The 137,389-nt window shown below is 38.4% G+C and overlaps 17 protein-coding genes and 4 long non-coding RNA genes across 26 annotated transcripts; all 21 read right to left on the bottom strand.

Annotated features, from left to right (window-relative positions):
• Window positions 1–4,389: 4,389 nt before the first annotated feature.
• Window positions 4,390–9,008, bottom strand: LOC118210098 (olfactory receptor 1496-like). Its single transcript, XM_035385968.1, has 3 exons — window positions 8,935–9,008; window positions 8,712–8,760; window positions 4,390–6,233 (listed from the first exon to the last, which is right to left on the bottom strand). The coding sequence occupies exon 3, from the start codon at window positions 6,207–6,209 to the stop codon at window positions 5,268–5,270; it is 942 nt and encodes a 313-aa protein (XP_035241859.1). The 5' UTR covers window positions 6,210–6,233; window positions 8,712–8,760; window positions 8,935–9,008; the 3' UTR covers window positions 4,390–5,267.
• A 5,622-nt stretch (window positions 9,009–14,630) lies between these two features.
• LOC118209288 (olfactory receptor 4C6-like) lies at window positions 14,631–16,866 on the bottom strand. Its single transcript, XM_035384506.1, has 2 exons — window positions 16,847–16,866; window positions 14,631–16,419 (listed from the first exon to the last, which is right to left on the bottom strand). The coding sequence occupies exon 2, from the start codon at window positions 16,411–16,413 to the stop codon at window positions 15,463–15,465; it is 951 nt and encodes a 316-aa protein (XP_035240397.1). The 5' UTR covers window positions 16,414–16,419; window positions 16,847–16,866; the 3' UTR covers window positions 14,631–15,462.
• A 4,584-nt stretch (window positions 16,867–21,450) lies between these two features.
• Window positions 21,451–23,386, bottom strand: LOC118209290 (olfactory receptor 1496-like). 3 transcript variants are annotated; one of them, XM_035384508.1, is made up of 3 exons: window positions 23,336–23,386; window positions 23,087–23,135; window positions 21,451–22,484 (listed from the first exon to the last, which is right to left on the bottom strand). In XM_035384508.1, the coding sequence occupies exon 3, from the start codon at window positions 22,458–22,460 to the stop codon at window positions 21,519–21,521; it is 942 nt and encodes a 313-aa protein (XP_035240399.1). In that variant the 5' UTR covers window positions 22,461–22,484; window positions 23,087–23,135; window positions 23,336–23,386; the 3' UTR covers window positions 21,451–21,518. The 3 variants fall into 3 exon arrangements, with proteins under 3 accessions (XP_035240399.1, XP_035240398.1, XP_035240400.1); XM_035384507.1 differs by having other exon boundaries at window positions 23,310–23,385; XM_035384509.1 differs by lacking the exon at window positions 23,087–23,135 and having other exon boundaries at window positions 23,336–23,356.
• Window positions 23,387–27,543: 4,157 nt separating this feature from the next.
• LOC118210243 (olfactory receptor 1496-like) lies at window positions 27,544–29,528 on the bottom strand. The gene is made up of 2 exons (XM_035386266.1): window positions 29,509–29,528; window positions 27,544–29,071 (listed from the first exon to the last, which is right to left on the bottom strand). The coding sequence occupies exon 2, from the start codon at window positions 29,063–29,065 to the stop codon at window positions 28,118–28,120; it is 948 nt and encodes a 315-aa protein (XP_035242157.1). The 5' UTR covers window positions 29,066–29,071; window positions 29,509–29,528; the 3' UTR covers window positions 27,544–28,117.
• A 4,188-nt stretch (window positions 29,529–33,716) lies between these two features.
• Window positions 33,717–42,410, bottom strand: LOC118209393 (olfactory receptor 4C6-like). 2 transcript variants are annotated; one of them, XM_035384646.1, is made up of 3 exons: window positions 42,333–42,410; window positions 42,076–42,141; window positions 33,717–34,913 (listed from the first exon to the last, which is right to left on the bottom strand). In XM_035384646.1, exon 3 carries the CDS (start codon window positions 34,905–34,907, stop codon window positions 33,897–33,899), a length of 1,011 nt encoding a protein of 336 aa, XP_035240537.1. In that variant the 5' UTR covers window positions 34,908–34,913; window positions 42,076–42,141; window positions 42,333–42,410; the 3' UTR covers window positions 33,717–33,896. The 2 variants fall into 2 exon arrangements, with proteins under 2 accessions (XP_035240537.1, XP_035240536.1); XM_035384645.1 differs by lacking the exons at window positions 42,076–42,141; window positions 42,333–42,410 and adding an exon at window positions 35,353–35,372.
• Window positions 42,411–44,835: 2,425 nt separating this feature from the next.
• On the bottom strand, window positions 44,836–47,373 carry LOC118209212 (olfactory receptor 11A1-like). Its single transcript, XM_035384382.1, has 2 exons — window positions 47,326–47,373; window positions 44,836–46,032 (listed from the first exon to the last, which is right to left on the bottom strand). Exon 2 carries the CDS (start codon window positions 46,024–46,026, stop codon window positions 45,016–45,018), a length of 1,011 nt encoding a protein of 336 aa, XP_035240273.1. The 5' UTR covers window positions 46,027–46,032; window positions 47,326–47,373; the 3' UTR covers window positions 44,836–45,015.
• A 9,350-nt stretch (window positions 47,374–56,723) lies between these two features.
• On the bottom strand, window positions 56,724–57,752 carry LOC118209213 (olfactory receptor 1-like; the record flags this gene model as incomplete). The annotated part of the gene is made up of 1 exon (XM_035384384.1): window positions 56,724–57,752. A coding segment is annotated over one exon (900 nt), but the record flags the coding sequence as incomplete, so codon positions are not given.
• Window positions 57,753–57,792: 40 nt separating this feature from the next.
• On the bottom strand, window positions 57,793–59,440 carry LOC118209216. Its single transcript, XR_004761685.1, has 3 exons — window positions 59,363–59,440; window positions 59,107–59,172; window positions 57,793–57,866 (listed from the first exon to the last, which is right to left on the bottom strand). It is a non-coding gene; the product is annotated as an uncharacterized LOC118209216 (long non-coding RNA).
• Window positions 59,441–63,617: 4,177 nt separating this feature from the next.
• LOC118209215 lies at window positions 63,618–65,364 on the bottom strand. Its single transcript, XR_004761684.1, has 3 exons — window positions 65,287–65,364; window positions 65,030–65,095; window positions 63,618–63,758 (listed from the first exon to the last, which is right to left on the bottom strand). It is a non-coding gene; the product is annotated as an uncharacterized LOC118209215 (long non-coding RNA).
• A 2,774-nt stretch (window positions 65,365–68,138) lies between these two features.
• On the bottom strand, window positions 68,139–70,087 carry LOC118209214. The gene is made up of 3 exons (XR_004761683.1): window positions 70,010–70,087; window positions 69,753–69,818; window positions 68,139–68,478 (listed from the first exon to the last, which is right to left on the bottom strand). It is a non-coding gene; the product is annotated as an uncharacterized LOC118209214 (long non-coding RNA).
• A 3,122-nt stretch (window positions 70,088–73,209) lies between these two features.
• LOC118210258 (olfactory receptor 11A1-like) lies at window positions 73,210–74,863 on the bottom strand. The gene is made up of 2 exons (XM_035386284.1): window positions 74,844–74,863; window positions 73,210–74,406 (listed from the first exon to the last, which is right to left on the bottom strand). Exon 2 carries the CDS (start codon window positions 74,398–74,400, stop codon window positions 73,390–73,392), a length of 1,011 nt encoding a protein of 336 aa, XP_035242175.1. The 5' UTR covers window positions 74,401–74,406; window positions 74,844–74,863; the 3' UTR covers window positions 73,210–73,389.
• A 10,077-nt stretch (window positions 74,864–84,940) lies between these two features.
• On the bottom strand, window positions 84,941–101,950 carry LOC118209245 (olfactory receptor 1496-like). The gene is made up of 3 exons (XM_035384434.1): window positions 101,858–101,950; window positions 100,436–100,781; window positions 84,941–85,806 (listed from the first exon to the last, which is right to left on the bottom strand). Exons 2-3 carry the CDS (start codon window positions 100,755–100,757, stop codon window positions 85,121–85,123), a joined length of 1,008 nt encoding a protein of 335 aa, XP_035240325.1. The 5' UTR covers window positions 100,758–100,781; window positions 101,858–101,950; the 3' UTR covers window positions 84,941–85,120.
• Window positions 85,824–87,734, bottom strand: LOC118209247. The gene is made up of 3 exons (XR_004761690.1): window positions 87,657–87,734; window positions 87,400–87,465; window positions 85,824–86,134 (listed from the first exon to the last, which is right to left on the bottom strand). It is a non-coding gene; the product is annotated as an uncharacterized LOC118209247 (long non-coding RNA).
• LOC118209246 (olfactory receptor 49-like) lies at window positions 90,099–91,585 on the bottom strand. 2 transcript variants are annotated; one of them, XM_035384436.1, is made up of 2 exons: window positions 91,512–91,585; window positions 90,099–91,243 (listed from the first exon to the last, which is right to left on the bottom strand). In XM_035384436.1, exon 2 carries the CDS (start codon window positions 91,217–91,219, stop codon window positions 90,287–90,289), a length of 933 nt encoding a protein of 310 aa, XP_035240327.1. In that variant the 5' UTR covers window positions 91,220–91,243; window positions 91,512–91,585; the 3' UTR covers window positions 90,099–90,286. The 2 variants fall into 2 exon arrangements, with proteins under 2 accessions (XP_035240327.1, XP_035240328.1); XM_035384437.1 differs by having other exon boundaries at window positions 91,484–91,537.
• A 2,502-nt stretch (window positions 101,951–104,452) lies between the features above and the next one.
• Window positions 104,453–106,949, bottom strand: LOC118210195 (olfactory receptor 1496-like). The gene is made up of 2 exons (XM_035386178.1): window positions 106,880–106,949; window positions 104,453–105,821 (listed from the first exon to the last, which is right to left on the bottom strand). The coding sequence occupies exon 2, from the start codon at window positions 105,795–105,797 to the stop codon at window positions 104,847–104,849; it is 951 nt and encodes a 316-aa protein (XP_035242069.1). The 5' UTR covers window positions 105,798–105,821; window positions 106,880–106,949; the 3' UTR covers window positions 104,453–104,846.
• Window positions 106,950–109,613: 2,664 nt separating this feature from the next.
• LOC118210257 (olfactory receptor 142-like) lies at window positions 109,614–112,306 on the bottom strand. Of its 2 annotated transcripts, none has more exons than XM_035386281.1 (2): window positions 112,244–112,306; window positions 109,614–110,840 (listed from the first exon to the last, which is right to left on the bottom strand). In XM_035386281.1, exon 2 carries the CDS (start codon window positions 110,817–110,819, stop codon window positions 109,848–109,850), a length of 972 nt encoding a protein of 323 aa, XP_035242172.1. In that variant the 5' UTR covers window positions 110,820–110,840; window positions 112,244–112,306; the 3' UTR covers window positions 109,614–109,847. The 2 variants fall into 2 exon arrangements, with proteins under 2 accessions (XP_035242172.1, XP_035242173.1); XM_035386282.1 differs by having other exon boundaries at window positions 112,224–112,245.
• A 2,465-nt stretch (window positions 112,307–114,771) lies between these two features.
• On the bottom strand, window positions 114,772–116,581 carry LOC118210272 (olfactory receptor 1086-like). Its single transcript, XM_035386305.1, has one exon. The coding sequence runs from the start codon at window positions 116,579–116,581 to the stop codon at window positions 115,634–115,636; it is 948 nt and encodes a 315-aa protein (XP_035242196.1). The 3' UTR covers window positions 114,772–115,633.
• A 4,026-nt stretch (window positions 116,582–120,607) lies between these two features.
• Window positions 120,608–122,417, bottom strand: LOC118209185 (olfactory receptor 52Z1-like). Its single transcript, XM_035384344.1, has 2 exons — window positions 122,383–122,417; window positions 120,608–121,561 (listed from the first exon to the last, which is right to left on the bottom strand). The coding sequence occupies exon 2, from the start codon at window positions 121,553–121,555 to the stop codon at window positions 120,608–120,610; it is 948 nt and encodes a 315-aa protein (XP_035240235.1). The 5' UTR covers window positions 121,556–121,561; window positions 122,383–122,417.
• A 1,050-nt stretch (window positions 122,418–123,467) lies between these two features.
• On the bottom strand, window positions 123,468–126,281 carry LOC118210159 (olfactory receptor 4C6-like). Its single transcript, XM_035386103.1, has one exon. The coding sequence runs from the start codon at window positions 126,279–126,281 to the stop codon at window positions 125,334–125,336; it is 948 nt and encodes a 315-aa protein (XP_035241994.1). The 3' UTR covers window positions 123,468–125,333.
• Window positions 126,282–128,196: 1,915 nt separating this feature from the next.
• On the bottom strand, window positions 128,197–131,010 carry LOC118210138 (olfactory receptor 52Z1-like). The gene has a single exon (XM_035386045.1). It carries the CDS (start codon window positions 131,008–131,010, stop codon window positions 130,063–130,065), a length of 948 nt encoding a protein of 315 aa, XP_035241936.1. The 3' UTR covers window positions 128,197–130,062.
• Window positions 131,011–133,921: 2,911 nt separating this feature from the next.
• Window positions 133,922–137,155, bottom strand: LOC118210170 (olfactory receptor 4N5-like). Its single transcript, XM_035386122.1, has 2 exons — window positions 137,085–137,155; window positions 133,922–135,722 (listed from the first exon to the last, which is right to left on the bottom strand). The coding sequence occupies exons 1-2, from the start codon at window positions 137,148–137,150 to the stop codon at window positions 134,751–134,753; spliced, it is 1,038 nt and encodes a 345-aa protein (XP_035242013.1). The 5' UTR covers window positions 137,151–137,155; the 3' UTR covers window positions 133,922–134,750.
• Between the last annotated feature and the right edge of the window lie 234 nt (window positions 137,156–137,389).

The raw sequence follows: 137,389 nt of genomic DNA, 5'->3' as shown, positions 1-137,389 counted from the left end.
ACACTCCATTAACTGATAAGCTACATATAAACAAATGCATAGGTTCATGAAGACTTTTCTCAGTACATATGACTACAATAAGAATTAAATTGTCCAATAATATCACAATGTACAAAAGAAGGAAACATATGAAGTATAAATATCTGTGATCTTCCAGTTCAGCGTATGCTGTCAAAATGAAGGATGTCACAGCTGATACATTTTCCATGGTCACCTGGATGTAGAGTAAGTGAGGTGGAGAAGAATGTGAGGATTTGTTTCAAATTGAGGACTTATATCTTACTGATTCTGAATTAAATCAACATATGGTGTTGAAGAAGCCCTTACATTGAAGAGCTTTTTAATTTATATGCAGTTTACAAGAGAACATAATTTGGAAACAAGCTTGGCATTGTACTGGTGAGAATGAAATTAGCATGTCATCCTGTTACATTTGGCCAAGGAGGCCATGCAAATTTTATACTTTTTATTTATTTTTACCAATTCTGACTTAAAATTATAATAAATAATTTTATGTATCTTTAATCGTATTACATTATATAAAGATGCGAATAGATCAGTCAGCCCATCTAGGCTCATGACTAGCCTACAGTTTTGAGGGCAACAGCACTGTACACCATCCATCCGTCCATCCGTCATACCTGCTTATTCCTGGTCAGGGTCACGGGGTGCTGGAGCCTATTCCAGCATGCGTTGAACACACCCTGGACAGTTCACCAGGTCATCTCAGAGTGCACACACACACACACACACACACACACACACACACACACACTTCACTCACAAACACACACACATACAACTAGGGTCAATTTAGACTCTCTAATTCACCTAAGCTGCATGTTATTTGGCCTGGGGGAGGAAGCTGGGGTACCCTGAGAAGGCCGACATGGGTACAGGGAAAGCATGAAGGCTTCATACAGGGGGGCCCCAGCTGGGATTCGAACCAAAGACCTTCCTCCACCCCCACCAAGTTCATCCATCCATTATCTATACCCGCTTATCCTCAGCAGGGTCGCGGGGGGTGCTGGAGCCTATCCCAGCGAGAGGCAGGAATACACCCTGAACAAGCCGCCAATCTATCACAGGTGCACACACATCATTCACGGACACAGGGAGAACATGCAAACCCCCCACAGAAAGGCCTTAAGCCGAGATTTGAACCCACAACCTTCTTGCTGTGAGGTGACAGTGCTACCCACCCTATAACAGTGCTATCCTAAAACCTATTCATTTTGTTTTTTAGTGAGGGCATGATTGATCTTAACATGTTCTCTTTACACTGCAAAATGCATGATTGATTAAATGAACAAATAAAAGTGGAATAAAGAGCATACAGTACTTTGCTTCATTAAAATGTACTCATCAAGAAATCAGCGATCACACTTATGGCTTCAATTCAGCTGTAACAGAAATGGTAAAAAATGGTAGAAAAATGGTAAATCATAATTGATGTTCTTGTTTTTAAAAATCCTGTGTAGAATGAACAAAGGAACAAGATTGATACAATATCACTGATAAACATGACTGAGAAAGGTTTAGGAAAATATAGATAATAAATATTCTACTAGCCTGACAAATTTTTAGGTAAATACCTGATTCTTTTGAAAGAATATTTGCCTTCAGCGAAACGTTCTGTGGTCATACATCACATCTTGGTGGCTGAAAGTGATATTTCTCCTGTTGACTCTTTTATAGTGACACAACCAAGTAAAAATGCACATCAACATGTGACGTTACAGCTCTGACCAATCAATACCTATGAGGTATCCAACATATTCCCATCTCTCATTAAGAGTGGGAGTGGTCTTGTTTTTAAGACTTCCTAGAAAAGAGTCTATAAATCCATAAGAAACGTTTTTTGTGGCGCTATTTTACCCTGAACTATGTATGTCGAATTGATCCACAATAAAGCCAAATTTGCATTTGAAAACCACAACTACATTTTGCAAAATTCCGGCTGTTTCGTCACCAGCAGTACTAGTTCAGAAACATGTTTAAAAGATAAATGTTATTAGTAGAAGTACCACTTAATGCCATACTTCATTCTAAGGACAATGATGATGGTTGGGATGTTTATTTCCATGAAAGACTATGTGAAATTGAGGACGAAGTTAAACCAATGAATTAACGCTATTTTAACGGGTTACATGTTGTTTTTATGGTTCATGTAAAGGCTAGATATTGTCTGATAAATTATCAAAATCCGAAAACTGTGACTCTCCCCAACTCTAACATGCTTACGATGTCTCCTCTTATGAATAGGCATGTTGATCTTGTGCTGGAAAGAAGATCCTTTGTAAATATGTCCTTAATATGAGTCAATGTGAAGGATAAATGTTGATTGAATACAGTTTATCTTTTGCTGAGTAGTACGCCATGGTTTACCTAACTAAAGCTCAGACTGCTTGCATTTGGTCAAAATTGCTTCTTATGCAATCGATACAGGGCATGTGAGCATTGATGTAGGCCAGTGGTTCTCAATAAAGCCGCGTTTCCACCAAAATTACCAGGAACTACTTTAACAGGAACTAAAAGGTTCCTTCAGCCCATGCTTGTCTGCGTTTCCACCGCGGTCTAAAGTCCCGTGAAGATTAGGCAAATTAGCCCACTGACGTATGAAAAAGCAACGTTGTCGTCCGTCCATCTGTCCTATGATTTCTTCTGTAACCCCATACTACCACCGAAGTAGCCTACATTATTTTCTAATAACCGGGACAGCCCGGAGGGGTTTATTCCACTTATATACAACGGACTACCATGACTAACAATGACTGTATATGGTTACTTCTGTATTTATTGATTTTTATCGATTTAATCACCTGGAATTGAAATATTCTTCTGCAGCCGTTTGGGCATATTTTACCGTTGTCAAGCAAAACTGTCGTTGGTAGTTGAACTTTGACCGTTGTTATGCAACAAATAGGATATAACAGGCCAATAGTCAGATTGTAACTGTTTTATATATCCTCTCAAACACATTCATTATGTTTTTATGCGAACATTCGCTTTCATGTCTTGACATCCGAAGCGACAGAATGCATTCACGTTTCCAATATAACTGGCAACAACAGCAGAAAACATGCACACGTTGTAAACAATTTGCTGTTTGATTACTTTCTCATCGTCAATTCCATATAGGCTAATCGCAAAATGACAAGAATAGAATGAAAATTCGGACTTGCGTGAACATTTAAATTAGTAGTGGTACAGCCACCGTTTGCTTTCCTTCGAAGTTACTGCTAGCCGAGCAGCGAAGTGTGCCCTCCAGATGCGAACCATGCACCGTAAATTAGTCCATAGTCTTCCTGGTCTTTTCGTGGAATTGAAGAATGGCAGTAAAATGGAGTAAAATTACGGCAGTCTGAAAAAGCTAAAGGGACGATTACTAGAATTAACCTGCTATTTTACCCTGACAAAAAGTGCGGAAGGTGATTTCCAGTTTGCTTTTACTGTATCACCAATGTTAATTATGCAGAACTACTGCATACCTCGCATAACTGTATCAAACGTTTTGAGTCAATTACAACGGGCTAACAAAGAAAATCCGGAAGAAAATATTCAGCAACCAAATTAATCCGTTTGAATGTTTTGGTAGCCTACGTAATATGCTGTCCCAGCACGAATGCTTAGCATTTTATAAAATGAATACTAAAGCAAGAAAAGAACAGAAGACCACACATTATAATTTCAAGACATTGGCAGGCTATAACCAAAACATTACATTACATTACATTACATTCATTTGGCAGACGCTTTTATCCAAAGCGACGTACAAAAGTGCAAAACTAGGCTACTGCGCCGCATAACATACAAGCTTGATTTGAAGTTATTATGAAAATAAATTGGTTTGCGGCTGCATATTTTCAAACATGGTGGTTAAATAAATACAAAAAAATGCTGCGAGTAGGCCTACTCGACCAATCAGAAATGTTCAGCGCTGCAAGCTCCACCCAAAATGTTCCTGTACTTTCGGAAAGTACTACCCCCCGAGCAGGAAATTTTTGGGGGGTAAAATAAAGCCCCAGGAACTAAATTTAGACCCTAGTTCCTGCGGTGGAAACGCACTGAGTTCCTCAAAAGGTTCCTAGTTCCGGGGTAAAGTTCCTGCATTGGAAACGCGGATTAAGTTATTATTTATACATGTGGGTAGGAGATCTTCACCCAGGCCCACCACACTGAAATGAACGGTTGGCCACGTTGGCTGGACAGTTGTGTCATTCAAAAACTGAATGAGCCAAACAAATGGGATTCAGCCATTGGCACCAGCTCAGCCCACATGAAAATGCATTTAATTACTGCTCAACACTGTCGGATGGCTATGAAGTAACACAAGGAAATGTGTTCTGTAAAGAAAAATTACTGAGGAAGAATATACAATGACAGAATCAAGTAAAGTTTTATTTAAAACATCCTACAACCTGATTGATTTTACAGAGTATCAGGTGGTGTTACATTATAAGGCAATGGTTGCAGGGCTCGACAATAAGGAGTGCCACTATGTGATTGGTTAAGACCAGCTTATTGATCTGTCCCTTGCCCAATTGGGCCAATACCCAAATAAGTCCTATCCCTGTAAAATAGAAAGATATTTTTGATCATTTGATTAAAATGTGATCATTTCTGTACCAATGCTTGCTTATCTATAAAGAATGTTATAGCTCATTTAGGCATTTGGCTTAAAAATGTGTAAAAGTAGTAGGCATGAGGCTACTTCATCCTCACCTGTCGTGGATTTAACTTATTTTTAGTGGTGAAGAGTTTTAAAATCTGAGCTCTTATGGCTGTAATGCTAACTCCATAAATGACAGGATTAAACAATGGGGGAATGATCAGGAAGTAAAGGAATAAGAATATGCGAGCTTTATATGGTACTTGACCTGTGTTGAAATGACTTAATGTCAGATAATTTGAAATAATTTCAAAAAAACATCCTACTGAATAATTAATCACAGACAGTAAGTGTGGGGTGCATGTTTGCATAGCTTTGGTCTGAGATTCCTTAGAAGCAAACAGGCAGATTCTGAGGATTTGTGCATAGGAAAATAATATCATGAGCAGCTGTGGAACAATTAAAAAAATAGTTACAACAAAGCCAACATTGGTCTGAGTAGAGATTTCAAGACAGGACAGTTTGAGTAATTCAAAGCTAATACAATACACCCTTTCTATGATCCTGTCACAAAAAGTACACTGTGATACAAGGTTCAGCTTTACTAACTATATTTAAATAACAGAAAGAGAATATATTTTTTTAATCATCACCATTAGTGGGTTTCACTTTTTTTACTACTAAGAAATTTGATAATCTGAACTTTAATTGCTTGAATGCTAATTCCATAAACAAGAGGATTAAACAATGGGGGAACTATGCTCGTGTGTAGGGAAAGGAATATGCGAGCTTGAAGAGGTATATGACTCATGTTGAAACGACCCTGAACGACCTCATATAAGCATCCCACAGAAAGATTAATCACAGACAGTAAGTGTGGGGTGCATGTTTGAATACCTTTGGCTTGAGATTCCTTAGAAGCAGTCAGGCATACTCTTAGTATACATGCATAGGAAAATAATATCATGACGATCTGAGGACTAGGGCAAACAAGAAGTAATACTGCTCCTAAAAATCGTATGAAGCTTGTCTCACGGCAAGACAGTTTAACTAATTCGAAATTCATACAATACATTTTTTCTATATACCTGTCACAGAATGACAATCGGACAGTTGTTAATATTAAATAAAGGGCAAAGTAAACACAGGGAACAACCCAGGATAATACAATGGCTGCAGTAACCTTTCTAGGGGACATGAGGAGGTGATAGTGTAACGGGTGACAGATAGCAACATAACGGTCATAGCTCATCAGTGCTAAAATAGTAAATTCAACTATACCATACAGGAATATGCAGTATATCTGTAATAGACAAAAGGACAGAGATATTTCATAATTATGAGATAGCAAATGGCTAAGCACAGATGGTAATATAAATGTACTACCACACACCCCATTAACTGATAAGTTACATATAAACAAATACATAGGTCCATGCAGACTTTTCTCAGACAATATTACTACAATAAGGACTAAATTGACCAATAATATCACAATGTACAAAAAAAGGAAACCTGCGAAGTATAAATATCTGTGAGCTTCCAGTTCAGTGTAGGCCGTCAAAATGAATGACGTCACTGCTGATACATTTGCCATGGTCACCTGGATGTAGAGTCAGTGCTGTGGAGAAGAATATGAGGGTTTTGAACTGAGAACTTACATCCTACTGACACTGAATTAAATCAACATATGGTGTTGGAGATGCACTTACACTGACAAGCTTTTCATTTATACACCATTTATATAAGAACATAATTTGGAAACAAGCTTGAAATTGTACTGATAAGAATGAAATTAGCATGCCATCCTTTTAAATTTAGCTTAGGAGGCCATGTAAAGTTACTTTTTCCTTCACAAAATCAGCTTGGTGAGTTCCACCCTGGACAGTTTGCCAGTTCATCGCAGAACACACGCACACACTATTCACTCACAAACACACACTCACACAACTAGAGGCAATTTAGACTCTCCAATTCACCTAAAACTGCATGTCATTTGGGCTGGGGGAGGAAGCTGGGTTACCCAGAGAAGGCCGACATGGGTACGGGGAAAGCACGCAGGCTTCTCACAGGGGGGCCCCGGCTGGGATTCGAACCAAGGACCTTCTTATAACAGTGCTACCTATCGCACCATCAAGCCACCCCCACCAGGGTCATGTCCTCCATATTTTTTATATTTTATACCTATTTGTAAAGCCTCTGTTTCATTTTGTTCTTTAGTGAGAACATCCCTTGCAAATTATTTAGGAAGGACATGAATGATCTTGGGCGGCACGGTGGTGCAGTGGGTAGCACTGTCAAGCAAGCAAGAAGGTTGTGGGTTCGAATTTCGACTTGGGGCCTTTCTGTGCAGAGTTTGTATGTTCTCCCCGTGTCCACGTGGGTTTCCTCCGTGTACTCTGGTTTCCTCCCACAATCCAAAGACATGCAGACATGCAGATAGGCTGATTGGAGACTCTAAATGGTGTGTGTGCCCCTCAATAGATTGGCGACCTGTCCAGGGTGTACTCCTGCCTCTCGCCCAATGCACGCAGTGATAGGCTCCAGCACCCCCCGCAACCCTGCTCAGGATAAGCAGGTATAGATAATGGATGGATGGATGGATGGATGAATGATCTTTATATAGCTGCGTTTCCACCGAAATTACCCGGAACTTTTAGTCCCAGGAACTACTTTTCAAGGAACTAAAAGGTTCCTTTAGCCCATGGTTGTCTGCGTTTCCACCGCGGTCTAAAGTCCCGCGAAGATTAGGCAAATTAGCCCACTGACGTATGAAAAAACGACGTTGTCGTCGGTCCATCTGGCCTATGATTTCTTCTGTAACCCCATACTACCACCGAAGTAGCCTACATTTTTTTCTAATAACCGGGACAGCCCAGAGGAGTTTATTCCACTTATATACAACGGGTTACCAACAATGATTATATATGGTTACTTTTGTATTTTTTTATTTTTTTTATCGATTTAATCACCTGGAATTGAAATATTCTTCTGCAGCCGTTTGGGCATATTTTAAAGTTGCCAAGCAAAACTGTTGTTGGTAGTTGAACTTGGACCGTTGTTATGCAACAAATGGGATATAACATGCCAATAGTCAGATTGTAACTGTTTTATATATCCTCTCAAACACATTCATTATGATTTTATGCGAACATTCGTTTTCATGTCTTGACATCCGAAGCGACAGAATGCATTCACGTTTCCAATATAACTGGCAACAACAGCAGAAAACATGCACACGTTGTAAACATTTTGCTGTTTGATTACTTTCTCATCGTCAATTCCATATCGCAAATTGCAAAATGACAAGAACAGAACGAAAACTCGGACTTGTGTGAAAATTTAAATTAGTAGTGGTACAGCCACCGTTTGCTTTCCTTCGAAGTTACTGCTAGCCGAGCAGCGAAGTGTGCCCTCCAGATGCGAACCATGCACCAAAAATTAGTCCATAGTCTTCCTGGTCTTTTTGTGGAATTGAAGAATGGCAGAGTAAAATTACAGCAGTCTGAAAAAGCTAAAGGTACGATTACTAGAATTAACCTGTCATTTTACCCTGACAAAAAGTGCGGAAGGTGATTTCCAGTTTGCTTTTATTGTATCACCAATGTGAATTACGCAGAACTACCACATACCTCACATAACTGTATCAAACGTTACGTTAAGTCAATTACAACAGGCTAACAAAGAAAATCCAGAAGAAAATATTCAGCAACCGAATTAATCCGTTTGAATGTTTTGGTACGTAATATGCTGTCCCAGCACGAATGCTTTTTATAAAAAAAATTTATAAAACGAATAGGCTATTAAAGCAAGAAAAGAACAGAAGAGCACACGTTATAATTCCAAGACGTTGGCGTTATTATGAAAATAAATTGGTTTGCGGCTGCATATTTTTAAACATGGCGGCTGAAAACAAACACAAAAAAATGCTGCGAGTACTCGACCAATCAGAAATGTTAACGCACTGAGTTCCTCAAAAGGTTCCTAGTTGCGGGGTAAAGTTCCTGCGGTGGAAACGCGGCTTATGTTTTCTTTACACTGTTCATGTAATCAAGGATGCATTTTACAATTTCAGGTGGAAAAAAAGAGCATACAGTACCTTGCTTCATTAAAATGTAGTCATGAAGAAATCAGATATTTCAATTTAACTGTAACAGAAAAATAATTTCTTATATACCATTACATGATTATAATTGATTTTCTTGTTTTAAAACATCTTTTAGAATGAACAAAGCTTGATACAATATCACTGATAAACGTGACTATGAATGGTTTAGAAAAATATGGATAACAAACAGTCCGACAAATATTTAGGTAAATACCTGTTTCTTTTGAATGGGTTTTTTGCCTTCAGAGAAAAGACTTGGGTCTGTCCAGTTGTGTAGTCGTACACCACATCTGGATGACTGAAAGTGATATTTCTCCCTTTGAGTCTTTTATAACAACACAACCATGTAAAAAAATAGACACCAACGTGTGACGTTACAGCTCTGACCAATCAATACCTGTGAGGTATCCAACATATTCCCATCTCTCATTAAGAGTGGTCTTGTTTTTCAAACTTTCGAGAAATTGTCTAGAGTCCATAAGAGAAGTTTTTTGTGGCGCTAAAAATGTTAACTCATTAAACCTGGATGACGACAATTAGCATCGTAAAACACTCCCTCCATTTTTTATTTTTGTTGTTATGCAGTGGAGACTTGTGTCTGTCAAATATGTCGAATTGACCCACAATAAAACCAAATTTACATTTGAAAACTACGACTACATTTTGGAAAATGTTGGCTGTTCCGTCACCAGCAATACTAGCTGGTGAAAACACACACAAAGCACAGAGCTTGCAGTTCTAATACTTCAGAAACATGTTTCAAAAATAAATGTTATTAGTAGAAGTACCACTTAATGCCATACTTCATTCTAAGGACAACGATAATGGTCTGGAGGTAAAAGTGCACTGGGGATGTTTATTTCCATGAAAGACGACGTAAAACTGAGGGCAAAGTGAAACTAATGAATTGATGCTATTTTAACGGGTTACATGTTGTTTTTACGGTTTGTGTGATGATGTACAAATGTTACTATGTATACATTCCATTACTATATTGACGATTATAACTATAGGAATATAACCATTGTTTTACAGGCATTACAAAGCCTACAGTTATTCTGAAACTGTGTTTGAAACATTGAAATTCTGTTGGCAGTTTTTCACCTGTTTCAGTAGCTTGAAGACTAATCATTCACATTTGTGGCAAAAATATATAAGTAGTAGTCGTTTTATCTCATAGTTATATATAATATAAATGTATTTTTATTTAATAGTTTGTTGTTGTTAAACGGTTATTTATTGGTTGAATTGGTTCCAGTGTCATCACACTAAAAGAAAACAGTTTTATTTAACCATTTCAGTTCTCAGAGCATATATCTACCAAGCACTCTACTGATATTTCTGTGCACTATAAAGCAATGGTATGTTGTATTGACATGGCTCTATGATGTGGATACTCCATACAACCTTTTTGTGCAATGTAAAATGTATAATGCCTTCGGGAAGTATTCAGACCCCTTCAATTTTCCACACTGTTACGTTACAACCTTATTATAAAATGGATTACATTAATTTTTATTATCATCAATCTACACACTATACTCCACAATGACAAAGCGAAAACAGGTTTAGAAATTTTAGCAAATTTATTAAAAATAAAAACTGAAATATTACATTTACATAAGTATTCAGAACCTTTACTCAGCACTTTGTTGAGGCACCTTTGGCAGCGATTACAGCCTCGAGTCTTCTTGGGTATGACGCTACAAGCTTGGCACACCTGTATTTGGGGTATTTCTCCCATTCTTCTCTACAGATCGTCTCAAGCTCTGTCAGGTTGGGTGGGGAGCATTGCTGCACAGCTATTTTCATGTCTCTCCAGTGATGTTTGTTCGAGTTCAAGTCCAGGGTCTGGCTGGGCCACTCAAGAACATTCACAGACTTGCCCCAAAGCCACTCCTGTGTTGTCTTAGCTGTGTGCTTATGGTCGTTGTCCTGTTGGAAGGTGAAGCTTCGCCCCAGTCTGAGGTCCTGAGCGCTCTGGCGCAGGCTTTCATCAAGGATCTCTCTGTACTCTGCTCCGTTCATCTTTCCCTCGGTCCTGACTAGTCTCCCAGTTCCTGCTGCTGAAAAACATCCCCACAGCCTGATGCTGCCACCACCATGCTTCAGCGTAGGGATGGTGTCACAGCGGTGCCTGGTTTCCTCCAGACGTGACGCTTGCCATTGTGGCCAAAGAGTTCAATCTTAGTTTCATCAGACCAGAGAATGTTGTTTCTCATGGTCTGAGAGTACTTTAAGTGCCTTTTGGCAAACTCCAAGCGGCCTGTCATGTGCCTTTTACTGAGGAGTGGCTTTCATCTGGCCACTCTACCATAAAGGCCTGATTGGTGGAGTGCTGCAGAGATGGTTGTTCTTCTGGAAGATTCTCCCATCTCCACATAGGAACTCTGGAGCTCTGTCAGAGTGGCTATCGGGTTCTTGGTCACCTCCCTGACTAAGGCCCTTCTCCCTCGATTGCTCAGTTTGGCCAGGCACCCAACTATAGGAAGAGTCCTGGCGGTTCAAAACTTCTTCCATTGAAGAATGATGGAGGCAACTCTGTGCTTCGGGACCTTTAATGCTGCAAACAAGCAGCATAATGAAAGTGCCTTTGTATCAAAGCCGATGCTAACATTTGTTGTGTTGCTTTTTCCAAAAATAAAGCTTTAGAGCAAGAGTCTTCTGATTTATTTTAGTAATGGCTTTTAAAGCCATACTTTCGCCAGAAAGACAATTGTCTCAGACACATCCCATATAATTAACAGATGGTTCAGCAATAATCTGGGAGTTCCCAGCTTTGACATTGAATCCTGGTGATTTCCCAAGCTTAAAGTTGGAACCAAATATTATGATTTCAGTTTTTTGAGATGCAGTGAGAGTTGATTATCGGAAAGCCGTCTACCCAGATTTTGTATTTCCACTTTTTTTTCTCAGTAATTTTTCAACAGCTGTTTTGTCTTCATGGTATACTAGGAGGTACAAGCCATTAGCTCATGGGAAAAGGTGATAAGAACATGCTGCCTTTAAGTAATTAATGTAAAATGACATGCGCAAATCCGCAATAGCTGCGACCGCACACGCGCATACATCCATGTGTGCGTGCATCCACGCACACATCCTCACACAAACACGTGACCTCTTCTTTGGCTCATGACCAACCTTTCCACAAAATCTTGTGCAAATCTGTGAATCCATTCGGGAGTTATGCGCCTTTTTGTGATAGGCTATGCCCATCGCCACGCCCCCTCTCAAACCCTCACACAAACGTGTGACCTCTTCTTTGGCTCATGACCAACTTTTCCACAAAATCTTGTGCAAGTGTGTGAATCCATTCGGGAGTTATACGCCTTTTTGTGATAGTCCACGCCCATCGCCATTCCCCCTCTTGGTCAATCGGCATTGAAAGTTACTCAGCTCTGCCTGCCCATGCCAAATTTCAGACACCTGGGGTGAAAACTGTGGCAGCTACGGGGTGGGACACTTTTTGTGGACCGACCGACCGACCGACCGACAGACAGCGCTATAGAGCTGCAGTCGCAGCTAAAAAGAAGAGCACACGTGGACCCAAGACAGAGTGGACCCAAGACAGTTCCCTGTGGTACCCCGCACCCTATGGGTCTTGGTCTTGGAGTCCCAAGAACATCCACTGCCTGTGTCTGATTTGACAAATATGAATAAACCCATCTTAAAACTTATCTACTAAAACCGCTAGCCTGGAATTTATCAATTAATATCCCATGGTCAACTGTATCAAATGCTTTTTTGTTAGGCCAGTATGGCTAAACTGCAGAACTTCCTTCCATCAACCTCTTTTCTGTTTATAAAGATCAGTTAAATACAGAAGACATGCATCAGTGGAGTGATATTTTCTGAAAACCTGATTGCAAATCACACGAAATGGTATTACTTAAAATGTATTCATTAATTTGATTAAGTATGATTTTTTCAATTAAGAATGTACATCAGATTAAAATCACATATAGCCAGATATAGTTTATTTCCTTTTTGTGCAGTGGGATTACTCTTGAGTGTTTAAATTCATCTGGGACCTTTCCAACCTGTATGTATGTATGTATATATATATTAATTACATGTGTAACATTAGGAGTAATAATATTTCCTGCATCTATTAAAACCCTAGTTGGTACATTATATAATCCCATTTCTTTAAATGTATTCAATTCTTTAAGTCATTTACAGCCTGTCACATCTGAAACTGTCGAGATACAAATTTTTGTGCACAATCATTCTTAACATACATTTTACCATATAGACCAGTTCTGGGAGTCTATCCACCAATTTACAAGCTACAGTTATAAACTATGAATTAGAGTTGAACTCTGAGCTCATCCATTATGAGCTAGGAGACTGAACGGATCCTAGATCAGCCCTCTAGCTGTGAAGCGTTGGATAACTGAGCTCCGTGTTGGGCAAGTCCCCAACTCCATTCTGTAGTGCTGGGGTGGGGAACCTGTGGCCCATGGGCCGTATACGGATGCTGGATGTTTTCTAGATTTGATATAGCCAGTATACGTTTCCTGTTTTCAACACAAAGAAATAGTCGGTTATAACATAACATCCATTTGCAAAACAAAATAAAATTTGCCTTTTCCATTTGCAAAACAAAATAAAATTTGCCTTTGAAGATTAAGAAATACGAAAGACAGTACAATGGCAACAGTTTCATCATCTTATTAAAATGTATCAACGTCACTCGTGCAAGCCATCAAATAGGCATATCTCAAGTGTGCGGATTGGGAAAGAAGCGAAGCGAAGAAAAGTTGATGCTTAAGGTCGTGTTTTTAAAGAGAAATGGACAGAGTACTGCTTTTCTGTGGAAGTGAAAGGCAAGCCTGTTTGCTTAATTTGTGGAGAAGCTCTCGTCGTTCTCAAAAAGAGCAATCTTGAGAGACATTACACCTGCAGACATGCATGATATGCTACTCTTGAAGGAATGGAGCGAAGAAGAAAATCAAGGCGTTGTAGAATATTCTTGATGCACAACAAGCGTCTTTCCTGCGGCTTAAAAAAAGGAACTGGACAGTGTCACAGAGGCAAGTTACGTAGTGAGTGAACTAATCACTAAAAGACTGAGGTCGTATTCCGAAGGCAAATTTGTAAAGGAATGGTTTCTACTGCGCAAATACTTGCTCCAGAAAAACTGAAATTGTTTCAGTACCTTAGCTTGTTTCGCTGGACTCTGATCGTATCAGTGCAATGGAACCAGATATTGAAAAGTATTTTATTGAACTGCAGAACAATTGTCAGCTAAAGGCCAGACACAGCAATGGATCTGCTAGATTCTACAAGCAAAACACAAGCTTTGACAAATTTCCGAGTTTGGGGAGCTTTGAGACTTGGCAGGTAATTTCCTATTCCTTCCACTACTCAGGTTATTGCAATGATGTCTAGTGGCCAGATGGTAGCACTGTAACCCAGGAATTTACATTTTGGCCCATAATTCCTGAAGCGTGTGGTCTAGATTCAAAATTCTATTTAATTTCAGATTGAATTTCGCAAAATTTTCTGCTATTTTAAATTTTTTGCTAAACTGAAATTTTTCAATTAGTCCGCGGCAGTTTGGCCTGTTGTCACCAAATTAGGCTACAAATAATCTCTGGAGTCTGTTCCTCAATAATTCTCAAAAAATGTTTACTTAGCAAAACTATATGGCTTCCACTTGTAAATCAGTTTTCATGGGCATGGCCGTGGATATAAACAAATCTAAGTTAGTATTGTAAATGGTGCAAATGTCCTGCTTCATTTAAGGCATTTATCAAGTCTGTGTGATGCTCCCAACTGAAGTTATAAAGCTTTATATAAGGTACTCCCTAAATGGGCAAGGATTGGGCAGATTTGGCATGATCTGTGCAAAAAGGTTTATGTGCCAGCCATCCACAGCCTTACAATGACCAAGGATTTCTTGGTATTGTTGCAGTTTCCTCACTTGTTGACATTATCTGGAACATTGCGAGGTAATTTTCTGCACACATACTTAACATTTTTGAATTCATTCATTTTATTTATTTGCCACAGATGTAAACAGTAACCTCATAGTACAGTATTGTAAATAGACTTATTTTATAAATTGTGTAGTTATAATACATACACACATTTCGTATTTGAAGACAGAACTGATCCTAGATCAGCTCTCTAGCTGTGAAGCATTGGAGCTCAGTGTCAGGCATGTCGCCAACACCATGCTGTAGGGGCTGGTCCACATGTGGGCAGCAGAGAGAATGAATCGTCCTGACCAGAGAGAGAGTCCTCCAGTAATGGGGCAAGGAAAGGTATTATGGGAGGCTACACTTTAATACTTTACAAACCCAGACAAGACATTTTCAATATTTCAGTGGGTTTTAATTTTACAGGTCCTTTTATATTACTTTGTGATACGTAGGGTTGCCAAATTTATAATTTATCAAAATTGAATATCAAACATGTGCACACAGGCGAGGTTCGGGTTCGCTGACCGGGGGGGCAGTGGGATGCTTGATCATGAAGTGGGCGAGGTGGGGGGGGGGGCTAATTAGGAAAAAAACAGTGGAGATGGAAGAACTTCATTACAAACTCCCTGTCAACTTTTAGTTATTCATACCGGGTGTTTATATTGTCCATTTGGGACCAAAACCCAAACCTGTACAAATAATAAAAAACTAGACATTTGTGCCCAAATCTGGAATCTGGAAACCCCAGTGATACAGGGTTCAGCCTTACGAACCATATTTAAATAACAGAAAGAGAATATATTTTTAAATCATCACCATGAGTGGGTTTCACTTCTTTTTTTACTACTAAGCAATTTGAAAATCTGAACTTTAATGGCTTGAATGCTAATTCCATAAATGACAGGATTTAACAATAGGGGAAATATGCCCATGTGTAGGGATAGGAATATGCGAGCTTGATGCGGTATATGACTCATGTTAAAACGACTCTGGATGACCTCAAATAAGCATCCCACAGAAAAATTAATCACAGCCAGTAAGTGTGGGGTGCATGTTTGAAGAGCTTTGGCTTGAGATTCTTTAGAAGCAGACAGGCAGACTCTGAGTATACATGCATAGGAAAATAATATCATGACGATCTGAGGACTAGGACAAACAATAAATGATACTGGTCCTAAAATTCGCAAAGTTGTTGTATCAAAGCAAGACAGTTTAACTAATTCAAAATACATACAATACATTTTTTCTATATGTCTTTCACAGAATGGCAGTTGGGCAGTTGATAATATGAAAAAAAATGCATAGTAAACACAGGGAACAACCCAGGATAATACAATGGCTGCAGAAACCTTTCTAGGGGACATGAGGAGGTGATAGTGTAATGGGTGACAGATAGCAGCATAACGGTCATAGCTCATCACTGCTAAAATAGTAAATTCAACTAAAGCATATGAGATTATACAGTATATCTGTAGTAGACAGAAGGGCAGAGATATTTCATAATTCTGAGATAACAAATGACTAAGCACAGATGGAAAAAAAACAGTACTACCACACACTCCATTAACTGATAAGCTACATATAAACAAATGCATAGGTTCATGAAGACTTTTCTCAGTACATATGACTACAATAAGAATTAAATTGTCCAATAATATCACAATGTACAAAAGAAGGAAACATATGAAGTATAAATATCTGTGATCTTCCAGTTCAGTGTATGCTGTCAAAATGAAGGATGTCACAGCTGATACATTTTCCATGGTCACCTGGATGTAGAGTAAGTGAGGTGGAGAAGAATGTGAGGATTTGTTTCAAATTGAGGACTTATATCATACTGATTCTGAATTAAATCAACATATGGTGTTGAAGAAGCCCCTACATTGAAGAGCTTTTTAATTTATATGCAGTTTACAAGAGAACATAATTTGGAAACAAGCTTGGCATTGTACTGGTGAGAATGAAATTAGCATGTCATCCTGTTACATTTGGCCAAGGAGGCCATGCAAATTTTATACTTTTTATTTATTTTTACCAATTCTGACTTAAAATTATAATAAATAATTTTATGTATCTTTAATCGTATTACATTATATAAAGATGCGAATAGATCAGTCAGCCCATCTAGGCTCATGACTAGCCTACAGTTTTGAGGGCACCAGCACTGTACACCATCCATCCGTCCATCCGTCATACCTGCTTATTCCTGGTCAGGGTCACGGGGTGCTGGAGCCTATTCCAGCATCCGTTGAACACACCCTGGACAGTTCACCAGGTCATCTCAGAGTGCACACACACACACACACACACACACACACACACACACTTCACTCACAAACACACACACATACAACTAGGGTCAATTTAGACTCTCTAATTCACCTAAGCTGCATGTTATTTGTCCTGGGGGAGGAAGCTGGGGTACCCTGAGAAGGCCGACATGGGTACAGGGAAAGCATGAAGGCTTCATACAGGGGGGCCCCAGCTGGGATTCGAACCAAAGACCTTCCTCCACCCCCACCAAGTTCATCCATCCATTATCTATACCCGCTTATCCTCAGCAGGGTCGCGGGGGGTGCTGGAGCCTATCCCAGCGAGAGGCAGGAATACACCCTGAACAAGCCGCCAATCTATCACAGGTGCACACACACCATTCACGGACACAGGGAGAACATGCAAACCCCCCACAGAAAGGCCTTAAGCCGAGATTTGAACCCACAACCTTCTTGCTGTGAGGCGACAGTGCTACCCACCCTATAACAGTGCTACCCTAAAGCCTATTCATTTTTTTTTTAGTGAGAACATCCTTTGCAAATTATTTAGGAAGGGCATGATTGATCTTAACATGTTCTCTTTACACTGCAAAATGCATGATTGATTAAATGAACAAATAAAAGTGGAATAAAGAGCATACAGTACTTTGCTTCATTAAAATGTACTCATCAAGAAATCAGCGATCACACTTATGGCTTCAATTCAGCTGTAACAGAAATGGTAAAAAATGGTAGAAAAATGGTAAATCATAATTGATGTTCTTGTTTTAAAAAATCCTGTGTAGAATGAACAAAGGAACAAGATTGATACAATATCACTGATAAACATGACTGAGAAAGGTTTAGGAAAATATAGATAATAAATATTCTACTAGCCTGACAAATCTTTAGGTAAATACCTGATTCTTTTGAAAGAATATTTGCCTTCAGCGAAACGTTCTGTGGTCATACATCACATCTTGGTGGCTGAAAGTGATATTTCTCCTGTTGACTCTTTTATAGTGACACAACCAAGTAAAAATGCACATCAACATGTGACGTTACAGCTCTGACCAATCAATACCTATGAGGTATCCAACATATTCCCATCTCTCATTAAGAGTGGGAGTGGTCTTGTTTTTAAGACTTCCTAGAAAAGAGTCTATAAATCCATAAGAAACGTTTTTTGTGGCGCTAAACCCCAATTAAAAATATGAACTATGTATGTCGAATTGATCCACAATAAAGCCAAATTTGCATTTGAAAACCACAACTACATTTTGCAAAATTCCGGCTGTTTCGTCACCAGCAGTACTAGTTCAGAAACATGTTTAAAAGATAAATGTTATTAGTAGAAGTACCACTTAATGCCATACTTCATTCTAAGGACAATGATGATGGTTGGGATGTTTATTTCCATGAAAGACTATGTGAAATTGAGGACGAAGTTAAACCAATGAATTAACGCTATTTTAACGGGTTACATGTTGTTTTTATGGTTCATGTAAAGGCTAGATATTGTCTGATAAATTAGCAAAATCCGAAAACTGTGACTCTCCCCAACTCTAACATGCTTACGATGTCTCCTCTTATGAATAGGCATGTTGATCTTGTGCTGGAAAGAAGATCCTTTGTAAATATGTCCTTAATATGAGTCAATGTGAAGGATAAATGTTGATTGAATACAGTTTATCTTTTGCTGAGTAGTACGCCATGGTTTACCTAACTAAAGCTCAGACTGCTTGCATTTGGTCAAAATTGCTTCTTATGCAATCGATACAGGGCATGTGAGCATTGATGTAGGCCAGTGGTTCTCAATAAAGCCACGTTTCCACCAAAATTACCCGGAACTACTTTACCAGGAACTAAAAGGTTCCTTCAGCCCATGGTTGTCTGCGTTTCCACCGCGGTCTAAAGTCCCGCGAAGATTAGGCAAATTAGCCCACTGACGTATGAAAAAGCAACGTTGTCGTCCGTCCATCTGTCCTATGATTTCTTCTGTAACCCCATACTACCACCGAAGTAGCCTACATTATTTTCTAATAACCGGGACAGCCCGGAGGGGTTTATTCCACTTATATACAACGGGCTACCATGACTAACAATGACTGTATATGGTTACTTCTGTATTTATTGATTTTTTATCGATTTAATCACCTGGAATTGAAATATTCTTCTGCAGCCGTTTGGGCATATTTTACCGTTGTCAAGCAAAAATGTCGTTGGTAGTTGAACTTGGACCGTTGTTATGCAACAAATAGTATATAACAGGCCAATAGTCAGATTGTAACTGTTTTATATATCCTCTCAAACACATTCATTATGTTTTTATGCGAACATTCGCTTTCATGTCTTGACATCCGAAGCGACAGAATGCATTCACGTTTCCAATATAACTGGCAACAACAGCAGAAAACATGCACACATTGTAAACAATTTGCTGTTTGATTACTTTCTCATCATCAATTCCATATAGGCTAATCGCAAAATGACAAGAATAGAATGAAAACTCGGACTTGCGTGAACATTTAAATTAGTAGTGGTACAGCCACCGTTTGCTTTCCTTCGAAGTTACTGCTAGCCGAGCAGCGAAGTGTGCCCTCCAGATGCGAACCATGCACCGTAAATTAGTCCATAGTCTTCCTGGTCTTTTCATGGAATTGAAGAATGGCAGTAAAATGGAGTAAAATTACGGCAGTCTGAAAAAGCTAAAGGGACGATTACTAGAATTAACCTGCTATTTTACCCTGACAAAAAGTGCGGAAGGTGATTTCCAGTTTGCTTTTACTGTATCACCAATGTTAATTACGCAGAACTACTGCATACCTCGCATAACTGTATCAAACGTTTTGAGTCAATTACAACGGGCTAACAAAGAAAATCCGGAAGAAAATATTCAGCAACCAAATTAATCCGTTTGAATGTTTTGGTAGCCTACGTAATATGCTGTCCCAGCACGAATGCTTAGCATTTTATAAAATGAATACTAAAGCAAGAAAAGAACAGAAGACCACACATTATAATTTCAAGACATTGGCAGGCTATAACCAAAACATTACATTACATTACATTACATTACATTCATTTGGCAGACGCTTTTATCCAAAGCAACGTACAAAAGTGCAAAACTAGGCTACTGCGCCGCATAACATACAAGCTTGATTTGAAGTTATTATGAAAATAAATTGGTTTGCGGCTGCATATTTTCAAACATGGTGGTTAATGGCGGAAAATAAATACAAAAAAATGCTGCGAGTAGGCCTACTCGACCAATCAGAAATGTTCAGCGCTGCAAGCTCCACCCAAAATGTTCCTGTACTTTCGGAAAGTACTACCCCCCGAGCAGGAACTTTTTGGGGGGTAAAATAAAGCCCCAGGAACTAAATTTAGACCCTAGTTCCTGCGGTGGAAACGCACTGAGTTCCTCAAAAGGTTCCTAGTTCCGGGGTAAAGTTCCTGCATTGGAAACGCGGATTAAGTTATTATTTATACATGTGGGTAGGAGATCTTCACCCAGGCCCACCACACTGAAATGAACGGTTGGCCACGTTGGCTGGACAGATGTGTCATTCAAAAACTGAATGAGCCAAACAAATGGGATTCAGCCATTGGCACCAGCTCAGCCCACATGAAAATGCGTTTAATTACTGCTCAACACTGTCGGATGGCTATGAAGTAACACGAGGAAATGTGTTCTGTAAAGAAAAATTACCGAGGAAGAATATACAATGACAGAATCAAGTAAAGTTTTATTTAAAACATCCTACAACCTGATTGATTTTACAGAGTATCAGGTGGTGTTACATTATAAGGCAATGGTTGCAGGGCTCGACAATAAGGAGTGCCACTATGTGATTGGTTAAGACCAGCTTATTGATCTGTCCCTTGCCCAATTGGGCCAATACCCAAATAAGTCCTATCCCTGTAAAATAGAAAGATATTTTTGATCATTTGATTAAAATGTGATCATTTCTGTACCAATGCTTGCTTATCTATAAAGAATGTTATAGCTCATTTAGGCATTTGGCTTAAAAATGTGTAAAAGTAGTAGGCGTGAGGCTACTTCATCCTCACCTGTCGTGGATTTAACTTATTTTTAGTGGTGAAGAGTTTTAAAATCTGAGCTCTTATGGCTGTAATGCTAACTCCATAAATGACAGGATTAAACAATGGGGGAATGATCAGGAAGTAAAGGAATAAGAATATGCGAGCTTTATATGGTACTTGACCTGTGTTGAAATGACTTAATGTCAGATAATTTGAAATAAGTTCAAATAAGCATCCTACTGAATAGTTTATCACAGACAGTAAGTGTGGGGTGCATGTTTGAATAGCTTTGGTCTGAGATTCCTTAGAAGCAAACAGGCAGATTCTGAGGATTTGTGCATAGGAAAATAATATCATGAGCAGCTGTGGAACAATTAAAAAAATAGTTACAACAAAGCCAACATTGGTCTGAGTAGAGATTTCAAGACAGGACAGTTTGAGTAATTCAAAGCTAATACAATACACTCTTTCTATGATCCTGTCACAAAAAGTACGCTGTGATACAAGGTTCAGCTTTACTAACTATATTTAAATAACAGAAAGAGAATATATTTTTTTAATCATCACCATTAGTGGGTTTCACTTTTTTTACTACTAAGAAATTTGATAATCTGAACTTTAATTGCTTGAATGCTAATTCCATAAACAAGAGGATTAAACAATGGGGGAACTATGCTCGTGTGTAGGGAAAGGAATATGCGAGCTTGAAGAGGTATATGACTCATGTTGAAACGACCCTGAACGATCTCATATAAGCATCCCACAGAAAGATTAATCACAGACAGTAAGTGTGGGGTGCATGTTTGAATAGCTTTGGCTTGAGATTCCTTAGAAGCAGTCAGGCATACTCTGAGTATACATGCATAGGAAAATAATATCATGACGATCTGAGGACTAGGGCAAACAAGAAGTAATACTGCTCCTAAAAATCGTATGAAGCTTGTCTCACGGCAAGACAGTTTAACTAATTCGAAATTCATACAATACATTTTTTCTATATACCTGTCACAGAATGACAATCGGACAGTTGTTAATATTAAATAAAGGGCAAAGTAAACACAGGGAACAACCCAGGATAATACAATGGCTGCAGTAACCTTTCTAGGGGACATGAGGAGGTGATAGTGTAACGGGTGACAGATAGCAACATAACGGTCATAGCTCATCACTGCTAAAATAGTAAATTCAACTATACCATACAGGAATATGCAGTATATCTGTAATAGACAAAACGACAGAGATATTTCATAATTATGAGATAGCAAATGGCTAAGCACAGATGGTAATATAAATGTACTACCACACACCCCATTAACTGATAAGTTACATATAAACAAATACATAGGTCCATGCAGACTTTTCTCAGACAATATTACTACAATAAGGACTAAATTGACCAATAATATCACAATGTACAAAAAAAGGAAACCTGCGAAGTATAAATATCTGTGAGCTTCCAGTTCAGTGTAGGCCGTCAAAATGAATGACGTCACTGCTGATACATTTGCCATGGTCACCTGGATGTAGAGTCAGTGCTGTGGAGAAGAATATGAGGGTTTTGAACTGAGAACTTACATCCTACTGACACTGAATTAAATCAACATATGGTGTTGGAGATGCACTTACACTGACAAGCTTTTCATTTATACACCATTTATATAAGAACGTAATTTGGAAACAAGCTTGAAATTGTACTGATAAGAATGAAATTAGCATGCCATCCTTTTAAATTTAGCTTAGGAGGCCATGTAAAGTTACTTTTTCCTTCACAAAATCAGCTTGGTGAGTTCCACCCTGGACAGTTTGCCAGTTCATCGCAGAACACACAAACGAATAGGCTATTAAAGCAAGAAAAGAACAGAAGAGCACACGGTATAATTCCAAGACGTTGGCGTTATTATGAAAATAAATTGGTTTGCGGCTGCATATTTTTAACCATGGCGGCTGAAAACAAACACAAAAAAATGCTGCGAGTACTCGACCAATCAGAAATGTTAACGCACTGAGTTCCTCAAAAGGTTCCTAGTTGCGGGGTAAAGTTCCTGCGGTGGAAACGCGGCTTATGTTTTCTTTACACTGTTCATGTAATCAAGGATGCATTTTACAATTTCAGGTGGAAAAAAAGAGCATACAGTACCTTGCTTCATTAAAATGTAGTCATGAAGAAATCAGATATTTCAATTTAACTGTAACAGAAAAATAATTTCTTATATACCATTACATGATTATAATTGATTTTCTTGTTTTAAAACATCTTTTAGAATGAACAAAGCTTGATACAATATCACTGATAAACGTGACTATGAATGGTTTAGAAAAATATGGATAACAAACAGTCCGACAAATATTTAGGTAAATACCTGTTTCTTTTGAATGGGTTTTTTACCTTCAGAGAAAAGACTTGGGTCTGTGCAGTTGTGTAGTCGTACACCACATCTGGATGACTGAAAGTGATATTTCTCTCTTTGAGTCTTTTATAACAACACAACCATGTAAAAAATAGACACCAACGTGTGACGTTACAGCTCTGACCAATCAATACCTGTGAGGTATCCAGCATATTCCCATCTCTCATTAAGAGTGGTCGTGTTTTTCAAACTTTCGAGAAATTGTCTAGAGTCCATAAGAGAAGTTTTTTGTGGCGCTAAAAATATGAACTCATTAAACCCGGATGACGACAATTAGCATCATAAAACACTCCCTCCATTTTTTTATTTTTGTTGTTATGCAGTGGAGACTTGTGTCTGTATGTCGAATTGACCCACATTAAAACCAAATTTACACTTTAAAACTACAACTACATTTTGGAAAATGTTGGCTGTTCCGTCACCAGCAATACTAGCTAGTGAAAACACACACAAAGCACAGAGCTTGCAGTTCTAATACTTCAGAAACATGTTTCAAAAATAAATGTTATTAGTAGAAGTACCACTTAATGCCATACTTCATTCTAAGGACAACGATGATGGTCTGGAGGTAAAAGTGCACTGGGGATGTTTATTTCCATGAAAGACGACGTAAAACTGAGGGCAAAGTGAAACTAATGAATTGACGCTATTTTAACGGGTTACATGTTGTTTTTTACGGTTTGTGTGATGATGTACAAATGTTACTATATATACATTCCACTATTACATTGACGATTATAACTATGGGAATATAACCATTGTTTTACAGGCATTACAAAGCCTACAGTTATTCTGAAACTGTGTTTGAAACATTGAAATTCTGTTGGCAGGGGCAAAAATATATAAGTAGTAGTCGTTTTATCTCATAGTTATATATATTTATAATATAAATGTATTTTTATTTAATAGTTTGTTGTTGTTAAACGGTTATTTATTGGTTGAATTGGTTCCAGTGTCATCACACTAAAAGAAAACAGTTTTATTTAACCATTTCAGTTCTCAGAGCATATATCCACCAAGCACTCTACTGATATTTCTGTGCATTATAAAGCAATGGTATGTTGTATTGACATGGCTCTATGATGTGGATACTCCATACAACCTTTTTGTGCAATGTAAAATGTATAATGCCTTCGGGAAGTATTCAGACCCCTTCAATTTTCCACACTGTTACGTTACAACCTTATTATAAAATGGATTACATTCATTTTTATTTTCATCAATCTACACACTATACTCCACAATGACAAAGCGTAAACAGGTTTAGAAATTTTTGCAAATTTATTAAAAATAAAAACTGAAACATCACATTTACATAAGTATTCAGAACCTTTACTCAGCACTTTGTTGAGGCACCTTTGGCAGCGATTACAGCCCAGAGTCTTCTTGGGTATGACGCTACAAGCTTGGCACACATGTATTTGGGGTATTTCTCCCATTCTTCTCTACAGATCGTCTCAAGCTCTGTCAGGTTGGATGGGGAGCGTTGCTGCACAGCTATTTTCATGTCTCTCCAATGATGTTTGATCGAGTTCAAGTCCAGGTTCTGGCTGGGCCACTCAAGAACATTCACAGACTTGCCCCAAAGCCACTCCTGTGTTGTCTTAGCTGTGTGCTTGTGGTCGTTGTCCTATTGGAAGGGGAACCTTCGCCCCAGTCTGAGGTCCTGAGCGCTCTGGTGCAGGCTTTCATCAAGGATCTCTCTGTACTCCGCTCCGTTCATCTTTCCCTCGGTCCTGACTAGTCTCCCAGTTCCTGCTGCTGAAAAACATCCCCACAGCCTGATGCTGCCACCACCATGCTTCAGCATAGGGATGGTGTCACAGCGGTGCCTGGTTTCCTCCAGACGTGACGCTTGCCATTGCGGCCAAAGTGTTCAATCTTAGTCATCAGACCAGAGAATGTTGTTTCTCATGGTCTGAGAGTACTTTAAGTGCCTTTTGGCAAACTCCAAGCGGCCTGTCATGTGCCTTTTACTGAGGAGTGGCTTTCATCTGGCCACTCTACCATAAAGGCCTGATTGGTGGAGTGCTGCAGAGATGGTTGTCCTTCTGGAAGATTCTCCCATCTCCTCAGAGGAACTCTGGAGCTCTGTCAGAGTGGCCATCGGGTTCTTGGTCACCTCCCTGACTAAGGCCCTTCTCCCTCGATTGCTCACTTTGGCCAGGCACCCAACTATAGGAAGGTTCAAAACTTCTTCCATTTAAGAATGATGGAGGCAACTCTGTTCTTTGGGATCTTTAATGCTGCAAACAAGCAGCATAATGAAAGTGGCTTTGTATCAAAATTTGTTGTGTTGCTTTTTCCAAAAATAAAGCTTTAGAGCAAGAGATTTAGTCTTCTGATTTATTTTAGTAATGGCTTTTAAAGCCATACTTTCCCCAGAAAGACAATTGTCTCAGACACATCCCATATAATTAACAGATGGTTCAGCAATAATCTGGGAGTTCCCAGCTTTGACATTGAATCCTGGTGATTTCCCAAGCTTAAAGTTGGAACCAAATATTATGATTTCAGTTTTTTGAGATGCAGTGAGAGTTGATTATCGGAAAGCCGTCTACCCAGATTTTGTATTTCCACTTTTTTTTCTCAGTAATTTTTCAACAGCTGTTTTGTCTTCATGGTATACTAGGAGGTACAAGCCATTAGCTCATGGGAAAAGGTGATAAGAACATGCTGCCTTTAAGTAATTAATGTAAAATGACATGCGCAAATCCGCAATAGCTGCGACCGCACACGCACATACATCCATGTGTGCATGCATCCACGCACACATCCTCACACAAACACGTGACCTCTTCTTTGGCTCATGACCAACCTTTCCACAAAATCTTGTGCAAGTGTGTGAATCCATTCGGGAGTGATACGCCTTTTTGTGATAGTCCACGCCCATCGCCATGCCCCCTCTTGGTCAATCGGCATTGAAAGTTACTCAGCTCTACCTTTGGTCATGACCAACGTCCATGCCAAATTTCAGACACCTGGGGGCGAAAACTGTGGCAGCTACGGGGTGGGACACTTTTTGTGGACCGACCGACCGACCGACCGACAGACAGCGCTATAGAGCTGCAGTCGCAGCTGAAAAGAAGAGTGGACCCAAGACAGTTCCCTGTGGTACCCCGCACCCTATGGGTCTTGGTCTTGGAGTCCCAAGAATATCCACTGCCTGTGTCTGATTTGACAACTATGAATAAACCCATCTTAAAACTTATCTACTAAAACCGCTAGCCTGGAATTTATCAATTAATATCCCATGGTCAACTGTATCAAATGCTTTTTTGTTAGGCCAGTATGGCTAAACTGCAGAACTTCCTTCCATCAACCCCTTTTCTGTTTATGGAGATCAGTTAAATACAGAAGACATGCATCAGTGGAGTGAGATTTTCTGAAAACCTGATTGCAAATCACACAAAATGGTATTACTTAAAATTCATTAATTTGATTAAGCATGATTTTTTCAATTAAGAATGTACATCAGATTAAAATCACTTTGATATAATTTGTTTGCTTTTTGTGCAGTGGGATTACTCTTGAGTGTTTAAATTCATCTGTGACCTTTCCAACCTGTATGTATGTGTGTATGTATATATATATATATATATATGTATATATGTATATATATATATATATATATATATATAAATTAATTACATGTGTAACATTAGGAGTAATAATATTTGCTGCATCTATTAAAACCCTAGTTGGTACATTATATAATCCCATTTCTTTAAAAGGATTCAATTCTTTAAGTCATTTACAGCCTGTCACATCTGAAACTGTCGAGATACACATTTTTGGGCACAATCATTCTTAACATACATTTTACCATATAGACCAGTATGCTCAGGGAGTCTATCCACCAATTTACGAGATGCAGTTCTAAAGTTGGAATTAATGTTGAACTCTGAGCTCATCCATTATGAGCTAGGAGACTGAACTGACCCTAGATCAGCCCTCTATCTGTGAAGCATTTGATGACTGAGCTCAGTGTCAGACATGTCGCCAACACCATGCTGTAGGGGCTGGTCCACATGTGGGCAGCAGAGAGAATGAACAGTCCTGACCAGAGAGAGAGTCCTCCAGTAATGGGGCAAGGAAAGGTATTATGGGAGGCCACATGTGAAAAAGACGGTTTCCCAATTTCACAAAAACAAAAAATGCAAATGTCAGTGTTAGTGCTTGCTGTTACAAATGGTTTTATTTGATTGGTTCGGGCTAAACTAAGTGGATGTGGCTTGTCTTACAACCAAGCCTAGTCACTGAAAGCACTTTAATACTTTACTGTCCATATATTTATTTAAATATGTACAAACCAAGCAATACCCAGGAGGACATTTTCAATATTTGAATGATTTTTAATATTACAGTTCCTTTTATATTACTTTGTGATACATAAGGTTGCCGGATTTAGAATTTGTCAAAACTGGATATCAAACATGTACACACAGACGAGGTTCGGGTTTGCTGACCAGGGGGGTCATCTTGATGCTTGATCATGAAGTGGGCGAGGTGGGGTGGGGGGGATAATTAGGAAAAAACAGTGGAGATGGAAGAACTTCATTACAAACTCCCTGTCAACTTTCAGTTATTCAGACCGGGTATTTATATTGTCCATTTGGGACCAAAACCCAAACCTGTACAAATAATAAAAAACTTGACATTTGTGCCCAAATCTGGAATCTGGAAACCCCAGTGATACAGGGTTCAGCCTTACGAACCATATTTAAATAACAGAAAGAGAATATATTTTTAAATCATCACTATGAGTGGGTTTCACTTCTTTTTTTACTACTAAGCAATTTGAAAATCTGAACTTTAATGGCTTGAATGCTAATTCCATAAATGACAGGATTTAACAGTAGGGGAACCATGCTCGTCTGTAGGGATAGGTATATGCGAGCTTGATGAGGTACATGACTCATGTTGAAACGACCCTGGATGATCTCAAATAAGCATCCCACTGAAAAATTAATCACAGACAGTAAATGTGGAGTGCATGTTTGAAGAGCTTTGGCTTGAGATTCTTTAGAAGCAGACAGGCAGACTCTGAGTATACATGCATAGGTAAATAATATCATGACGATCTGAGGACTAGGACAAACAATAAGTGATGCTGGTCCTAAAAATCGCAAAATTGTTGTATCAAAGCAAGACAGTTTAACTAATTCGAAATGCATACAAAAAATTTTTTCTATATGCCTTTCACAGAATGACAGTTGGGAAGTTGATAATATTAAATAAAATGCATAGTAAACACAGGGAACAGCCCAGGATAATACAATGGCTGCAGAAACCTTTCTAGGGGACATGAGGAGGTGATAGTGTAATGGGTGACAGATAGCAGCATAACGGTCATAGCTCATCGCTGCTAAAATAGTAAATTCAACTAAAGCATATGAGATTATACAGTATATCTGTAGTAGACAGAAGGGCAGAGATATTTCATAATTTTGAGATAGCAAATGGCTAAGCACAGATGGATATATAACTGTACTACCACACACTCCATTAACTGATAAGCTACATATAAACAAATGCATAGGTTCATGAAGACTTTTTTCAGTGCATATGACTACAATAAGAACTAAATTGACCAATAATATCACAATATACAAAAGAAGGAAACATATGAAGTATAAATATCTGTGATCTTCCAGTTCAGTGTATGCTGTCAAAATGAAGGATGTCACAGCTGATACATTTTCCATGGTCACCTGGATGTAGAGTAATTGAGGTGGAGAAGAATGTGAGGATTTGTTTAAAATTGAGGACTTACATCCTACTGGTTCTGAATTCAATCAACATATGGTGTTGAAGAAGCCCCTACATTGAAGAGCTTTTTAATTTATATGCAGTTTACAAGAGAACATAATTTGGAAACAAGCTTGACATTGTACTGATGAGAATGAAATTAGCATGTCATCCTGTTAAATTTGGCTAAGGAGGCCATGCAAATTTTTTACTTTTTAATTATTTCTTCTTTTTTTAACCAATTCTGACTTAAAATTATAATATGTAATTATATATATATATAATCGTATTGCATTATGTAAAGATGAGAATAGATCAGTCAGCCCATCTAGGCTCATGACTAGCCTACAGTTTTGAGGGCACCAGCACTGTACACCATCCATCCGTCCATCCGTCATACCTGCTTATTCCTGGTCAGGGTCACGGGGTGCTGGAGCCTATTCCAGCATGCGTTGAACACACCCTGGACAGTTCACCAGGTCATCTCAGAGCGCACACACACACACACACACACTTCACTCACAAACACACACACACACAACTAGGGTCAATTTAGACTCTCTAATTCACCTAAGCTGCATGTTGTTTGGGCTGGGGGAGGAAGCTGGGGTACCCTGAGAAGGCCAACATGGGTGCGGGGAAAGCATGCGGGCTTCATACAGGGGGGCCCCGGCTGGGATTCGAACCAAGGACCTTCCTCCACCCCCACCAAGGTCATCCTTCCATCCATCCATCCATTATCTATACCCACTTATCCTGAGCAGGGTCGCGGGGGGTGCTGGAGCCTATCCCAGCGAGAGGCAGGAATACACCCTGAACAAGCCGCCAATCTATCACAGGTGCACACACACCATTCACGGACACTGGGAGAACATGCAAACCCCCCACAGAAAGGCCTTAAGCCGAGATTTGAACCCACAACCTTCTTGCTGTGAGGTGACAGTGCTACCCACCCTATATCAGTGCTATCCTAAAGCCTATAATTCATTTTGTTTTTTAGTGAGAACATCCTTTGCAAATTATTTAGGAAGGGCATGATTGAACTTAACAGGTTCTCTTTACACTGCAAAATGCATCATTGATTAAATGAACAAATTAAAGTGGAAAAAAGAGCATACAGTACTTTGCTTCATTCAAATGTACTCATCAAGAAATCAGCGATCACACTTATGGTGATACTTCAATTCAACTGTAACAGAAAAATAATTAATGTAATTTTAATAATTAAAATAATTTCTTATTTACAATGGTAAATCATAATTGATGTTCTTGATTTTAAAAAATCCTTTATAGAATGAACAAAGGAACAAGATTGTTACGGTATCACTGATAAACATGACTGAGAAAGGTTTAGGAAAATATAGATAATAAATATTCTACTAGTTGACAGATTTTTAGGTAAATACCTGATTCTTTTGATTTGCCTTCAGAGAAAAGATTTGAGTGCTCGCAGTTCTGTGGTTATACACCACATCTTGGTGACTGAGAGATATTTTTCCCTTTGAGTCTTTTATAATGACACAACCATGTAAAAATACAAACCAGCGTGTGACGTTACAGCTCAGACCAATCAACACCTGTGAGCTATCCAACATATTCCCATCTCTCATTAAGAGTGGTCTTGTTTTTAAAACTGCTTAGAACAGCTGCAGAGTGCGTAAGAAAAGGTTTTTGTGGCGCTAAACCCAAATTAAAAATATTAAATCTGTACATCACCTGTCAAGCAAGACTAGAGTGGAAACATCTGTTTATTTTGTGCTGATTGTAATTCATGTTTGGGTCGCTGAGGTGGACCATCATACCACAGATAAGCAGCATAATCAAAGTGGCTTTGTATCAAAGCCTCTGCTAACATTTTTTGTGTTGCATTTTCCAAAAAATAAATCTTTTGGAGCAAGAAATTTAGTCTTATGATTTATTTTTGTAATGGCTTTTAAAGCCATACTTTCCCCAGATAGACAATTGTCTCAGACACATCCCTGATAATTAACAGGTGGTTCAGCAATAATCTGGGAGTTCCCAGCTTTGACATTGAATCCTGGTGATTTCCCAAGCTTAATTTTGGAACCAAATAATATAATTTCTGCAGAGTTGATTATCGGAAAGCGATCCACCCAGATTTTGTATTTCTACGCTTAGCACTTTTTCAACAGCTGTTTTATCAAGGACGCCCGAGTCTTTAGGACGTGTGAAAAGGTGACAAGAAGAGGCTGCCTTTAAGTAATTAATGTAAAATAAAAAGAAGAGTGGACCCAAGACACTTCCCTGTGGTACCCCGCACCCTATGGGTCTTGGTGTCCCAAAAACATCCATTACCTTTCTAATCTGACAAATATGAATAAAACCATCTTATAAGTCATCTACTAAAACCACTTGCGTGGAATTCATCAATTAAAATCCCATAATCAACTGTATCAAATGCTTTTTTGCAAGTCCAGCATGGCCAAACCGCAGAACTTCCCCACATCAACCTCTTCTCTCAGGATTATTCAGAACAGTTGAGTTTAACAATCGGTATTGTGTATATCTATAGAGCCTGATTTAGAGAAATAACATAGACACAACAATGGTTTGTAAATAAAGCATATATATTCATTGGCTATGATAATGAATATGTGAATAGGCTAACTGAAAACTAATTAGCATAATATGAGGAATAATACAATTCTTCAAAAGTATTCAGAGGAAATGTATTAACATTGATTTCGATAGCCAGAGACCTTGTTTGGATATGGCAAGGTATGGCACTGACCATTCCTTGCCATAGCCTAGCCCGAAATGGATGCTGCATTCCAATCGAAAAGCCTTGATAAACTCACTGTATGGGGGGCAGGCATTCAGGCCTGTACCATTCTCTTGGTGTACGCCACACTCGGACTCACCCACTTGTCGATAATATAGTGAAGTATGACTCATCTGACCATATCACTTTTTTCCACATCTCTGTAGACCAGTGCCTATGGTTTTTGTACCACTGAACTCTCAGATGTACATTTGTCTTTGTAATGAGAGCGTTTATGCTCTGCAGCTCTACTATAATATCCCTCTGTATGTGGTTGTTGATGGACTGTTCTAGCTGACACAGAGTGATCACGTCATGCATTGACATTCTCAGTCGCCCAAGGAAGAGTCACTCTTCTGTTTTTCCTTACATATTGATCTAATGCACGTGCTTTACCGTTTGCTAATGTGCGCTTTTGACCACAATTTCCGACCCTATTTACTGACGTCTCTATCATAGATCTGAAAGCACATGTCACTTTAGTCATTGTTCCTATTGAAACACTAGCCAGTTGAGCAGTCTTTGGGACTGAAGCTCCTGCCATCCGTGCCCCAATAATGAATCCTCTTTCAAAGTCACTTAGATCTTTTCCTCTTCACATCTTGATGCAAAATCAAGGTCAGCTGCACCTACTCAGAATTTTTATGCATACCACAGAGCATGATAGGATGTTAATTGCTTAATTGTATCATGCAGTACATCTGTATGGAAGCATCTCCATTGGTTATGTTTCTCCACTGACGTACTTAGGTATTTACTTTAATTTATCACCTGTCTGTACATATGAATGGCACCCATATAGTCCAGTTCTTTATGTGCAAGACATCCTCAGTCTGACAATGACCAAGGATTTCTTGGCATCACTGCAGTTTCCATACATATTGACAGTGGATTAAGAGGACTCCTTATCTGGAATCTTGTTAGGTTTTCATTCAAGGTGTTCATATTCAAACAGTGTGTCAGAGTAAGAGTGCTGATTGAGGATCAGGTTTCCGATGTCCACATCCTATCCTCATCCATTATTAGCTAGAACACAGAACTGATCCTAGATCAGTCCTCTAGCTGTGACGCAGGCGTGTGGCTATGGGTGGGCCTGGCTGGGCCTAGGCTCACCCACTTCTTGCTTAGACCCATCTTAGGGTTAAAATTCTCTCGGGTCTGTTGCTAAAAACTAAGTCAATCTGAGTGCTGGTGGAATTTGTTATTCTTGTAGGCCCTTGAATCAATTGCGATAGGTCCAGACCATCAGTAGGGTGCTTGAGGTTTTTCCTAGATAATTTATCCTCCCAGTTGATATTTAAGTCACCCATAATGATCACCTCTTACTTAAAATTACATTCTTTCAGCATGTTATTACGTTTCTCATAAAAATCAATATTTGATCAGGGTGATCTATAAATGACAATAAGGATAAAGTTTGTGGCGATAGGGTTACATTTAGACCAATACATTCCAACTCATAATTTGACCAACGGATTTCTTCGCAATGAATGTTATCTTTGACTTAAATCATGACCCCACCTCCCTTTAAACCCACCCTATCCCTTCTAAAATTAACATACCCAAGTACTACTAAGGCTGCTGATGGTGCATGTTCGTGAAGCCATGTTTCAGATAAGCAGAGAAAATCTAAATTAGATTCAATTAAAAGATGTTGGATTTGATCACTTTTAGATGTGATACTCCATATGTTCAAGTGCCCACCCAATAAACCCCTTGGTTTTGCCTTGGGGTCCCAAATTATCCATGAGTTATTAACCGTTTGAAAAATATTCAATTTCCGGTTTTTCACGATTGCTGGATTTATCAATTTCCTGGTTGATTTGTTGGCGTTTCTTTCAGCCACACGCGTTTTAATGTTGGTTGGATTACAGACATTTGAAACAAAGTTCAGAGTATCGTCATTATGCACTGGTCTTGAGGAGGTTCTGTAATCACTGTTACTTGCTGTAACTGGATGGTGGTCGTTTTTTGGCGTCTTGGCGGCGGTCGTCGGTAGCAGACTGTCATCCAGGCACCTCGCTGGCGTGGCACACCGCAGCACAGCTGCCTGCGGTCGCTCGTTGTTTCCGTTCGCCGTCAGCTTCACTTCTTTTGCTACTCAGCAATTTGAAAATCTGACCTTTAATGGCCTGAATGCTAATTCCATAAATGAGAGGATTAAACAATGGGGGAACTATGGCCATGTGCAGGGATAGGAATATGCGAGCTTTTTGAGGTACATGACTCATGTTGAAACGACTCTGGATGACCTCAAATAAGCATCCCACAGAAAAATTAATCACAGACAGTAAGTGTGGGGTGCATGTTTGAAGAGCTTTGGCTTGAGATTCTTTAGAAGCAGACAAGCAGACTCTGAGTATACGTGAATAGGAAAATAATATCATGACGATCTGAGGACTAGGACAAACAATCAATGATGCTGGTCCTAAAATTCGCAAAATTGTTGTGTCAAAGCAAGACAGTTTAACTAATTCAAAATACATACAATACATTTTTTCTATATGTCTTTCACAGAATGGCAGTTGGGCAGTTGATAATATGAAAAAAAATGCATAGTAAACACAGGGAACAACCCAGGATAATACAATGGCTGCAGAAACCTTTCTAGGGGACATGAGGAGGTGATAGTGTAATGGGTGACAGATAGCAACATACCGGTCATAGCTCATCACTGCTAAAATAGTAAATTCAACTATAACATATGAGATTATGCAGTATATCTGTAGTAGACAAAAGGGCAGCGATATTTCGTAATTATCAGATAGCAAATGACTAAGCACAGATGGAAATAAAACTGTACTACCACACACTCCATTAACTGATAAGCTACATATAAACAAGTACATAGGTTCATGCAGACTTTTCTCAGTGCATATGACTACAATAAGAATTAAATTGTCCAATAATATCACAATGTACAAAAGAAGGAAACATATGAAGTATAAATATCTGTGATCTTCCAGTTCAGTGTATGCTGTCAAAATGAAGGATGTCACAGCTGATACATTTTCCATGGTCACCTGGATGTAGAGTAATTGAGGTGGAGAAGAATGTGAGGATTTGTTTAAAATTGAGGACTTACATCCTACTGATTCTGAATTAAATCAACATATGGTGTTGAAGAAGCCCTTACACTGAAGAGCTTTTTAATTTATATGCAGTTTACAAGCGAACATAATTTGGAAACAAGCTTGACATTGTACTGATGAGAATGAAATTAGCATGTCATCCTGTTAAATTTGGCTAAGGAGGCCATGCAAATTTTATACTTTTCATTTTTTTTAACCAATTCTGACTTAAAATTATAATATGTAATTATATATATATATATATATATATATAATCGTATTGCATTATGTAAAGATGAGAATAGATCAGTCAGCCCATCTAGGCTCATGACTAGCCTACAGTTTTGAGGGCACCAGCACTGTATACCATCCATCCGTCCATCCGTCATACCTGCTTATTCCTGGTCAGGGTCACGGGGTGCTGGAGCCTATTCCAGCATGCGTTGAACACACTCTGGACAGTTCACTAGGTCATCTCAGAGCGCACACACACACACACACACTTCACTCACAAACACACACACACACACACACAAACACACACACACACACACACACACACAACTAGGGTCAATGTAGACTCTCTAATTCACCTAAGCTGCATGTTGTTTGGGCTGGGGGAGGAAGCTGGGGTACCCTGAGAAGGCCAACATGGGTGCGGGGAAAGCATGCGGGCTTCATACAGGGGGGCCCCGGCTGGGATTCGAACCAAGGACCTTCCTCCACCCCCACCAAGGTCATCCTTCCATCCATCCATCCATTATCTATACCCACTTATCCTGAGCAGGGTCGCGGGGGGTGCTGGAGCCTATCCCAGCGAGAGGCAGGAATACACACTGAACAAGCCGCCAATCTATCACAGGTGCACACACACCATTCGCGGACACAGGGAGAACATGCAAACCCCCCACAGAAAGGCCTTAAGCCGAGATTTGAACCCACAACCTTCTTGCTGTGAGGCGACAGTGGTACCCACCCTATAACAGTGCTACCCTAAAGCCTATAATTCATTTTGTTTTTTAGTGAGAACATCCTTTGCAAATTATTTAGGAAGGGCATGATTGAACTTAACATGTTCTCTTTACACTGCAAAATGCATCATTGATTAAATGAACAAATTAAAGTGGAATAAAGAGCATACAGTACTTTGCTTCATTCAAATGTACTCATCAAGAAATCAGCGATCACACTTATGGTGATACTTCAATTCAACTGTAACAGAAAAATAATTAATGTAATTTTAATAATTAAAATAATTTCTTATTTACAATGGTAAATCATAATTGATGTTCTTGATTTTAAAAAATCCTTTATAGAATGAACAAAGGAACAAGATTGTTACGATATCACTGATAAACATGACTGAGAAAGGTTTAGGAAAATATAGATAATAAATATTCTACTAGTCTGACAGATTTTTAGGTAAATACCTGATTCTTTTGATTTGCCTTCAGAGAAAAGATTTGAGTGCTCGCAGTTCTGTGGTTATACACCACATCTTGGTGACTGAAAGAGATATTTTTCCCTTTGAGTCTTTTATAATGACACAACCATGTAAAAATACAAACCAGCGTGTGACGTTACAGCTCAGACCAATCAACACCTGTGAGCTATCCAACATATTCCCATCTCTCATTAAGAGTGGTCTTGTTTTGAAAACTGCTTAGAACAGCTGCAGAGTGCGTAAGAAAAGGTTTTTGTGGCGCTAAACCCAAATTAAAAATATTAAATCTGTACATCACCTGTCAAGCAAGACTTGAGTGGAAACATCTGTTTATTTTGTGCTGATTGTAATTTATGTTTGGGTCGCTGAGGTGGACCATCATACCACAGATAAGCAGCATAATCAAAGTGGCTTTGTATCAAAGCCTCTGCTAACATTTTTTGTGTTGCATTTTCCAAAAAATAAATCTTTTGGAGCAAGAAATTTAGTCTTATGATTTATTTTTGTAATGGCTTTTAAAGCCATACTTTCCCCAGATAGACAATTGTCTCAGACACATCCCTGATAATTAACAGGTGGTTCAGCAATAATCTGGGAGTTCCCAGCTTTGACATTGAATCCTGGTGATTTCCCAAGCTTAATTTTGGAACCAAATAAAATAATTTCTGCAGAGTTGATTATCGGAAAGCGATCCACCCAGATTTTGTATTTCTACGCTTAGCACTTTTTCAACAGCTGTTTTATCAAGGACGCCCGAGTCTTTAGGACGTGTGAAAAGGTGACAAGAAGAGGCTGCCTTTAAGTAATTAATGTAAAATAAAAAGAAGAGTGGACCCAAGACACTTCCCTGTGGTACCCCGCACCCTATGGGTCTTGGTGTCCCAAAAACATCCATTACCTTTCTAATCTGACAAATATGAATAAAACCATCTTATAAGTCATCTACTAAAACCACTTGCGTGGAATTCATCAATTAAAATCCCATAGTCAACTGTATCAAATGCTTTTTTGCAAGTCCAGCATGGCCAAACCGCAGAACTTCCCCACATCAACCTCTTTTCTTCTCTCAGGATTATTCAGAACAGTTGAGTTTAACAATCGGTATTGTGTATGTCTATAGAGCCTGATTTAGAGAAATAACATAGACACAACAATGGTTTGTAAATAAAGCATATATATTCATTGGCTATGATAATGAATATGTGAATAGGCTAACTGAAAACTAATTAGCATAATATGAGGAATAATACAATTCTTCAAAAGTATTCAGAGGAAATGTATTAACATTGATTTCGATAGCCAGAGACCTTGTTTGGATATGGCAAGGTATGGCACTGACCATTCCTTGCCATAGCCTAGCCCGAAATGGATGCTGCATTCCAATCGAAAAGCCTTGATAAACTCACTGTATGGGGGGCAGGCATTCAGGCCTGTACCATTCTCTTGGTGTACGCCACACTCGGACTCACCCACTTGTCGATAATATAGTGAAGTATGACTCATCTGACCATATCACTTTTTTCCACATCTCTGTAGACCAGTGCCTATGGTTTTTGTACCACTGAACTCTCAGATGTACATTTGTCTTTGTAATGAGAGCGTTTGTGCTCTGCAGCTCTACTATAATATCCCTCTGTATGTGGTTGTTGATGGACTGTTCTAGCTGACACAGAGTGATCACGTCATGCATTGACATTCTCAGTCGCCCAAGGAAGAGTCACTCTTCTGTTTTTCCTTACATATTGATCTAATGCACGTGCTTTACCGTCTGCTAATGTGCGCTTTTGACCACAATTTCCGACCCTATTTACTGATGTCTCTATCATAGATCTGAAAGCACATGTCACTTTAGTCATTGTTCCTATTGAAACACTAGCCAGTTGAGCAGTCTTTGGGACTGAAGCTCCTGCCATCCGTGCCCCAATAATGAATCCTCTTTCAAAGTCACTTAGATCTTTTCCTCTTCACATCTTGATGCAAAATCAAGGTCAGCTGCACCTACTCAGCATTTTTATGCATACCACAGAGCATGATAGGATGTTAATTGCTTAATTGTATCATGTAGGCTAGTACATCTGTATGGAAGCATCTCCATTGGTTATGTTTCTCCACTGACGTACTTAGGTATTTACTTTTATTTATCACCTGTCTGTACATATGAATGGCACCCATATAGTCCAGTTCTTAATGTGCAAGACATCCTCAGTCTGACAATGACCAAGGATTTCTTGGCATCACTGCAGTTTCCATACATGTTGACAGTGGATTAAGAGGACTCCTTATCTGGAATCTTGTTAGGTTTTCATTCAAGGTGTTCATATTCAAACAGTGTGTCAGAGTAAGAGTGCTGATTGAGGATCAGGTTTCCGATGTCCACATCCTATCCTCATCCATTATTAGCTAGAACACAGAACTGATCCTAGATCAGCCCTCTAGCTGTGAAGCAGGGGTGTGGCTATGGGTGGGCCTGGCTGGGCCTAGGCTCATCCACTTCTTGCTTAGACCCATCCTGGGGTTAAAATTCTCTCGGCTCTGTTGCTAAAAACTAAATCAATCTGAGTGCTGGTGGAATTTGTTATTCTTGTAGGCCTTTGAATCAATTGCGATGGGTCCAGACCATCAGTAAGGTGCTTGAGGTTTTTCCTAGATAATTTATCCTCCCAGTTGATATTTAAGTCACCCATAATGATCACCTCTTACTTAAAATTACATTCTTTCAGCATGTTATTACGTTTCTCATAAAAATCAATATTTGATCAGGGTGGTCTATAAATGACAATAAGGATAAAGTTTGTGGCGATAGGGTTACATTTAGACCAATACATTCCAACTCATATTTTGACCAACGGATTTCTTCGCAATGAATGTTATCTTTGACATAAATCATGACCCCACCTCCCTTTAAACCCACGCTATCCCTTCTAAAATTAACCTACCCAAGTACTACTAAGGCTGCTGATGGTGCATGTTCGTGAAGCCATGTTTCAGATAAGCAGAGAAAATCTAAATTAGACTCAATTAAATGATGTTGGATTTGATCACTTTTAGATGTGATACGCCGTATGTTCAAGTGCCCACCCAATAAACCCCTTGGTTTTGCCTTGGGGTCCCAAATTATCCATGAGTTATTAACCGTTTGAAAAACATTTCCATTTCCGGTTTTTCACGATTGCTGGATTTATCAATTTCCTGGTTGATTTGTTGGCGTTTCTTTCAGCCACACGCGTTTTAATGTTGGTTGGATTACAGACATTTGAAACAAAGTTCAGAGTATCGTCATTATGCACTGGTCTTGAGGAGGTTCTGTAATCACTGTTACTTGCTGTAACTGGATGGTGCTCGTTTTTTGGCGTCTTGGCGGCGGTCGTCGGTAGCAGACTGTCATCCAGGCACCTCGCTGGCGTGGCACACCGCAGCACAGCTGCCTGCGCTCGCTCGTTGTTTCCGTTCGCCGTCAGCTTCACTTCTTTTGCTACTCAGCAATTTGAAAATCTGAACTTTAATGGCCTGAATGCTAATTCCATAAATGAGAGGATTAAACAATGGGGTAACTATGGCCATGTGCAGGGATAGGAATATGCGAGCCTGATGAGGTATGTGACTCATGTTGAAACGACTCTGGATGACCTCAAATAAGCATCCCACAGAAAAATTAATCACAGACAGTAAGTGTGGGGTGCATGTTTGAAGAGCTTTGGCTTGAGATTGCTTAGAAGCAGACATGCAGACTCTGAGTATACGTACATAGGAAAATAATATCATGACGATCTGAGAACTAGGACAAACAATCATTAATGCTGGTCCTAAAAATCGCAAAATTGTTGTATCAAAGCAAGACAGTTTAACTAATTCAAAATACATACAATACATTTTTTCTATATGCCTTTCACAGAATGACAGTTGGGCAGTTGATAATAAATAAAATGCACAGTAAACACAGGGAACAACCCAGGATAATACAATGGCTGCAGAAACCTTTCTAGGGGACATGAGGAGGTGATAGTGTAATGGGTGACAGATAGCAACATACCGGTCATAGCTCATCACTGCTAAAATAGTAAATTCAACTAAAGCACATGTGATCATACAGTATATCTGTAGTAGACAGAAGGGCAGAGATATTTCATAATGATGGGATAGCAAATGACTAAGCATAGATGGAAATAAAACTGTACTACCACACACTCCATTAACTGATAAGCTACATATAAACAAATGCATAGGTTCATGAAGACTTTTCTCAGTGCATATGACTACAATAAGAACTAAATTGACCAATAATATCACAATGTACAAAAGAAGGAAACATATGAAGTATAAATATCTGTGATCTTCCAGTTCAGTGTATGCTGTCAAAATGAAGGATGTCACAGCAGATACATTTTCCATGGTCACCTGAATGTAGAGTAAGTGAGGATTTGTTTAAAATTGAGGACTTATATCTTACTGATTCTGAATTCAATCAACATATGGTGTTGAAGAAGCCCTTACACTGAAGAGCTTCTTAATTTATATGCAGTTTACAAGAGAACATAATTTGGAAACAATCTTGACATTGTACTGATAAGAATGAAATTAGCATGTCATCCTGTTGAATTTGGCTAAGGAGGCCGTGCAAATTTTATACTTTTAACTTCACAAAATCAGCTTGGTGAGTTCTATTTTGTGGTTGCTGCACTGAAAATGTTCAAGTGAACACTTGCATTTTAAGTAACATATAGTACAATTGTTTTTTTTTTTTTTTAACCAATTCTGACTTAAAATGATAAAATGTAATTATATATATAATCGTATTGCATTATGTAAAGATGAGAATAGATCAGTCAGCCCATCTAGGCTCATGACTAGCCTACAGTTTTGAGGGCACCAGCACTGTACACCATCCATCCGTCCATTCATCCATCATCTATACCTGCTTATTCCTTGTCAGGGTCACAGGGGGTGCTGAAGCCTATTCCAGCATGCATTGAATACACCCTGGAGAGTTCACCAGGTCATCTCAGAGCACACACACACACTTCACTCACAAACGCACACACACAACTAGGGTCAATTTAGACTCTCTAATTCACCTAAGCTGCATGTTGTTTGGGCTGGGGGAGGAAGCTGGGGTACCCAGAGAAGGCCAACATGGGTGCGGGGAAAGCATGCAGGCTTCATACAGGGGGGCCCCGGCTGGGATTCGAACCAAGGACCTTCCTCCACCCCCACCAAGTTAATCCATCCATCCATCCTTTATCTATACCCGCTTATCCTGAGCATGGTCGCGGGGGGTGCTGGAGCCTATTCCAGCCAGAGGCAGGAATACACACTGAACAGGCCACCAATCTATCACAGGTGCACACACACCATTCACGGACACAGGGAGAACATGCAAATTCCACACAGAAAGGCCTCAAGCCGAGATTTGAACCCATGACCTTCTTGCTGTGAGGCAACAGTGCTACCCACTGCACCATCGTGCTGGCCCACCAAGGTCATGTCCTCAGTATTTTTTATTGTTTATGTCCGTTTCTGAAGCCTCTACTTAATTTATTTTTTTATCCATTGCAAATTATTTAGGAGACAGAACTGATTAAGGCATGAATGATCTTAATGTGTTCTCTTTACACTGTAAAATGCATCATTGATTAAATGAACAAATTAAAGTGAAAAAAGATCATACAGTACCTTATTTCATTAAAATGTACTCATCAAGAAATCGGTGACCACACTTATGGCGATACTTCAGTTCAACTGTAACAGAAAAATAATCTCTTATTTACCGTTAGTTGATCATAATTGATGTTCTTGTTTTAAAACATCCTTTATAGAATGAACAAATTAACAAGATTGATACAATATCACTGATAAACATGACTGAGAAAGGTTTAGAATAATATAGATAATAAATATTCTACTAGTCTGAAAGATTTTTTGGTAAATACCTGATTCTTTTGAAAGAATATTTGCCTTCAGAGAAAAGTTCTGTGATCATACACCACATCTTGGTGACTGAAAGAGATATTTCTCCTGTTGACTCTTTTATAATGACACAACCATGTAAAAATACACACCACCGTGTGACGTTACAGCTCAGACCAATCAACACCTGTGAGGTATCCAACATATTCCCATCTCTCATTAAGAGTGGTCTTGTTTTTAAAACTGTTTAGAACAGCTGCAGAGTGCGTAAGAAAAGGTTTTTGTGGTGCTAAACCCAAATTAAAAATATTAAATCTGTACATCACCTGTCAAGCAAGACTAGAGTGGAAACATCTGTTTATTTTGTGCTGATTGTAATTCATGTTTGGGTCGCTGAGGTGGACCATCATACCACAGATAAGCAGCATAATCAAAGTGGCTTTGTATCAAAGCCTCTGCTAACATTTGTCGTGTTGCATTTTCCAAAAAATAAATCTTTTGGAGCAAGAAATTTAGTCCTATGATTTATTTTTGTAATGGCTTTTAAAGCCATACTTTCCCCAGATAGACAATTGTCTCAGACACATCCCTGATAATTAACAGGTGGTTCAGCAATAATCTGGGAGTTCCCAGCTTTGACATTGAATCCTGGTGATTTCCCAAGCTTAATTTTGGAACCAAATAATATAATTTCTGCAGAGTTGATTATCAATTAAAATCCCATAGTCAACTGTATCAAATGCTTTTTTGCAAGTCCAGCATGGCCAAACCGCAGAACTTCCCCACATCAACCTCTTCTCTCAGGATTATTCAGAACAGTTGAGTTTAACAATCGGTATTGTGTATATCCATAGAGCCTGATTTAGAGAAATAACATAGACACAACAATGTTTTGTGAATAAAGCATATATATTCATTGGCTATGATAATGAATATGTGAATAGGCTAACTGAAAACTAATTAGCATAATATGAGGAATAATACAATTCTTCAAAAGTATTCAGAGGAAATGTATTAACATTGATTTCGATAGCCAGAGACCTTGTTTGGATATGGCAAGGTATGGCACTGACCGTTCCTTGCCATAGCCTAGCCCGAAATGGATGCTGCATTCCAATCGAAAAGCCTTGATAAACTCACTGTATGGGGGGCAGGCATTCAGGCCTGTACCATTCTCTTGGTGTACGCCACGCTCGGACTCGCCCACTTGTTAGTCTTTGGGACTGAAGCTCCTGCCATCCGTGCCCCAATAATGAATCCTCTTTCAAAGTCATTTAGATCTTTTCCTCTTCACATCTTGATGCAAAATCAAGGTCAGCTGCACCTACTCAGCATTTTTATGCATACCACAGAGCATGATAGGATGTTAATTGCTTAATTGTATCATGCAGTACATCTGTATGGAAGCATCTCCATTGGTTATGTTTCTCCACTGACTTACTTAGGTATTTACTTTAATGTATCACCTGTCTGTACATATGAATGGCACCCATATGGTCCAGTTCTTAATGTGCAAGACATCCTCAGTCTGACAATGACCAAGGATTTCTTGGCATCACTGCAGTTTCCATACATGTTGACAGTGGATTAAGAGGACTCCTTATCTGGAATCTTGTTAGGTATTCATTCAAGGTGTTCTTATTCAAACAGTGTGTCAGAGTAAGAGTGCTGATTGAGGATCAGGTTTCCGATGTCCACATCCTATCCTCATCCATTATTAGCTAGAACACAGAACTGATCCTAGATCAGCCCTCTAGCTGTGAAGCAGGGGTGTGGCTATGGGTGGGCCTGGCTGGGCCTAGGCTCACCCACTTCTTGCTTAGACCCATCTTAGGGTTAAAATTCTCTCGGGTCTGTTGCTAAAAACTAAGTCAATCTGAGTGCTGGTGGAATTTGTTATTCTTGTAGGCCCTTGAATCAATTGCGATAGGTCCAGACCATCAGTAAGGTGCTTGAGGTTTTTCCTAGATAATTTATCCTCCCAGTTGATATTTAAGTCACCCATAATGATCACCTCTTACTTAAAATTACATTCTTTCAGCATGTTATTACGTTTCTCATAAAAATCAATATTTGATCAGGGTGGTCTATAAATGACAATAAGGATAAAGGACATTTGTGGCGATAGGGTTACATTTAGACCAATACATTCCAACTCATAATTTGACCAACGGATTTCTTCGCAATGAATGTTATCTTTGACATAAATCATGACCCCACCTCCCTTTAAACCCACCCTATCCCTTCTAAAATTAACATACCCAAGTACTACTAAGGCTGCTGATGGTGCATGTTCGTGAAGCCATGTTTCAGATAAGCAGAGAAAATCTAAATTAGACTCAATTAAAAGATGTTGGATTTGATCACTTTTAGATGTGATACTCCATATGTTCAAGTGCCCACCCAATAAACCCCTTGGTTTTGCCTTGGGGTCCCAAATTATCCATGAGTTATTAACCGTTTGAAAAACATTTCCATTTCCGGTTTTTCACGATTGCTGGATTTATCAATTTCCTGGTTGATTTGTTGGCGTTTCTTTCAGCCACACGCGTTTTAATGTTGGTTGGATTACAGACATTTGAAACAAAGTTCAGAGTATCGTCATTATGCACTGGTCTTGAGGAGGTTCTGTAATCACTGTTACTTGCTGTAACTGGATGGTGCTCGTTTTTTGGCATCTTGGCGGCGGTCGTCGGTAGCAGACTGTCATCCAGGCACCTCGCTGGCGTGGCACACCGCAGCACAGCTGCCTGCGGTCGCTCGTTGTTTCCGTTCGCCGTCAGCTTCACTTCTTTTGCTACTCAGCAATTTGAAAATCTGAACTTTAATGGCCTGAATGCTAATTCCATAAATGAGAGGATTAAACAATGGGGGAACTATGGCCATGTGCAGGGATAGGAATATGCGAGCGTGATGAGGTATGTGACTCATGTTGAAACGACTCTGGATGACCTCAAATAAGCATCCCACAGAAAAATTAATCACAGACAGTAAGTGTGGGGTGACGGTTTGAACAGCTTTGGCTTGAGATTGCTTAGAAGCAGACAGGCAGACTCTGAGTATACGTACATAGGAAAATAATATCATGACGATCTGAGGACTAGGACAAACAATCATTAATGCTGGTCCTAAAAATCGCAAAATTGTTGTATCAAAGCAAGACAGTTTAACTAATTCGAAATACATACAATACATTTTTTCTATATGCCTTTCACAGAATGACTGTTGGGCAGTTGATAATATGAAATAAAATGCATAGTAAACACAGGGAACAACCCAGGATAATACAATGGCTGCAGAAACCTTTCTAGGGGACATGAGGAGGTGATAGTGTAATGGGTGACAGATAGCAGAATAACGGTCATAGCTCATCACTGCTAAAATAGTAAATTCAACTAAAGCACATGTGATCATACAGTATATCTGTAGTAGACAGAAGGGCAGAGATATTTCATAATTTTGAGATAGCAAATGGCTAAGCACAGATGGATATATAACTGTACTACCACACACTCCATTAACTGATAAGCTACATATAAACAAATGCATAGGTTCATGAAGACTTTTCTCAGTGCATATGACTACAATAAGAACTAAATTGACCAATAATATCACAATGTACAAAAGAAGGAAACATATGAAGTATAAATATCTGTGATCTTCCAGTTCAGTGTATGCTGTCAAAATGAAGGATGTCACAGCTGATACATTTTCCATGGTCACCTGGATGTAGAGTAATTGAGGTGGAGAAGAATGTGAGGATTTGTTTAAAATTGAGGACTTATATCTTACTGATTCTGAATTCAATCAACATATGGTGTTGAAGAAGCCCTTACACTGAAGAGCTTCTTAATTTATATGCAGTTTACAAGAGAACATAATTTGGAAACAATCTTGACATTGTACTGATAAGAATGAAATTAGCATGTCATCCTGTTGAATTTGGCTAAGGAGGCCGTGCAAATTATATACTTTTAACTTCACAAAATCAGCTTGGTGAGTTCTATTTTGTGGTTGCTGCACTGAAAATGTTCAAGTGAACACTTGCATTTTAAGTAACATATAGTACAATTGTTTGTTTTTTTTAACCAATTCTGACTTAAAATGATAAAATGTAATTATATATATAATCGTGTTGCATTATGTAAAGATGAGAATAAATCAGTCAGCCCATCTAGGCTCATGACTAGCCTACAGTTTTGAGGGCACCAGCACTGTACACCTTCCATCCGTCCATTCATCCATCATCTATACCTGCTTATTCCTTGTCAGGGTCACAGGGGGTGCTGAAGCCTATTCCAGCATGCATTGAATACACCCTGGAGAGTTCACCAGGTCATCTCAGAGCACACATACGCACTTCACTCACAAACACACACACACAACTAGGGTCAATTTAGACTCTCTAATTCACCTAAGCTGCATGTTATTTGGGCTGGGGGAGGAAGCTGGGGTACCCAGAGAAGGCCAACATGGGTACGGGGAAAGCATGCAGGCTTCATACAGGGGGGCCCCGGCTGGGATTCGAACCAAGGACCTTCCTCCACCCCCACCAAGGTCATCCTTCCATCCATCCATCCTTTATCTATACCCGCTTATGCTGAGCATGGTCACGGGAGGGTGCTGGAGCCTATTCCAGCCAGAGGCAGGAATACACACTGAACAGGCCACCAATCTATCACAGGTGCACATACACCATTCACGGACACAGGGAGAACATGCAAACTCCACACAGAAAGGCCTCAAGCCGAGATTTGAACCCACGACCTTCTTGCTGTGAGGCAACAGTGCTACCCACTGCACCATCGTGCTGGCCCACCGAGGTCATGTCCTCAGTATTTTTTATTGTTTATGTCCGTTTCTGAAGCCTCTACTTAATTTATTTTTTATCCTTTGCAAATTATTTAGGAGACAGAACTGATTAAGGCATGATTGATCTTAATGTGTTCTCTTTACACTGTAAAATGCATCATTGATTAAATGAACAAATTAAAGTGAAAAAAGATCATACAGTACCTTATTTCATTAATATGTACTCATCAAGAAATCGGTGACCACACTTATGGCGATACTTCAGTTCAACTGTAACAGAAAAATAATTTCTTATTTACTGTTAGTTGATCATAATTGATGTTCTTGTTTTAAAACATCCTTTATAGAATGAACAAATTAACAAGATTGATACAATATCACTGATAAACATGACTGAGAAAGGTTTAGAAAAATATAGATAATAAATATTCTACTAGTCTGAAATATTTTTTGGTAAATACCTGATTCTTTTGAAAGAATATTTGCCTTCAGAAAAAAGTTCTGTGATCATACACCACATCTTGGTAACTGAAAGAGATATTTCTCCTGTTGACTCTTTTATAATGACACAACCCTGTAAAAATACACACCAGCGTGTGACGTTACAGCTCAGACCAATCGATACCTGTGAGGTATCCAACATATTCCCATCTCTCATTAAGAGTGGTCTTGTTTTGAAAACTGTTTAGAACAGCTGCAGAGTGCATAAGAAAAGGTTTTTGTGGCGCTAAACCCAAATTAAAAATATTAAATCTGTACATCACCTGTCAAGCAAGACTTGAATGGAAACATTTATTTATTTTGTGCTGATTGTAATTTATGTTTTGGTCACTGAGGTGGACCATCATACCACAGATAAGCAGCATAATCAAAGTGGCTTTGTATCAAAGCCTCTGCTAACATTTTTTGTGTTGCATTTTCCAAAAAATAAATCTTTTGGAGCAAGAAATTTAGTCTTATGATTTATTTTTGTAATGGCTTTTAAAGCCATACTTTCCCCAGATAGACAATTGTCTCAGACACATCCCTGATAATTAACAGGTGGTTCAGCAATAATCTGGGAGTTCCCAGCTTTGACATTGAATCCTGGTGATTTCCCAAGCTTAATTTTGGAACCAAATAATATAATTTCTGCAGAGTTGATTATCGGAAAGCGATCCACCCAGATTTTGTATTTCTACGCTTAGCACTTTTTCAACAGCTGTTTTATCAAGGACGCCCGAGTCTTTAGGACGTGTGAAAAGGTGACAAGAAGAGGCTGCCTTTAAGTAATTAATGTAAAATAAAAAGAAGAGTGGACCCAAGACACTTCCCTGTGGTACCCCGCACCCTATGGGTCTTGGTGTCCCAAAAACATCCATTACCTTTCTAATCTGACAAATATGAATAAAACCATCTTATAAGTCATCTACTAAAACCACTTGCGTGGAATTCATCAATTAAAATCCCATAGTCAACTGTATCAAATGCTTTTTTGCAAGTCCAGCATGGCCAAACCGCAGAACTTCCCCACATCAACCTCTTTTCTTCTCTCAGGATTATTCAGAACAGTTGAGTTTAACAATCGGTATTGTGTATGTCTATAGAGCCTGATTTATAGAAATAACATAGACACAACAATGGTTTGTAAATAAAGCATATATATTCATTGGCTATGATAATGAATATGTGAATAGGCTAACTGAAAACTAATTAGCATAATATGAGGAATAATACAATTCTTCAAAAGTATTCAGAGGAAATGTATTAACATTGATTTTGATAGCCAGAGACCTTGTTTGGATATGGCAAGGTATGGCACTGACCATTCCTTGCCATAGCCTAGCCCGAAATGGATGCTGCATTCCAATCGAAAAGCCTTGATAAACTCACTGTATGGGGGGCAGGCATTCAGGCCTGTACCATTCTCTTGGTGTACGCCACACTCGGACTCACCCACTTGTCGATAATATAGTGAAGTATGACTCATCTGACCATATCACTTTTTTCCACATCTCTGTAGACCAGTGCCTATGGTTTTTGTACCACTGAACTCTCAGATGTACATTTGTTTTTGTAATGAGAGCGTTTATGCTCTGCAGCTCTACTATAATATCCCTCTGTATGTGGTTGTTGATGGACTGTTCTAGCTGACACAGAGTGATCACGTCATGCATTGACATTCTCAGTCGCCCAAGGAAGAGTCACTCTTCTGTTTTTCCTTACATATTGATCTAATGCACGTGCTTTACCGTCTGCGAATGTGCACTTTTGACCACAATTTCCGACCCTATTTACTGATGTCTCTATCATAGATCTGAAAGCACATGTCACTTTAGTCATTGTTCCTATTGAAACACTAGCCAGTTGAGCAGTCTTTGGGACTGAAGCTCCTGCCATCCGTGCCCCAATAATGAATCCTCTTTCAAAGTCACTTAGATCTTTTCCTCTTCACATCTTGATGCAAAATCAAGGTCAGCTGCACCTACTCAGAATTTTTATGCATACCACAGAGCATGATAGGATGTTAATTGCTTAATTGTATCATGCAGTACATCTGTATGGAAGCATCTCCATTGGTTATGTTTCTCCACTGACGTACTTAGGTATTTACTTTAATTTATCACCTGTCTGTACATATGAATGGCACCCATATAGTCCAGTTCTTTATGTACAAGACATCCTCAGTCTGACAATGACCAAGGATTTCTTGGCATCACTGCAGTTTCCATACATGTTGACAGTGGATTAAGAGGACTCCTTATCTGGAATCTTGTTAGGTTTTCATTCAAGGTGTTCATATTCAAACAGTGTGTCAGAGTAAGAGTGCTGATTGAGGATCAGGTTTCCGATGTCCACATCCTATCCTCATCCATTATTAGCTAGAACACAGAACTGATCCTAGATCAGCCCTCTAGCTGTGAAGCAGGGGTGTGGCTATGGGTGGGCCTGGCTGGGCCTAGGCTCACCCACTTCTTGCTTAGATCCATCTTAGGGTTAAAATTCTCTCGGGTCTGTTGCTAAAAATTAAGTCAATCTGAGTGCTGGTGGAATTTGTTATTCTTGTAGGCCCTTGAATCAATTGCGATAGGTCCAGACCATCAGTAAGGTGCTTGAGGTTTTTCCTAGATAATTTATCCTCCCAGTTGATATTTAAGTCACCCATAATGATCACCTCTTACTTAAAATTACATTCTTTCAGCATGTTATTACGTTTCTCATAAAAATCAATATTTGATCAGGGTGGTCTATAAATGACAATAAGGATAAAGTTTGTGGCGATAGGGTTACATTTAGACCAATACATTCCAACTCATAATTTGACCAACGGATTTCTTCGCAATGAATGTTATCTTTGACATAAATCATGACCCCACCTCCCTTTAAACCCACCCTATCCCTTCTAAAATTAACATACCCAAGTACTACTAAGGCTGCTGATGGTGCATGTTCGTGAAGCCATGTTTCAGATAAGCAGAGAAAATCTAAATTAGACTCAATTAAAAGATGTTGGATTTGATCACTTTTAGATGTGATACTCCATATGTTCAAGTGCCCACCCAATAAACCCCTTGGTTTTGCCTTGGGGTCCCAAATTATCCATGAGTTATTAACCGTTTGAAAAACATTTCCATTTCCGGTTTTTCACGATTGCTGGATTTATCAATTTCCTGGTTGATTTGTTGGCGTTTCTTTCAGCCACACGCGTTTTAATGTTGGTTGGATTACAGACATTTGAAACAAAGTTCAGAGTATCGTCATTATGCACTGGTCTTGAGGAGGTTCTGTAATCACTGTTACTTGCTGTAACTGGATGGTGGTCGTTTTTTTGGCGTCTTGGCGGCGGTCGTCGGTAGCAGACTGTCATCCAGGCACCTCGCTGGCGTGGCACACCGCAGCACAGCTGCCTGCGGTCGCTCGTTGTTTCCGTTCGCCGTCAGCTTCACTTCTTTTGCTACTCAGCAATTTGAAAATCTGAACTTTAATGGCCTGAATGCTAATTCCATAAATGAGAGGATTAAACAATGGGGGAACTATGGCCATGTGCAGGGATAGGAATATGCGAGCCTGATGAGGTATGTGACTCATGTTGAAACGACTCTGGATGACCTCAAATAAGCATCCCACAGAAAAATTAATCACAGACAGTAAGTGTGGGGTGCATGTTTGAAGAGCTTTGGCTTGAGATTCTTTAGAAGCAGACAAGCAGACTCTGAGTATACGTGAATAGGAAAATAATATCATGACGATCTGAGGACTAGGACAAACAATCAATGATGCTGGTCCTAAAATTCGCAAAATTGTTGTGTCTAAGCAAGACAGTTTAACTAATTCAAAATACATGCAATACATTTTTTCTATATGTCTTTCACAGAATGGCAGTTGGGCAGTTGATAATATGAAAAAAAATGCATAGTAAACACAGGGAACAACCCAGGATAATACAATGGCTGCAGAAACCTTTCTAGGGGACATGAGGAGGTGATAGTGTAATGGGTGACAGATAGCAACATACCGGTCATAGCTCATCACTGCTAAAATAGTAAATTCAACTATAACATTTGAGATTATGCAGTATATCTGTAGTAGACAAAAGGGCAGCGATATTTCGTAATTATCAGATAGCAAATGACTAAGCACAGATGGAAATAAAACTGTACTACCACACACTCCATTAACTGATAAACTACATATAAACAAGTACATAGGTTCATGCAGACTTTTCTCAGTGCATATGACTACAATAAGAATTAAATTGTCCAATAATATCACAATGTACAAAAGAAGGAAACATATGAAGTATAAATATCTGTGATCTTCCAGTTCAGTGTATGCTGTCAAAATGAAGGATGTCACAGCTGATACATTTTCCATGGTCACCTGGATGTAGAGTAATTGAGGTGGAGAAGAATGTGAGGATTTGTTTAAAATTGAGGACTTACATCCTACTGATTCTGAATTAAATCAACATATGGTGTTGAAGAAGCCCTTACACTGAAGAGCTTTTTAATTTATATGCAGTTTACAAGCGAACATAATTTGGAAACAAGCTTGACATTGTACTGATGAGAATGAAATTAGCATGTCATCCTGTTAAATTTGGCTAAGGAGGCCATGCAAATTTTATACTTTTCATTTTTTTTCATTTTTTTTAAACAATTCTGACTTAAAATTATAATATGTAATTATATATATATATATATATAATCGTATTGCATTATGTAAAGATGAGAATAGATCAGTCAGCCCATCTAGGCTCATGACTAGCCTACAGTTTTGAGGGCACCAGCACTGTATACCATCCATCCGTCCATCCGTCATACCTGCTTATTCCTGGTCAGGGTCACGGGGTGCTGGAGCCTATTCCAGCATGCGTTGAACACACCCTGGACAGTTAACTAGGTCATCTCAGAGCGCACACACACACACACACACACTTCACTCACAAACACACACAGACACACACACAAACACACACACACACACACACACACAACTAGGGTCAATTTAGACTCTCTAATTCACCTAAGCTGCATGTTGTTTGGGCTGGGGGAGGAAGCTGGGGTACCCTGAGAAGGCCAACATGGGTGCGGGGAAAGCATGCGGGCTTCATACAGGGGGGCCCCGGCTGGGATTCGAACCAAGGACCTTCCTCCACCCCCACCAAGGTCATCCTTCCATCCATCCATCCATTATCTATACCCACTTATCCTGAGCAGGGTCGCGGGGGGTGCTGGAGCCTATCCCAGCAAGAGGCAGGAATACACCCTGAACAAGCCGCCAATCTATCACAGGTGCACACACACCATTCGCGGACACAGGGAGAACATGCAAACCCCCCACAGAAAGGCCTTAAGCCGAGATTTGAACCCACAACCTTCTTGCTGTGAGGCGACAGTGCTACCCACCCTATATCAGTGCTATCCTAAAGCCTATAATTCATTTTGTTTTTTAGTGAGAACATCCTTTGCAAATTATTTAGGAAGGGCATGATTGAACTTAACAGGTTCTCTTTACACTGCAAAATGCATCATTGATTAAATGAACAAATTAAAGTGGAAAAAAGAGCATACAGTACTTTGCTTCATTCAAATGTACTCATCAAGAAATCAGCGATCACACTTATGGTGATACTTCAATTCAACTGTAACAGAAAAATAATTAATGTAATTTTAATAATTAAAATAATTTCTTATTTACAATGGTAAATCATAATTGATGTTCCTGATTTTTAAAAATCCTTTATAGAATGAACAAAGGAACAAGATTGTTACGATATCACTGAAAAACATGACTGTGAAAAGTTTAGGAAAATATAGATAATAAATATTCTACTAGTCTGACAGATTTTTAGGTAAATACCTGATTCTTTTGATTTGCCTTCAGAGAAAAGATTTGAGTGCTCGCAGTTCTGTGGTTATACACCACATCTTGGTGACTGAAAGAGATATTTTTCCCTTTGAGTTTTTTATAATGACACAACCATGTAAAAATACAAACCAGCGTGTGACGTTACAGCTCAGACCAATCAACACCTGTGAGCTATCCAACATATTCCCATCTCTCATTAAGAGTGGTCTTGTTTTGAAAACTGCTTAGAACAGCTGCAGAGTGTGTAAGAAAAGGTTTTTGTGGCGCTAAACCCAAATTAAAAATATTAAATCTGTACATCACCTGTCAAGCAAGACTTGAGTGGAAACATCTGTTTATTTTGTGCTGATTGTAATTTATGTTTGGGTCGCTGAGGTGGACCATCATACCACAGATAAGCAGCATAATCAAATTGGCTTTGTATCAAAGCCTCTGCTAACATTTTTTGTGTTGCATTTTCCAAAAAATAAATCTTTTGGAGCAAGAAATTTAGTCTTATGATTTATTTTTGTAATGGCTTTTAAAGCCATACTTTCCCCAGATAGACAATTGTCTCAGACACATCCCTGATAATTAACAGGTGGTTCAGCAATAATCTGGGAGTTCCCAGCTTTGACATTGAATCCTGGTGATTTCCCAAGCTTAATTTTGGAACCAAATAATATAATTTCTGCAGAGTTGATTATCGGAAAGCGATCCACCCAGATTTTGTATTTCTACGCTTAGCACTTTTTCAACAGCTGTTTTATCAAGGACGCCCGAGTCTTTAGGACGTGTGAAAAGGTGACAAGAAGAGGCTGCCTTTAAGTAATTAATGTAAAATAAAAAGAAGAGTGGACCCAAGACACTTCCCTGTGGTACCCCGCACCCTATGGGTCTTGGTGTCCCAAAAACATCCATTACCTTTCTAATCTGACAAATATGAATAAAACCATCTTATAAGTCATCTACTAAAACCACTTGCGTGGAATTCATCAATTAAAATCCCATAGTCAACTGTATCAAATGCTTTTTTGCAAGTCCAGCATGGCCAAACCGCAGAACTTCCCCACATCAACCTCCTTTCTTCTCTCAGGATTATTCAGAACAGTTGAGTTTAACAATCGGTATTGTGTATATCTATAGAGCCTGATTTAGAGAAATAACATAGACACAACAATGGTTTGTAAATAAAGCATATATATTCATTGGCTATGATAATGAATATGTGAATAGGCTAACTGAAAACTAATTAGCATAATATGAGGAATAATACAATTCTTCTAAAGTATTCAGAGGAAATGTATTAACATTGATTTCGATAGCCAGAGACCTTGTTTGGATATGGCAAGGTATGGCACTGACCATTCCTTGCCATAGCCTATCCCGAAATGGATGCTGCATTCCAATCGAAAAGCCTTGATAAACTCACTGTATGGGGTGCAGGCATTCAGGCCTGTACCATTCTCTTGGTGTACGCCACGCTCGGACTCGCCCACTTGTCGATAATATAGTGAAGTATGACTCATCTGACCATATCACTTTTTTCCACATCTCTGTAGACCAGTGCCTATGGTTTTTGTACCACTGAACTCTCAGATGTACATTTGTCTTTGTAATGAGAGCGTTTGTGCTCTGCAGCTCTACTATAATATCCCTCTGTATGTGGTTGTTGATGGACTGTTCTAGCTGACACAGAGTGATCACGTCATGCATTGACATTCTCAGTCGCCCAAGGAAGAGTCACTCTTCTGTTTTTCCTTACATATTGATCTAATGCACGTGCTTTACCGTCTGCTAATGTGCGCTTTTGACCACAATTTCCGACCCTATTTACTGACGTCTCTATCATAGATCTGAAAGCACATGTCACTTTAGTCATTGTTCCTATTGAAACACTAGCCAGTTGAGCAGTCTTTGGGACTGAAGCTCCTGCCATCCGTGGCCCAATAATGAATCCTCTTTCAAAGTCACTTAGATCTTTTCCTCTTCACATCTTGATGCAAAATCAAGGTCAGCTGCACCTACTCAGAATTTTTATGCATACCACAGAGCATGATAGGATGTTAATTGCTTAATTGTATCATGCAGTACATCTGTATGGAAGCATCTCCATTGGTTATGTTTCTCCACTGACGTACTTAGGTATTTACTTTAATTTATCACCTGTCTGTACATATGAATGGCACCCATATAGTCCAGTTCTTTATGTGCAAGACATCCTCAGTCTGACAATGACCAAAGATTTCTTGGCATCACTGCAGTTTCCATACATATTGACAGTGGATTAAGAGGACTCCTTATCTGGAATCTTGTTAGGTTTTCATTCAAGGTGTTCATATTCAAACAGTGTGTCAGAGTAAGAGTGCTGATTGAGGATCAGGTTTCCGATGTCCACATCCTATCCTCATCCATTATTAGCTAGAACACAGAACTGATCCTAGATCAGTCCTCTAGCTGTGACGCAGGCGTATGGCTATGGGTGGGCCTGGCTGGGCCTAGGCTCACCCACTTCTTGCTTCGACCCATCTTAGGGTTAAAATTCTCTCGGGTCTGTTGCTAAAAACTAAGTCAATCTGAGTGCTGGTGGAATTTGTTATTCTTGTAGACCCTTGAATCAATAGCGATAGGTCCAGACCATCAGTAGGGTGCTTGAGGTTTTTCCTAGATAATTTATCCTCCCAGTTGATATTTAAGTCACCCATAATGATCACCTCTTACTTAAAATTACATTCTTTCAGCATGTTATTACGTTTCTCATAAAAATCAATATTTGATCAGGGTGATCTATAAATGACAATAAGGATAAAGTTTGTGGCGATAGGGTTACATTTAGACCAATACATTCCAACTCATAATTTGACCAACGGATTTCTTCGCAATGAATGTTATCTTTGACTTAAATCATGACCCCACCTCCCTTTAAACCCACCCTATCCCTTCTAAAATTAACATACCCAAGTACTACTAAGGCTGCTGATGGTGCATGTTCGTGAAGCCATGTTTCAGATAAGCAGAGAAAATCTAAATTAGATTCAATTAAAAGATGTTGGATTTGATCACTTTTAGATGTGATACTCCATATGTTCAAGTGCCCACCCAATAAACCCCTTGGTTTTGCCTTGGGGTCCCAAATTATCCATGAGTTATTAACCGTTTGAAAAATATTCAATTTCCGGTTTTTCACGATTGCTGGATTTATCAATTTCCTGGTTGATTTGTTGGCGTTTCTTTCAGCCACACGCGTTTTAATGTTGGTTGGATCACAGACATTTGAAACAAAGTTCAGAGTATCGTCATTATGCACTGGTCTTGAGGAGGTTCTGTAATCACTGTTACTTGCTGTAACTGGATGGTGCTCGTTTTTTGGTGTCTTGGCGGCGGTCATCGGTAGCAGACTGTCATCCAGGCACCTCGCTGGCGTGGCACACCGCAGCACAGCTGCCTGCGGTCGCTCGTTGTTTCCGTTCGCCGTCAGCTTCACTTCTTTTGCTACTCAGCAATTTGAAAATCTGAACTTTAATGGCCTGAATGCTAATTCCATAAATGAGAGGATTAAACAATGGGGTAACTAAGGCCATGTGCAGGGATAGGAATATGCGAGCCTGATGAGGTATGTGAGTCATGTTGAAACGACTCTGGATGACCTCAAATAAGCATCCCACAGAAAAATTAATCACAGACAGTAAGTGTGGGGTGCATGTTTGAAGAGCTTTGGCTTGAGATTGCTTAGAAGCAGACAGGCAGACTCTGAGTATACGTACATAGGAAAATAATATCATGACGATCTGAGAACTAGGACAAACAATCATTAATGCTGGTCCTAAAAATCGCAAAATTGTTGTATCAAAGCAAGACAGTTTAACTAATTCAAAATACATACAATACATTTTTTCTATATGCCTTTCACAGAATGACAGTTGGGCAGTCAATAATAAATAAAATGCACAGTAAACACAAGGAACAACCCAGGATAATACAATGGCTGCAGAAACCTTTCTAGGGGACATGAGGAGGTGGTAGTGTAATGGGTGACAGATAGCAACATACCGGTCATAACTCATCACTGCTAAAATAGTAAATTCAACGAAAGCATATGAGATTATGCAGTATATCTGGAGTAGGCAAAATGTCAGCAATATTTCGTAATTATGAGATAGCAAATGACTAAGCACAGATGGAAATAAAATTGTACTACCACACACTCCATTAACTGATAAGCTACATATAAACAAATGCATAGGTTCATGAAGACTTTTCTCAGTGCATATGACTACAATAAGAACTAAATTGACCAATAATATCACAATGTACAGAAGAAGGAAACATATGAAGTATAAATATCTGTGATCTTCCAGTTCAGCGTATGCTGTCAAAATGAAGGATGTCACAGCTGATACATTTTCCATGGTCACCTGGATGTAGAGTAAGTGAGGATTTGTTTAAAATTGAGGACTTATATCTTACTGATTCTGAATTCAATCAACATATGGTGTTGAAGAAGCCCTTACACTGAAGAGCTTCTTAATTTATATGCAGTTTACAAGAGAACATAATTTGGAAACAATCTTGACATTGTACTGATAAGAATGAAATTAGCATGTCATCCTGTTGAATTTGGCTAAGGAGGCCGTGCAAATTTTATACTTTTAACTTCACAAAATCAGCTTGGTGAGTTCTATTTTGTGGTTGCTGCCCTGAAAATGTTCAAGTGAACACTTGCATTTTAAGTAACATATAGTACAATTGTTTGTTTTTTTTAACCAATTCTGACTTAAAATGATAAAATGTAATTATATATATAATCGTTTTGCATTATGTAAAGATGAGGATAAATCAGTCAGCCCATCTAGGCTCATGACTAGCCTACAGTTTTGAGGGCACCAGCACTGTACACCTTCCATCCGTCCATTCATCCATCATCTATACCTGCTTATTCCTTGTCAGGGTCACAGGGGGCGCTGAAGTCTATTCCAGCATGCATTGAATACACCCTGGACAGTTCACCAGGTCATCTCAGAGCACACACACACACAACAAGGGTCAATTTAGACTCTCTAATTCACGTAAGCTGCATGTTGTTTGGGCTGGGGAGGAAGCTGGGGTACCCAGAGAAAGCCAACATGGGTGCAGGGAAAGCATGCGGGCTTCATACAGGGGGGCCCCGGCTGGGATTCGAACCAAGGACCTTCCTCCACCCCCACCAAGTTCATCCATCCTTTATCTATACCCGCTTATGCTGAGCATGGTCACGGGAGGGTGCTGGAGCCTATTCCAGCCAGATGCAGGAATACACACTGAACAGGCCACCAATCTATCACAGGTGCACACACACCATTCACGGACACAGGGAGAAAATGCAAACTCCACAGAGAAAGGCCCCAAGCCGAGATTTGAACCCACAACCTTCTTGCTGTGAGGCAACAGTGCTACCCACTGCACCATCGTGCTGGCCCACCAAGGTCATGTCCTCAGTATTTTTTATTGTTTATGTTCGTTTCTGAAGCCTCTACTTAATTTATTTTTTATCCTTTGCAAATTATTTAGGAGACAGAACCGATTAAGGCATGATTGATCTTAATGTGTTCTCTTTACACTGTAAAATGCATCATTGATTAAATGAACAAATTAAAGTGAAAAAAGATCATACAGTACCTTATTTCATTAAAATGTACTCATCAAGAAATCGGTGACCACACTTATGGCGATACTTCAGTTCAACTGTAACAGAAAAATAATTTCTTATTTACCGTTAGTTGATCATAATTGATGTTCTTGTTTTAAAACATCCTTTATAGAATGAACAAATTAAAAGATTGATACAATATCACTGATAAACATGACTGAGAAAGGTTTAGAAAAATATAGATAATAAATATTCTACTAGTCTGAAAGATTTTTTGGTAAATACCTGATTCTTTTGAAAGAATATTTGCCTTCAGAGAAAAGTTCTGTGATCATACACCACATCTTGGTGACTGAAAGAGATATTTCTCCTGTTGACTCTTTTATAATGACACAACCCTGTAAAAATACACACCAGCGTGTGACGTTACAGCTCAGACCAATCAACACCTGTGAGGTATCCAACATATTCCCATCTCTCATTAAGAGTGGTCTTGTTTTGAAAACTGCTTAGAACAGCTACAGAGTGCGTAAGAAAAGTTTTTGTGGCGCTAAACCCAAATTAAAAATATTAAATCTGTACATCACCTGTCAAGCAAGGCTTGAGTGGAAACATCTGTTTATTTTGTGCTGATTGTAATTTATGTTTTGGTCGCTGAGGTGGACCATCATACCACAGATAAGCAGCATAATCAAAGTGGCTTTGTATCAAAGCCTCTGCTAACATTTGTTGTGTTGCATTTTCCAAAAAATAAATCTTTTGGAGCAAGAAATTTAGTCTTATGATTTATTTTTGTAATGGCTTTTAAAGCCATACTTTCCCCAGATAGACAATTGTCTCAGACACATCCCTGATAATTAACAGGTGGTTCAGCAATAATCTGGGAGTTCCCAGCTTTGACATTGAATCCTGGTGATTTCCCAAGCTTAATTTTGGAACCAAATAATATAATTTCTGCAGAGTTGATTATCGGAAAGCGATCCACCCAGATTTTGTATTTCTACGCTTAGCACTTTTTCAACAGCTGTTTTATCAAGGACGTCCGAGTCTTTAGGACGTGTGAAAAGGTGACAAGAAGAGGCTGCCTTTAAGAATTAATGTAAAATAAAAAGAAGAGTGGACCCAAGACACTTCCCTGTGGTACCCCGCACCCTATGGGTCTTGGTGTCCCAAAAACATCCATTACCTTTCTAATCTGACAAATATGAATAAAACCATCTTATAAGTCATCTACTAAAACCACTTGCGTGGAATTCATCAATTAAAATCCCATAGTCAACTGTATCAAATGCTTTTTTGCAAGTCCAGCATGGCCAAACCGCAGAACTTCCCCACATCAACCTCTTCTCTCAGGATTATTCAGAACAGTTGAGTTTAACAATCGGTATTGTGTATATCCATAGAGCCTGATTTAGAGAAATAACATAGACACAACAATGTTTTGTGAATAAAGCATATATATTCATTGGCTATGATAATGAATATGTGAATAGGCTAACTGAAAACTAATTAGCATAATATGAGGAATAATACAATTCTTCAAAAGTATTCAGAGGAAATGTATTAACATTGATTTCGATAGCCAGAGACCTTGTTTGGATATGGCAAGGTATGGCACTGACCGTTCCTTGCCATAGCCTAGCCCGAAATGGATGCTGCATTCCAATCGAAAAGCCTTGATAAACTCACTGTATGGGGGGCAGGCATTCAGGCCTGTACCATTCTCTTGGTGTACGCCACGCTCGGACTCGCCCACTTGTCGATAATATAGTGAAGTATGACTCATCTGACCATATCACTTTTTTCCACATCTCTGTAGACCAGTGCCTATGGTTTTTGTACCACTGAACTCTCAGATGTACATTTGTCTTTGTAATGAGAGCGTTTATGCTCTGCAGCTCTACTATAATATCCCTCTGTATGTGGTTGTTGATGGACTGTTCTAGCTGACACAGAGTGATCACGTCATGCATTGACATTCTCAGTCGCCCAAGGAAGAGTCACTCTTCTGTTTTTCCTTACATATTGATCTAATGCACGTGCTTTACCGTCTGCTAATGTGCGCTTTTGACCACAATTTCCGACCCTATTTACTGATGTCTCTATCATAGATCTGAAAGCACATGTCACTTTAGTCATTGTTCCTATTGAAACACTAGCCAGTTGAGCAGTCTTTGGGACTGAAGCTCCTGCCATCCGTGCCCCAATAATGAATCCTCTTTCAAAGTCACTTAGATCTTTTCCTCTTCACATCTTGATGCAAAATCAAGGTCAGCTGCACCGACTCAGAATTTTTATGCATACCACAGAGCATGATAGGATGTTAATTGCTTAATTGTATCATGCAGTACATCTGTATGGAAGCATCTCCATTGGTTATGTTTCTCCACTGACGTACTTAGGTATTTACTTTAATTTATCACCTGTCTGTACATATGAATGGCACCCATATAGTCCAGTTCTTTATGTGCAAGACATCCTCAGTCTGACAATGACCAAGGATTTCTTGGCATCACTGCAGTTTCCATACATGTTGACAGTGGATTAAGAGGACTCCTTATCTGGAATCTTGTTAGGTATTCATTCAAGGTGTTCATATTCAAACAGTGTGTCAGAGTAAGAGTGCTGATTGAGGATCAGGTTTCCGATGTCCACATCCTATCCTCATCCATTATTAGCTAGAACACAGAACTGATCCTAGATCAGCCCTCTAGCTGTGAAGCAGGGGTGTGGCTATGGGTGGGCCTGGCTGGGCCTAGGCTCACCCACTTCTTGCTTAGATCCATCTTAGGGTTAAAATTCTCTCGGGTCTGTTGCTAAAAATTAAGTCAATCTGAGTGCTGGTGGAATTTGTTATTCTTGTAGGCCCTTGAATCAATTGCGATAGGTCCAGACCATCAGTAAGGTGCTTGAGGTTTTTCCTAGATAATTTATCCTCCCAGTTGATATTTAAGTCACCCATAATGATCACCTCTTACTTAAAATTACATTCTTTCAGCATGTTATTACGTTTCTCATAAAAATCAATATTTGATCAGGGTGGTCTATATATGACAATAAGGATAAAGGACATTTGTGGCGATAGGGTTACATTTAGACCAATACATTCCAACTCATAATTTGACCAACGGATTTCTTCGCAATGAATGTTATCTTTGACATAAATCATGACCCCACCTCCCTTTAAACCCACCCTATCCCTTCTAAAATTAACATACCCAAGTACTACTAAGGCTGCTGATGGTGCATGTTCGTGAAGCCATGTTTCAGATAAGCAGAGAAAATCTAAATTAGACTCAATTAAAAGATGTTGGATTTGATCACTTTTAGATGTGATACTCCATATGTTCAAGTGCCCACCCAATAAACCCCTTGGTTTTGCCTTCGGGTCCCAAATTATCCATGAGTTATTAACCGTTTGAAAATCATTTCCATTTCCGGTTTTTCACGATTGCTGGATTTATCAATTTCCTGGTTGATTTGTTGGCGTTTCTTTCAGCCACACGCGTTTTAATGTTGGTTGGATTACAGACATTTGAAACAAAGTTCAGAGTATCGTCATTATGCACTGGTCTTGAGGAGGTTCTGTAATCACTGTTACTTGCTGTAACTGGATGGTGGTCGTTTTTTTGGCGTCTTGGCGGCGGTCGTCGGTAGCAGACTGTCATCCAGGCACCTCGCTGGCGTGGCACACCGCAGCACAGCTGCCTGCGGTCGCTCGTTGTTTCCGTTCGCCGTCAGCTTCACTTCTTTTGCTACTCAGCAATTTGAAAATCTGAACTTTAATGGCCTGAATGCTAATTCCATAAATGAGAGGATTAAACAATGGGGTAACTATGGCCATGTGCAGGGATAGGAATATGCGAGCGTGATGAGGTATGTGACTCATGTTGAAACGACTCTGGATGACCTCAAATAAGCATCCCACAGAAAAATTAATCACAGACAGTAAGTGTGGGGTGCATGTTTGAAGAGCTTTGGCTTGAGATTGCTTAGAAGCAGACAGGCAGACTCTGAGTATACGTACATAGGAAAATAATATCATGACGATCTGAGGACTAGGACAAACAATCATTAATGCTGGTCCTAAAAATCGCAAAATTGTTGTATCAAAGCAAGACAGTTTAACTAATTCAAAATACATACAATACATTTTTTCTATATGCCTTTCACAGAATGACAGTTGGGCAGTTGATAATATGAAATAAAATGCATAGTAAACACAAGGAACAACCCAGGATAATACAATGGCTGCAGAAACCTTTCTAGGTGACATGAGGAGGTGATAGTGTAATGGGTGACAGATAGCAGCATAACGGTCATAGCTCATCACTGCTAAAATAGTAAATTCAACTAAAGCATATGAGATTATACAGTATATCTGTAGTAGACAGAAGGGCAGAGATATTTCATAATTTTGAGATAGCAAATGGCTAAGCACAGATGGATATATAATTGTACTACCACACACTCCATTAACTGATAAGCTACATATAAACAAATGCATAGGTTCATGAAGACTTTTCTCAGTACATATGACTACAATAAGAACTAAATTGACCAATAATATCACAATGTACAAAAGAAGGAAACATATGAAGTATAAATATCTGTGATCTTCCAGTTCAGTGTATGCTGTCAAAATGAAGGATGTCACAGCTGATACATTTTCCATGGTCACCTGAATGTAGAGTAAGTGAGGATTTGTTTAAAATTGAGGACTTATATCTTACTGATTCTGAATTCAATCAACATATGGTGTTGAAGAAGCCCTTACACTGAAGAGCTTCTTAATTTATATGCAGTTTACAAGAGAACATAATTTGGAAACAATCTTGACATTGTACTGATAAGAATGAAATTAGCATGTCATCCTGTTGAATTTGGCTAAGGAGGCCGTGCAAATTTTATACTTTTAACTTCACAAAATCAGCTTGGTGAGTTCTATTTTGTGGTTGCTGCACTGAAAATGTTCAAGTGAACACTTGCATTTTAAGTAACATATAGTACAATTGTTTGTTTTTTTTAACCAATTCTGACTTAAAATGATAAAATGTAATTATATATATAATCGTGTTGCATTATGTAAAGATGAGAATAAATCAGTCAGCCCATCTAGGCTCATGACTAGCCTACAGTTTTGAGGGCACCAGCACTGTACACCTTCCATCCATCCATTCATCCATCATCTATACCTGCTTATTCCTTGTCAGGGTCACAGGGGGTGCTGGAGCCTATTCCAGCATGCATTGAATACACCCTGGAGAGTTCACCAGGTCATCTCAGAGCACACACACACACTTCACTCACAAACACACACATACAACTAGGGTCAATTTAGACTCTCTAATTCACCTAAGCTGCATGTTATTTGGGCTGGGGGAGGAAGCTGGGGTACCCAGAGAAGGCCAACATGGGTACGGGGAAAGCATACAGGCTTCATACAGGGGGGCCCCGGCTGGGATTCGAACCAAGGACCTTCCTCCACCCCCACCAAGTTCATCCATCCATCCATCCTTTATCTATACCCGCTTATCCTGAGCAGGGTCATGGGGGGTGCTGGAGCCTATTCCAGCCAGAGGCAGGAATACACACTGAACAGGCCACCAATCTATCACAGGTGCACATACACCATTCACGGACACAAGGAGAACATGCAAACTCCACACAGAAAGGCCTCAAGCCGAGATTTGAACCCACAACCTTCTTGCTGTGAGGCGACAGTGCTACCCACTGCACCATCAAGCTGGCCCACCAAGGTCATGTCCTCAGTATTTTTTATTGTTTATGTCCGTTTCTGAAGCCTCTACTTAATTTATTTTTTATCCTTTGCAAATTATTTAGGAGACAGAACTGATTAAGGCATGAATGATCTTAATGTGTTCTCTTTACACTGTAAAATGCATCATTGATTAAATGAACAAATTAAAGTGAAAAAAGATCATACAGTACCTTATTTCATTAAAATGTACTCATCAAGAAATCGGTGACCACACTTATGGCGATACTTCAGTTCAACTGTAACAGAAAAATAATCTCTTATTTACCGTTAGTTGATCATAATTGATGTTCTTGTTTTAAAACATCCTTTATAGAATGAACAAATTAACAAGATTGATACAATATCACTGATAAACATGACTGAGAAAGGTTTAGAATAATATAGATAATAAATATTCTACTAGTCTGAAAGATTTTTTGGTAAATACCTGATTCTTTTGAAAGAATATTTGCCTTCAGAGAAAAGTTCTGTGATCATACACCACATCTTGGTGACTGAAAGAGATATTTCTCCTGTTGACTCTTTTATAATGACACAACCATGTAAAAATACACACCACCGTGTGACGTTACAGCTCAGACCAATCAACACCTGTGAGGTATCCAACATATTCCCATCTCTCATTAAGAGTGGTCTTGTTTTGAAAACTGCTTAGAACAGCTGCAGAGTGCGTAAGAAAAGGTTTTTGTGGCGCTAAACCCAAATTAAAAATATTAAATCTGTACATCACCTGTCAAGCAAGGCTTGAGTGGAAACATCTGTTTATTTTGTGCTGATTGTAATTTATGTTTTGGTCGCTGAGGTGGACCATCATACCACAGATAAGCAGCATAATCAAAGTGGCTTTGTATCAAAGCCTCTGCTAACATTTGTCGTGTTGCATTTTCCAAAAAATAAATCTTTTGGAGCAAGAAATTTATTCTTATGATTTATTTTTGTAATGGCTTTTAAAGCCATACTTTCCCCAGATAGACAATTGTCTCAGACACATCCCTGATAATTAACAGGTGGTTCAGCAATAATCTGGGAGTTCCCAGCTTTGACATTGAATCCTGGTGATTTCCCAAGCTTAATTTTGGAACCAAATAATATAATTTCTGCAGAGTTGATTATCTTGGTCTTTGGGACTGAAGCTCCTGCCATCCGTGCCCCAATAATGAATCCTCTTTCAAAGTCATTTAGATCTTTTCCTCTTCACATCTTGATGCAAAATCAAGGTCAGCTGCACCTACTCAGCATTTTTATGCATACCACAGAGCATGATAGGATGTTAATTGCTTAATTGTATCATGCAGTACATCTGTATGGAAGCATCTCCATTGGTTATGTTTCTCCACTGACGTACTTAGGTATTTACTTTAATGTATCACCTGTCTGTACATATGAATGGCACCCATATGGTCCAGTTCTTAATGTGCAAGACATCCTCAGTCTGACAATGACCAAGGATTTCTTGGCATCACTGCAGTTTCCATACATGTTGACAGTGGATTAAGAGGACTCCTTATCTGGAATCTTGTTAGGTATTCATTCAAGGTGTTCATATTCAAACAGTGTGTCAGAGTAAGAGTGCTGATTGAGGATCAGGTTTCCGATGTCCACATCCTATCCTCATCCATTATTAGCTAGAACACAGAACTGATCCTAGATCAGCCCTCTAGCTGTGAAGCAGGGGTGTGGCTATGGGTGGGCCTGGCTGGGCCTAGGCTCACCCACTTCTTGCTTAGACCCGTCTTAGGGTTAAAATTCTCTCGGGTCTGTTGCTAAAAACTAAGTCAATCTGAGTGCTGGTGGAATTTGTTATTCTTGTAGGCCCTTGAATCAATTGCGATAGGTCCAGACCATCAGTAGGGTGCTTGAGGTTTTTCCTAGATAATTTATCCTCCCAGTTGATATTTAAGTCACCCATAATGATCACCTCTTACTTAAAATTACATTCTTTCAGCATGTTATTACGTTTCTCATAAAAATCAATATTTGATCAGGGTGATCTATAAATGACAATAAGAATTAAGTTTGTGGCGATAGGGTTACATTTAGACCAATACATTCCAACTCATAATTTGACCAACGGATTTCTTCGCAATGAATGTTATCTTTGACATAAATCATGACCCCACCTCCCTTTAAACCCACCCTATCCCTTCTAAAATTAACATACCCAAGTACTACTAAGGCTGCTGATGGTGCATGTTCGTGAAGCCATGTTTCAGATAAGCAGAGAAAATCTAAATTAGATTCAATTAAAAGATGTTGGATTTGATCACTTTTAGATGTGATACTCCATATGTTCAAGTGCCCACCCAATAAACCCCTTGGTTTTGCCTTGGGGTCCCAAATTATCCATGAGTTATTAACCGTTTGAAAAATATTCAATTTCCGGTTTTTCACGATTGCTGGATTTATCAATTTCCTGGTTGATTTGTTGGCGTTTCTTTCAGCCACACGCGTTTTAATGTTGGTTGGATTACAGACATTTGAAACAAAGTTCAGAGTATCGTCATTATGCACTGGTCTTGAGGAAGTTCTGTAATCACTGTTACTTGCTGTAACTGGATGGTGGTCGTTTTTTGGCGTCTTGGCGGCGGTCGTCGGTAGCAGACTGTCATCCAGGCACCTCGCTGGCATGGCACACTGCAGCACAGCTGCCTGCGGTCGCTCGTTGTTTCCGTTCGCCATCAGCTTCACTTCTTTTGCTACTCAGCAATTTGAAAATCTGAACTTTAATGGCCTGAATGCTAATTCCATAAATGAAAGGATTAAACAATGGGGTAACTATGGCCATGTGCAGGGATAGGAATATGCGAGCGTGATGAGGTATGTGACTCATGTTGAAACGACTCTGGATGACCTCAAATAAGCATCCCACAGAAAAATTAATCACAGACAGTAAGTGTGGGGTGCATGTTTGAACAGCTTTGGCTTGAGATTGCTTAGAAGCAGACAGGCAGACTCTGAGTATACGTACATAGGAAAATAATATCATGACGATCTGAGAACTAGGACAAACAATCATTAATGCTGGTCCTAAAAATCGCAAAATTGTTGTATCAAAGCAAGACAGTTTAACTAATTCAAAATACATACAATACATTTTTTCTATATGCCTTTCACAGAATGACAGTTGGGCAGTTGATAATAAATAAAATGCACAGTAAACACAAGGAACAACCCAGGATAATACAATGGCTGCAGAAACCTTTCTAGGGGACATGAGGAGGTGATAGTGTAATGGGTGACAGATAGCAACATATCGGTCATAGCTCATCACTGCTAAAATAGTAAATTCAACTAAAGCACATGTGATCATACAGTATATCTGTAGTAGACAGAAGGGCAGAGATATTTCATAATGATGGGATAGCAAATGACTAAGCATAGATGGAAATAAAACTGTACTACCACACACTCCATTAACTGATAAGCTACATATAAACAAATGCATAGGTTCATGAAGACTTTTCTCAGTGCATATGACTACAATAAGAACTAAATTGACCAATAATATCACAATGTACAAAAGAAGGAAACATATGAAGTATAAATATCTGTGATCTTCCAGTTCAGTGTATGCTGTCAAAATGAAGGATGTCACAGCTGATACATTTTCCATGGTCACCTGGATGTAGAGTAAGTGAGGATTTGTTTAAAATTGAGGACTTATATCTTACTGATTCTGAATTCAATCAACATATGGTGTTGAAGAAGCCCTTACACTGAAGAGCTTCTTAATTTATATGCAGTTTACAAGAGAACATAATTTGGAAACAATCTTGACATTGTACTGATAAGAATGAAATTAGCATGTCATCCTGTTGAATTTGGCTAAGGAGGCCGTGCAAATTTTATACTTTTAACTTCACAAAATCAGCTTGGTGAGTTCTATTTTGTGGTTGCTGCACTGAAAATGTTCAAGTGAACACTTGCATTTTAAGTAACATATAGTACAATTGTTTTTTTTTTTTTTAACCAATTCTGACTTAAAATGATAAAATGTAATTATATATATAATCGTGTTGCATTATGTAAAGATGAGAATAAATCAGTCAGCCCATCTAGGCTCATGACTAACCTACAGTTTTGAGGGCACCAGCACTGTACACCATCCATCCGTCCATTCATCCATCATCTATACCTGCTTATTCCTTGTCAGGGTCACAGGGGGTGCTGAAGCCTATTCCAACATGCATTGAATACACCCTGGAGAGTTCACCAGGTCATCTCAGAGCACACACACACACTTCACTCACAAACACACACACACAACTAGGGTCAATTTAGACTCTCTAATTCACCTAAGCTGCATGTTGTTTGGGCTGGGGGAGGAAGCTGGGGTACCCAGAGAAGGCCAGCATGCGTGCGGGGAAAGCATGCAGGCTTCATACAGGGGGCCCCGGCTGGGATTCGAACCAAGGACCTTCCTCCACCCCCACCAAGTTAATCCATCCATCCATCCTTTATCTATACCCGCTTATCCTGAGCAGGGTCGCGGGGGGTGCTGGAGCCTATTCCAGCCAGAGGCAGGAATACACGCTGAACAGGCCACCAATCTATCACAGGTGCACACACACCATTCACGGACACAGGGAGAACATGCAAACTCCACACAGAAAGGCCTCAAGCCGAGATTTGAACCCACAACCTTCTTGCTGTGAGGCAACAGTGCTACCCACTGCACCATCGTGCTGGCCCACCAAGGTCATGTCCTCAGTATTTTTTAGTGTTTATGTCCGTTTCTGAAGCCTCTACTTAATTTATTTTTTTATCCATTGCAAATTATTTAGGAGACAGAACTGATTAAGGCATGAATGATCTTAATGTGTTCTCTTTACACTGTAAAATGCATCATTGATTAAATGAACAAATTAAAGTGAAAAAAAGATCATACAGTACCTTATTTCATTAAAATGTACTCATCAAGAAATCGGTGACCACACTTATGGCGATACTTCAGTTCAACTGTAACAGAAAAATAATCTCTTATTTACCGTTAGTTGATCATAATTGATGTTCTTGTTTTAAAACATCCTTTATAGAATGAACAAATTAACAAGATTGATACAATATCACTGATAAACATGACTGAGAAAGGTTTAGAATAATATAGATAATAAATATTCTACTAGTCTGAAAGATTTTTTGGTAAATACCTGATTCTTTTGAAAGAATATTTGCCTTCAGAGAAAAGTTCTGTGATCATACACCACATCTTGGTGACTGAAAGAGATATTTCTCCTGTTGACTCTTTTATAATGACACAACCATGTAAAAATACACACCAGCGTGTGACGTTACAGCTCAGACCAATCAACACCTGTGAGGTATCCAACATATTCCCATCTCTCATTAAGAGTGGTCTTGTTTTGAAAACTGCTTAGAACAGCTGCAGAGTGCGTAAGAAAAGGTTTTTGTGGCGCTAAACCCAAATTAAAAATATTAAATCTGTACATCACCTGTCAAGCAAGGCTTGAGTGGAAACATCTGTTTATTTTGTGCTGATTGTAATTTATGTTTGGGTCGCTGAGGTGGACCATCATACCACAGATAAGCAGCATAATCAAAGTGGCTTTGTATCAAAGCCTCTGCTAACATTTGTTGTGTTGCATTTTCCAAAAAATAAATGTTTTGGAGCAAGAAACTTAGTCTTATGATTTATTTTTGTAATGGCTTTTAAAGCCATACTTTCCCCAGATAGACAATTATCTCAGACACATCCCTGATAATTAACAGGTGGTTCAGCAATAATCTGGGAGTTCCCAGCTTTGACATTGAATCCTGGTGATTTCCCAAGCTTAATTTTGGAACCAAATAAAATAATTTCTGCAGAGTTGATTATCGGAAAGCGATCCACCCAGATTTTGTATTTCTACGCTTAGCACTTTTTCAACAGCTGTTTTATCAAGGACGCCCGAGTCTTTAGGACGTGTGAAAAGGTGACAAGAAGAGGCTGCCTTTAAGTAATTAATGTAAAATAAAAAGAAGAGTGGACCCAAGACACTTCCCTGTGGTACCCCGCACCCTATGGGTCTTGGTGTCCCAAAAACATCCATTACCTTTCTAATCTGACAAATATGAATAAAACCATCTTATAAGTCATCTACTAAAACCACTTGCGTGGAATTCATCAATTAAAATCCCATAGTCAACTGTATCAAATGCTTTTTTGCAAGTCCAGCATGGCCAAACTGCAGAACTTCCCCACATCAACCTCTTTTCTTCTCTCAGGATTATTCAGAACAGTTGAGTTTAACAATCGGTATTGTGTATGTCTATAGAGCCTGATTTAGAGAAATAACATAGACACAACAATGGTTTGTAAATAAAGCATATATATTCATTGGCTATGATAATGAATATGTGAATAGGCTAACTGAAAACGAATTAGCATAATATGAGGAATAATACAATTCTTCAAAAGTATTCAGAGGAAATGTATTAACATTGATTTCGATAGCCAGAGACCTTGTTTGGATATGGCAAGGTATGGCACTGACCATTCCTTGCCATAGCCTAGCCCGAAATGGATGCTGCATTCCAATCGAAAAGCCTTGATAAACTCACTGTATGGGGGGCAGGCATTCAGGCCTGTACCATTCTCTTGGTGTACGCCACACTCGGACTCACCCACTTGTCGATAATATAGTGAAGTATGACTCATCTGACCATATCACTTTTTTCCACATCTCTGTAGACCAGTGCCTATGGTTTTTGTACCACTGAACTCTCAGATGTACATTTGTCTTTGTAATGAGAGCGTTTATGCTCTGCAGCTCTACTATAATATCCCTCTGTATGTGGTTGTTGATGGACTGTTCTAGCTGACACAGAGTGATCACGTCATGCAATGACATTCTCAGTCGCCCAAGGAAGAGTCACTCTTCTGTTTTTCCTTACATATTGATCTAATGCACGTGCTTTACCGTCTGCTAATGTGCGCTTTTGACCACAATTTCCGACCCTATTTACTGATGTCTCTATCATAGATCTGAAAGCACATGTCACTTTAGTCATTGTTCCTATTGAAACACTAGCCAGTTGAGCAGTCTTTGGGACTGAAGCTCCTGCCATCCGTGCCCCAATAATGAATCCTCTTTCAAAGTCACTTAGATCTTTTCCTCTTCACATCTTGATGCAAAATCAAGGTCAGCTGCACCTACTCAGAATTTTTATGCATACCACAGAGCATGATAGGATGTTAATTGCTTAATTGTATCATGCAGTACATCTGTATGGAAGCATCTCCATTGGTTATGTTTCTCCACTGACGTACTTAGGTATTTACTTTAATTTATCACCTGTCTGTACATATGAATGGCACCCATATAGTCCAGTTCTTTATGTACAAGACATCCTCAGTCTGACAATGACCAAGGATTTCTTGGCATCACTGCAGTTTCCATACATGTTGACAGTGGATTAAGAGGACTCCTTATCTGGAATCTTGTTAGGATTTCATTCAAGGTGTTCATATTCAAACAGTGTGTCAGAGTAAGAGTGCTGATTGAGGATCAGGTTTCCGATGTCCACATCCTATCCTCATCCATTATTAGCTAGAACACAGAACTGATCCTAGATCAGCCCTCTAGCTGTGAAGCAGGGGTGTGGCTATGGGTGGGCCTGGCTGGGCCTAGGCTCACCCACTTCTTGCTTAGACCCATCTTAGTGTTAAAATTCTCTCTGGTCTGTTGCTAAAAATTAAGTCAATCTGAGTGCTGGTGGAATTTGTTATTCTTGTAGGCCCTTGAATCAATTGCGATAGGTCCAGACCATCAGTAAGGTGCTTGAGGTTTTTCCTAGATAATTTATCCTCCCAGTTGATATTTAAGTCACCCATAATGATCACCTCTTACTTAAAATTACATTCTTTCAGCATGTTATTACGTTTCTCATAAAAATCAATATTTGATCAGGGTGGTCTATAAATGACAATAAGGATAAAGTTTGTGGCGATAGGGTTACATTTAGACCAATACATTCCAACTCATAATTTGACCAACGGATTTCTTCGCAATGAATGTTATCTTTGACATAAATCATGACCCCACCTCCCTTTAAACCCACCCTATCCCTTCTAAAATTAACATACCCAAGTACTACTAAGGCTGCTGATGGTGCATGTTCGTGAAGCCATGTTTCAGATAAGCAGAGAAAATCTAAATTAGACTCAATTAAAAGATGTTGGATTTGATCACTTTTAGATGTGATACTCCATATGTTCAAGTGCCCACCCAATAAACCCCTTGGTTTTGCCTTGGGGTCCCAAATTATCCATGAGTTATTAACCGTTTGAAAAACATTACATTTCCGGTTTTTCACGATTGCTGGATTTATCAATTTCCTGGTTGATTTGTTGGCGTTTCTTTCAGCCACACGCGTTTTAATGTTGGTTGGATTACAGACATTTGAAACAAAGTTCAGAGTATCGTCATTATGCACTGGTCTTGAGGAGGTTCTGTAATCACTGTTACTTGCTGTAACTGGATGGTGGTCGTTTTTTGGCGTCTTGGCGGCGGTCGTCGGTAGCAGACTGTCATCCAGGCACCTCGCTGGCGTGGCACACCGCAGCACAGCTGCCTGCGGTCGCTCGTTGTTTCCGTTCGCCGTCAGCTTCACGTCTTTTGCTACTCAGCAATTTGAAAATCTGAACTTTAATGGCCTGAATGCTAATTCCATAAATGAGACGATTAAACAATGGGGTAACTATGGCCATGTGCAGGGATAGGAATATGCGAGCGTGATGAGGTATGTGACTCATGTTGAAACGACTCTGGATGACCTCAAATAAGCATCCCACAGAAAAATTAATCACAGACAGTAAGTGTGGGGTGCATGTTTGAAGAGCTTTGGCTTGAGATTGCTTAGAAGCAGACAGGCAGACTCTGAGTATACGTACATAGGAAAATAATATCATGACGATCTGAGGACTAGGACAAACAATCATTAATGCTGGTCCTAAAAATCGCAAAATTGTTGTATCAAAGCAAGACAGTTTAACTAATTCAAAATACATACAATACATTTTTTCTATATGCCTTTCACAGAATGACAGTTGGGCAGTTGATAATATGAAATAAAATGCATAGTAAACACAAGGAACAACCCAGGATAATACAATGGCTGCAGAAACCTTTCTAGGTGACATGAGGAGGTGATAGTGTAATGGGTGACAGATAGCAGCATAACGGTCATAGCTCATCACTGCTAAAATAGTAAATTCAGCTAAAGCATATGAGATTATACAGTATATCTGTAGTAGACAGAAGGGCAGAGATATTTCATAATTTTGAGATAGCAAATGACTAAGCACAGATGGATATATAACTGTACTACCACACACTCCATTAACTGATAAGCTACATATAAACAAATGCATAGGTTCATGAAGACTTTTCTCAGTGCATATGACTACAATAAGAACTAAATTGACCAATAATATCACAATATACAAAAGAAGGAAACATATGAAGTATAAATATCTGTGATCTTCCAGTTCAGTGTATGCTGTCAAAATGAAGGATGTCACAGCTGATACATTTTCCATGGTCACCTGGATGTAGAGTAATTGAGGTGGAGAAGAATGTGAGGATTTGTTTAAAATTGAGGACTTACATCCTACTGGTTCTGAATTCAATCAACATATGGTGTTGAAGAAGCCCCTACATTGAAGAGCTTTTTAATTTATATGCAGTTTACAAGAGAACATAATTTGGAAACAAGCTTGACATTGTACTGATGAGAATGAAATTAGCATGTCATCCTGTTAAATTTGGCTAAGGAGGCCATGCAAATTTTTTACTTTTTAATTATTTCTTCTTTTTTTAACCAATTCTGACTTAAAATTATAATATGTAATTATATATATATATAATCGTATTGCATTATGTAAAGATGAGAATAGATCAGTCAGCCCATCTAGGCTCATGACTAGCCTACAGTTTTGAGGGCACCAGCACTGTACACCATCCATCCGTCCATCCGTCATACCTGCTTATTCCTGGTCAGGGTCACGGGGTGCTGGAGCCTATTCCAGCATGCGTTGAACACACCCTGGACAGTTCACCAGGTCATCTCAGAGCGCACACACACACACACACACACTTCACTCACAAACACACACACACACAACTAGGGTCAATTTAGACTCTCTAATTCACCTAAGCTGCATGTTGTTTGGGCTGGGGGAGGAAGCTGGGGTACCCTGAGAAGGCCAACATGGGTGCGGGGAAAGCATGCGGGCTTCATACAGGGGGGCCCCGGCTGGGATTCGAACCAAGGACCTTCCTCCACCCCCACCAAGGTCATCCTTCCATCCATCCATCCATTATCTATACCCACTTATCCTGAGCAGGGTCGCGGGGGGTGCTGGAGCCTATCCCAGCGAGAGGCAGGAATACACCCTGAACAAGCCGCCAATCTATCACAGGTGCACACACACCATTCACGGACACTGGGAGAACATGCAAACCCCCCACAGAAAGGCCTTAAGCCGAGATTTGAACCCACAACCTTCTTGCTGTGAGGTGACAGTGCTACCCACCCTATATCAGTGCTATCCTAAAGCCTATAATTCATTTTGTTTTTTAGTGAGAACATCCTTTGCAAATTATTTAGGAAGGGCATGATTGAACTTAACAGGTTCTCTTTACACTGCAAAATGCATCATTGATTAAATGAACAAATTAAAGTGGAAAAAAGAGCATACAGTACTTTGCTTCATTCAAATGTACTCATCAAGAAATCAGCGATCACACTTATGGTGATACTTCAATTCAACTGTAACAGAAAAATAATTAATGTAATTTTAATAATTAAAATAATTTCTTATTTACAATGGTAAATCATAATTGATGTTCTTGATTTTAAAAAATCCTTTATAGAATGAACAAAGGAACAAGATTTTTACGATATCACTGATAAACATGACTGAGAAAGGTTTAGGAAAATATAGATAATAAATATTCTACTAGTCTGACAGATTTTTAGGTAAATACCTGATTCTTTTGATTTGCCTTCAGAGAAAAGATTTGAGTGCTCGCAGTTCTGTGGTTATACACCACATCTTGGTGACTGAAAGAGATATTTTTCCCTTTGAGTCTTTTATAATGACACAACCATGTAAAAATACAAACCAGCGTGTGACGTTACAGCTCAGACCAATCAACACCTGTGAGGTATCCAACATATTCCCATCTCTCATTAAGAGTGGTCTTGTTTTGAAAACTGCTTAGAACAGCTGCAGAGTGCGTAAGAAAAGGTTTTTGTGGCGCTAAACCCAAATTAAAAATATTAAATCTGTACATCACCTGTCAAGCAAGGCTAGAGTGGAAACATATGTTTATTTTGTGCTGATTGTAATTTATGTTTGGGTCGCTGAGGTGGACCATCATACCACAGATAAGCAGCATAATCAAAGTGGCTTTGTATCAAAGCCTCTGCTAACATTTTTTGTGTTGCATTTTCCAAAAAATAAATCTTTTGGAGCAAGAAATTTAGTCTTATGATTTATTTTTGTAATGGCTTTTAAAGCCATACTTTCCCCAGATAGACAATTGTCTCAGACACATCCCTGATAATTAACAGGTGGTTCAGCAATAATCTGGGAGTTCCCAGCTTTGACATTGAATCCTGGTGATTTCCCAAGCTTAATTTTGGAACCAAATAAAATAATTTCTGCAGAGTTGATTATCGGAAAGCGATCCACCCAGATTTTGTATTTCTACGCTTAGCACTTTTTCAACAGCTGTTTTATCAAGGACGCCCGAGTCTTTAGGACGTGTGAAAAGGTGACAAGAAGAGGCTGCCTTTAAGTAATTAATGTAAAATAAAAAGAAGAGTGGACCCAAGACACTTCCCTGTGGTACCCCGCACCCTATGGGTCTTGGTGTCCCAAAAACATCCATTACCTTTCTAATCTGACAAATATGAATAAAACCATCTTATAAGTCATCTACTAAAACCACTTGCGTGGAATTCATCAATTAAAATCCCATAGTCAACTGTATCAAATGCTTTTTTGCAAGTCCAGCATGGCCAAACCGCAGAACTTCCCCACATCAACCTCTTTTCTTCTCTCAGGATTATTCAGAACAGTTGAGTTTAACAATCGGTATTGTGTATGTCTATAGAGCCTGATTTAGAGAAATAACATAGACACAACAATGGTTTGTAAATAAAGCATATATATTCATTGGCTATGATAATGAATATGTGAATAGGCTAACTGAAAACTAATTAGCATAATATGAGGAATAATACAATTCTTCAAAAGTATTCAGAGGAAATGTATTAACATTGATTTCGATAGCCAGAGACCTTGTTTGGATATGGCAAGGTATGGCACTGACCATTCCTTGCCATAGCCTAGCCCGAAATGGATGCTGCATTCCAATCTAAAAGCCTTGATAAACTCACTGTATGGGGGGCAGGCATTCAGGCCTGTACCATTCTCTTGGTGTACGCCACACTCGGACTCACCCACTTGTCGATAATATAGTGAAGTATGACTCATCTGACCATATCACTTTTTTCCACATCTCTGTAGACCAGTGCCTATGGTTTTTGCACCACTGAACTCTCAGATGTACATTTGTCTTTGTAATGAGAGCGTTTATGCTCTGCAGCTCTACTATAATATCCCTCTGTATGTGGTTGTTGATGGACTGTTCTAGCTGACACAGAGTGATCACGTCATGCATTGACATTCTCAGTCGCCCAAGGAAGAGTCACTCTTCTGTTTTTCCTTACATATTGATCTAATGCACGTGCTTTACCGTCTGCGAATGTGCGCTTTTGACCACAATTTCCGACCCTATTTACTGATGTCTCTATCATAGATCTGAAAGCACATGTCACTTTAGTCATTGTTCCTATTGAAACACTAGCCAGTTGAGCAGTCTTTGGGACTGAAGCTCCTGCCATCCGTGCCCCAATAATGAATCCTCTTTCAAAGTCACTTAGATCTTTTCCTCTTCACATCTTGATGCAAAATCAAGGTCAGCTGCACCTACTCAGAATTTTTATGCATACCACAGAGCATGATAGGATGTTAATTGCTTAATTGTATCATGCAGTACATCTGTATGGAAGCATCTCCATTGGTTATGTTTCTCCACTGACGTACTTAGGTATTTACTTTAATGTATCACCTGTCTGTACATATGAATGGCACCCATATAGTCCAGTTCTTTATGTACAAGACATCCTCAGTCTGACAATGACCAAGGATTTCTTGGCATCACTGCAGTTTCCATACATGTTGACAGTGGATTAAGAGGACTCCTTATCTGGAATCTTGTTAGGTTTTCAGTCAAGGTGTTCATATTCAAACAGTGTGTCAGAGTAAGAGTGCTGATTGAGGATCAGGTTTCCGATGTCCACATCCTATCCTCATCCATTATTAGCTAGAACACAGAACTGATCCTAGATCAGCCCTCTAGCTGTGAAGCAGGGGTGTGGCTATGGGTGGGCCTGGCTGGGCCTAGGCTCACCCACTTCTTGCTTAGACCCATCTTAGGGTTAAAATTCTCTCGGGTCTGTTGCTAAAAATTAAGTCAATCTGAGTGCTGGTGGAATTTGTTATTCTTGTAGGCCCTTGAATCAATTGCGATAGGTCCAGACCATCAGTAAGGTGCTTGAGGTTTTTCCTAGATAATTTATCCTCCCAGTTGATATTTAAGTCACCCATAATGATCACCTCTTACTTAAAATTACATTCTTTCAGCATGTTATTACGTTTCTCATAAAAATCAATATTTGATCAGGGTGGTCTATAAATGACAATAAGGATAAAGGACATTTGTGGCGATAGGGTTACATTTAGACCAATACATTCCAACTCATAATTTGACCAACGGATTTCTTCGCAATGAATGTTATCTTTGACATAAATCATGACCCCACCTCCCTTTAAACCCACCCTATCCCTTCTAAAATTAACATACCCAAGTACTACTAAGGCTGCTGATGGTGCATGTTCGTGAAGCCATGTTTCAGATAAGCAGAGAAAATCTAAATTAGACTCAATTAAAAGATGTTGGATTTGATCACTTTTAGATGTGATACTCCATATGTTCAAGTGCCCACCCAATAAACCCCTTGGTTTTGCCTTGGGGTCCCAAATTATCCATGAGTTATTAACCGTTTGAAAAACATTACATTTCCGGTTTTTCACGATTGCTGGATTTATCAATTTCCTGGTTGATTTGTTGGCGTTTCTTTCAGCCACACGCGTTTTAATGTTGGTTGGATTACAGACATTTGAAACAAAGTTCAGAGTATCGTCATTATGCACTGGTCTTGAGGAGGTTCTGTAATCACTGTTACTTGCTGTAACTGGATGGTGCTCGTTTTTTGGCGTCTTGGCGGCGGTCGTCGGTAGCAGACTGTCATCCAGGCACCTCGCTGGCGTGGCACACCGCAGCACAGCTGCCTGCGGTCGCTCGTTGTTTCCGTTCGCCGTTAGCTTCACTTCTTTTGCTACTCAGCAATTTGAAAATCTGAACTTTAATGGCCTGAATGCTAATTCCATAAATGAGAGGATTAAACAATGGGGGAACTATGGCCATGTGCAGGGATAGGAATATGCGAGCTTTTTGAGGTACATGACTCATGTTGAAACGACTCTGGATGACCTCAAATAAGCATCCCACAGAAAAATTAATCACAGACAGTAAGTGTGGGGTGCATGTTTGAAGAGCTTTGGCTTGAGATTCTTTAGAAGCAGACAAGCAGACTCTGAGTATACGTGAATAGGAAAATAATATCATGACGATCTGAGAACTAGGACAAACAATCAATGATGCTGGTCCTAAAATTCGCAAAATTGTTGTGTCTAAGCAAGACAGTTTAACTAATTCAAAATACATGCAATACATTTTTTCTATATGTCTTTCACAGAATGACAGTTGGGCAATTGATAATATGAAAAAAAATGCATAGTAAACACAGGGAACAACCCAGGATAATACAATGGCTGCAGATACCTTTCTAGGGGACATGAGGAGGTGATAGTGTAATGGGTGACAGATAGCAACATACCGGTCATAGCTCATCACTGCTAAAATAGTAAATTCAACTATAACATATGAGATTATGCAGTATATCTGTAGTAGACAAAAGGGCAGCGATATTTCGTAATTATCAGATAGCAAATGACTAAGCACAGATGGAAATAAAACTGTACTACCACACACTCCATTAACTGATAAGCTACATATAAACAAGTACATAGGTTCATGCAGACTTTTCTCAGTGCATATGACTACAATAAGAATTAAATTGTCCAATAATATCACAATGTACAAAAGAAGGAAACATATGAAGTATAAATATCTGTGATCTTCCAGTTCAGTGTATGCTGTCAAAATGAAGGATGTCACAGCTGATACATTTTCCATGGTCACCTGGATGTAGAGTAATTGAGGTGGAGAAGAATGTGAGGATTTGTTTAAAATTGAGGACTTACATCCTACTGATTCTGAATTAAATCAACATATGGTGTTGAAGAAGCCCTTACACTGAAGAGCTTTTTAATTTATATGCAGTTTACAAGCGAACATAATTTGGAAACAAGCTTGACATTGTACTGATGAGAATGAAATTAGCATGTCATCCTGTTAAATTTGGCTAAGGAGGCCATGCAAATTTTATACTTTTCATTTTTTTTCATTTTTTTTAACCAATTCTGACTTAAAGTGATAAAATGTAATTATATATATAATCGTATTGCATTATGTAAAGATGAGAATAGATCAGTCAGCCCATCTAGGCTCATGACTAGCCTACAGTTTTGAGGGCACCAGCACTGTATACCATCCATCCGTCCATCCGTCATACCTGCTTATTCCTGGTCAGGGTCACGGGGTGCTGGAGCCTATTCCAGCATGCGTTGAACACACCCTGGACAGTTCACTAGGTCATCTCAGAGCGCACACACACACACACACACACTTCACTCACAAACACACACAGACACACACACAAACACACACACACACACACACACACAACTAGGGTCAATTTAGACTCTCTAATTCACCTAAGCTGCATGTTGTTTGGGCTGGGGGAGGAAGCTGGGGTACCCTGAGAAGGCCAACATGGGTGCGGGGAAAGCATGCGGGCTTCATACAGGGGGACCCCGGCTGGGATTCGAACCAAGGACCTTCCTCCACCCCCACCAAGGTCATCCTTCCATCCATCCATCCATTATCTATACCCACTTATCCTGAGCAGGGTCGCGGGGGGTGCTGGAGCCTATCCCAGCGAGAGGCAGGAATACACCCTGAACAAGCCGCCAATCTATCACAGGTGCACACACACCATTCGCGGACACAGGGAGAACATGCAAACCCCCCACAGAAAGGCCTTAATCCGAGATTTGAACCCACAACCTTCTTGCTGTGAGGCGACAGTGCTATCCACCCTATATCAGTGCTATCCTAAAGCCTATAATTCATTTTGTTTTTTAGTGAGAACATCCTTTGCAAATTATTTAGGAAGGGCATGATTGAACTTAACAGGTTCTCTTTACACTGCAAAATGCATCATTGATTAAATGAACAAATTAAAGTGGAATAAAGAGCATACAGTACTTTGCTTCATTCAAATGTACTCATCAAGAAATCAGCGATCACACTTATGGTGATACTTCAATTCAACTGTAACAGAAAAATAATTAATGTAATTTTAATAATTAAAATAATTTCTTATTTACAATGGTAAATCATAATTGATGTTCTTGATTTTAAAAAATCCTTTATAGAATGAACAAAGGAACAAGATTGTTACGGTATCACTGATAAACATGACTGAGAAAGGTTTAGGAAAATATAGATAATAAATATTCTACTAGTCGACAGATTTTTAGGTAAATACCTGATTCTTTTGATTTGCCTTCAGAGAAAAGATTTGAGTGCTCGCAGTTCTGTGGTTATACACCACATCTTGGTGACTGAAAGAGATATTTTTCCCTTTGAGTCTTTTATAATGACACAACCATGTAAAAATACAAACCAGCGTGTGACGTTACAGCTCAGACCAATCAACACCTGTGAGCTATCCAACATATTCCCATCTCTCATTAAGAGTGGTCTTGTTTTGAAAACTGTTTAGAACAGCTGCAGAGTGCGTAAGAAAAGGTTTTTGTGGCGCTAAACCCAAATTAAAAATATTAAATCTGTACATCACCTGTCAAGCAAGGCTTGAGTGGAAACATTTATTTATTTTGTGCTGATTGTAATTTATGTTTGGGTCGCTGAGGTGGACCATCATACCACAGATAAGCAGCATAATCAAAGTGGCTTTGTATCAAAGCCTCTGCTAACATTTGTTGTGTTGCATTTTCCAAAAAATAAATCTTTTGGAGCAAGAAATTTAGTCTTATGATTTATTTTTGTAATGGCTTTTAAAGCCATACTTTCCCCAGATAGACAATTATCTCAGACACATCCCTGATAATTAACAGGTGGTTCAGCAATAATCTGGGAGTTCCCAGCTTTGACATTGAATCCTGGTGATTTCCCAAGCTTAATTTTGGAACCAAATAATATAATTTCTGCAGAGTTGATTATCGGAAAGCGATCCACCCAGATTTTGTATTTCTACGCTTAGCACTTTTTCAACAGCTGTTTTATCAAGGAGGTCTGAGTCTTTAGGACGTGTGAAAAGGTGACAAGAAGAGGCTGCCTTTAAGTAATTAATGTAAAATAAAAAGAAGAGTGGACCCAAGACACTTCCCTGTGGTACCCCGCACCCTATGGGTCTTGGTGTCCCAAAAACATCCATTACCTTTCTAATCTGACAAATATGAATAAAACCATCTTATAAGTCATCTACTAAAACCACTTGCGTGGAATTCATCAATTAAAATCCCATAGTCAACTGTATCAAATGCTTTTTTGCAAGTCCAGCATGGCCAAACCGCAGAACTTCCCCACATCAACCTCCTTTCTTCTCTCAGGATTATTCAGAACAGTTGAGTTTAACAATCGGTATTGTGTATGTCTATAGAGCCTGATTTAGAGAAATAACATAGACACAACAATGGTTTGTAAATAAAGCATATATATTCCTTGGCTATGATAATGAATATGTGAATAGGCTAACTGAAAACTAATTAGCATAATATGAGGAATAATACAATTCTTCAAAAGTATTCAGAGGAAATGTATTAACATTGATTTCGATAGCCAGAGACCTTGTTTGGATATGGCAAGGTATGGCACTGACCATTCCTTGCCATAGCCTAGCCCGAAATGGATGCTGCATTCCAATCGAAAAGCCTTGATAAACTCACTGTATGGGGGGCAGGCATTCAGGCCTGTACCATTCTCTTGGTGTACGCCACGCTCGGACTCGCCCACTTGTCGATAATATAGTGAAGTATGACTCATCTGACCATATCACTTTTTTCCACATCTCTGTAGACCAGTGCCTATGGTTTTTGTACCACTGAACTCTCAGATGTACATTTGTCTTTGTAATGAGAGCGTTTATGCTCTGCAGCTCTACTATAATATCCCTCTGTATGTGGTTGCTGATGGACTGTTCTAGCTGACACAGAGTGATCACGTCATGCATTGACATTCTCAGTCGCCCAAGGAAGAGTCACTCTTCTGTTTTTCCTTACATATTGATCTAATGCACGTGCTTTACCGTCTGCGAATGTGCACTTTTGACCACAATTTCCGACCCTATTTACTGATGTCTCTATCATAGATCTAAAAGCAAATGTCACTTTAGTCATTGTTCCTATTGAAACACTAGCCAGTTGAGCAGTCTTTGGGACTGAAGCTCCTGCCATCCGTGCCCCAATAATGAATCCTCTTTCAAAGTCACTTAGATCTTTTCCTCTTCACATCTTGATGCAAAATCAAGGTCAGCTGCACCTACTCAGAATTTTTATGCATACCACAGAGCATGATAGGATGTTAATTGCTTAATTGTATCATGCAGTACATCTGTATGGAAGCATCTCCATTGGTTATGTTTCTCCACTGACGTACTTAGGTATTTACTTTAATTTATCACCTGTCTGTACATATGAATGGCACCCATATAGTCCAGTTCTTTATGTACAAGACATCCTCAGTCTGACAATGACCAAGGATTTCTTGGCATCACTGCAGTTTCCATACATGTTGACAGTGGATTAAGAGGACTCCTTATCTGGAATCTTGTTAGGTTTTCATTCAAGGTGTTCATATTCAAACAGTGTGTCAGAGTAAGAGTGCTGATTGAGGATCAGGTTTCCGATGTCCACATCCTATCCTCATCCATTATTAGCTAGAACACAGAACTGATCCTAGATCAGCCCTCTAGCTGTGAAGCAGGGGTGTGGCTATGGGTGGGCCTGGCTGGGCCTAGGCTCACCCACTTCTTGCTTAGACCCATCTTAGGGTTAAAATTCTCTCGGGTCTGTTGCTAAAAATTAAGTCAATCTGAGTGCTGGTGGAATTTGTTATTCTTGTAGGCCCTTGAATCAATTGCGATAGGTCCAGTCCATCAGTAAGGTGCTTGAGGTTTTTCCTAGATAATTTATCCTCCCAGTTGATATTTAAGTCACCCATAATGATCACCTCTTACTTAAAATTACATTCTTTCAGCATGTTATTACGTTTCTCATAAAAATCAATATTTGATCAGGGTGGTCTATAAATGACAATAAGGATAAAGTTTGTGGCGATAGGGTTACATTTAGACCAATACATTCCAACTCATAATTTGACCAACGGATTTCTTCGCAATGAATGTTATCTTTGACATAAATCATGACCCCACCTCCCTTTAAACCCACCCTATCCCTTCTAAAATTAACATACCCAAGTACTACTAAGGCTGCTGATGGTGCATGTTCGTGAAGCCATGTTTCAGATAAGCAGAGAAAATCTAAATTAGACTCAATTAAAAGATGTTGGATTTGATCACTTTTAGATGTGATACTCCATATGTTCAAGTGCCCACCCAATAAACCCCTTGGTTTTGCCTTGGGGTCCCAAATTATCCATGAGTTATTAACCGTTTGAAAAACATTACATTTCCGGTTTTTCACGATTGCTGGATTTATCAATTTCCTGGTTGATTTGTTGGCGTTTCTTTCAGCCACACGCGTTTTAATGTTGGTTGGATTACAGACATTTGAAACAAAGTTCAGAGTATCGTCATTATGCACTGGTCTTGAGGAGGTTCTGTAATCACTGTTACTTGCTGTAACTGGATGGTGGTCGTTTTTTGGCGTCTTGGCGGCGGTCGTCGGTAGCAGACTGTCATCCAGGCACCTCGCTGGCGTGGCACACCGCAGCACAGCTGCCTGCGGTCGCTCGTTGTTTCCGTTCGCTGTCAGCTTCACTTCTTTTGCTACTCAGCAATTTGAAAATCTGAACTTTAATGGCCTGAATGCTAATTCCATAAATGAGAGGATTAAACAATGGGGTAACTATGGCCATGTGCAGGGATAGGAATATGCGAGCCTGATGAGGTATGTGACTCATGTTGAAACGACTCTGGATGACCTCAAATAAGCATCCCACAGAAAAATTAATCACAGACAGTAAGTGTGGGGTGCATGTTTGAAGAGCTTTGGCTTGAGATTGCTTAGAAGCAGACATGCAGACTCTGAGTATACGTACATAGGAAAATAATATCATGACGATCTGAGAACTAGGACAAACAATCATTAATGCTGGTCCTAAAAATCGCAAAATTGTTGTATCAAAGCAAGACAGTTTAACTAATTCAAAATACATACAATACATTTTTTCTATATGCCTTTCACAGAATGACAATTGGGCAGTTGATAATAAATAAAATGCACAGTAAACACAAGGAACAACCCAGGATAATACAATGGCTGCAGAAACCTTTCTAGGGGACATGAGGAGGCGATAGTGTAATGGGTGACAGATAGCAACATACCGGTCATAGCTCATCACTGCTAAAATAGTAAATTCAACTAAAACACATGTGATCATACAGTATATCTGTAGTAGACAGAAGGGCAGAGATATTTCATAATGATGGGATAGCAAATGACTAAGCATAGATGGAAATAAAACTGTACTACCACACACTCCATTAACTGATAAGCTACATATAAACAAATGCATAGGTTCATGAAGACTTTTCTCAGTGCATATGACTACAATAAGAACTAAATTGACCAATAATATCACAATGTACAAAAGAAGGAAACATATGAAGTATAAATATCTGTGATCTTCCAGTTCAGTGTATGCTGTCAAAATGAAGGATGTCACAGCTGATACATTTTCCATGGTCACCTGAATGTAGAGTAAGTGAGGATTTGTTTAAAATTGAGGACTTATATCTTACTGATTCTGAATTCAATCAACATATGGTGTTGAAGAAGCCCTTACACTGAAGAGCTTCTTAATTTATATGCAGTTTACAAGAGAACATAATTTGGAAACAATCTTGACATTGTACTGATAAGAATGAAATTAGCATGTCATCCTGTTGAATTTGGCTAAGGAGGCCGTGCAAATTTTATACTTTTAACTTCACAAAATCAGCTTGGTGAGTTCTATTTTGTGGTTGCTGCACTGAAAATGTTCAAGTGAACACTTGCATTTTAAGTAACATATAGTACAATTGTTTTTTTTTTTTTAACCAATTCTGACTTAAAATGATAAAATGTAATTATATATATAATCGTGTTGCATTATGTAAAGATGAGAATAAATCAGTCAGCCCATCTAGGCTCATGACTAGCCTACAGTTTTGAGGGCACCAGCACTGTACACCATCCATCCGTCCATTCATCCATCATCTATACCTGCTTATTCCTTGTCAGGGTCACAGGGGGTGCTGAAGCCTATTCCAGCATGTATTGAATACACCCTGGAGAGTTCACCAGGTCATCTCAGAGCACACACACACACTTCACTCACAAACGCACACACACAACTAGGGTCAATTTAGACTCTCTAATTCACCTAAGCTGCATGTTGTTTGGGCTGGGGGAGGAAGCTGGGGTACCCAGAGAAGGCCAACATGGGTGCGGGGAAAGCATGCAGGCTTCATACAGGGGGGCCCCGGCTGGGATTCGAACCAAGGACCTTCCTCCACCCCCACCAAGTTCATCCATCCTTTATCTATACCCGCTTATGCTGAGCATTGTCACGGGAGGGTGCTGGAGCCTATTCCAGCCAGAGGCAGGAATACACACTGAACAGGCCACCAATCTATCACAGGTGCACACACACCATTCACGGACACAGGGAGAAAATGCAAACTCCACAGAGAAAGGCCCCAAGCCGAGATTTGAACCCACAACCTTCTTGCTGTGAAGCAACAGTGCTACCCACTGCACCATCGTGCTGGCCCACCAAGGTCATGTCCTCAGTATTTTTTATTGTTTATGTCCGTTTCTGAAGCCTCTACTTAATTTATTTTTTATCCTTTGCAAATTATTTAGGAGACAGAACTGATTAAGGCATGAATGATCTTAATGTGTTCTCTTTACACTGTAAAATGCATCATTGATTAAATGAACAAATTAAAGTGAAAAAAGATCATACAGTACCTTATTTCATTAAAATGTACTCATCAAGAAATCGGTGACCACACTTATGGCGATACTTCAGTTCAACTGTAACAGAAAAATAATCTCTTATTTACCGTTAGTTGATCATAATTGATGTTCTTGTTTTAAAACATCCTTTATAGAATGAACAAATTAACAAGATTGATACAATATCACTGATAAACATGACTGAGAAAGGTTTAGAAAAATATAGATAATAAATATTCTAGTAGTCTGAAAGATTTTTTGGTAAATACCTGATTCTTTTGAAAGAATATTTGCCTTCAGAGAAAAGTTCTGTGATCATACACCACATCTTGGTGACTGAAAGAGATATTTCTCCTGTTGACTCTTTTATAATGACACAACCATGTAAAAATACACACCAGCGTGTGACGTTACAGCTCAGACCAATCGATACCTGTGAGGTATCCAACATATTCCCATCTCTCATTAAGAGTGGTCTTGTTTTTAAAACTGTTTAGAACAGCTGCAGAGTGCGTAAGAAAAGGTTTTTGTGGCGCTAAACCCAAATTAAAAATATTCAATCTGTACATCACCAGTCAAGCAAGGGCTTGAGTGGAAACATCTGTTTATTTTGTGCTGATTGTAATTTATGTTTGGGTCGCTGAGGTGGACCATCATACCACAGATAAGCAGCATAATCAAAGCGGCTTTGTATCAAAGCCTCTGCTAACATTTGTCGTGTTGCATTTTCCAAAAAATAAATCTTTTGGAGCAAGAAATTTAGTCTCATGATTTACTTTCCCCAGATAGGCAATTGTCTCAGACACATCCCTGATAATTAACAGGTGGTTCAGCAATAATCTGGGAGTTCCCAGCTTTGACATTGAATCCTGGTGATTTCCCAAGCTTAATTTTGGAACCAAACAATATAATTTCTGCAGAGTTGATTATCGGAAAGCGATCCACTCATATTTTGTATTTCCACACTTAGCACTTTTTCAACAGCTGTTTTATCAAGGAGGTCTGAGTCTTTAGGACGTGTGAAAAGGTGACAAGAAGAGGCTGCCTTTAAGTAATTAATGTAAAATAAAAAGAAGTGTGGACCCAAGACACTTCCATGTGTTACCCCGCACCCTATGGGTCTTGGTCTTGGTGTCCCAGAAACATCCACTACCTTTCTGATCAGACAAATAGGAATAAACCCATCTTATAAGTCATATACTATGGTAAATGGTAAATGGACTGCATTTATATAGAGCTTTTATCCAAAGCGCTTTACAATTGATGCCTCTCATTCGCCAGAGCAGTTAGGGGTTAGGTGTCTTGTTCAAGGACACTTCGACATGCCCAGGGCGGGGTTTGAACCGGCAACCCTCCGACTGCCAGACGATCGGTCTTACCTCCTGAGCTATGTCGCCCCTATATATTAAAACCACTAGCATGGAATTCATCAATTAAAATCCCATAGTCAACTGTATCAAATGCTTTTTTGCAAGTCCAGCATGGCCAAACCACAGAACTTCCCCACATCAACCTCTTTTCTTTTCTCAGGATTATTCAGAACAGTTAAGTTCAACAATCAGTCGGTATTGTGTATGTCTGACTTTGTGAAATAACATAGACACAACAATTGTTTGTATATAAAGCATATATATTTATTGACTATGATAATGAATATGTGCATAGGCTAATTGAAAACAATAATTTGAGGACATACATAATATGAGGAATAATACAATTCTTCAAAAGTATTCAGAGGAAATGTATTAACATTGATTTCAATAGCCAGAGACCTTGTTTGGATATGGCAAGATATGGCACTGACCATACCTTGGATTCATAGATATTGTGATATTGATTGTCGAAGTTATATGATAGTGGTATAATTTTGATTTTGAATAAAGAGGAAGTATTTTCTGGAACCTCTGTGAAAAGACAGCCCAGTATCATTTACGGACCAAAAATCACGATAATGTTCCCCACAGGCTGTATCCAGGGTCTGGCTGAATTAGGCTTGCCTAGTCTTGTTGTAGTGTATGTTTGCTGGGCCCATACAGTGTGTGTAATTAAGAATAGATATTTAGGCAAGTTTCTGATTACCTACAGACTTTGTAATGGAAGAAATTTTACTTCAAGTAACTCCAAAGCGGCTTGTGCAGTGATTTTATGTCAGCAGGGGCTGCGCATTTATATACTGCCTGATTATTGCTCAAAACTTAAATTCAGTCTCACATATGAAGAAAACAATTTCCAGGAAGGAATTTATTTATTTAACCTTTATTTACCCAGGCTAGGTTCACTGAGCACGGATGCTCTTTTGCAGGAACGCCCTGCTTCACACTCATACACATTCACACCTGGGAGCTGCCCAGTACAGCCACAATCTTCTATTGTTGGCCACTGAGCAGCTCCAGTGTTGCAACTGCCTCAGCATGACTGCATTGGCCCTTAGGAGTGAAGAGCTCGCACTGCTTGAAAAGCGGGGAGGAAAGAAGTATCGACACAATATATCAAAACATATTTTTATGTTCTTGTGAATTAATTCTATAAATGCAATCCGCTGATGTGTGGGATCTCTGTACAAGCAGCTTGAGAGTTTAACTTATGTGTACCTGAAGTGTATTTTTTATTTTTATTTTTTGGTTTAAATCATGAGTTCTTTGGTGTAAATTATGAATTACTGATGATTGCCACTACACCAGCCATCAGAAAGATGCAAGGTAATCAAAAAACTTGTCTAAATTATCCTTGACCGCACCCAAAACTGCCTGGATGAATTGAAAAACACACAACTGACATAATATTGCCAGAAAGTCAAATAAAACCTCAGAAAGTGTACTATCCATTAAAACTGATTACTCAGTGATCAAAACTGACAGAGACAGGAAATTATTTCATCATCACCTACAGCAGAGTTCATTTACCTTTTCTTTATAACAATAAACCACTTGAAAATATGAACTCGTATGGCTGTAATACTAATTCCATAAATGAGAGGATTAAACAATGGGGGAATTATCGCAAAGTAAAGGGACATGAATATGCGAGCTTTATGAGGTACATGACTCATGTTGAAACGACTCTGGATTATGTCAAATAAGCATCCCACAGAAAAATTAATCACAGACAGTACATGTGGGGTGCATGTTTGAAGAGCTTTGATTTGAGATTCCTTAGAAGCAAAGATGCAGATTCTGAGTATTTGTGCATAGGAAAACAGTATCAAGACAATCTGAGAACAAGGTGAAACAAAAGTTAATGCCAGTCCAACAAAGTTCTGAACAGTGGTATCAAAACAAGAGAGTTTAACTAAAGGAAAATTTGTACAATAGACTTTTTCAATGATCCTGCCACAAAATGAATGTTGAACAGTCATTATGAAATAAAGGGCAAAGAATAGAAGAGGAATAATCCAGGATAATACAATGGCTACAAAAACTTTTCTAGGAGACATGAGGAGGTGATAGTGTAATGGGTGACAAATAGCAACATAACGGTCATAACTCATCACTGCTAAAATAGTAAATTCAACTGTAGCATATGAGTGTAAAGCATATACCTGTAATAGACAATTTGTTACAGATATTTCATAATGGACAGATAACAAAAGGACAAGCATAGATGGTAATAAAGATGTGCTCCCAAAAAGTCCATTTACTGTTAAGTTACATATAAACAAATACATGGGCTCGTGCAGGTTTCTCTCAATGCATATTACCAAAATTAGAACTGAATTGACCAACCATATCACTGCGTATGAAAGAAGGAAAAATATGAAGTATAAATATCTGTGATCTTCCAGTTCAGTGTATGCTGTAAAAATGAAGGATGTCACTGCTGATACATTTTCCATGATCACCTGGATGTAGAGTCAATGCTGTGGAAGAGAATATATGAGGGTTTGTGAGAATGTTTTAAAATAGAGGACTTACATCCTACTGACACTGAATTAAAATGTGGTGTTTGTGAGGCGCATTGATTTGAAAGAGTTTGTCATTTTTATGGAATTTACCAATGGTTATGTTTACATGCATGCGCACCAATACCCCTATTTATATTACACTTTTGATGTGTTTGTATAGGACAAATAAAGTTAAAAATAAAAAAACACACATACACTAAAATTCTTACAGCTGTTCCATTACCTGTTTCCTTCAAAAGGGTTTCTTTTTCCTTCAGAGAAAAGCTTTCAGAGCACTTCCAGTTCTGCAGACGCACATCACACCTGGGTGACTGAAAGAGATGTTCCTATTGTTGAGTCTTTTATAATGACACGGCCATGTAAAAATACACACCAGTGTGTGACGTTACAGCTCTGACCAATCAACACCTGTGAGGTATCCAACATATTCCCATCTCTCATTACGAGTTCTCTTGTTTTTGAGACTGTTCAGAAAAGCTGCATGCGTCCATGAGAAAAAGCTGTTGTGGCGCCAAACCCCAAGAAAATATAATTCAGTTTAATATCCCCTGTCAAGCAGGGCTTGAGTGGAAAAGCTGCCACTCCCTTGTCATGATCCTGCGGAAGCCCTGAAAGGAAAGGAGAGAAAAAAAAACATTTTTTGCATAAAAAACGTAATCACAAAACATTTTGTCCCAAAGTCAAACAGTATACAAGTACTGATCATGGTTCAGATGCAGTGAAATTAGTTTTTAAGCACCACAGTGATCTCCATTGCTATTTCATAGTCCACTGTGCTGGGTCAATTGCATAACAAAATATGTTCTAGTACGAGAGTAAAATTCACTCTTGTTTCCCGGTCTATCACCTAGTTCAAGTGGTACTTAGCCTGAAATGGATGCTGCATTCCAATCGAAAAGCCTCGATAAACTCACTGTATGGGGGGCAGGCATTCAGGCCTGTACCATTCTCTTGGTGTACGCCACGCTCGGACTCACCCACTTGTCGAGAATATAGTGAAGTATGACTCATCTGACTATATCACTTTTTTCCACATCTCTGTAGACCAGTGCCTATGGTTTTTGCACCACTGAACTCTCAGATGTGCATTTGTCTTTGTAATGAGGGGTTTATGCACTGCAACCAAACGGTTTGAGTCACAATTTCGACCCTATTTACTGATGTCTTTCCCATAGATCTAAAAGCACGTGTCACTTTAGTCATTGCTCCTATTGAAACACTAGCCAGTTGAGCAGTCTTTGGGACTGAAGCTCCTGCCATTCGTGGCCCAATAATGAACCCTCTTTCAAAGTCACTTAGATCTTTTCCTCTTCACATCTTGATCCAAAGGTCAGCTGCACCTACTCAGCATTTCTATACATGCCACAGAGCATTACAGGATGTTAATTGCTTAAATCCTTCATGCAGTGTACCTGTATGGAAGCATCTCCATTCGTTATGTTTCTCCACTCACTTATTCTGGTATTTCCTTTTATTTGTCACCTGTCTGTACATATGAATGGCACCCATATCGTCCAGTTCTTAATGTGCAAAACATCCTCAGTCTTACAATGACCAAGGATTTCTTGGCATCACTGCAGTTTCCATACATGTTGACAGTGGATTAAGAGGACTCCTTATCTGGAATCTTGTTAGGTATTCATTCAAGGTGTTCATATTCAAACAGTGTGTCAGAGTAAGAGTGCTGATTGAGGATCAGGTTTCCGTTGTCCACATCCTATCCTCATCCATTATTAGCTAGAACACAGAACTGATCCTAGATCAGCCCTCTAGCTGTGAAGCAGGGGCGTGGCTATGGGTGGGCCTGGATGGGGCTAGGCCCACCTACTTCTTGCCTAGACCCATCCTAGGGTGCAACTCGCATCTCGTCTTTTAGCGATAACAGAAAAAAAAAAAGTCATACAGACTTGTCACCGTCGTTACTTTGAGAGCGTAATTTCCCTGCTGATACGATACCCCTCCCTCTACTTAGCATAGTGAAAGCATTTTCATCTATTCAACATCTATTCAATCGAGCTCATCGAAAGTCAGTACGCGGATTCCATGAATACAGTACTAGGGATTGAAGCCGAAAAATTAAGTGAAAGGGATGAAAATGCCAACGAGCTTTGATTGATTCTCGTGGCTTTAAATGTCATTGTATCTGATCCATGAAAAAAAAGGTAAGGAATTCTGGTACCAATTTTGGTAGCCTATATAGCCTATCAAATAGCAACATGTACTTTTATATTTTGACTCAGATTTTCATTCATTTTCAGAAGCTGATTTATGAGACTTTCTCAAGCCTATATGTTTTGAGGACATCGATTTGTTTACGTTACCTGTAATGTTAGTTGTTTAACACGAACTTTAAGTCTAATAGTAATGACAAATCAGTATTACTGCAAATAAACCTGGCGACAAAACGTCCACATAAGTAGGCAAAACTAAATAGATAAACAACAGCAGTGTGACACAGCAGGCCAACGCATTGCAGAACACTTTCGCGCTTGTAATGTACTGTAAATGCGATTGAGCTGTTTATGGAATGAATTGTGTGGCCCACCCACTTTTATTCAGGCCCACCTGCAATTTCATTTCTGGCTACGCCACTGCTGTGAAGCATTGGAGCTCAGTGTCAGGCATGTCACCAACACCATGCTGTAGGGGCTGGTCCACATGTGGGCAGCAGAGAGAATGAATCATCCTGACCAGAGAGAGAGTCTTCCAGTAATGGGGCAAGGAAATATCTCTGGGGAGGCCACACGTGAAAAAGAGGTTTTCTCAATTTCAAAAAAACAAAAAATGCAAATGTCAGTGTTAATGCTTGCTATTACAAATGGTTTTTAATTGGTTGGAGCTAAACTACAGTAAGTGGGTGTGGTTTGTCTTACAACCAAGCCTGGTCACTGAAAGCACTTTATTTAATACTTTACAGTCCATATTTTTATTTAAATATGTAGAAACCAAGCAATACCCAGACAAGACATTTTCAATATTTCAGTGATTTTTAATATTACATGTCCTTTTATATTACTTTGTGATACGTAGGGTTGCCAGATGTAGAATTAGTCAAAACTGAATATCAAACATGGACTGTACACACAGGTGAGGTTTGGGTTCTCTGACCTGGGGGGCAGGTTGATGCTTAATAATGAAGTGGGTGGGGTGGCCAAGGGGGCGTCAAATTTCAGTTATTCAGACCGGGCGTTTATATTGTCCAGTTGGGGCCAAAAACCAAACCTGTACAAACAATAAAAAATAAACTAGACATTCGGCCCAAAATCTGGCATCTGGGAAGACTAGTGATACAGGGTTCAGCCTTACTAACCATATCTAAATAACAGAAAGAGAATATATTTTTAAATCATCACCATGCGTTGGTTTCACTTCTTTTTTTACTACTCAGCAATTTGAAAATCTGAACTTTAATGGCCTGAATGCTAATTCCATAAATGAGAGGATTAAACAATGGGGGAACTATGGCCATGTGCAGGGATAGGAATATGCGAGCTTTTTGAGGTACATAACTCATGTTGAAACGACCCTGGATGACCTCAAATAAGCATCCCACAGAAAAATTAATCACAGACAGTAAGTGTGGGGTGCATGTTTGAAGAGCTTTGGCTTGAGATTCCTTAGAAGCAGACAAGCAGACTCTAAGTATTTGTGCATAAGAAAATAATATCATGACAATCTGAGGACTAGGACAAACAATTATTAATACTGGTCCTACAAATCTTATAATCGTTGTATCAAAGCAAGACAATTTAACTAATTCAAAATTCATACAATACACTTTTTCTATATACCTGTCACAGAATGACAGTTGGGCAGTTGTTAATATGAAATAAAGGGCAAAGTAAACACAGGGAACAACCCAGGATAATACAATGGCTGCAGAAACCTTTCTAGGGGACATGAGGAGGTGATAGTGTAACGGGCGACATATAGCAACATACCGGTCATAGCTCATCACTGCTAAAATAGTAAATTCAACTAAAGCATATGACATTAAACAGTATATCTCTAATAGACAAAAAGAGAGAGATATTTCATAATTATGAGATAGCAAATGACTAAGCATAGATGGTAATAATACTGTACTACCACACACTCCATTAACTGATAAGTTACATATAAACAAATACATAGGTTCATGCAGACCTTTTTCTGTGCATGTTACTACAATAAGAACTAAATTGACCAATAATGTCAGAATGTATAAAATAAGGAAACATATGAAGTATAAATATCTGTGATCTTCCAGTTCAGTGTATGCTGTCAAAATGAAGGACGTCACTGCTGATACATTCTCCATGGTTACCTGGATGTAGAGGCAGTGCTGTGGATAAAATTGTGAGGGTTTGTCAACATATTTTAAAACTGCAAACTTATATCCTACTGATACTGGATTAAATCAACATATGGTTTTGGAGAAGCATTTGCAATAAAAATGTTTTTGTTTATATACAGTTTACAGATGAACATAATTTGAAAACAAACTCGACATTGTATCGATAATAACAAAAGTAACAGGTCATCCTGTGTTCAGTCAAATCTGGCCTAGGAATACATGCAAGGTTCATACTGTGTCTTCGCAAACTCAGCTTAGTCAGTTATTGTTCGTGGTTGCTGCACCCAACAAATGTTTTACTAATTTTGTTTTAATCCCACAAATTGTAGCAAACACTAAAATGTTCATTTATAAGAAGTTGCATTTGATCATATAAGGATGAAAATACATCTGCCAGCACACTGAGGCTCATGAGTGTCCTCGAGTTCTGAAAGTACCAGCACTGTGTCATGCCCGGACCCGAACACCCCAAAGCAGGGCTGTCCATTTCCAAAGCCTATATTTAATTTAATTCTTTTAGTGAGATTGTCTGTTGCTATCATTCAGGTGGGGAATGAATGGTCTTCAAATTTAAGCCAAATCTAGAGTCATATGTACTGCTTTTACACTCTGTAATTCACTCTGAATTAAATTACTGAATGAAATAGAAGAGCATACCCTGGTCTAACCACGCACCCCACCATACCTCACCCCACCACACCTCACCCCACCATACCTCACCCCACCTCAGCCCCAGTCTCTTGTGATTTTTTTGGTCGTGGTTACGCCCCTGTGCTGCTTATGTACGGCCCATTATGCTATTCAAATTTTACCAAGAACACAATTTATATTGCATATAATTGCATTATGATGATGATCGCTTTCTATGGTTATTCATTATTAGTATTTCTTCTTATTCGTCTTTTTTATCATTATTATTATTATTATTACTACTATTATTGTTCTCATTATTATTATTATTATTATTATTATTAATAATAATAATAATAATAATAATAATAATAATGATTCTTAAAATCATTTTAATTATCACAGATTTAATGCAGGTTATATTGCTTAAATACCTGTTTCTTTTGAAAGGGTTTGCCTTCAGAGAAAAGATTTGAGTCCTTGCAGTTGTGTAGTCGTACACCACATCTGGGTGACTGAAAGAGATATCTCCTGCTTTGACTCTTTTATAATGACACAACCATGTGAAAAATAGACACCAACGTGTGACGTTACAGCTCTGACCAATCTACACCTGTGAGGTATCCAACATATTCCCATCTCTCATTACGATTGGTCTTCTTTTTGAGACTGTTCAGAAAAGCTGCAAGAGTCCATGAGAAAAAGCTGTTGTGGCGCCAAACCCCAATAAAATATAATTCAGTTTAATATCCCCTGTCAAGCAGGGCTTGAGTGGACAAGCTGCCACGCCCTTGTCATGATCCTGCGGAAGCCCTGAAAGGAAAGGAGAGAAAAAAAAACATTTTTTGCATAAAAAACGTAATCACAAAACATTTTGTCCCAAAGTCAAACAGTATACAAGTACTGATCATGGTTCAGATGCAGTGAAATTAGTTTTTAAGCACCACAGTGATCTCCATTACTATTTCACAGTCCACTGTGCTGGGTCAATTGTGTAACAAAATATGTTCTAGTACGAGAGTAAAATTCACTCTTGTTTCCCGGTCTATCACCTAGTTCAAGTGGTACTTAGCCTGAAATGGATGCTGCATTCCAATCGAAAAGCCTTGATAAACTCACTGTATGGGGGGCAGGCATTCAGGCCTGTACCATTCTCTTTGTGTACGCCACGCTCGGACTCGCCCACTTGTCGAGAATATAGTGAAGTATGACTCATCTGACCATATCACTTTTTTCCACATCTCTGTAGACCAGTGCCTATGGTTTTTGCACCACTGAACTCAGATGTGCATTTGTCTTTGTAATGAGGGGTTTATGCACTGCAACCAAACTATTTGAGTCACAATTTCGACCCTATTTACTGATGTCTTTCCCATAGATCTAAAAGCACGTGTCACTTTAGTCATTGCTCCTATTGAAACACTAGCCAGTTGAGCAGTCTTTGGGACTGAAGCTCCTGCCATCCGTGCCCCAATAATGAACCCTCTTTCAAAGTCACTTAGATCTTTTCCTCTTCACATCTTGATCCAAAGGTCAGCTGCACCTACTCAGCATTTCTATACATGCCACAGAGCATTACAGGATGTTAATTGCTTAAATCCTTCATGCAGTGTACCTGTATGGAAGCATCTCCATTCGTTATGTTTCTCCACTCACTTATTCTGGTATTTCCTTTTATTTGTCACCTGTCTGTACATATGAATGGCACCCATATCGTCCAGTTCTTAATGTGCAAAACATCCTCAGTCTTACAATGACCAAGGATTTCTTGGCATCACTGCAGTTTCCATACATGTTGACAGTGGATTAAGAGGACTCCTTATCTGGAATCTTGTTAGGTATTCATTCAAGGTGTTCATATTCAAACAGTGTGTCAGAGTAAGAGTGCTGATTGAGGATCAGGTTTCCGTTGTCCACATCCTATCCTCATCCATTATTAGCTAGAACACAGAACTGATCCTAGATCAGCCCTCTAGCTGTGAAGCAGGGGCGTGGCTATGGGTGGGCCTGGATGGGGCTAGGCCCACCTACTTCTTGCCTAGACCCATCCTAGGGTGCAACTCGCATCTCGTCTTTTAGCGATAACAGAAAAAAAAAAAGTCATACAGACTTGTCACCGTCGTTACTTTGAGAGCGTAATTTCCCTGCTGATACGATACCCCTCCCTCTACTTAGCATAGTGAAAGCATTTTCATCTATTCAACATCTATTCAATCGAGCTCATCGAAAGTCAGTACGCGGATTCCATGAATACAGTACTAGGGATTGAAGCCGAAAAATTAAGTGAAAGGGATGAAAATGCCAACGAGCTTTGATTGATTCTCGTGGCTTTAAATGTCATTGTATCTGATCCATGAAAAAAAAGGTAAGGAATTCTGGTACCAATTTTGGTAGCCTATATAGCCTATCAAATAGCAACATGTACTTTTATATTTTGACTCAGATTTTCATTCATTTTCAGAAGCTGATTTATGAGACTTTCTCAAGCCTATATGTTTTGAGGACATCGATTTGTTTACGTTACCTGTAATGTTAGTTGTTTAACACGAACTTTAAGTCTAATAGTAATGACAAATCAGTATTACTGCAAATAAACCTGGCGACAAAACGTCCACATAAGTAGGCAAAACTAAATAGATAAACAACAGCAGTGTGACACAGCAGGCCAACGCATTGCAGAACACTTTCGCGCTTGTAATGTACTGTAAATGCGATTGAGCTGTTTATGGAATGAATTGTGTGGCCCACCCACTTTTATTCAGGCCCACCTGCAATTTCATTTCTGGCTACGCCACTGCTGTGAAGCATTGGAGCTCAGTGTCAGGCATGTCACCAACACCATGCTGTAGGGGCTGGTCCACATGTGGGCAGCAGAGAGAATGAATCATCCTGACCAGAGAGAGAGTCTTCCAGTAATGGGGCAAGGAAATATCTCTGGGGAGGCCACACGTGAAAAAGAGGTTTTCTCAATTTCAAAAAAACAAAAAATGCAAATGTCAGTGTTAATGCTTGCTATTACAAATGGTTTTTAATTGGTTGGAGCTAAACTACAGTAAGTGGGTGTGGTTTGTCTTACAACCAAGCCTGGTCACTGAAAGCACTTTATTTAATACTTTACAGTCCATATTTTTATTTAAATATGTAGAAACCAAGCAATACCCAGACAAGACATTTTCAATATTTCAGTGATTTTTAATATTACATGTCCTTTTATATTACTTTGTGATACGTAGGGTTGCCAGATGTAGAATTAGTCAAAACTGAATATCAAACATGGACTGTACACACAGGTGAGGTTTGGGTTCTCTGACCTGGGGGGCAGGTTGATGCTTAATAATGAAGTGGGTGGGGTGGCCAAGGGGGCGTCAAATTTCAGTTATTCAGACCGGGCGTTTATATTGTCCAGTTGGGGCCAAAAACCAAACCTGTACAAACAATAAAAAATAAACTAGACATTCGGCCCAAAATCTGGCATCTGGGAAGACTAGTGATACAGGGTTCAGCCTTACTAACCATATCTAAATAACAGAAAGAGAATATATTTTTAAATCATCACCATGCGTTGGTTTCACTTCTTTTTTTACTACTCAGCAATTTGAAAATCTGAACTTTAATGGCCTGAATGCTAATTCCATAAATGAGAGGATTAAACAATGGGGGAACTATGGCCATGTGCAGGGATAGGAATATGCGAGCTTTTTGAGGTACATAACTCATGTTGAAACGACCCTGGATGACCTCAAATAAGCATCCCACAGAAAAATTAATCACAGACAGTAAGTGTGGGGTGCATGTTTGAAGAGCTTTGGCTTGAGATTCCTTAGAAGCAGACAAGCAGACTCTAAGTATTTGTGCATAAGAAAATAATATCATGACAATCTGAGGACTAGGACAAACAATTATTAATACTGGTCCTACAAATCTTATAATCGTTGTATCAAAGCAAGACAATTTAACTAATTCAAAATTCATACAATACACTTTTTCTATATACCTGTCACAGAATGACAGTTGGGCAGTTGTTAATATGAAATAAAGGGCAAAGTAAACACAGGGAACAACCCAGGATAATACAATGGCTGCAGAAACCTTTCTAGGGGACATGAGGAGGTGATAGTGTAACGGGCGACATATAGCAACATACCGGTCATAGCTCATCACTGCTAAAATAGTAAATTCAACTAAAGCATATGACATTAAACAGTATATCTCTAATAGACAAAAAGAGAGAGATATTTCATAATTATGAGATAGCAAATGACTAAGCATAGATGGTAATAATACTGTACTACCACACACTCCATTAACTGATAAGTTACATATAAACAAATACATAGGTTCATGCAGACCTTTTTCTGTGCATGTTACTACAATAAGAACTAAATTGACCAATAATGTCAGAATGTATAAAATAAGGAAACATATGAAGTATAAATATCTGTGATCTTCCAGTTCAGTGTATGCTGTCAAAATGAAGGACGTCACTGCTGATACATTCTCCATGGTTACCTGGATGTAGAGGCAGTGCTGTGGATAAAATTGTGAGGGTTTGTCAACATATTTTAAAACTGCAAACTTATATCCTACTGATACTGGATTAAATCAACATATGGTTTTGGAGAAGCATTTGCAATAAAAATGTTTTTGTTTATATACAGTTTACAGATGAACATAATTTGAAAACAAACTCGACATTGTATCGATAATAACAAAAGTAACAGGTCATCCTGTGTTCAGTCAAATCTGGCCTAGGAATACATGCAAGGTTCATACTGTGTCTTCGCAAACTCAGCTTAGTCAGTTATTGTTCGTGGTTGCTGCACCCAACAAATGTTTTACTAATTTTGTTTTAATCCCACAAATTGTAGCAAACACTAAAATGTTCATTTATAAGAAGTTGCATTTGATCATATAAGGATGAAAATACATCTGCCAGCACACTGAGGCTCATGAGTGTCCTCGAGTTCTGAAAGTACCAGCACTGTGTCATGCCCGGACCCGAACACCCCAAAGCAGGGCTGTCCATTTCCAAAGCCTATATTTAATTTAATTCTTTTAGTGAGATTGTCTGTTGCTATCATTCAGGTGGGGAATGAATGGTCTTCAAATTTAAGCCAAATCTAGAGTCATATGTACTGCTTTTACACTCTGTAATTCACTCTGAATTAAATTACTGAATGAAATAGAAGAGCATACCCTGGTCTAACCACGCACCCCACCATACCTCACCCCACCACACCTCACCCCACCATACCTCACCCCACCTCAGCCCCAGTCTCTTGTGATTTTTTTGGTCGTGGTTACGCCCCTGTGCTGCTTATGTACGGCCCATTATGCTATTCAAATTTTACCAAGAACACAATTTATATTGCATATAATTGCATTATGATGATGATCGCTTTCTATGGTTATTCATTATTAGTATTTCTTCTTATTCGTCTTTTTTATCATTATTATTATTATTATTACTACTATTATTGTTCTCATTATTATTATTATTATTATTATTATTAATAATAATAATAATAATAATAATAATAATAATGATTCTTAAAATCATTTTAATTATCACAGATTTAATGCAGGTTATATTGCTTAAATACCTGTTTCTTTTGAAAGGGTTTGCCTTCAGAGAAAAGATTTGAGTCCTTGCAGTTGTGTAGTCGTACACCACATCTGGGTGACTGAAAGAGATATCTCCTGCTTTGACTCTTTTATAATGACACAACCATGTGAAAAATAGACACCAACGTGTGACGTTACAGCTCTGACCAATCTACACCTGTGAGGTATCCAACATATTCCCATCTCTCATTACGATTGGTCTTCTTTTTGAGACTGTTCAGAAAAGCTGCAAGAGTCCATGAGAAAAAGCTGTTGTGGCGCCAAACCCCAATAAAATATAATTCAGTTTAATATCCCCTGTCAAGCAGGGCTTGAGTGGACAAGCTGCCACGCCCTTGTCATGATCCTGCGGAAGCCCTGAAAGGAAAGGAGAGAAAAAAAAACATTTTTTGCATAAAAAACGTAATCACAAAACATTTTGTCCCAAAGTCAAACAGTATACAAGTACTGATCATGGTTCAGATGCAGTGAAATTAGTTTTTAAGCACCACAGTGATCTCCATTACTATTTCACAGTCCACTGTGCTGGGTCAATTGTGTAACAAAATATGTTCTAGTACGAGAGTAAAATTCACTCTTGTTTCCCGGTCTATCACCTAGTTCAAGTGGTACTTAGCCTGAAATGGATGCTGCATTCCAATCGAAAAGCCTTGATAAACTCACTGTATGGGGGGCAGGCATTCAGGCCTGTACCATTCTCTTTGTGTACGCCACGCTCGGACTCGCCCACTTGTCGAGAATATAGTGAAGTATGACTCATCTGACCATATCACTTTTTTCCACATCTCTGTAGACCAGTGCCTATGGTTTTTGCACCACTGAACTCAGATGTGCATTTGTCTTTGTAATGAGGGGTTTATGCACTGCAACCAAACTATTTGAGTCACAATTTCGACCCTATTTACTGATGTCTTTCCCATAGATCTAAAAGCACGTGTCACTTTAGTCATTGCTCCTATTGAAACACTAGCCGGTTGAGCAGTCTTTGGGACTGAAGCTCCTGCCATTCGTGGCCCAATAATGAACCCTCTTTCAAAGTCACTTAGATCTTTTCCTCTTCACATCTTGATGCAAAGGTCAGCTGCACCTACTCAGCATTTTTATACATGCCACAGAGCATGATAGGATGTTAATTGCTTAAATCTTTCATGCAGTGTACCTGTATGGAAGCATCTCCATTCGTTATGTTTCTCCACTCACTTATTCTGGTATTTCCTTTAATTTGTCACCTGTCTGTACATATGAATGGCACCCATATCGTCCAGTTCTTAATGTGCAAAACATCCTCAGTCATACAGTGACCAAGGATTTCTTGGCATCACTGCAGTTTCCATACATGTTGACAGTGGATTAAGAGGACTCTTTATCTGGAATCTTGTTAGGTATTCATTCAAGGTGTTCATATTCAAACAGTGTGTCAGAGTAAGAGTGCTGATTGAGGATCAGGTTTCCGTTGTCCACATCCTATCCTCATCCATTATTAGCTAGAACACAGAACTGATCCTAGATCAGCCCTCTAGCTGTGAAGCAGCGGCGTGGCTATGGGTGGGCCTGGCTGGGGCTAGGCCCACCTACTTCTTGCCTAGGCTCATCCTAGGGTGCAACTCGCATCTCGTCTTTTAGCGATAACAGAAAAAAAAAAAAAAAAGTCATACAGACTTGTCACCGTCGTTACTTTGAGAGCGTAATTTCCCTGCTGATACGATACCCCTCCCTCTACTTAGCCTAGTGAAAGCATTTTCATCTATTCAACATCTATTCAATCGAGCTCATCCAAAGTCAGTGCGCGGATTCCATGAATACAGTACTAGGGATTGAAGCCGAAAGATTAAGTGAAAGGGATGAAAATGCCAACGAGCTTTGATTGATTCTCGTGGCTTTAAACGTTCTTTTATATTGGAATTCTGGTACCAATTTCGGTAGCTTATATAGCCTATCAAATAGCAACATGTACTTTTATATTTCGACTCAAATTTTCATTCATTTTCAGAAGCTGATTTATGAGACTTTCTCAAGCCTGTATGTTTTGAGGACATCGATTTGTTTACGTTACCTGTAATGTTAGTTGTTTAACACAAACTTTAAGTCTAATAGTAATGACAAATCAGTATTACTGCAAATAAATCTTGAGCTATTTATGGAATGAATTGTGTGGCCCACCCACTTTTATTCAGGCCCAGCTGCAATTTCATTTCTGGCTACGCCACTGCTGTGAAGCATTGGAGCTCAGTGTCAGGCATGTCACCAACACCATGCTGTAGGGGCTGGTCCACATGTGGGCAGCAGAGAGAATGAATTGTCCTGACCAGAGAGAGAGTCTTCCAGTAATGGGGCAAGGAAATATCTCTGGGGAGGCCACACGTGAAAAAGAGGTTTTCTCAATTTCGAAAAAACAAAAAATGCAAATGTCAGTGTTAATGCTTGCTATTACAAATGGTTTTATTTAATTAGTTGGAGCTAAACTACAGTAAGTGGGTGTGGTTTGTCTTACAACCAAGCCTGGTCACTGAAAGCACTTTATTTAATACTTTACAGTCCATATTTTTATTTAAATATGTAGAAATCAAGCAATACCCAGACAAGACATTTTCAATATTTCAGTGATTTTTAATATTACATGTCCTTTTATATTACTTTGTGATACGTAGGGTTGCCAGATGTAGAATTAGTCAAAACTGAATATCAAACATGGACTGTACACACAGGTGAGGTTTGGGTTCTCTGACCAGGGGGGCAGGTTGATGCTTAATAATGAAGTGGGGTGGGGTGGCCAGGGGGGCGTCAAATTTCAGTTATTCAGACCGGGCTTTTATATTGTCCAGTTGGGGCCAAAAACCAAACCTGTACAAACAATAAAAAAAAACTAGACATTCGGCCCAAAATCTGGCATCTGGGAAGACTAGTGATACAGGGTTCAGCCTTACTAACCATATCTAAATAACAGAAAGAGAATATATTTTTAAATCATCACCATGCGCTGGTTTCACTTCTTTTTTTACTACTCAGTAATTTGAAAATCTGAACTTTAATGGCCTGAATGCTAATTCCATAAATGAGAGGATTAAACAATGGGGGAATTATCAGAATGTACAGGGACAGGAATATGCGAACTTTTTGAGGTACATGACTCATGTTGAAACGACCCTGGATGACCTCAAATAAGCATCCCACAGAAAAATTAATCACAGACAGTAAGTGTGGGGTGCATGTTTGAAGAGCTTTGGCTTGAGATTCCTTAGAAGCAGACAGGCAGATTCTAAGTATTTGTGCATAAGAAAATAATATCATGACAATCTGAGGACTAGGACAAACAATTATTAATACTGGTCCTACAAATCTTATAATCGTTGTATCAAAGCAAGACAATTTAACTAATTCGAAATTCATACAATAAATTTTTTCTATATACCTGTCACAGAATGACAGTCGGGCAGTTGTTAATATGAAATAAAGGGCAAAGTAAACACAGGGAACAACCCAGGATAATACAATGGCTGCGGAAACCTTTCTAGGGGACATGAGGAGGTGATAGTGTAATGGGTGACAGATAGCAACATACCGGTCATAGCTCATCACTGCTAAAATAGTAAATTCAACTAAAGCATATGACATTAAACAGTATATCTCTAATAGACAAAAAGAGAGAGATATTGCATAATTATGAGATAGCAAATGGCTAAGCATAGATGGTAATAAAACTGTACTACCACACACTCCATTAACTGATAAGTTACATATAAACAAATACATAGGTTCATGCAGACCTTTTTCTGTGCATGTTACTACAATAAGAACCAAATTGACCAATAATGTCAGAATGTATAAAATAAGGAAACATATGAAGTATAAATATCTGTGATCTTCCAGTTCAGTGTATGCTGTCAAAATGAAGGACGTCACTGCTGATACATTCTCCATGGTTTCCTGGATGTAGAGGCAGTGCTGTGGATAAAATTGTGAGGGTTTGTCAACATATTTTAAAACTGCAAACTTATATCCTACTGATACTGGATTGAATCAACATATGGTTTTGGAGAAGCATTTGCAATAAAAATGTTTTTGTTTATATACAGTTTACAGATGAACATAATTTGAAAACAAACTCGACGTTGTATCGATAATAACAAAAGTAACAGGTCATCCTGTGTTCAGTCAAATCTGGCCTAGGAATACATGCAAGGTTCATACTGTGTCTTTGCAAACTCAGCTTAGTCAGTTATTGTTTGTGGTTGCTGCACCCAACAAATGTTTTACTAATTTTGTTTTAATCCCACAAATTGTAGCAAACACTAAAATGTTCATTTATAAGAAGTTGCATTTGATCATATAAGGATGAAAATACATCTGCCAGCACACTGAGGCTCATGAGTGTCCTCGAGTTCTGAAAGTACCAGCACTGTGTCATGCCCGGACCTGAACACCCCAAAGCAGGGCTGTCCATTTCCAAAGCCTATATTTAATTTAATTATTTTAGTGAGATTATCTGTTGCTATCATTCAGGTGGGGAATGAATGGTCTTCAAATTTAAGCCAAATCTAGAGTCATATGTACTGCTTTTACACTCTGTAATTCACTCTGAATTAAATTACTGAATGAAATAGAAGAGCATACCCTGGTCTAACCACGCACCCCACCATACCTCACCCCACCATACCTCAACCCACCTCAGCCCCTGTCTCTTGTGGTTTTTTTGGTCGTGGTTACGCCCCTGTGCTGCTTATGTACGGCCCATTATGCTATTCTAATTTTACCAAGAACACAATTTATATTGCATATAATTGCATTATGATGATGATCGCTTTCTATGGTTATTCATTATTAGTATTTCTTCTTATTCGTCTTTTTTATCATTATTATTATTATTATTACTACTATTATTGTTCTCATTATTATTATTATTATTATTATTATTAATAATAATGATAATAATAATAATAATAATGATTCTAAAAATCATTTTAATTATCACAGATTTAATGCAGGTTATATTGCTTAAATACCTGTTTCTTTTGAAAGGGTTTGCCTTCAGAGAAAAGATTTGAGTCCTTGCAGTTGTGTAGTCGTACACCACATCTGGGTGACTGAAAGAGATATCTCCTGCTTTGACTCTTTTATAATGACACAACCATGTAAAAAATACACGCCAACGTGTGACGTTACAGCTCTGACCAATCAACACCTGTGAGGTATCCAACATATTCCAATCTCTCATTAAGAGTGGTCTTGTTTTTAAAACTGTTTAGGGAAGTTACACGAGTCCATCAGGAAAGGCTGAAGTTCAGTTTAACACCACCTATCAAGCAAGGCTTTTGTGATAGTTGGCACCCACTTGACATGATCCCAGTTAGTAGACAAAGCCTGCTCATTGTTTTGACACTGTGCGATTTGTTTTTAGTCGTCTTCATTTCTACTTCAGATTCCACTGGACTGGAACAACTGTGAACTAAAATATATTCCAGTGTGAGGGTAAGATTTACTCTAATTTCCAGCTCTGTCCCTTAGTTCAGGCAGTGCTCAGATGCCAGGCTCGAACAGTTCATGTAAATCACTGTTTCTTGGAGACTGAAGAGAACAGCGGTCTTGTTTCAAAGTTGCAGCTGCAGCATGCAAATAACATACATGTATGAATGACACCCATGAGGCATTCATCAAAGCAGAATTAACTGAAAGGGGTTACACCAGTCTAAATTGTGAGTGAGGTTTTGCGCATGGCCGTTGTAAATACCTACCCCACCTTTCTATTTGCATGTTTATTTCTCAAACAAATTGTTCAAGACATTAAATTGTCAGTTAATCTTGAAAGGAACATATTTATGTGTAAAACCAATGGCAATGTTGTATACGTATCCCATATTTAGTCACAGATATTGATAGTAGAATGATGTGGTATAATTCCACTAAAATTCCTCTTGCTTATTTTGATAAGTAATTGAGTAGCATTTTCGCCACTTTATGGACGTACATTTTGGCTATTATATGATCAGCATTGGCTGATAATACTACAATCAGCCATGGACCGATAGTTTTTAAACAACCGATGGTCAGGCCTGACTATGTCCTGTCAATAAAAAGGAAAAAAGTCTATTGTTTATTTGTAATCCAAGAGTTGGTTTTTATTTGCTTGTGAGATAAAAAAATAAATAAATAAATAAAATTGCATTTGGTTTTCCAAATGAAGTGTTTCCCTTATAATTGTACAGACATGGTGGGCTGCCAGGCCAACAAAATGCTCCTTTAAAATGCCAGAAATAGCACCAAATGTCTATTCAGTCCCATGGAACTGTGGACAGTCCCTATCCTTTACTTATCCCTGCTGAAGGAGGTGAAAGTAAGTTTCTGATATTTAACTTTTTCTTGTGGAACCGCAACGTCACTGTATGCTAGGGCTGTCAAAAAATATTCGAGGTTCGAAAACTATTCGAAAATATATATTTTTTTTAAGTTCGAACCTAAATTTGAGCATTCGAATATTAATTTTGGATCCCGCGTTTTGTAATTAACATGAATATACAGGCTTAATTTAATGCGGCGAATCATTTTCATGCACGCAAAGTTCATTTCCTGTGCTAACGTTACTTTCTCTGTCAACAAAAAAAAACGTTCTGCCCTGGATCCAGAGCAAGTGGATCGTCTGGTTTTCCTTGACAATAACCTCCGTGATACTTTCAGCTGACACCTAACTTTACTGGCCAGCTAGCCTCGCGAGCCAGTCTATTTTTTCACTTCGTTCAACAGATCTGGTCAGCTATCAATTTAGGCTAAATAATGTTCCCATAGCAGGTTATGTTTCCTTTCTGTTCTGAAGATTTTGATAAAATTGGATGATGAAAGAACTTAAACAATCTAAACAGAGTAAGTAGTTTATGTTGTTTTAGGCTACAGTTAGCCTTTTGAATAGTTTTTGTTTTAAGAAATGAACAGGGATTTCCTATAAACAATCATTTCCCTATTATTGTGATTAATAAATGCCACACAATGTAAGTTGTGGCAAATTACATCCACAAGAAAGTGTTTTATTCATTTGCACATGAGGCTATAGAAACTGCAGGGGGCTCATTTATAAAATGAACTTGCGTGCATATGCGAAGTGAAGACCTGACGTAGAGCCACAACCGTTTCCACGTCAAATCGAGTCATGTTGAAATTTTATAAATCACCACTTTGAGGTGATTTCCTACGCACGCGCCACACAGTTGATCTAAAATACGTTTATAAATGAGGCCCCAGATTGCAGTAACCTAGTATGAAAGTTCACCGATGTCCTCTATTCTACTGCCCGCTTGTGGAAAATAACGTGCAGGCCAGTTTAGAGGGAGCATCCACGTGCATATTGCGCCCGACAATAAGCAGCTTATTTTTGTGAATTATGAAATGATATTCGAATATATTCGAACTCTAATTACAAAAGCTAATGTTCAAACTCAATTTCATGGCACTTTTGACAGCCTTACTGTATGCCTCTTGGATTAAATGACTGGAAATCTGGATTTTGAAGTCTCGATTTTGTTGGCATCTGGATAACTAAAAACTGGCTCAAAATTAGTGGAATCAATCTGATTCTGGATGGGGGTTTCATTACCTGGACAACTGTGATTCAGATTAAAATTAAATTAAAAATATAATTTTAAAATTAAAACTGGGCCATGATGATGATGAATCAGTTCTATGAAACCATCCTGTTGGATACATCAGTGAGCGAGAAAAGGTCATGCAAACAAAAATCAAGGACAGCTTTATTTAAAAAATATTGTGATACATTCATCAAATGCTATTAACCAATTAGCAAGTAATAAGTGTTTTGGACTGAGAATCAGAGTGACTGCTGAACTATAAAATGAATATCGGAGAAAGGGCATGAGTTCTCCTGACTGGAATAATAACAGTTTTCTTGTCCTCTTACCAAAGAACCAGAGTGCAGACTTTGCATTTTACTCATTTAGGTAATTGGCTTAAAAGTGTGTTAAATAATTAATCATGAGACTGCTTTGTCATCACCTGCAGTGGCGTTAACTTATTTTTCTTAGCTCTAAACAGTTTTACAATCTGGACCCTGATGGCATGAATACTAATTCCATAAATGACAGGATGACACAATGGGGGAAATATCATAACGTAAAGGGACATGAATATGCGAGCTTTATAAGGTACGTGACTCATGTTGAAACGAGTCAGCATGATTTCAAAAAGCATTCCCACTGCATTGTTAATCACGGTCAGTATGTGTGGGGTGCATGTTTGAATAGCTTTGGTCTGACATTCCTTAGAAGCAGACAGGCAGATTCTGAGTATTTGTGCATAGGAAAATAATATCATAAGCAGCTGGGGCACAAATACCAAAATAGTTACAACAAAGCCAATTTTGCTCTGAAAAGAAGTTTCAAAACAAGACAGTTTGACTAATTCAAAATTCACACAATACACTTTATCTATGAACCTGGCACAAAATGTCCGCTGTACAGTTAATATGAAATAGAGTCCAAAAAGAACATACGGATAAATCCAGGACAATGCAATAAGGGTGCACAATCTTCTATGAGACATTAATTGGTGATAGTGTAATGGATAACAAATGGCAACATATCGGTCATAGCCCATCACACCTAAAATAGTAAATTCAACTGCAGCATATGTGTGTACACAAAAGATCTGTAAAAGACAAGCTGCCAGAGATATCTCATAAGTATGAGACATTAAATTACCCAGTACTGATGGGAATAAAGATAAACTGCCATAAATTCCATTCACTGCTAAATTACACATAAAAAAATACATGGGTTCATGGAGACATCGCTCAATATAAATTACTGTAAGAAGAATTACATTTGTTAATACCGTAGCGATGAACAGTAACAGGAAACTTGTGAAGTATACATATCTATGGTCTTCCAATTCAGTGTATGCCTTCAATATGAATGACGTCACCACTGATTCATTTTCCATGATCTTGCTGTACAATGAATCCTGCAGAGAAAAAATAACATGGAATTATTGATCGTTGACAAGGAACTTAGCATTTAAATTAGCATAATTAGCAGGATACATCATCCATGACCGGACATCAAAGTACTGGGTGAAATCACACCTTTACAAATCCTGAGCTATGCATGCCAGCTTTTAATTCACAAGGGAAATAGTACCATTGATATTTTAACAAGACTAAGCAGCAGATTTATATATTTATTTTGGCAGCAGGCATCCTCTGTTGAATAGAAACACCGGAAGCAATTAAATATCAAATTAATACATTTTTTATACAAGCTTTCCTAGATTGCATTTGGGGTTAATATTTTCTCTTTTTTTAAAGTACATTATTTTAATTTATGGAGGAAAAAAAAGTGAGGGTTGTACCGCAAGTGCTTCACAGAAGTCATGAAAGCAAAGCGCTGACCAAGTGTTGAGGTGTTAACTCCTGTTTCGAATTCCCACAAAAATGATATCTGCAATTGGTGAATCTGATTGGCTACACATTCCCTTGCATCCTTTACTCGCATGTACCCCTTTTGTACTGGCACATGTGCAACCCTGGGCAATGCATTTTGGGTATCACTGGCTGTTTTGGTGGATTCAGACATGACAAGGAGCTGATTTTATATCTGAAGCTGGTATTTTGGTTTTTCTTTTTCCTTTTTTTTTTAAAAAAAAAGCATATTTTCAGAGGCAGATATGCAGTGTTGATAGATGTAGATACCCTTACGAAAAAAATCACATGAAATGATCCTTTTCACATTTGAAAATCACAATTTTACATGTGAATTTAACATTTTCACGTGAAATAATATATGCACAATCCATCCATTATCTATACCCGCTTATTCCTGGTCAGGGTTGCGGGGGGTGCTGGAGCCTATCCCAGTGTGCATTGGGCGAGAGGCAGGAATACATCCTGGACAGGTCGCCGATCTATCGCAGGGCACACACACCATTCACTCACTATTCACTCACACACTCATACCCATGGGCAATTTCGGAGTCTCCAATTAGCCTAACCTGCATGCCTTTCGACTGTAGGAGGAAACTGGAGGAGTACCTGGAGGAAACCCACGTAGACACAGGGAGAACATGCAGAATCCACACAGAAAAGCCCAGGCCAGAATTCAAACCCACTGCACCAACGTGTCACACTCATAATAATAATAATAATAATAATGATAACGATAATAACAACAACAACAACAATAATATGTATTATTATTATTTTTTTATTGTTCACATTGTTATTATTATTATAAATAACAATAACAATAATATTATTATTATTATTATTATGAGGAATTCCCTGCCTTGTGTAATGTGTTTGACAGAAAAACAAAATCTCAGCAAAAATAAAAATAAATGCATACATACCCAGCATATATTTTACTTACTGTTGGCTTCCTTTAAAATAGTCCTGCTGATCATGTTGGTTTTCTGCAGACAACACACTTCAGACAACGCACTTGTGGAATGGAGTCTTTTTTCAGCTTTTTATAAAGGCCTGGCCCATGTCACTTGTAATTAGTTGGTGATGTCAGAGCTGTGCATTGTTCAATACTTTTACAGTTATAGTGACACAGCAGTTTTAATTAAGCAGTTCTCCCCCAAAGGTGTTAATCAGGATGTGATATCCAGGGGAGCTTAGCTACCCTTAAGACAAAAGTTCCCGTGTCTGTTTTTTTGTGAAAATTGCCCTCTTGCATATTAACAGACCATTTGTTTTGGGACTGTTTTTACAATGTGCAAGTAAGTTTTATTTTAAAATCACAATTTCACATGTGCATTTTACATTTGTACATGTGAATTAATATATTCTCACGTGAAAAGGAAATGTCATGTGAACTCAACCATTTCCACATGCGAACACAAAACGTGGAATTTCACGTGATTTCATGTCACATTTTCATGTGACTGACTTTTAAAATGTGAACTACAATTTTCTCATGTAAATAGGTTACCTTTTACCACTCTCATTTTGTAAGTGGGATTATTTTTAATAGAGCCCAACCGATATATCGGTATGGCCGATATATCGGCCATTATTTGACTTTTTTGACGACATCGGGATCGGCAGTTATGCCGCCGATGTGCCCCGATATAATAATAATAAAAAGTATAATAAACAAAAAAACAATGATTATTTATCTGTACTTGTCTGTTTGAACGTTGTAATTGCTATTTACTAAAATTATCCAGTAGAGGGAATAGGGAAATTAGGGAGTTAGGGAAACTAATACAAGTGTGAACTGCAGCAGCTGACACGCTACTTCTCTAATAAGACATTTGTCACTCGTGCCTCATCCAATATTCTCCACTGCAAGACTTGTCTGCACAGATTCGATTGCCGCAATAAAGGTATGTATATTTAGTGAAAGTTTTTAATTAAATGCGTTTATACGCCCACTATGTTTATCAATCCTCATTCTCAAGCGAGCGAGCTAGCTAACATATTTGGTTCACTTTAGGAAGCTAGCCGGCTAGCAAGCCTTTATGAAGTGGCAGTGAGCACATAAGCAGCGTAGGATCTACATTTCCAGAGGACATCGCTGTATTCTCCAATAAATAACCAGCCAAAATAAAATGGTGATTGAATGTATCACACATCTTTTTTTATCTGAGGTAATGATATTAGCTACTATACGATGCTGTGTAAATAGCCAACGCGTGATTGCAAGCGAGTGTGTCATCTAGTCACGTGTCATCGTAGCAAGCTAACCAGACAGTAAAAACGCAGATAAAACACTTCTAACATGGATCATTTTAAGCCATGTTATCTAACTTTGTCGTGATAACATGAGAGAAGGATTGCTGTTGGAGAAGTGAATCAACCAACAGTTAGCGTGGGTAACCTGCACGAAAGCGCATTGTAGTTTTTTTTCACGTATTTCATCCAGTCAATTTAATTTCATCTAACGTTACACTTGATTCACTCTTTAGCTCCGCTAGATAATGTCTTACTCTTTGCGATCATGTAGTAGAAATAAAATAAGAAAATATAATTCATTTAACTTACTGAGAATATATAATAAGAAATAATGAGGCTGTGTCAATAGCTAATGCGTTATTGCGAGCGAGTGTGTCATCTAGTCACGCGTCAGAGCGCATTGTAGTTATTTTCTCCGCCTAATTCTTATGGACAGGGAAGCTCGCTAGATAGTCTTACTCTTTGAGATCATGTAGTAGGAATAAAATAAGAAAATATAATTAATGTACTGAGAATAGATACTAAGAAATAATAATAACAAATTAATAACAACAACAACAATAATAATAATATTCATAAAAATACATGTTTGAAACTGGAAAACTGATTTTTTTAAATTAATTTTTTATAGATGGCTGGAAAAGAAAGGAGTAAAAGCAAGGTGTGGAGTTATTTTGATTTCACACACTTAAAGATGGTGTTAATATATTTAATTTAATATCATCTTTTACTTTTTCTATCTAAAAAGTTCTTTGTGTGTTTATTTTTATTTTTATTTGTTTGCTTATAAGTTAAATGTTCTTAAATATAGAAACTTTAATAAAATATAAGTTTTTCAAATTGATTTGAAAATGTTGCACTTTTTGACAAAATATTGGTCAAAACATCGGTAATCGGTGGGCTAGGACTCTCCAAAATCGGGATCGGCATCGGACCCAAAAATCTGGCATCGGTCGGGCTCTAATTTTTACAGTTCACATGTATACTCTTCACATGTCGGGTGTTCACATGTGGTTTCCGAACTCATGATTTTTTTTTCATAATGGTCCCCTCCACTCATACCAGAAAACACACAAGAGAAAAATAATGGTGGGATGTTTTTCGGAAACAAAAACCTGCCACCTCTAAAGATTGAGGCACAGGTCTCCAGCACTCTTTCCAGAAACCTCCCAGCTTGTCGCATCAGTTGAAATTCAGCACTTTAATGCGCCAAATTCTGAATCCTGCGTGGACTAAAAAAAATCTTCTATGCACCACCAGATGCTTTGAACCCCTGTATTTATTAAGATCCCCCACAGCCCTTACTGACCAACAATATTTATTAATAAAGATTTAAAATCCCTCTTCACAATAAAATCACTGGGTCACCTTACTCAGTAATGAGAACAGACATGAGTAACTTTATAGCTTTATTATAAAGATAACGAGAGAATAACACAGTTAAACAGGTTAGAACACGCATAGTATTTGAACCCGCACCAGATTGCTAAAATTTCACTGCCAGGTGGGTTTGCAACGCTAAGCTGTATGAGTTGCGGTAAATTAGTTATAATCGCAATTCAATCAGACCATACAGAAGTGCATTACTCACGTTAAACCCAACCTAGGTCTAGAAGCAAGAAAACAAATAACAGGAGTGGGAAGATCCAGGTGGTTCGGAAACAAATGGAAAGGTGGGTGAATAAAAAGAAAGTTTATGGATTGGGCGATGGATGTAGGTGTCCAGGTGGCACAGAACTCCCCCCCCCCCCCCAAAAAAAAAAAAAAAAAAAAAAAAAACCCGTCCTGGGGGTGATTGGCACTTAGGTATCCCTTACTACAGGGGTTGTGGTGAGTGTGGGAAAAAATTGTAACAGTGGACATTGATGAAACTGGTTACATAATGGCAGTCAAGTTTCATTTATTCAGTTATTAGTCCGACTGGGTATTTATATTGTCCAGTTGAGACTACAAATCGAACCTGTAAAAATAATTAGAAAACTGGACACTCCGGCCCAAAATCTGGCATCTGGCGACCCAAATGATACAGGGTACAGCCTTACGAACAAAATATAAATAAGAGAAACTAAATTCCTCATCATCTTGAGTGGGGTTCACTGTCCTTTTTGCTATTAAACAATTTGAAAATCTGATTTTTAATGGCTTGATTGCTAATTCCATAAATGACAGGATTTAACAATGGGGGAAATATGCCCATGTGTAGGGACAGGAATATGCGAGCTTTATAAGGGACATGACTCATGTTGAAACGACTCTGGATGGCCTCAAAAAAGACTCCCACAGAAAAGTTAATCACAGTTAGTAAGTGTGGGGTGCATGTTCGAATAGCTTTGGTCTGAGATTCCTTAGAAGCAAACAGACAGATTCTGAGTATTTGTCCATAGGAAAACAGTATCATGAGGATCTGAGAAAGAGGTGAAATAAAAGTTAATGCCAGTCCAACAATATACTGAACATTCGTATCAACACAAGACAATTTAACTAAAGGAAAATTGGCACAATACACTTTTTCAATAATCTTGCCACAAAATGTCAGCTGAAAAGTCATTATGAAAAAAAGGACAAAGTAAATTAAGGGAATCACCCAAGATAATGTAATAGCTGCATATAGCTTCTTAGGAGACATGAGGAGGTGATAGTGTAACGGGTGACAAATAGCAACATACCGGTCATAGCTCATCGCTGCTAAAATAGTAAATTCAACATGACCATATGAATATAAACAATATATCTGTAACAAACAATGAGTCAGAGATATTTCATAATTATAAGACAACAGAAAGACAAGCATAGATGGTAATAAAGATGTGCTCCCAAATACTCCATTCACTGCTAAGCTACATATAAACAAATACATGGGTTCATGCAGACCTCTCTCAATGTATATTACTGTTATTAGTACTGAATTGGCCACTATAATCATAATGTATAAAACAAGGAAACATATGAAGTATAAATATCTGTGATCTTCCAGTTCAGTGTAGGCCGTCAGTATGATGGACGTCACTGCTGATACATTCTCCATGGTCACCTGGATGTAGAGTCAGTGATGTGGAGAAGAATGTGAGAGTTTGTGAACATGTTTTCAAACTGAGCCTTCTGACATTGAAATAAATTTACATATGGTATTGGAGAAGCACTTACACTAATGAGCTTTTCATTTTTATACTGTTCACATAAGAACATCATTTGAAAACATGCTTTACATTAAAGTGATATTGAAAGTAGCCTGTCATCCATGCAAACAGTCAAATTTAGCTTAGGAGTACATGCAAGGCTTATACTTTTTTTTTCTCGCAAACTCAGCTTAGTCAGTTCTTTTTTGTGGTTCCTGCACTCAGAATGTTAATAAGAACAAAAAACTTTAATGAAATTTTTTGGTAATGTTAACCCCAACCGAGCCTCAGTATTTTTCGGTCCTGGTTACACCCCTGCCTCAAAGGTGTATTTTACTACATGAGCAGGAAAGCTTTCCATGTCATGCTTTGATTATTCGATAAATTCCCCCTTATACCTCCTTGTTCCCTTAAAAACCTAAAAAACCTAAACCTAAAAAAATGTTTTTCCTTTCAAATTGTTAGTTACTTTAATAATTTCTAAAACCTCAATCATATTCTTTATTTACTTTCTTCATGCTGAACCTAAATAAATGAAGTGTCTGAAGTCTTTCCTTGTATATTTTGCATTTTATACCTGAAACCTATCTATTTTACCACGTTTTCAATTGCTTTAAGGTTTTTATAATTCTATATGTTCAAGAAATCTCATTATTCTTATTGTCATCTGAAATTTAAAGCAGGCTGTATCACATAAAGCATACTAGAATGCATGTTTCTGAAACATTCAGAGAAAACATATGCCATAAGTCTTGCAGAAATATTTAGTGATTTACCTTTTTTTGAAAGGAGGTCTTTTACCTTCAGAGATATGTTTGAGAGTGCTTGCAGTTCTGTGGTCATGCAGAACATCTGGATGGCGGAAAGAGATATTTCTTCCTCTGAGTCTTTTTGAGCGTTCGGAAGTTCGGAAAAGTGCTATATAAATGAAATTAATTAATTTATTTTATAATGACACAACCATGTAAAAATACACACCAGCGTGTGACGTTACAACTCAGACCAATCAATGCCTGTGAGGTATCCGACATATCCCCTTATCACATTAAGCTGAGAGTTGTCTTTATTACAATGATATTATATTAAACACCCCAATGACCACTTCTTCCATTTTGGACTCATGGGCCCTGTTTTTCCAAACATATCTTGCAGGACAACAGCTGTCAGATTGTATTTCATATGAAAATTGGGATTTTCAAAACAGATTCATTATACTCTGATCACAAAGATTGGTATTTAGATTCAGTGATCCAATTCTAATATAAATCAAGCTTTAATGTTGTTTTTGTATTTATCAGACTGGAGGGAAAAGGAAGTCCTTGAGGTCGTAAACCTGGAGGGAGGAGAAATGTGCAACGTAAAGAAAGCTTATTTGTCGCTGTTTGTATTGAGCAGAACAGGCTAGCCAGCTAGCTTTGTTGCCATTTTTCCTTAAACGTTAAATGTTATGTTTAATAAGTTTTTCACTCCTGTGCTGCCAAACCCTGTGGGGTTGAACCGAATGAGGTTCTTAGCTTATTGTCATTAGATTATTAATTAACCAATTGACTGAATTTGTTCAACTCAGACCAGATTTTCATATATATATATATATATATATATATATAGTTTTGTTTTTTTGCCATTTTTCTCCAACTGTCTCCTCAATTTAGTCATCATACCAATTCCCTGTGTGAATCACGGTCCTGGTCGATGCGCTATCCTCTGTTGGTCTGGGGAGGGTGTAGACTACCACGTGCCTCCTCCGATAAATGAGGAGTCACCAGCCGCTTCTTTTCACCTGCCAGCGAGGAGTTTCACTGGGAGAGCGTAACGCGGGTAGTGGTTCACGCTATCTCCCCCAAATCCCCTCCCTGCTGAACAGGCGCCCCGACCAACCAGTAGGAGTCGCTAATGCAACGATCAGGACTTATACCCTCACCGGCTTCCCACCCGCGCACACTGCCAATTGTGTTCGTAGGAACGTCTGACCAAGCCGGAAGTACCACTGCCTGGGATTGAACTCGGGTCTCTGTGGTGGTAGGCAAGGGCTTATACCTCTACACTACCCAGACAGCCCCCGATTTTCATAAATATATTAAATTCAACTTTAACTTTAAGCTATGTGGTGACGTGACATTGACTGATACAGCTGTTTGGATCAAAGGGACATTAGACCGGAACCGGATAATAATGCACCGTGATAGATTTTCACAGATACAAGTAGGTCACAAAAAACAAATAAATGGAATTAAATTTAGTTCAAATCAAAGTTGCTAGTGATAGGTATGTCCCAAAAATTTCATTGTGGTGTGTAATCATAGCCAAGGGATGTAGATTGTTTCTATTAAAAATGATTTATTTCTCACTAGTAATATTTTCAGAATTGAGCCAGATTTGAAGTCTGTTATTTTGCTGCCTTGGACTGGAAAGTCCTTGCGACTCACCTTCTGAAATTACATGGTTTTGACCCAACAATGGTGCAATTATATGAAAATTTTCCAATAAAAGTATTCAAATTTTCCTATAAAATTAGCTATTTATGAACTCAAAAATAAATAATAAACACAGATTTAATCACGGATATTATGTTTCTTCAATTTTGGTTGGACTAGCAGAGAATGCCCTGATGGTCCACTAGTGGTATAACTTTAGCTACCTCATAACTTATTATATCATGTTCATGTTGGCTACCTAGCCACTTATGGTGTTATGTTAGCTAGCTAGTCAATTATGGTGTCCTGTTAGCTAGCCAGTCAATTATGGTGTCATGTTTGCTAGCTAGCCACTTATGGTGTCCTGTTAACTAGCTAGTCAGTTATGGTGGGGCTGCTGGCCACATTTGGTACTGGCATCGGTTGAATTTGACTCAAGTCCATGGTGCTCACCGTGGTTTTGCAAAATAAAAGCAGCGTTGGTTAGAAATACAGCTTTTTCTGTGTTCAGTTTTTACCACAGTTGATGGTGCCTTTGTGTTTTAATGCACATTGTCAATTAAGTATGGGGCAGGTTTTTCCTGTAATTTAACAACAGACATTGTCTGTGATAATCACAGAATAGCTGATGGAGTTACAGTAACCAAGCAACAGGGTGTATGGAGCACCATCTCACCCCCCGGCCTTCCTGTCTCTACACTGTTCAATCCAATAAAGCTGAATAAGCCCTAAAAATAGCTAAGAAATCAACAACCAAGCAACGACCATGGGTGTAACATTGACAAAGTTACGTTTACCAGAAACATTTTTTGTGCAAAATGTAACAAAGAATAAAGCAGTACACTTGCAATGTAAAAACATGAACAAAAAGAAAGTTACAACCAAAAAAACATTTGAAGAAAACGACCAAAAAAGCAAGGTTTGTACTCTGACCAAAACCTATGAAACCAAAATGCACAAAACGGAAAGTAATATATAAATATATATATATATATATATATATATATATATATATATATATGTATGTATAAATTACATGTACACTCATCATTCACAATGTGTCCTTCTAGAAGGTGAAATTTGAGGCTTGCAGTTTTTTGTTTTTTTTAAAGAGGGTGTCCCAAATTAAGTAAAACAAAAACAAAAAAACTTCTGTCAGTATTAGTGCTTGCTATTAGAAATGGTTTTGTTTGATTGGTTGGGGCAAAACTAAGTGGGTGTGGTCTGTGCACACAGAGGCGAGGTTTGAGTTCACTGACCGGGGTTTGGGAGAAGGTTTATTGAGGGAGAAAAAAACTGTAACAGTGGAGATTTAAGAAATTTGTCACATGCTACATTCAAATTTCAGTTTTTTCAACTGTGTATTTATATTGTCCGGTTGGGACTATAAACTGAACCTGTTCAAATAATTAGAACACTGGGACATTCCAGACCAAAATCTGACATCTGGCAATCCTAGTGTTACAGGGTACAGCGTTACAAAAAAAATGTAAATAACAGAAACTGAAATGTTTTTCATCCTCATCTTGAGTGGGGTTCACTCTTCTTTTTACTACTAAACAATTTGAAAATATGGACTTTAATGGCTTGATTGCTAATTCCATAAATTACAGGATTTAACAATGGGGGAAATAAGAACATGTGTAGGGATAGGAATATGCGAGCTTTATGAGGGACATGACTCATGTTGAAACGACTCTGAATGACCTCAAATAAGCATCCCACAGAAAAGTTAATCAGAGTTAGTAAGTGTGGGGTGCATGTTCGAATAGCTTTGGTCTGAGATTCCTTAGAAGCAAACAGGCAGATTCTGAGTATTTGTCCATAAGAAAATAGTATTATGAGGATTTGAGAAAAAGGTGAAACAAAAGTTAATGCCAGTCCAGAAATATTCTGAACGTTTGTATCAAAACAAGACAGTTTAACTAAAGGAAAATTGATACAATACACTTTTTCAATAATCTTGCCACAAAATGTGCGCTGAACAGTCATTATGAAAAAAAGGGCAAAGTAAATGAATGGAATGACCCAGGATAATGTAATAGCTGCATATAGCTTCTTAGGAGACATGAGGAGGTGATAGTGTAACGGGTGACAAATAGCAACATACCGGTCATAGCTCATCGCTGCTAAAATAGTAAATTCGACAGTAACATATGAGCTTAAACAATATATCTGTAACAAACAATTGGCCAGAGATATTTCATAACTATGAGACAACAGAAAGACAAGCATAGATGGTAATAAAGATGTGCTCCCAAATACTCCATTCACTGCTAAGCTACATATAAACAAGTACATAGGTTCATGAAGACTTTTCTCAGTGCATATGACTACAATAAGAACTAAATTGACCAATAATATCACAATGTACAAAAGAAGGAAACATATGAAGTATAAATATCTGTGATCTTCCAGTTCAATGTATGCCGTCAATATGAAGGACGTCACTGCTGATACATTTTCCATGGTCACCTGGATGTAGAGTCAGTGATGTGGAGAAGAGTGTGAGAGTTTGTGAAAATGTTTTATAACTGAACACTTACAATCTACTGATAATTAATTAAATCAACATACGTACGGTATTGGAGAAGCACTTACACTGAAGAGCTTTTCATTCATATACCGTATACATAAGAACATTAAAACAAGCTTGACGTTCCAGTGATATCGAAAGTAACCCGTCATCCAGCAATCAGTCAAATTTGGCTTAGGGGTACATGCAAGGCTTATACGTTTTCTTCGCGATCTTAGCTTAGTCCGTTATTTTACGTGGTTGCTTCACTCAGAATTTTGAAGTGTAAGAACAAAATACTTAAATATAATATATTATTAAATATTTCAGTAATGTTAACCCCAACCGACCAAAGGTGTATTTTACTGCATGAGCAGGAAAGCTTTCCATGTCCTGAAAAAAGTGCAAAAACCTGCTTTGATCATTTGATAAATTTCCACTTACACCGCCTTGTGACCCTAAAAAATGTTTTGCTTGTCAAATTGTTGGTTACTTTAATCATTTCTAAAACCTCAATCTTGTTTTGTGTTTACTTTCTTCATGCTGAACCTAAATAGATGTGTCTGAAGTCTTTCCTTGTATATTTTGCATTTTATACCAGAAACATATGTAGTTTTTACACTTTTTCAATTACTTTAATGTTTTTATAATTCTATATGTTCAAGAAATTGTCATTGTAAATGTAAAGCAGGCTGTATCACTTAAAGAATACTAGAATGCACGTTTCAGAAAAATACAGAAACACATGCCATAAGTCATGCAGACATTTTTAGTGATTTACCTGTATTTGAAAGGGGTCTTTTGGCTTCAGAGAAATGTTTGAGAGTGCTTGCAGTTCTGTGGTCATGCAGAACATCTGGATGGCTGAAAGAGATATCTCCACCTTGTGAGTTTTTTATAATAACAGAACCATGTAAAAAAAACAAAAAAATACACACCAGCGTGTGACGTTACAGCTCAGACCAATCAATGCCTGTGAGGTATCTGACATATCCCCTTATCACATTAAGGTAAGTGTTGTTTTTTTATCCAGTGATATTATATTAAACACCCTAATGACCACTCCTTCCATTTTGGACTGCTGGGCCCAGTTTTTCCAAACATATTTGGCAGAACAATAGCAGTTAGATTGGATTTCATATGAAAATTGGTATTTTCAAAACCGATAAATTAGAATCTGATCACAAAGATTGGTATTTAGATTCAGTGATCCAATTCTAATGTAAATCTTAAGCTTAAATTTTGCTTTCGCATTTATCAAACTGGAGGGAACAGGAAGTGCTTGAGATCGTCAACCTGAAGGGAGGAGGAATGTGAAATGTGAAGAAAATTAGTTTGCCACTGTTTGTTTTGATCAGAACAGGCTAGCAGCTAGCTTTGTTGCCATTTTTTTCAAACGTTATATGTTATGTTTAATAAGTTTTTTGCTCCTGTGCTGCCAAACCCTGTGGGGTCGGACTGAACGAGGTTGTTAGCCTGTTGTCAGGAGACCATTAATTAACCACTTGATTGAATTTGTTCAACTCAGACCAGATTTTCATAAATGCATTTAATTCAACTTTAACTTTAAGCTATGTGGTGACATGTGACATTGACTGATGCAGCTGTTTGGATCGAACAGACATTAGACAAAAACCAGATAATAATGTTGCGATACATTTTGAACAATATAAGTAGGCCACAAAAAACATATCAATGAAATTATAAATACATTAAAGACTGTTTGTATCAGAAAATGTGGAATTGTATTGAATTGCCTTACTTTGTGTGAACTTTTCAAGCTATTAAGACTGATAGGTGTACCGCGCGCCACGGTAGTTTTTACTCCAACTTCGGGGTAAAATGTAACATTTCACTCTCGGTCCTTTTTGTCAGATTGCTAGTGGAGGGTATGTCCCAGAAATGTCATTGTGGTGTGTAATCATAGCCAAGGGATGTAGATTGTTTGTATTAAAACATTTTTATTAATCTCTAGTAATACTCCCCTCCTACAATTTTCTGCTCTTCACGCTAGCCTTCAAGAGGCTGGAACAGCAGCAGCTGCTGCCTTGGACTGGAAAGCTCTTACGACACACCTTCTAAAATCTTCTTCTTAATATTAAGGGGAACCCATTCAAATTTTATGATAAAATTGACTACTTATGAACTCAAAAGTAAATAATAATATTAAATATTAAATAATAATTTAATCATGGATATTACATTTCTTCAATTTTTGGTTGGGCTAGCAGAGAATGCCCTGATGGCCCACCAGTGGTATAATGGTACTTCATAACTTATTGTATCATGTTCATGTTGGCTGCCTAGCCACTTATGGAGTTATGTTAGCTAGCTAATCAATCATGGTGTCATGTTAGCTAGCTAGCCAAGTATGGTGTCATGTTATCTACCTAGCCACTTATGGTGTCCTGTTAGCTAGCCAGTCATTTATGGTGTAATGTTAGCTAGCAAGCCACTTATGGTGTCCTGTTATCTAGTTGGTCAGTTATGGTGGGGCTGCTGGCCACATTTGGCACTGGCATCGGTTGGATTTGGTCCAAGTCTGTGGTGCTCACCGTGGTTTTGCAAAATAAAAGCAGGGTTGGTTAGAAATACAGCTTTTTCTGCGTTCAGTTTTTACCGCAGTTGATGGTGCCTTTGTGTTCTAATGTACGTTGTCAGTTAAGTATTGGGCACATTTTTCCTGTAATTTAACAACAGAAATTCAGTCTGTGATAATCACAGAATAGCTGATGGAGTTACAATAACTGAGCAACAGGGTGTATGGAGCACCATCTCGCTCCCCGGCCTTCCTGTCTCTCTAGACTGTATCCAGTAAAGCAGAAAAAGCCCTATAATATAGATATTTTAAAAATGTAATAACCCAGGAACAATCATGGGTGTAAAATTGACAAATTTACATTTACCAGAAACACATTTTTGTCCAAAATGTAACAAAGCATAATGTAGTACACTAGCAACGTTAAAGGCATGAAAAGAACTTTTTTTTTTTTAAATGGTAAAATAATTTTTAGAAAAACAACAAATAATAGCAAGGTTCCTACTCTGACCAAAACCAAAGAAACCGAAATTCACATAACAGAAAGTAGCAGACACTAATTTGGCTCGGTCTCCAGCTCCACACACAGACACAACCTCCAGAAGGAGCCAGAGAGAGTCTGCCGCCCAGAGAGAGTCTTCCAATAGTGGGCGGAGGAAATGTCTTTGGAGCAGCCGCACGTGAAATGTTAAAAAATAAGTGAATATAAATCACGTGTGCACTCATCATTCACAATCTCTCCTTCTAGGTGTAAGTTTGAGGCATGCAGTTTATTATTATTATTTTTTCAAAGAGAGTGACCGAATTTGAGAAAAACAAAAAAATACTTCTGTCACTGTTAGTGCTTAATATTATAAATGGTTTTGTTTGATTGGTTGGGTCAAAACGAAGTGGGTGTGGTCTGTGCAGACAGAGGTGAGGTTTGGGTTCACTGACCGGGGTTTGGGAGGGGGTTCATTGGAGAAAAAATGTAACAGTGAAGATTTAAGAAATTGGTCACATACTAGCAGGCAGGTTTCAGTAATTTCAGCTAGGTATTTATAATGTCAGGTTGGGACTGCAAACCAGGCCTGTACAAATAATTAGACAACTGGACATTCTGGCCCAAAATCTGGCATTTGACAACCCAAGTGATACAGGGTACAGCCTTACGAACAAAATATAAATAACAGAAACTGAAATTTTTTTCATCCTCATCTTGAGTGGGGTTCACTCTTCTTTTTACTACTAAACAATTTGAAAATATGGACTTTAATGGCTTGATTGCTAATTCCATAAATTACAGGATTTAACAATGGGGGAAATAAGAACATGTGTAGGGATAGGAATATGCGAGCTTTATGAGGGACATGACTCATGTTGAAACGACTCTGAATGACCTCAAATAAGCATCCCACAGAAAAGTTAATCAGAGTTAGTAAGTGTGGGGTGCATGTTCGAATAGCTTTGGTCTGAGATTCCTTAGAAGCAAACAGGCAGATTCTGAATATTTGTCCATAGGAAAACAGTATCATGAGGATCTGAGAAAAAGGTGAAACAAAAATTGATGCCAGGGTAAGAATATTCTGAACATTCGTATCAAAACAAGACAGTTTAACTAAAGGAAAATTGACACAATACACTTTTTCAATAATCTTGCCACAAAATGTCAGCTGAACAGTCATTATGAATAGAAGTGCAAAGTAAATTAAGGGAATGACCCAGGATAATGTAATAGCTGCATATAGCTCCTTAGGAGACATGAGGAGGTGATAGTGTAACGGGTGACAAATAGCAACATACCGGTCATAGCTCATCACTGCTAAAATAGTAAATTCAATAGTACCATATGAATATAAACAATATATCTGTAACAAACAATGGGTCAGAGATATTTCATAACTATGAGACAACAATAAGACAAGCATAGATGGTAATAAAGATGTGCTCCCAAATACTCCATTCACTGCTAAGCTACATATAAACAAGTACATGGGTTCATGAAGACTTTTCTCAGTGCATATGACTACAATAAGAACTAAATTGACCAATAATATCACAATGTACAAAAGAAGGAAACATATGAAGTATAAATATCTGTGATCTTCCAGTTCAGTGTATGCCGTCAATATGAAGGACGTCATTGCTGATACATTTTCCATGGTCACCTGGATGTAGAGTCAGTGATGTGGAGAAGAGTGTAAGAGTTTGTGAAAATGTTTTATAACTGAACACTTACAATCTACTGATAATGAATTAAATCAACATACGGTATTGGAGAAGCACTTACACTGAAGAGTTTTTCATTCATATACCATATACATAAGAACATTAAAACAAGCTTGACATTCCAGTGATATCGAAAGTAACCCGTCATCCAACAATCAGTCAAATTTGGCTTAGGGGTACATGCAAGGCTTATACGTTTTCTTCGCGATCTTAGCTTAGTCCGTTATTTTACGTGGTTGCTTCACTCAGAATTTTGAAGTGTAAGAACAAAATACTTAAATATAATATATTATTAAATATTTCAGTAATGTTAACCCCAACCGACCAAAGGTGTATTTTACTGCATGAGCAGGAAAGCTTTCCATGTACTGAAAAAAGTGCAAAAACCTGCTTTGATTATTTGATAAATTTCCACTTACACCTCCTTGTGACCCTAAAAAATGTTTTGCCTGTCAAATTGTTGGTTACTTTAATAATTTCTAAAACCTCAATCTTGTTTTGTATTTACTTTCCTCATGCTGAACCTAAATAGAACCTAAAATGTGTCTGAAGTCTTTCCTTGTATATTTTGCATTTTATACCAGAAACATAAGTATTTTTTGCACTTTTTCAATTACTTTAATGTTTTTATAATTCTATATGTTCAAGAAATTGTCATTGTAAATTTAAAGCAGGTTGTATCACTTAAAGAATACTAGAATGCACATTTCAGAAAAATACAGAAACACATGCCATAAGTCATGCAGACATTTTTAGTGATTTACCTGTATTTGAAAGGGGTCTTTTGGCTTCAGAGAAATGTTTGAGAGTGCTTGCAGTTCTGTGGTCATGCAGAACATCTGGATGGCTGAAAGAGATATCTCCACCTTGTGAGTTTTTTATAATAGCAGAACCATGTAAAAAATAAAAAAATACACACCAGCCTGTGACGTTACAGCTCAGACCAATCAATGCCTGTGAGGTATCTGACATATCCCCTTATCACATTAAGGTAAGTGTTGTTTTTTTATCCAGTGATATTATATTAAACACCCTAATGACCACTCCTTCCATTTTGGACTGCTGGGCCCAGTTTTTCCAAACATATTTGGCAGAACAATAGCAGTTAGATTGGATTTCATATGAAAATTGGGATTTTCAAAACCGATAAATTAGAATCTGATCACAAAGATTGATATTTAGATTCAGTGATCCAATTCTAATGTAAATCTTAAGCTTAAATTTTGCTTTCGTATTTATCAAACTGGAGGGAACAGGAAGTGCTTGAGATCGTCAACCTGAAGGGAGGAGTAATGTGAAATGTGAAGAAAATTAGTTTGTCACTGTTTGTTTTGATCAGAACAGGCTAGCAGCTAGCTTTGTTGCCATTTTTTTCAAACGTTATATGTTATGTTTAATAAGTTTTTTCCTCCTGTGCGGCCAAACCCTGTGGGGTCAGACTGAACAGGGTTGTTAGCCTGTTGTCAGGAGACCATTAATTAACCACTTGATTGAATTTGTTCAACTCAGACCAGATTTTCATAAATGCATTTAATTCAACTTTAACTTTAAGCTATGTGGTGACATGTGACATTGACTGATACAGCTGTTTGGATCGAACAGACATTAGACAAAAACCAGATAATAATGTTGCGATACATTTTGAACAATATAAGTAGGCCACAAAAAAACATATAAATGAAATTATAAATACATTAAAGACTGTTTGTATCAGAAAACGTGGAATTGTATTGAATTGCCTTACTTTGTGTGAACTTTTCAAGCTATTAAGACTGATAGGTGTACCGCGCGCCACGGTAGTTTTTACTCCAACTTCGGGGTAAAATGTAACATTTCACTCTCGGTCCTTTTTGTCAGATTGCTAGTGGAGGGTATGTCCCAGAAATGTCATTGTGGTGTGTAATCATAGCCAAGGGATGTAGATTGTTTGTATTAAAACATTTTTATTAATCTCTAGTAATACTCCCCTCCTACAATTTTCTGCTCTTCACGCTAGCCTTCAAGAGGCTGGAACAGCAGCAGCTGCTGCCTTGGACTGGAAAGCTCTTACGACACACCTTCTAAAATCTTCTTCTTAATATTAAGGGGAACCCATTCAAATTTTATGATAAAATTGACTACTTATGAACTCAAAAGTAAATAATAATATTAAATATTAAATAATAATTTAATCATGGATATTACATTTCTTCAATTTTTGGTTGGGCTAGCAGAGAATGCCCTGATGGCCCACCAGTGGTATAATGGTACTTCATAACTTATTGTATCATGTTCATGTTGGCTGCCTAGCCACTTATGGAGTTATGTTAGCTAGCTAATCAATCATGGTGTCATGTTAGCTAGCTAGCCAAGTATGGTGTCATGTTATCTACCTAGCCACTTATGGTGTCCTGTTAGCTAGCCAGTCATTTATGGTGTAATGTTAGCTAGCAAGCCTCTTATGGTGTCCTGTTATCTAGTTGGTCAGTTATGGTGGGGCTGCTGGCCACATTTGGCACTGGCATCGGTTGGATTTGGTCCAAGTCTGTGGTGCTCACCGTGGTTTTGCAAAATAAAAGCAGGGTTGGTTAGAAATACAGCTTTTTCTGCGTTCAGTTTTTACCACAGTTGATGGTGCCTTTGTGTTCTAATGTACGTTGTCAGTTAAGTATTGGGCACATTTTTCCTGTAATTTAACAACAGAAATTCAGTCTGTGATAATCACAGAATAGCTGATGGAGTTACAATAACTGAGCAACAGGGTGTATGGAGCACCATCTCGCTCCCCGGCCTTCCTGTCTCTCTAGACTGTATCCAGTAAAGCAGAAAAAGCCCTATAATATAGATATTTTAAAAATGTAATAACCCAGGAACAATCATGGGTGTAAAATTGACAAATTTACATTTACCAGAAACACATTTTTGTCCAAAATGTAACAAAGCATAATGTAGTACACTAGCAACGTTAAAGGCATGAAAAGAACTTTTTTTTTTTTAAATGGTAAAATAATTTTTAGAAAAACAACAAATAATAGCAAGGTTCCTACTCTGACCAAAACCAAAGAAACCGAAATTCACATAACAGAAAGTAGCAGACACTAATTTGGCTCGGTCTCCAGCTCCACACACAGACACAACCTCCAGAAGGAGCCAGAGAGAGTCTGCCGCCCAGAGAGAGCCTTCCAATAGTGGGCAGAGGAAATGTCTTTGGAGCAGCCGCACGTGAAATGTTAAAAAATAAGTGAATATAAATCACGTGTGCACTCATCATTCACAATCTCTCCTTCTAGGTGTAAGTTTGAGGCGTGCAGTTTATTATTATTATTTTTTCAAAGAGAGTGACCGAATTTGAGAAAAACAAAAAAATACTTCTGTCACTGTTAGTGCTTAATATTATAAATGGTTTTGTTTGATTTGTTGGGTCAAAACTAAGTGGGTGTGGTCTGTGTAGACAGAGGTGAGGTTTGGGTTCACTGACCGGGGTTTGGGAGGGGGTTAATTGGAGAAAAAATGTAACAGTGAAGATTTAAGAAATTGGTCACATACTAGCAGGCAGGTTTCAGTAATTTCAGCTAGGTATTTATAATGTCAGGTTGGGACTGCAAACCAGGCCTGTACAAATAATTAGACAACTGGACATTCTGGCCCAAAATCTGGCATTTGACAACCCAAGTGATACAGGGTACAGCCTTACGAACAAAATATAAATAACAGAAACTGAAATTTTTTTCATCCTCATCTTGAGTGGGGTTCACTCTTCTTTTTACTACTAAACAATTTGAAAATATGGACTTTAATGGCTTGATTGCTAATTCCATAAATGACAGGATTTAACAATGGGGGAAATAAGAACATGTGTAGGGATAGGAATATGCGAGCTTTATGAGGGACATGACTCATGTTGAAACGACTCTGAATGACCTCAAATAAGCATCCCACAGAAAAGTTCATCAGAGTTAGTAAGTGTGGGGTGCATGTTCGAATAGCTTTGGTCTGAGATTCCTTTGAAGCAAACAGGCAGATTCTGAATATTTGTCCATAGGAAAACAGTATCATGAGGATCTGAGAAAAAGGTGAAACAAAAGTTAATGCCAGTCCAAGAATATTCTGAACGTTTGTATCAAAACAAGACAGTTTAACTAAATGAAAATTGGCACAATATACTTTTTCAATAATCTTGCCACAAAATGTCAGCTGAACAGTCATTATGAAAAAAAGGACAAAGTAAATTAAGGGAATCACCCAGGATAATGTAATAGCTGCATATAGCTTCTTAGGAGACATGAGGAGGTGATAGTGTAATGGGTGACAAATAGCAACATACCGGTCATAGCTCATCGCTGCTAAAATAGTAAATTCAACATGACCATATGAATATAAACAATATAACTGTAACAAACAATGGGTCAGAGATATTTCATAACTATGAGACAACAAAAAGACAAGCATAGATGGTAATAAAGATGTGCTCCCAAATACTCCATTCACTGCTAAGTTACATATAAACAAGTACATAGGTTCATGAAGACTTTTCTCAGTGCATATGACTACAATAAGTACTAAATTGACCAATAATATCACAATGTACAAAAGAAGGAAACATATGAAGTATAAATATCTGTGATCTTCCAGTTCAATGTATGCCGTCAATATGAAGGACGTCACTGCTGATACATTTTCCATGGTCATCTTGATGTAGATTCAGTGATGTGGAGAAGAGTGTGAGAGTTTGTGAAAATGTTTTATAACTGAACACTTACAATCTACTGATAATGAATTAAATCAACATACGTACGGTATTGGAGAAGCACTTACACTGAAGAGCTTTTCATTCATATACCGTATACATAAGAACATTAAAACAAGCTTGACATTCCAGTGATATCGAAAGTAACCCGTCATCCAGCAATCAGTCAAATTTGGCTTAGGGGTACATGCAAGGCTTATACGTTTTCTTCGCGATCTTATCTTAGTCCGTTATTTTACATGGTTGCTTCACTCAGAATTTTGAAGTGTAAGAACAAAATACTTAAATATAATATATTATTAAATATTTCAGTAATGTTAACCCCAACCGACCAAAGGTGTATTTTACTGCATGAGCAGGAAAGCTTTCCATGTCCTGAAAAAAGTGCAAAAACCTGCTTTGATTATTTGATAAATTTTCACTTATACCTCCTTGTGACCCTAAAAAATGTTTTGCTTGTCAAATTGTTGGTTACTTTAATCATTTCTAAAACCTCAATCTTGTTTTGTATTTACTTTCCTCATGCTGAACCTAAATAGATGTGTCTGAAGTCTTTCCTTGTATATTTTGCATTTTATACCAGAAACATACGTATGTTTTGCACTTTTTCAATTACTTTAATGTTTTTATAATTCTATATGTTCAAGAAATTGTCATTGTAAATTTAAAGCAGGTTGTATCACTTAAAGAATACTAGAATGCACATTTCAGAAAAATACAGAAACACATGCCATAAGTCATGCAGACATTTTTAGTGATTTACCTGTATTTGAAAGGGGTCTTTTGGCTTCAGAGAAATGTTTGAGAGTGCTTGCAGTTCTGTGGTCATGCAGAACATCTGGATGTCTGAAAGAGATATCTCCACCTTGTGAGTTTTTTATAATAACAGAACCATGTGAAAAAAAAAAAAAACACAACAGCGTGTGACGTTACAGCTCAGACCAATCAATGCCTGTGAGGTATCTGACATATCCCCTTATCACATTAAGGTAAGTGTTGTTTTTTATCCAGTGATATTATATTAAACACCCTAATGACCACTCCTTCCATTTTGGACTGCTGGGCCCAGTTTTTCCAAACATATTTGGCAGAACAATAGCAGTTAGATTGGATTTCATATGAAAATTGGGATTTTCAAAACCGATAAATTAGAATCTGATCACACAGATTGGTATTTAGATTCAGTGATCCAATTCTAATGTAAATCAAGCTTAAATTTTGCTTTCGCACCTATCAAACTGGAGGGAACAGGAAGTGCTTGAGATCGTCAACCTGAAGGGAGGAGGAATGTGAAATGTGAAGAAATTTAGTTTGCCACTGTTTGTTTTGATCAGAACAGGCTAGCAGCTAGCTTTGTTGCCATTTTTTTCAAACGTTATATGTTATGTTTAATAAGTTTTTTGCTCCTGTGCTGCCGAACCCTGTGGGGTCAGACTGAACGAGGTTGTTAGCCTGTTGTCAGGAGACCATTAATTAACCACTTGATTGAATTTGTTCAACTCAGACCAGATTTTCATAAATGCATTTAATTCAACTTTAACTTTAAGCTATGTGGTGACATGTGACATTGGCTGATACAGCTGTTTGGATCGAACAGACATTAGACAAAAACCAGATAATAATGTTGCGATACATTTTGAACAATATAAGTAGGCCACAAAAAACATATAAATGAAATTATAAATACATTAAAGACTGTTTGTATCAGAAAACATGGAATTGTATTGAATTGCCTTACTTTGTGTGAACTTTTCAAGCTATTAAGACTGATAGGTGTACCGCGCGCCACGGTAGTTTTTACTCCAACTTCGGGGTAAAATGTAACATTTCACTCTCGGTCCTTTTGGTCAGATTGCTAGTGGAGGGTATGTCCCAGAAATGTCATTGTGGTGTGTAATCATAGCCAAGGGATGTAGATTGTTTGTATTAAAACATTTTTATTAATCTCTAGTAATACTCCCCTCCTACAATTTTCTGCTCTTCACGCTAGCCTTCAAGAGGCTGGAATAGCAGCAGCTGCTGCCTTGGACTGGAAAGCTCTTACGACACACCTTCTAAAATCTTCTTAATATTAAGGGGAATCCATTCAAATTTTACGATAAAATTGACTACTTATGAACTCAAAAGTAAATAATAATATTAAATATTAAATAATAATTTAATCATGGATATTACATTTCTTCAATTTTTGGTTGGGCTAGCAGAGAATGCCCTGATGGCCCACCAGTGGTATAATGGTACTTCATAACTTATTGTATCATGTTCATGTTGGCTGCCTAGCTACTTATGGCGTTATGTTAGCTAGCTAGCCAAGTATGGTGTCATGTTATCTACCCAGCCACTTATGGTGTCCTGTTAGCTAGCCAGTCATTTATGGTGTAATGTTAGCTAGCAAGCCTCTTATGGTGTCCTGTTATCTAGTTGGTCAGTTATGGTGGGGCTGCTGGCCACATTTGGCACTGGCATCGGTTGGATTTGGTCCAAGTCCGTGGTGCTCACCATGGTTTTGCAAAATAAAAGCAGGGTTGGTTAGAAATACAATTTTTCTGCATTCAGTTTTTACCACAGTTGATGGTGCCTTTGTGTTCTAATGTACGTTGTCAGTTAAGTATTGGGCACATTTTTCCTGTAATTTAACAACAGAAATTCAGTCTGTGATAATCACAGAATAGCTGATGGAGTTACAATAACTGAGCAACAGGGTGTATGGAGCACCATCTCGCTCCCCGGCCTTCCTGTCTCTCTAGACTGTATCCAGTAAAGCAGAAAAAGCCCTATAATATAGATATTTTAAAAATTTAATAACCCAGGAACAATCATGGGTGTAAAAGTAACAAATTTACATTTACCAGAAACACATTTTTGTCCAAAATGTAACAAAGCATAATGTAGTACACTAGCAACGTTAAAGGCATGAAAAGAACTTTTTTTTTTTTAAATGGTAAAATAATTTTTAGAAAAACAACAAATAATAGCAAGGTTCCTACTCTGACCAAAACCAAAGAAACCGAAATTCACATAACAGAAAGTAGCAGACACTAATTTGGCTCGGTCTCCAGCTCCACACACAGACACAACCTCCAGAAGGAGCCAGAGAGAGTCTGCCGCCCAGAGAGAGTCTTCCAATAGTGGGCAGAGGAAATGTCTTTGGAGCAGCCGCACGTGAAATGTTAAAAAATAAGTGAATATAAATCACGTGTGCACTCATCATTCACAATGTCTCCTTCTAGGTGTAAGTTTGAGGCGTGCAGTTTATTATTATTTTTTTTTTCAAAGAGGGTGACCCAATTTGAGAAAAACAAAAAAATACTTCTGTCACTGTTAGTGCTTAATATTATAAATGGTTTTGTTTGATTGGTTGGGTCAAAGCTAAGTGGGTGTGGTCTGTGCAGACAGAGGTGAGGTTTGAGTTCACTGACCGGGGTTTGGGAGGGGGTTAATTGGAGAAAAAATGTAACAGTGAAGATTTAAGAAATTGGTCACATACTAGCAGTCAGGTTTCAGTAATTTCAGCTAGGTATTTATAATGTCAGGTTGGGACTGCAAACCAGGCCTGTACAAATAATTAGACAACTGGACATTCTGGCCCAAAATCTGGCATTTGACAACCCAAGTGATACAGGGTACAGCCTTACGAACAAAATATAAATAACAGAAACTGAAATTTTTTTCATCATCATCTTGAGTGGGGTTCACTCTTCTTTTTACTACTAAACAATTTGAAAATATGGACTTTAATGGCTTGATTGCTAATTCCATAAATGACAGGATTTAACAATGGGGGAAATAAGAACATGTGTAGGGACAGAAATATGCGAGCTTTATGAGGGACATGACTCATGTTGAAACGACTCTGGATGGCCTCAAATAAGCATCCCACAGAAAAGTTAATCAGAGTTAGTAAGTGTGGGGTGCATGTTCGAATAGCTTTGGTCTGAGATTCCTTAGAAGCAAACAGGCAGATTCTGAATATTTGTCCATAGGAAAACAGTATCATGAGGATCTGAGAAATAGGTGAAACAAAAGTTGATGCCAGGGCAAGAATATTCTGAACATTCGTATCAAAACAAGACAGTTTAACTAAAGGAAAATTGGCACAATACACTTTTTCAATAATCCTGACACAAAATGTCAGCTGAACAGTCATTATGAATATAAGGGCAAAGTAAATGAAGGGAATCACCCAGGATAATGTAATAGCTGCATATAGCTTCTTAGGAGACATGAGGAGGTGATAGTGTAACGGGTGACAAATAGCAACATACCGGTCATAGCTCATCACTGCTAAAATAGTAAATTCACCATGAGCATATGAATATAAACAATATATCTGTAACAAACAATGGGTCAGAGATATTTCATAACTATGAGACAACAAAAAGACAAGCATAGATGGTAATAAAGATGTGCTCCCAAATACTCCATTCACTGCTAAGCTACATATAAACAAGTACATGGGTTCATGAAGACCTCTCTCAATGTATATTACTGTTATTAGTACTGCATTGGCCACTATAATCATAATGTATAAAAGAAGAAAACATATGAAGTATAAATATCTGTGATCTTCCAGTTCAGTGTAGGCCGTCAGTATGAAGGACGTCACTGCTGATACATTCTCCATGGTCACCTGGATGTAGAGACAGTGCTGTGGAGAGGAATGTGAGGGTTTGTGAACATGTTTTCAAACTTAGGACTTACATCCTACTTATACTGTATTAAATCAACATACGGTATTGAAGAAGCACTTACACTGAAGCGCTTTTAATTTATATGCCGTGTAAATAAGAACATAATTTGAAAACAAGCTTGACATTCCAGTGATGACGAAAGTAACGTGTCATCCAGCAATCAGTATCATTTCGCTTAGGAGTACATGCAAGGCTCACACTTTTTCTTCACAAACTCAGCATAGTCAGTCATTTTTCGTGGTTGCTTCACTCAGAATGTTGAAGTTAAAGAACAAAAAACTTCAGTTAAATTTTTCAGTAATGTTAACAACACATCCTGTTTTAATCCCACCAGTTGTGGTAAGCACTAAAATGTTTGTTTATAAGAAGTTATATTAGATTATGTAATGATGAGAATTGATCTGTCAGCCCATCTTGGCTTGTGACTGACCTAGAGTTTTGAGAGCACCAGCATTGTACATCCCAAAGCAGGGCCATAAGTACCCTTGAGGACACCAAGGTCATGTCCTTACTATTTAAAACATTTTTTTTTTTCATTTAAAAGTCTATTTTTAATTGAATTCTTTGAGAACATCTGTTGCAATCATTTAGGAGGGGAATGAATGGTCTTAATATTTTCTCTTGACACCATAAAATGTGTCCTTAATTGAATGAACAAATTAAATTTGGGAAAAGAGCATACCTTCCCCTGAATCCCTCTGGTAGTGTCGTACATTCTTAATTTGACTTTTACATTTCATACCTGGAATTATTTAGACTCCATTGTTTGCAAATTGTTTAGCACACAAAAATATTAAATATGCAAACATTAATTATTGTGAGACCACAGATACAGAATTGATGTAAAGACCCCTTGAAAAAAAGATCACAATTAATCTGTGACACTGAGGGTCATATGGGCATATATGTAAAAATATATTTATTTTTTAATTTAAAACATCAGTTTATAATGTATAAAAATTTACAGAGATTAAGTATCATCTGTTTTCGAATTACATCTCCCTGCATAATCTAATATATATATATATATATTTAAATGTGATCAAATATATCACACATATACTGCTCCTTATGTACAGTCCATCAAGGCATTCTAATTTTACCATTACAAGAACACAATTTACATTGCATATAATTACATTATGATGGTCACCTTTTATGGTTATTTATTATTAGTATTCCTCTGTATTCATCTCCTTTTTTCATTATTATTATTAAATTTAAAGCAGGCTGTATCACTTAAAGAATACTAGAATGCATGTTTCAGAAAATACAGAGAACACACATATGCTATAATCTTGAGTCATTTAGTCATTTACCTGTTTTTGAAAGGGGTCTTTTGCCGTCAGAGAAATGTTTGAGAGTGCTTGCAATTCTATGATCATGCAGAACTTCTGGATGGCTGAAAGAGATATCGCCACCTTTGAGACTTTTATAAGGACAGAACCATGTAAGAATACACACCCGCGTGTGACGTTACAGCTCTGACCAATCAACAACTGTGAGGTATCCGACATATTCCCTTATCATTACATTACATTACATTATAGGCATTTAGCAGACGCTCTTATCCAGAGCGACGTACAACAAGTGCATAGGTTTCATGATGTAGAGGCGCAAAAGA

The sequence above is a fragment of the Anguilla anguilla genome, chromosome 12, assembly GCF_013347855.1.
Source record: "Anguilla anguilla isolate fAngAng1 chromosome 12, fAngAng1.pri, whole genome shotgun sequence".
Taxonomy (NCBI): domain Eukaryota; kingdom Metazoa; phylum Chordata; class Actinopteri; order Anguilliformes; family Anguillidae; genus Anguilla; species Anguilla anguilla.
The sequence above is the reverse complement of the archived record's forward strand: the minus strand, read 5'-3'. Positions and strand labels throughout refer to the sequence as shown.

Excerpts from the sequence above, each read along its gene's own strand:
- LOC118210098 (XM_035385968.1), bottom strand. The coding sequence starts at position 6,209 with ATGGCAAATGTATCAGCAGTGACGTCATTCATTTTGACGGCCTACACT.
- LOC118209288 (XM_035384506.1), bottom strand. The coding sequence starts at position 16,413 with ATGGAAAATGTATCAGCTGTGACATCCTTCATTTTGACAGCATACACT.
- LOC118209290 (XM_035384508.1), bottom strand. The coding sequence starts at position 22,460 with ATGGCAAATGTATCAGCAGTGACGTCATTCATTTTGACGGCCTACACT.
- LOC118210243 (XM_035386266.1), bottom strand. The coding sequence starts at position 29,065 with ATGGAAAATGTATCAGCTGTGACATCCTTCATTTTGACAGCATACACT.
- LOC118209393 (XM_035384646.1), bottom strand. The coding sequence starts at position 34,907 with ATGGAAAATGTATCAGCTGTGACATCCTTCATTTTGACAGCATACACT.
- LOC118209212 (XM_035384382.1), bottom strand. The coding sequence starts at position 46,026 with ATGGAAAATGTATCAGCTGTGACATCCTTCATTTTGACAGCATACACT.
- LOC118210258 (XM_035386284.1), bottom strand. The coding sequence starts at position 74,400 with ATGGAAAATGTATCAGCTGTGACATCCTTCATTTTGACAGCATACACT.
- LOC118209246 (XM_035384436.1), bottom strand. The coding sequence starts at position 91,219 with ATGGAAAATGTATCAGCAGTGACATCCTTCATTTTTACAGCATACACT.
- LOC118209245 (XM_035384434.1), bottom strand. The coding sequence starts at position 100,757 with ATGGAGAATGTATCAGCAGTGACGTCCTTCATTTTGACAGCATACACT. Across the intron at positions 85,807-100,435 it reads TTTAATGTCATATGCTTTAG|TTGAATTTACTATTTTAGCA; the intron begins TTGAATTTACTA and ends CATGTGTTTTAG.
- LOC118210195 (XM_035386178.1), bottom strand. The coding sequence starts at position 105,797 with ATGGAGAATGTATCAGCAGTGACGTCCTTCATTTTGACAGCATACACT.
- LOC118210257 (XM_035386281.1), bottom strand. The coding sequence starts at position 110,819 with ATGGAAAATGAATCAGTGGTGACGTCATTCATATTGAAGGCATACACT.
- LOC118210272 (XM_035386305.1), bottom strand. The coding sequence starts at position 116,581 with ATGGAGAATGTATCAGCAGTGACGTCCATCATACTGACGGCCTACACT.
- LOC118209185 (XM_035384344.1), bottom strand. The coding sequence starts at position 121,555 with ATGGAAAATGTATCAGCAGTGACGTCCTTCATATTGACGGCATACATT.
- LOC118210159 (XM_035386103.1), bottom strand. The coding sequence starts at position 126,281 with ATGGAAAATGTATCAGCAATGACGTCCTTCATATTGACGGCATACACT.
- LOC118210138 (XM_035386045.1), bottom strand. The coding sequence starts at position 131,010 with ATGGAAAATGTATCAGCAGTGACGTCCTTCATATTGACGGCATACATT.
- LOC118210170 (XM_035386122.1), bottom strand. The coding sequence starts at position 137,150 with ATGATCATAGAATTGCAAGCACTCTCAAACATTTCTCTGACGGCAAAA. Across the intron at positions 135,723-137,084 it reads AAGACCCCTTTCAAAAACAG|CACTGTCTCTACATCCAGGT; the intron begins GTAAATGACTAA and ends TCCTCTCCACAG.